Source organism: Columba livia, chromosome Z, assembly GCF_036013475.1.
Source record: "Columba livia isolate bColLiv1 breed racing homer chromosome Z, bColLiv1.pat.W.v2, whole genome shotgun sequence".
Taxonomy (NCBI): Eukaryota; Metazoa; Chordata; class Aves; order Columbiformes; family Columbidae; genus Columba; species Columba livia.
The window spans coordinates 80370633-80514811 of NC_088642.1; the positions used below are offsets into that span (position 1 = coordinate 80370633).

General features: G+C 39.5%; 3 protein-coding genes across 5 annotated transcripts; 2 read left to right on the plus strand and 1 right to left on the minus strand.

Annotated features, from left to right (window-relative positions):
- Positions 1-8391: 8391 nt before the first annotated feature.
- TMEM161B (transmembrane protein 161B) lies at positions 8392-54293 on the minus strand. 2 transcript variants are annotated; one of them, XM_065046499.1, is made up of 12 exons: positions 54164-54293; positions 42862-42965; positions 37492-37572; positions 34191-34288; positions 32386-32542; positions 24868-25019; positions 24280-24340; positions 22433-22573; positions 19411-19524; positions 18204-18378; positions 15325-15421; positions 8392-14481 (listed from the first exon to the last, which is right to left on the minus strand). In XM_065046499.1, the coding sequence occupies exons 1-12, from the start codon at positions 54164-54166 to the stop codon at positions 14204-14206; spliced, it is 1461 nt and encodes a 486-aa protein (XP_064902571.1). In that variant the 5' UTR covers positions 54167-54293; the 3' UTR covers positions 8392-14203. The 2 variants fall into 2 exon arrangements, with proteins under 2 accessions (XP_064902571.1, XP_064902572.1); XM_065046500.1 differs by lacking the exon at positions 22433-22573.
- LOC110360570 (basic proline-rich protein-like) lies at positions 54005-58373 on the plus strand. 2 transcript variants are annotated; one of them, XM_065046501.1, is made up of 2 exons: positions 54005-54635; positions 55204-58373. In XM_065046501.1, the coding sequence occupies exons 1-2, from the start codon at positions 54018-54020 to the stop codon at positions 55231-55233; spliced, it is 648 nt and encodes a 215-aa protein (XP_064902573.1). In that variant the 5' UTR covers positions 54005-54017; the 3' UTR covers positions 55234-58373. The 2 variants fall into 2 exon arrangements, 1 of the variants encoding a protein (XP_064902573.1); XR_002416528.2 differs by lacking the exon at positions 54005-54635 and adding an exon at positions 54660-55108.
- A 5616-nt stretch (positions 58374-63989) lies between these two features.
- Positions 63990-65988, plus strand: LOC135577241 (E3 ubiquitin-protein ligase Topors-like). Its single transcript, XM_065045183.1, has 2 exons — positions 63990-64201; positions 64324-65988. Exon 2 carries the CDS (start codon positions 64409-64411, stop codon positions 65411-65413), a length of 1005 nt encoding a protein of 334 aa, XP_064901255.1. The 5' UTR covers positions 63990-64201; positions 64324-64408; the 3' UTR covers positions 65414-65988.
- Positions 65989-144179: the final 78191 nt, after the last annotated feature.

The window sequence follows — 144179 nt, forward strand, 5'->3', positions numbered from 1 at the left end:
AAAACAAGAGATTGCACCTGTCTTGCCTTTGTCAAGGTCTTTGATGCAACATGGCATGAAGTTTTCACAAACAGATGAAAATATTTGGATAAAGACTATGAAGAACTTACACACCAGTTAGGACGTGATGCAGAACTACCGTGAGCGTTCCAGTGTTAGACAGGGAGTATACAATGGGGGTAGTGTTCATATATAAAAACACATACATGTAAACATATATGCAATGCCTGTGTGTGCACAATCCTACAAGGACAATGCACTTCAATATTTTCTTAACATGTCAGTATATTTGTGTAGAAAATATATAGTAAATCTAATAGACTCAAGTAACGGTTTATTTTAACTTAAAGTAACTTTGATACATTACTGAAATGGTCTGAAATTATTATTTAAACAAAAAAGTCAAGTATTACACTTAATAAAAAATAATATATAGAAAAATAGGAAATAATTGTCTTGCAACAGTACTGCAGAAAAGGATCTGGGAACTATCAAATATCCAGAAAACAACCGGCGTTGTGAAGTTGTTGCAAAACAGGAGGCAGAGTTAATAGTGGGAAGCATTAATAGGGTTGTCTCATTAACGCTTGGGACATGGTCGTCTGGGAGGGTTGGAAGAATTGGACTGGCAGTCAGGGGCAGCAGGAAAGAAGACCAGGAACATAGTAGTGGTCTGTGGGAGTATAGGAAGGGTGAGTAATAATTGGCTAAAGGTGTTACTAAAGGTAAGTAGCACAGACACAATGTGGGATGCAGAAAGATGGTAAGTGAACACCTGGGCTGGCTGAAGGCGATACCCCCAGGTGGGGACACGGCCAACCCAACAAACAGCTGAAAACAACACTCCACGGCTAAAACTCGTGCTCTAGAGAGCAGGCTCCATGGTGAAAACTAAGATATGGAAGAAAAGAAACAACAGATATGAGTAAAAAAAGTTAACAGAATATAGATGCTACTAAAGACTCCAATCCAGCTGATGAAGGATTTGATAACAGACAAGAAATCACTGAATTCCTACTGAAATATCCTAAACCAATGGCAATATCTTGCTCGAGCTACCATCTCCAGACATTCCTTTCTCAAGCAAGGTTCTGATGAAAAGATGGATTTGCAAGGGAAGGATGTCTCTCCAAAGAAAATAACAAAATGGCTCTTACCTCCGGGAATTTAAGAGAAGTGGAACCTTAAATCGCCAGCTCAGGCCAGTGAGTGCACCAGCAAGTCTCCTGCTGACAACTTCTGCCGCTTGGAAAGTCAAAACTAGATCTAAAATCTAAGTGCCAGCTCTCGGTCTCTCATTCAGCTGCTTCTCTAAGGAAATCATCTGCTCTATTATCAGCTGAGCAGTAAGAATCATAAAACTGTAGCATCATTAACAAAAAGTTCAAGTGCTCAGGACTTGGAACTTGTTAAGAGTAATGTTCTGACCCCATTCTTGAAATGGAATTAGATTCAGCATCTTTTAGAAAAAGAATTTCCAGCTTTCCAAGATATCATTATGCCATTCAAAAAGACAGAATGTAATATTTACATTTCCTTTATACTTCTGTATTTTCAAATTTACATTACCTTTTTTCTCGGTATCGGCAAGACTATATTTTAAAATCTTTCACCATTTACAATATTTCTAAGGCATTAAAACCTATGCAATATAAAAAAATGGCTACCCATAGTCTGTGTTACATAAATAAAGTTTGTGCATTTCCTCCTCATTGTGTGTCAATCCAATAGTTCAAAAATTCCAACGTTTAGGATAAAAATTAATTAAACAGTGGTCTAGCTGTTTGCCCCCTGGTTCCCTTACTTTTTGTTGATTATCTTTGCATTGAGAGCAGTGAATTGTCACCCACAGCAGGTTATACAGAGGATGTCTGAAGACAACCCAGTGCAGAAGTCACCACTTCATGCTGTAATACAATTATTGACTCTCCATGTTAAAACCACCATTTCTACTACGGTTCATTCATCCAGCATCAAGTTCCAGTCTCTGGCTCTTGTTCTGTCTTCCTCTCAGATTAGAGTACTTGTCCATGCAGATTTTATTGCACATTAACATACTTTAACCTATCTTCCCTCGATACTTTACAGAGTTCTTAACGTTTCTCACTAGAAGCCATTTTTCTAGTCCTTAAATCCTCCGCAGCTTTTCCAGGTTTTCACAATGAAAAACGACGACACAGAAAACCTCACCCTGCAGTTTTATGGTATCGGTCCCTCTTACCCCGCACCACACAGCACAATCCCCAACTCACCCCTTTTGTGTTTTTAATCCGAGTCACATTCACTCCCCACCTCCCGGATGGTTTTTAATCGAATATATCAAACCATCAAACCACCACATTGTGTTGAGTTGCGGCCAACAAACCCTTGCCCAGATCAACTGCTTTCCACGTCTTTTATTCTGTAAATCACAGCGCAGATTCCTCAATACATGACTCTGCCGTGCCTGAAGATCTTTATTTCTCACTCTTTTAATCAGTTTGATACCAAAAAAAACAAAACAAAAAACAAAACAGTAGGAGTGGAATGGCATGTGCTCATGCAAGGAAGAAAACCAGATTTTAAGACCAAAACTTGCAGGTATGTCCTTTTTCCAATATAACTCAAAGGAATAGGAAGCAACTGAGTGGTTGCAATCCTAAAACATCAGACACATCTGGCTCCAACAAGAAGCATTATTTTAGTTTCTGATGTATGCACAACTGCTTCACACTACACCCCATGCACGTAGAAAAATGAGCATTTCAAGAAACTGTGCAAGTTCTACACTCCTTGAAGAACTGCTTTCAAATTTGACTGGGGAGAAGAACAGGGGCACGTATTGGTTATGCAAAATTATGGAAATAGGTTGTGAATTTTCGAAATTCAAAAGGAAGGATGCTTTATTTTCCTTTCAGCTGTGAAGGGTGGCTCCACACTTCACTGAGCAGTCACCTTTCCCCCAGACCCACCAGGGCTGGGAAACCAAAATACAAACCCTCAACAGTGTTTTACACAGGTCTTTAAACACTCAGGTACTATGCAAAGCAGAAAAAAATTGCAGGATTGATGCCAGAACAAGTCTAACAAATTATTTTCTATTTTTTAAATGCAATTTAGAGGTAAACTGAATATTTTTCTGAGTGATCTCCCGGTCTCTGCTGCATCTCTTTTGCAATCCACCAGCTAATAGCCTGTCTATACTAAGCAGGCAGGCAACAATAATTGTGTTGTATCTTGGAAAATTCTTCATAAAATGTGAATCAAAACATTAACATCTTCATTATTTTCTCAGCCCTGTCCAGACCAGCTAGCATGGGACAGGTACCAGATGCCTCTTGGCTGGAGTGCATTTCCAGTCCTTCTTCCACCACAGAACATGTCCTGCTACAATTAAGGTTTCCAAAAGCTGGGTGGTCTTTAGGCTCCTACACTGGATCACGCAGGCTTGGGCTTGACAGCAGAGGTCAGCCTTACTAGTTTTCTTCACTTAAGACCTAATAAACCAGTGCGGATTTGGAGTGTGAAGCTGATGTGTTCGAAAGCAAGACTTCAGACAACCCTTGAAATCAAAGGCTCACCTCCCTTCGAAGCCAAGGCTTCCACAGCTGCTTCTTGCTGCACAGCAACTGAATGTGAAGAGCTGGAAGAGCAGAGCAAACATTTCCATGGCAGTGAAGGCTGTGGCGAGCAGAGGGATGGATACTTTTTTAATTGAGCTCTGTACCACAGAATCCCAGAATGTCAGGGGTTGGAAGGGCCCTGGAAAGCTCATCCAGTGCAATCCCCCCATGGAGCAGGAACACCCAGATGAGGTTACACAGGAAGGTGTCCAGGCGGGTTGGAATGTCTGCACAGAAGGAGACTCCACAACCTCCCTGGGCAGCCTGGGCCAGGCTCTGCCACCCTCACCGAGAAGAAGTTCCTTCTCAAATTTAAGTGGAACCTCTTATGTTCCCGTTTGTACGCATCACCCCTTGTCCTATCACTGGTTGTCACCGAGAAGAGCCTGGCTCCATCCTCCTGACACTCATCCTTTATATATCTGTAAACATTAACGAGGTCACCCCTCAGTGTCCTCTTGTCCAGCTCCAGAGCCCCAGCTCCCTCAGCCTTTCCTCACACGGGAGATGCTCCACTCCCTTCAGCATCTTGGTGGCTGCGCTGGACTCTCTCCAGCAGTTCCCTGTCCTGCTGGAACTGAGGGGCCACAACTGGACACAATATTCCAGATGTGGTCTCCCCAGGGCAGAGCAGAGGGGCAGGAGAACCTCTCTGACCTACTGACCACCCCCTTCTAACCCACCCCAGGTACCATTGGCTTCCTGGCCACAAGGGCCCAGTGCTGGCTCATGGTCATCCTGCTGTCCCCAGGACCCCCAGGTCCCTTTCCCCTACACTGCTCTCTAATAGGTCATTCCCCAACTTATACTGGGACCTGGGGTTGTTCCTGCCCAGATGCAAGACTCTACACTTAAGGGGCTGGAAGATCCCACAGGGAGCAACAATGCTGTAGAGCCAACTGCTCGAGTAACCCAGCTGTGTCCAGCATGGCTCCAGCACAAGTCCTTCTACAGGATAAATACAACAAACTTTGTAGGGCACAAGAAACCTATCCTAGAATAAATCTCAAGAAGCGCCTACACTGTGCCAGCACTCGTTGGTTAGCTTGAACTTCACAGCAGCAAACTATCATCAACACATTAACCAAAGAGGAAGCGTGGACTGTAAAAACTGCTGAGAGGAACATGCCAGGAACACCCATCGCCTTGGGGATGGCAGCGTCTCAAGACAGCCTCAAACTTCAGGTTGGACAGAGAAAGCAGAAGGCTAAGGTGGCTTCTGAGACATGAATAAATCTCCCGCTGTAACTTATTGCCTGCCTCCCAACCATGATTTTAAACCCACCCTGTTATTTGGGATGGGCCGATCATTTTCAAGAGGAGGGTCCCACAGCTCGAATGCCCTCTAAGCTTTCAAATCCCCACTGCAAACGTCAAAACCGGCTCTTCCAAGTGGCGGAGGGGTATTCTTCCTCTCTGCCCTCTACAGCTCAAGAGGTCTTTGGTATCACTTTGGTTGCGGGTTAAAGAAAGCTCTTTCTCAAGGACACTTTGACTGCTGCAGAGCTATCTGAGCAGTTCTGGCATCATCCACCTGTGCACACACTGCACACATGGAAAGAATATTCATGCAAAACCAAATCTGACATTCCAAAAATCAAATTTAAAAGCCCCCAAGGTTACAAAATATTATTAAAGATATTCCTCCTTGTGCTGTCAGGATTAAAAAGAAGAGACCATGTAATGTGTTTACAAACACATTACTTCTCTTTAAGACAGCAAACAGAACCCCTTTTAAAGTGGTTTCCCATCAGGAAGGACGACAGTCAACAAGAAATGTGATAAATCCCTTAAGTTCACTGAGAAACTCAGTTTCCTCCATTCACCACATTGTACAGCTGATCCTTTCAGAAGCAGTTAAACTGTTCCGAAATTGTAATTCTAAACCACTCAGAAATGAAAACACTTATATAAAATCTATAAGTGGTTCTTTGTGGACAAACTGCTGCTCATGTGATTAAGACACTATCTGTATTTACGCTAGAAAACTGTTTATTCTGCTGCACCCAAATGAGGAGGAGATAAATGGTTTAACTCAATTATTTTTTAAAAAGATAAACAATTTGGGCTACCACAGAAACTGAGAAACAGTCTGGTTACTTTTACTTTGGCAAACCTGGGGATTTTGCACAAGTTGATAACAAGCGGGATGTATCATACAAAATTGGTTAAAAAAATATCACACCGATAGACAATAAACATTTATTGATCTTTGGCTTTAGAAATTGTCCTATTTTGGATGTGAGAAATACTATATAAAATAAAGGTTTTTTGAAACCTAAAGTACTGTAAGACAGTCTCTATCCTTTCACAGTGCACAAATGCAAGACATGCAGAGTACATGTAGGGATACTAAAATACTATAGGAGCATCACTGCTGTAGACATTAAATGTCCAACACGGATCGATGCTTCACAAAGGCAAGAAAGGTGATGGGGCAGTTGATACACAGCAGACATCACAGTTTCTCTTAGATTTGCTGTGGTATTACCATTAGCAACTAGAAGATTTAAATTTAATAACGTGTGGATTATAAAAACGAAGTTAAATTATTTCAACAGAGTGAGCGGGGAATAAGAATCTTGCTTCACTTTGCAGCGTGTACTGATATTAAAGGAATTTAGGTGTTTAGAAGACAAACCGGTTCTTACTGCTTTCACATTAATAAAATGCTGCCTGATACGTGGTAACACTAAGCAAGACAAAACCAGCTTCTCAGTGCTCTACAGTAAAAAGAGCAATGTAGTTCCTTACACATAGCGTAAGGAAATGTTTAGTAAGCTCACTGGAGCAAGGTTTCCCAAACAGTATAGTATATACAGTACAGATTGATACAGCCACTTCTTAGAGCTAGGAGCTCAAAATGCTTTTATAAGCCTTCCTCGGGGGAAGATTTCCTTTGGTAGATGAGAATCAGCAACACCATCCCAGCGTACAAGCACTTCACATTTAGAACGCGCAGTTAAACTTGAAAGTAGGCACCTGGTGTTTCCTCACGTTCTTAATTCCCCGCTGAACCTCAACTGGCAGGTTCCGCCTCCATCTCCCGCCGCTCTCAGAGGCGGGGAAATACTTGAAAGGTCAAGGCGGTTTCACTATTCGATACCCTTATGGCATATAAAGTAAAATAAAAAGTAAAATAAATAAATAAAATAAAAAATTAAAAAGAAAATAAAATAAGAAATAAAAATTAAAATAAAATAAAAATTTTAAAAATAAAAAATAAAAAGTAAAAAAGTAAAAATTAAAAAGTAAAAAATAAAATGTAAAAAAAGACCAAATAAAAACAAAACAAATAAAAAATTAAAACAAAAACAAAATAAACAAAAAAAAAACAAAATAAAAAAAAACCAAAATAACAAAATAAAAAATACCAATACCAAAATAAAAAGCAAAACAAAAGCAAAAAAAAACAAAAAAAACACAATAAAAAATAAAAAAACCCCCACAAAATTAAAAAACAAACCAAAATAAAAACCAAACCAAAATAAAAACCAAACCAAAATAAAAACCAAACCAAAATAAAAACCAAACCAAAATAAAAACCAAACCAAAATAAAAACCAAACCAAAATAAAAACCAAACCAAAATAAAAACCAAACCAAAATAAAAACCAAACCAAAATAAAAACCAAACCAAAATAAAAACCAAACCAAAATAAAAACCAAACCAAAATAAAAACCAAACCAAAATAAAAACCAAACCAAAATAAAAACCAAACCAAAATAAAAACCAAACCAAAATAAAAACAAAAAAACCCAAAATAAAAACAAAACACAAAATAAAAAAAATTAAAAATCCTAAACTAAACTAGAAACTGAACTAAACTAAACTAAATCAAACCAGTGTCTTTCCGAGCTCAAGCGGAACTACTTACCCAGCTGAAATCACTCGTGTGCCTGCAAAACCAGGGCGTAACAACACCCAGGGTGTCCACACAAAACTTGAGTTAAAGCTGATGGTTTCAGATCTGTGCCAGTCGCTCCCTCGGCCACAACAAACCAAAACCGCATTCGCAGTGGGGTGTTCTATAGGGAGTGGGCAAAGCTGTTAGATTACCATTAAAGTAATGGGAATGGAAAAGTTTTCTTCAGACCCTGATTTGTAATAACCCATAAAAGCACGTGGACATTCTATATGCCAAAAGCTGTAAGGAAACAATTTTATAGCAAGCAGTCCTTGTGTTTTCTTTCCAAAAGTTAACCTTCTGCTATGTACCAAAATAACTACATGTCCTGTAGAGATCACCCACGTTCAGGCACTTCAGTCCAGAGTGTACAAGAATAATGCAATGTTACTGTAGGTTGTTTATTATTTGTTGTAATTGTACTTCAGTATTACCCACACCGACCCAAAAAACCCAAGAAATCAACCAACAAATACCCAAAAAATCACGAAACACAGCAACTCTCCAGTTTTTCCAACGTGTGCTGCGCTCTCCTGTTCACAGACCCCGATTAACCTCCAGAGCTTAAAGTAAATGAGACAATTTGTTCTGGAACAGCAGGTAAAAGCAACACCCGTCAGGACAGGTCAATATAATGCAATAACCGTTTGACAGCATCTCCACTATTAGGTACGACAGTCTTAATACCTGTAAAGCTGTAACTATAAAAATTGTATTTTAACAGTGATTAAGCAATAAGAGAAAGCTAGAATTTAGATAAATAATATCAGAGCCTTTCCCATTTGGCAAATAATGAAGGGACAGGAGTCTTTTGCTTGTAGGTTTGTCCTAAAGTAGGAAATATTATGTGCTTTTCACTTAAAAAGACCAAAAAAAAGACTATTAACAGAACAACAATACTGAATTTATCTGTTCCCAGCAACAAAGAGACATACTTAAAATATTTACAACTTGGAGCATGTTCCCTGTGCAATTTATAACAAGTCTACCTTACGAGAAATTTTAGGCTTAAATTATTTAATAGCATCTTTACATTAATATTTGCTCACATAAATGGGAAGACTGAAACATTAGACAAAGTTTCCCGTGATTGCTATTACAGAGCATATCCCCACATTCTTCCTAGAAAACGTTACATATTCAAAATGTGCAAGATTGTTAACAACGGGACAAAGGAATGATTGAAGACACGAAACATAAGAACTGTTCGTTGGCACATCGTGAGCTGTAGTTATGAAATAAGATTTTTGGTGCGTTTTTTCTTTGTCCTAGGTTTTTATCAAAACTATAAATACGCATTCTTGAAGCTCAGAACATACACGGGAAGCAGAGTTACAATGAACAGAGGAAAAGCGAACGAGGTTGACTTTACACACAAGATATTTTAAGCCAGGTTTTAGAAAATACCTAGCAGCATCATAAAATAAATAGAAATGGCCTACTACTAAGGAACTAGTGAAAAGCTATGCTCAAAACCCTACTGAGGTGTTTGCTTGCTTTATAAATAGCAGAGTCATATGGATAGCACGCTGCTGAGAGAAATGCTGCAAATCCCAATACGGACTGACTGATGCTCGACCACATATGGAAAAAGTTTGGTGAATTTCACACATCAAGATAAAACGGCATACTTGTTAATATTTAGTCTGGACATCAAGTTTTAAAAAGAAAATTAGCATAGAAGTATTTGACTTCTACTCGCAGGCACTGATAGTAATTAAGAAAATGAAAAGATGACCCGTGGTATCAGGATTTAAAATAATTTCCGTTAAAAACACCGTTGACACCTAAGTTATAAAAATACATGCACACTGGCATGCAGAACTATGTCCGGTGCAGCATCACTCTGCCGGCAGCCCACAGTGAGAGACCTGAAAAAGTGCAGCATACACAGATCTGGGCAAAAGCAGCCTTGAAATAACGTCTTGGCCTCACGATCTCACCCAGGGAGGAGGAAAACCCTTCGGTCTCGTGTTGGGACAGGAGACACCACGTTCATTTCAGCCCATGTGCTGCAGGAGCCACCGAGTTGCACACATACACACAAAATCACTCCAAAGCACGGACTGACCGTGCCAGCTCGCTTAACTAGAACCGGTATTTGGTTTTGATACTTGTTGCCTAGATGCTCTTTAGAGTAAGAATCAGAGAGGTTAAAATATTGTTCTTAGTTTACCATTTGGGATTTAGGCTGCAGATGCTGAAAATAACAGTCATAATGGTAAACGTTTGCATTTAATACTTCGTTTAGGATATAAAGTGACGTGCTGTTGCATTCCCCTAAGATTTTGCTCAGCCATCATTTAAAGATTTCTCCAAGAGAACACGCAACTTTCTTTGGCCTCGTTTCCAATCAATGTTTCCATTTTTACCACGTGCTAAACTCTTAAATCCTAACTAAAATGTTCTAGTAACTTCATAGTGACAAAATGAACAGTGGGGTTACATCTACAATTTTTGTGGCTAACAAATACATGTGCAGCTTGTGCCATACGACAAAACGTGAAGTATCGCATTTATAAAACTGTTCAAAAACCTTCCCTGGAGAAAAAGCTGTGCTCAAAAGTAAAACAGAGGCCTGTGAAAATAACGAGGCATAAGGCCTTTTACCTTGTATGGCCTCCCAACAGCTTTATGACTAAATAAATTTAATTTTCTATGTGGTAAATCCGAGACTTGTATTAGCATTTAGCTGGAGTGACAAAATACAAAACCTTTAATAGTTCAAGGTTAGTTGACATCTTTTTCAGTCATTAACAATTTTATACACTGTACCTAATTGTTACGTTCGTGTATCTTGGTGGCATTTTCGTTCACAGGTGAGCTTGACTTTACAACCCAGGTAATCACATATCTCTCGTCACAGATCTCAAGTATTTGTGACTCAAAGAGGGTGAAGAACAACTGCCATGGAAATGAACTTTCTAAAGCGCGTCCTTCTGTACCAGGCATGTTCTCTTGTACTGATTCTACCTGGTTTTGCCCCATTACTTTATCTGTTGACTCTTAAGCAAGAGAGTTCTGGAAGAGGAAAAACTATGCAGCTAAAAATACCTCAAAACCTGGCAAATCCTGTATCTTCAGCAAATACCAAAAGAGGAGAAGTGAAAAGTGGAAGAATAGGCTTGTTATATATAATCCATTCTCCTTTTCCTGATCAACTTCTCTAAGTTGAGAAATAGCCCAAGTTTTATGCTTGGGCTTCTTGCTGGAAGACCTGGACTTATCACTGTCTTAATACTTCGTCTAAAGCAGGGATATCAAACTCATTTTCACTTCCTAAAATTCCTTTTCATTTCCTAAAATTACATTTGTCCCTTTGAAGCAACCATGAGGCTGGTGTGGCCCCAGTGAAAATGAGTTTGACAGCCCCGGAAGAGATTCCCATAATAAAAGTGCAGTGTTTAAACAACCATTCACAAGTTTTTTCATATTTCAGCTGGGATCCAAAGTTATTTGAACCATTTTAAAGGAACTGATCCTTCAAAAATAGATTAATTTAAACCAAGACAACAAAATTCAAAATATAATCCTGAACTAATTTACCTCAATCAATCCTGTGCAGCGAACGTAGGGGAAAAGCTGTGTACAGGAAAAAGGAGATAAGCTAACAAGTCACGTTACTGGAGTGGGAAAGGGAGATGTGAACTGAGGAGGGAAGAAAGAAACATACATTTGTTCTCAAAGGCACCTGTCCTTCTAAAATCTCTCAGAAATTAAGTGTTTAAGAATCCTGAATAACAACTACTAACCCCTCCATCACCTTTTACTTGGTTTTCCATTCCTGTAAGATGCATTCTCCTGTTCTCCCCCAGGTGCTGATAATGGACTCCATGGAAAAAAGAAAAAGGCATTTCCCAGCTGCTGTTTTAAAGGTACTTAATAAAGAAATTAGCAGACACTCCTCTGAAGCTTACCTAAGACATTAACTTATGGAAGCCAGGACTATCGGGGTTTCTATTTTACTTTAAAAGTTACTTTTGAGTCGTTGTAGGAAGAACCGCTCACAACCACAGCAATACACGCCCTACAGTTTCACTGCCACCTCAAATTTCAAAGGCGTTTATTGCTATATTTTGGTTTTTAATAAGCCTCCTAGGCTCACATAAGGATCTAATGGATCCAAAGAAAGACCATCTCCCACTCAGATCAGGCTGCTGACCACTGATCAACCACTGAGTTCTGCAGAAAAATGAAACAGCAACGGCCACAAGCGTTGATCTTAAGATTAGCAGCATCTGGGTGCTTATTTTCCACTGTGATCAGTGTGATGTCTGAAGAATAAGACAGTGTGAGCTCCTACCAAAAGCTCTGTGAAGCTCAGCTACGTGCACAATCAAATACCTTTGCTGAATGCAATATTATAGCGCTGCAGTTTGCTTTTACTTATGAGCTTTCAGAATATCTATGCCAACAGAAACTCTGTGACATTATTTTTAAGTCTTCTCCAGTATCCAAAGTTTATTCCTACCCTTCACATTGCAGTAACAGGTTCTCTCTCCTACACAGTGAGCTTCTTCAGCCAGGGCTACCATCAGAATCACACCAGATGATATCGTTTTATTTTCCTGAATAAAACATTAACACTGGATACCTAACTATAACTTAAAAGCTGGCCCTAGTAACTCTATTAGTAATAATACATCTTGAACTAATAGAAAGTGGGTCCAGTATTGTTGGACCTGTCATGTTTTGTCATTCTAATAATCTGAAATACATTTCCTAGGAATGTTTCAAGATCTGAATCCATGAAGTCAAATATTTTCCTTTAGGCCAATTCACACAGCTGAGCCTTTGTCCCCGTTAGTTATAAAACAGCGTCAAAACACAAAGCTTGCGGGACCAGTAGGACTGAAATACCACACTGCAATGAAACCAGCAGCATCATGCAAAGTGTTCTCAGACATCCAAAACACGCAGTGGGTACCAGCTGGTGCACATAAAACTTTCCCTAGTATCAGTAAATGCATTTTAATAAACTAATAAATAACTTAAAAGGCATTAGACACAGTAAGACAGTTTATCACCAGCTTAAATCCTTGATACTCTGCATTTGTTGACAGTTTGCTTTCCCATATAGTAAGTTTGCTACCTATTAAATATTTAGTTAAGCTTCTCCATTTATAAATGCTTATTATATGCCAAAGCCATCCACAAATTCAAGAAAAAAAGAACAGAAACATAAAAACCAGCTAGTATTAATTAAAAAACCCCACTGACCTCTGCAAAGTGTAATATTAACTTTTGAAAAATGCTACTTTATATAAATTCCCATTCCTGTTTTGCCAATACACAAAACATCCGAAAAACTGCCATTATACTTTGTTTTGCCATGTTTTTATACTTGAAATCTATCCCCTTAGTTAAGCAAAAGTAAGGTTAATGTTTTGTTCCTCCTTACTATAGCTGTTTTGTTATACAGAAAATATCTTTCTGAATCCAAGAGATATTAGTTGTGACTATATGGCCAAGTTAACACAGATTACAGTGACAAAATATGATGATCTGACAGAGCAGAAATTTGAAGATTAACAGTTTAGGTAGATCTTTTCTTCCAAAAGAATAAAAGTTCTCTAGTACAGCTAAGTACCTTTGAAGAGGCACCAAAAACAAATAGCCCTTTCAACTGAACTTTCAAAAGCAATTTAATTTTCATTTCCAAAGGGATCTCGAAATTATTAGATACATGTACATCCCTCTCCCACGGCCCTGTAAGATACATTCAGAAATTTAAAATAAAGTTTCCATACTTTATAACTTCATATATATTATATATTTAATATATAATATATATTTATATGTACATTACACAGATACATACACTCTCAGTCAGCAGGATTAAACTGTTTCGTTTTGTAATGTTTGATGGGTGTCACAAATCTACTCCATTATTTTGTGAATTCAATGGAATTTATCTATTACCTGAAAAGAAGAAATTGTAAAGATCCAAATGGAATCTGTGGATCAACATTAGCACCAATACAGATGGCCAGCACTTCAAAATGACTGCAGGGACAGAAATAATGTATTTTTTTTATAACTCTCCTCTTTCTGCACAAGCATTCCTGCAAAATATTTAGGCAGCAATACCTGTCAGGTCCATACATCTACTCTTGTTAAATTTAAATTTTATACAACTTCCCTTACTGTAATATACAGTATCTCTTTTGTCCTGTTGGATTATTTCATTTTTCACAGAGAAAAGTGATCAATAGCCATCCAACAGAATGTTTTTAAATCCCCTATCTCCTTTCACTGTATGGCTCAGTTTCAAGATTTAATTGATAGGCAGCCACCATCACTATAACCAGTACCCTTTCCAACACAGTTCAGTCACTGACTGTCGATGCTTAGAACACAAAGGTTTGAGGTTGGCTTGCTGTTTATGGAAACCAAGGTACCCAGAGGTCACATCTTTCCAGCACTGTCACCAACACCTGCCACACAATAACGCCAGTCAGTCCCGATACTATAATTCAATTAGTTACCTACCATTTGGACAACAAAAAATAACAAGCCCAGTTGCGATTTTAAACATTATAAGAATATTCACCCTGAGAACACAGAGGAAGTGTTTAAAAAATATTCTGATATGTTTGCTCTTTGTTTATAGTTTTCTTCTTTTCATCTTCCCTTGGGTACCTGGGTTTGTATTTAGTATTTGACCTTACAATTGCTTTGTCAGTTGACCTGTTCACGCCACAGTCAGGTACTGGTGATAGAAGAGCCCAAAAAGGCTTGTGGAAAAGAGGCAAGCAGCAATCCACCACGTTAGGAAAGACAGCAGTCCCCGGAACAGGAGAGGAGTGAAAATATTCTTCAGGCTTCCCAAAGCCATTGTTATTTGTACTACAGTTACTTTCATCTTTCCATCAGCAGGTGGAGACTCAGAATAAACCGAACTGGGAAGCAGACTGTTTTCTACTGGAGTGTCAGAATTCAGTTCCGGGTAGATGCCCCAAGAATAATTGCCTGTTAAAACGAAATGAGTAACAGATTTGTGTAGAATTAAATTCAAGTTCTGCTATTTTTGTCACCCTATAGATCACCTTAGATATATTTTTCACACACACACAAAAAAGGAAGTTTTTAGAACTCAAAAAATACTAACTATTTATCTGCATGGCTTCCTGACGATACTAGTAAGGTATTAGGGTAGGATTCATCTTAACATTTGCATGTGATATAGTTGCCTTAAGACCCCTGTCAGTGCTGGGTAAGATTCACCTCACCAGGGGTACATGCCCACTCTGGAACGGGGTGAATCACAGCCTAACAAAGCCTTTGTGCTGACATTTTGCAAAAAGAATTCCACGACTGCATGACAGGCTGTGAAATCTATCCCTCACAAGAAAGAAAATTAAAAAAATGAAAAAAAAGCCACAACACACGCCGCAAAAACCACACAGAGTGACATCAGATTGCCCCATAATGAAATGAACAATTTCGGTTCAAAAAGACCAGTTAGACTGAAAAGCTGAAAAAAATTCCTTTAACAGATGCTCGTAAGGTTAAGTCAACAATGCTTTATACAGGTCACTTTAAAAAGACAATTATTTCAATGCAAGTAAGCAGCTTCATTTTTTGTATTACACAATTTCTCAGAAATAAATCAAATTAGAATATAACTGGACGATGTCAAAAGGAGCAACATGACACCTTAAAAGTGCCACATCACTATGTTTTAAATTGAAGGAAACTACAATGTATGTCTGTATTGCAAGTAACCGTATATTTTAATTCTCTTTAGCAAGCTGAAGGTATAAAAGCCCTAGGTAGAACAGAACATGTTTTTGTCGATCCAATTTCACCTACCTAGTGTTTTCAGGAGCAGAGTTGTGTGAAGGAGCATTACCAACGGTGCAACATACTGCAGTGCAATTACACAGAGATAATAAAATACTCGAGCCACCTGGGAAAACAGAAGAAATTCATGAGTTCCGGCTGATCAAAGCGAAGCTTTATGAACATGTCTAGGAAAAACAATCAATTTATTAAAAAAACCAATACTTATGCATGAAAGCTGCTTTAAAACTTTTCTAGCATGTCTTGGCATGTGACACAGTCTTCAAAAGACTTAATGAAAAAATCTTGTTTGAGGATATTTACAAACCTGAGAGAAAATGCTGAAAGAAAATAAAAACAGCAGTTCTGTTAAAACAAACTGAATCAATTTTGCTTCTGCATGTCGTCATTCAAAGATTCCTATTTCAATAGACCAGAATCAAAGCTAAATATAAGTTTAATTTTTAAAGTCCCCAGGGAACTACAAACTAAAACCCATTTCAAAAACGAAGTATTAGTCACAGTCCAAAGCCTCATAAAAAGTAAATGAAATTTTGGTTAATACTGCAGTCCCTTTTCAAAAGCAAGATATTAATAAGATTTCCAACTGTGAAACATCAGTACTTTAAAAACAATGCCAAGATGATTTTTCCTTAGTAGTTGATCAATAACAGCATTTAGATGGTCTAATTTCACGTATACATTACGTTTCATTGAAATCCACTCAGATTTATCCCTCTCCCTGCTACAAATCTGTTCCATCTTTCTCAAGAAAGTTACATTATGTATTTTAAATAAGCTATTGAACTAAAGGATTAGATAAAATACAGGAAAAAAAAAACATAGTATCAATAGCAAGCAAGCAATGAAATAAAGCTAACTGGATTTTAGAAAAAAACAGAATACAGAGTGGCAAAAATTATTAAGGCAGACATGACATTTTTGGAAATAGGCTCCAAAGGGTTTTGTGATGAGCAAGCATCAAAAAAGTAACGTGAGAATAAAACGTAGTAAGACACTGATAGAAGAAAAAAAGCGTGAGACAAAAAATAGCGTAAGGTAATGGATAGATTATGATAAAAAGAACAAAATAAAAAGTAACAATCACTGTAGAATGGCAGATAGGAAAGCCTTCACTGGCAGAAGTTCCAGGAGATAAAGCAGACATGGCTAGCAAAACAAGATAAGACTTTATTTTGTGGCCATGGCCTTCTTAAAGAGAAGATACAGAGATACTGGATAAATGGACTTAAGAACCACCACATAGAGAAGATACTGTTGTTTTATAGATGGGACAGAAGCTCTCTGTGGCAGAATGCAACCCCCCCCCTCTCTCCCCCTCCCTCCTTCTGCATGGAAGGAGTGGGCACATCTCCCTCTCTCTCTGCTACCCGAGGCCAACAGCTTCTTCTGTTTGGCCCCAGAGCCCCCTGGCCAGGGCCATTAGGAGAAGGGAGTGCCGAGGAGCCACTGAGCCGCTGGGCACCTGCAGCCAGTGTGGGGGATGTTTGGAGGCTTCAGGGGCACCCACAGCCAGGGTGGGGGTGCAGAGAAGCTTCTGGAATGCCCACAGTCAGATCTGATCAGCCAGTATAAAAACGGGACTCTCGTCGAGACTCGGCCCATTGTCGTGGGTCTCTCGGAGCACGAGCAAGATGCTGCCACCGAGAGCCCCCCCGGGATGGAGACTCTGCTTGCCTCACCACTACGGCTGTGAATAAAACTTCTCGCAGGATTGCGAGTATATTTATACTTTTCGTGCACGTATGCACGTATAACTTTCCGCGCTCCATATGAGCGCATGTAAAATTAATCCTCACAGAATCACGGGTGTATTTTCTTTCCGTGCACATTTGCACAAGTACTTTATTTCCTTGCACAATCACGAGTGGCCGCCGAGAGCCCCTGGCACAATCGCGAGTGTATTTTCCTTCCGTGCTTCCACATAAGCACGAGTAGGATTCCATGCACATTCGCACGTGTAAGTAAAATAACTCTCGCAGGATCGCGGGTGTATTATAAATTTACCCTTGCACAATCACGAGTGCACGCTTCCCGTACTCACTACGAGTGCGTGTATCTCTTTAAAAATAATCCTGCACCATGTTTAGGCAAGTGTGTATTCCTCCGGGACTCAGGGACAGCTCCAGCATTGTTTTGAGTGAAGCCACGTGCATGCACACTGTGGACCGCCTGTTGTATTAGTGGCTGCCCCTCTCAATAATTTTCCTCAACTGATATCCGAACCTGTATTTAAGTCACTTTTGGAGTGCTAAAACCCTGTTTTTCACCGGTTCAATAAAAGTTGTTTTTGGACCTTGTTGTCCCTTAAATTGACCTGTGGGGTGCCTCCGTGACACTCTCAGAACTAAAATTATGCATTCACAGCAATCAGTGCAGTTCTGTCCTACCCAGTGGCTGCCACCTGTATTTCCTAACCTGTTTCCTGAAGAAAATTGCTAGCCACTATTTTTCAGATACTCAGATACTTCAGATACTCAGTGAAGCCAAGGACAAGATAAGTAATAGTGACAATCCTCAAAAGGGGATCTTTGTCTTCTGGCAAACTTCAATATTCCTCCTCCAAAACACCCCAACTCATAAAGATCACCAGGCAGAACTATCACCTAACACTAGAAATAAAAGTTTATTTTGCAGGCAACACACAACATAATTCTACAAGCTTATGAATTTCTACCTCCCTGGTTTGTTGATGATATGTTTTATTATTTTTCTTTAAAAAAAGAAAATAAAATAAATTTTTTCTTTGCCACAGTAACAAGATGTGCAGTTTTGTAACTCCGCAAGTGTACTTGAGAGTGGTTTGACACAATTAAACGTGTCCCATTTTATCTCCAAATATGATCACATTATCTTAACTTTTGTAACCTCAGTGCCATCATACTTACCATTTTTTGTAAATCAACCATACTTATTCTGCCAGCTTCCTTTTTCATCTGATCCACACTTTTCTGGGCTAAATTCAGATAAGCCTGTAAATGACGACGCATCATAGCCAACCGTAAAGCACACAACAGGATTATAATCCACAGCCTCACAGTGTCAAATGTATCTTCTGACATCCTGTGGATAAAAGAAAAGAACAAAAGGGTAATGTCACCTAACATTACAGAGATATTTGTTTGTTTCATCTGTAAAGAAACCTTGAAGCATATTGTCAAAAATACTTAATGCACAACCTACAGTTATGAAGTTCATGTTCATAATCACTTTTGCCTTCTGCTTCTCTCTCTACTGCTGTTTTGCAGTAGCCCTATCACAGTGTCAGATCCAAATTAGTATCCAGAACAGCACTTAAATGCTTAAATTCTGAGTAACCAAGATAGGATGCTAATAAACAAGCTTGCTTGGAAAATTGCAGGTTTTGAGACACATAGTTCTAGATAGCAAATGTGAACTTCAGTTGCCCTAGGTACCCCGTTATAGCACAACCCTCGTTTTAAGATAAACTGAGGAACAAAACAGAAGCACAGAATATGTATATTTGTGATATTTAATAGTTTAGTAGTCACATAATGACCTTAGAAACATATCACAGACCTAGAAAGCAATAAAAAATGTCAGCCAGTCTGTTTCAAGTCCATTTGAAAATTACTATTTTGAATTATCTAGACTAAAAGTAACAATGACAATCACCTGTGCTACTTAAATTCTTTCCCTTTTTATGTTTTAAACATTTTAGCTACCAATTCCATATGCACTTCATCTACACGGAGATCATAAGACAAATCGCTTAGGTCAGTTCTCATACCAATGTATCTTAACTGTCTTCACTGAAATCACTGCTCTCCTACACCAGCATGTAATGTACAAGATGATATTCCACCCCTAGGAAGAATAACCCATCACTCCCAAGGAGACTCCAGAAGACAGCAGCTTTTTGGGAAACTAAACATTCAACACTCTGCAACTAATTCTCCTTCTTCTGAAATAACAGAAGCTCTTCAGAGCTCAGCTGTAACTCCCACAATACCTTTGACAGCAGATACTATTAAAATTTAAGTGTTCTACATTTATATGATTTTCACAGGTCACTACCTAAACATATGATTTTGCTCTCAATACCCCAGAAATAAGTTTTAAAGGGAATCTTACAAAGGGATGCTGTCTTTGCCCAAAGGTGGGTTCATAATGTAGTCCTTAGTGATTGGTTTTACCCATAGCAGAACCATAAATAAAGGTGCCAAGAAGTTTATATGTAGCAATGTTCTGAAAGAAGAAAAAAAAAAAGGAGGGGAAGTTATTAAATATAAACAATGACCGTACTGTTGAAACTGGTGGTAGAGGTTCAAAAGCAGAAATCCAAAGTTTAAAACAGTTGACAGAAAGGTAAACAAGAAAATTACTTCCCTATTTTATAGGTAAAACTTACGTTTCAACAAAACAGTAATTTTATATACTGTGAAATCACACTGGTTGCAACTTAAAAGTGCTGTTTGGAATAAATCAAGTTTTCAGATATTTTAACAATCTAACCAAAGGAGCTACCTGCATTACGCCACACTTTAGCAAAATACAGTTGTTGAAAATGTCCATATGATGGCATAATACCAAACTGCATTAGCTATTACAGTTTGAATCTAGAGAGTCAGCATCTCGGATAATTATGGAAAATATGCTGTTATATTACCTTTTCTTTTTGCTTAATTAAAAATGTACGCAGATTAATTTCCATTATCTACACAGACATGGGGAAATGGTTCTTAGAGGTTAGATTTCCCAGTTTAATGAAAATTTTTGCTTAGGTACCTTGGTACTTATATTCAGTTAAACATACTCAGACAAAAAAAATAAAGGCAAGGACATCTATTCCATTTTAAAAGAACTGTATAAAATTGCACACTTAATGTGAAAGTATAAGTTTTTGTACTATTTCAGGAGTGTTTCCTGAAATTTATATCTATAGACCTGGTGGTTTTGCTAGTGCAATGCTTCCTCACTAACAGAATCAGCTTGTCTACATTTCCATCTCCAACTAAAGTGCTTCTACACTACGGAAAATGTGAGATAATCAAAAGTTATTCTAAAGAACATAAGACCTTACTGATTTCCAACTATCAAGCTTCCTAAAACCATTAAAACGCTTTGCATGTTTCAGAAGATGTCATCACATGCACACACTTGAGTCATCGGTTCCAGATGAAGAAACAGGCACTGTTATAGTTACTCAGTGTTGCTAGGGAACAGAACAACATCAAAGAACAGTCCAAATCACTTCAGTAACTCGTCAAAGCATTTTTACCTGAGCTTCCACTTATTTAAGACATCCTACTGAGTTAATGGGCTGGAACGTGCCAAAGTGTTGCAAGAATCCTTTTCTGTTTATTTGAGTACAGTGAGAAAGGCTGAAAGACTCCTGAAGCAGCCTCTGGAAAATGAGGAGATGTGTACAAAAATGGTACAAATCGATTAAGAAGACTTCAAAATATAGGCAGGGAAAGGATATTGCTGCTGAAGAAAAAAAAATGAACCAAGCTATTAAAACTAAAAGGGACAGCAGGTTATTTTTATCCAGTTTACTTGAAAAAAGGGGAAAAAAAAACCCTTACTCCCATTCTGCAATGCAGTGGGAAAGGAAGCTTGTCCCCTCTGGTTTTTTGTTGGTTGGTTGGTTGGGTTTTTTTGGAGGAAGCTTGGATGCTGGTGCTTTTCTTGTGCAGCCTGAGGCGTTTGGGGGAGAATGCTGGGATTTTTTGTTGTTGGTTTTTCCAACAGTGGGCCATGTATTTGACTGCAGAGAAATGCACTGTTTTTCTGCAAAGAGATTTGTATCCGCGACACATCATCCTCATTTATTACTCCCCTTTAGTCACTGTCAAACAACTGCAAACAGTCGATAACAATCTACTCATTGATAACAAGAAATATATCACTAAGGACAAACAGCAATCTCTTCAGGCCAGTCAGAATCTAGCAATGATTCTTGGTTTATAACTGCATTACCTAATCACATTGATATCCACTTAATGTCATTTTCACATTGTTCCAGTTGAATAGTCAAACTACTAGTAGACTTTTGAAGATAGTTTTATATTTCTGCCTAGGTTTTCATGTCCAAGATCAAGGAAGGTGTCAGAAAAATCAGAAGATGCTTACAGAAAAGACACAAGAAATTTTAAAAATATTGAGAACTATAAAAATGAAAAACTAAGCAGTTTACTTTATTTAGCTGAAAAGAACAGATTAGGAAGTGACATAGTCACAGTCTACACACAGGAGCTAAACAGCAGATACAACAAAAGCCAACAGTTTGCAGCTGTACCTGGATGCATTCAACCAAAAGGAGTGCAAGTATAACGCAGAGCACTTGCTCATAAATTTACCAAAAGTGAAGGACCCACTTTAAACACAGTTTAATTTTTAAGCTGGGCATTTCTAGGGGAATTAAAAAAAAAAAAATAAAAATAAAATAAGCAGTTTGAACATAAATAATTTATCTATCAGAAAAATACAATGGTTCTCTTAGGAAAGTGACCAGATAAAATGATCACAAGGGCCTATGCTGCAGAGTCTGTCATTAACATATATTAAACATCAAAAGTCAAGACCTATGAAAGACATTTGGAGTTTCTCAGCCAAAGAACACTGAAGAGAAACAGTTAAATCGAGAAAACATTTTAATGTCAAACTCGAGGATGTCTGAAAATGGAAATATTCCTTTAAACTGGTGTTAACATCTGACCCTTCATTAAATATTCTGGGTCACCTTTGTGTCTTAACCCTAAATTTATTAAACACATGATGCCCTCCTGGCGGTGGGGGTGGAAAACAAATGCTACGGTTGCACCTCTACTTCCTGACAGTTACCTAAACTTCCAAAAATACAGGATGGGGGAAAGGAAGCAGTAAGCAGAAACATTTGTGGTGGAGCTCTTGCTGGAGGAAATGAATACTCCTTTTAATTGGTACTCTAATTACCAGGCGAAGAATGTAACAGACTGGCAGAGCACAGGTTGAGCAGAAAGAGGCAGGTGGCAAAGTCTGCTTGAGATACAGAAAGCAGCAACAGAAGTCTTAGTCACTACCTTCTTGTTGGAATAGTTTGCTTTGCTTATGTTCAGACATTAAAGATTTAAGAATGAGTAGCATATATCTATGTGCATATATTTTCTCTTACTGTGTTATTTTTTCTGTTGCTAAATTCAGAGCATCCAGATGCATTTGAGCCAGTCGCAAGCCAGGGAATGTCAAAAAAGCACCAATAAGTGAACACAGAACAGCCAGGAACAATTTGAAGGTTAGTTTAGACACAGGACCCCTAAAAGAAAAGAAAGGAAATAAGCATTTTCTTGGGGAAGAAGTTGGGGGTAGGGGAGGTATCAGAGACTACTTTCAACTCAACAGTATCTAACATTCAATCAAAAATCCCCCAAAAAACCCAAAACAAAACACAAACAGTATTCTATAGTTTTACTCTGGAATACCAAAATTATTACAAACCAATCAAGAGCTAAAATTTTAAAAAATCACCTACTTATTTCCTAGAAAGAACAGAAAACCTAAACTACTGCCTATAGGATGTTAAGTTTATTAGTATAGAACAAAAAAAGAATCATTTTATATTGCAATTAACGACAAATTATATAACAGAAACAGATAACAGAATGGATTTAGTGATTATGTTTTTAAGAGAGGAACAGATGTATCATAACCTTACCTGGGCAAAGGCAAAATGGATATTTAAGTTACATGACTTATATTCTACCGTAATCCATTAAAAAGCACTATTAAACTGTTATTACTAAAGTTTTTTCACAGATTTATCTGAAACATACATACGGCAAATCATTGTGCCTCTTCCAAGTGATCAATATAGTTTATTATAATGAACTATGGAGTTCAAAAAAAACTTGCAGAAAAAAATAGCCAGGATCAACTGAATTATGGAATTAACAAATGCTGGATTACAATTAAAAAAAAAAAACACGTGACATGTAACTAACACAGATTAAAGAGGAGCAAAACCGAATCTAGTGATCCACATGAGTTTCAGATTATTTCTTAATCTTTGTCATATAAACTACCATAACACACCATCATCAACTCAACTGCTTCTGTAAACAGCCAAAGCAGTAAAAAGTTCAAAAAATAAACACTTACGAGAAAAATTAATACAGAAGTTATTAAACTTGCAATAGCTTTGGAAAAGGAGAGTGAAGAAAGGCTAAGAAACACATGGGGTTCAGTTACGGATTTCCCATGAGTTTGCTCATAAATGACACATTCGTTTACTTTAAAGAAACTCCTGTTTCTCAAAAATAAAGTTACTCCATAGATTCTACACATCATGTAAGAACTTCCAAGAAAGAAATTCAAAAGTTGCGCTCCCACAGTGATGACGTACCCCATAAATGCATTTTGGGGCATGTGTATAAGGAAAGAATTGTAACAGAAATCCTTTTTTCAGTACACAAAGGCTGTTTAAACCAGTGACTATTTGTGTAACAACACAAGCTATGGTGTGTTCCTCTGACAGACTAAACAAAACTTGGATGTCCTGTAGCAAGCAGATGATTTTGCATAAAAGGAAAATACTATTCCAACCTGAAAACAGGACTGAAAAACAAAATATACTCCTCCTAAAGCTCTATCTGTAGCTTCTGCTCATTCGTCTGCTGTGTACCACAGGAATGGCAAAAAAAATACCTATTTTTAATAATCCTTGCAAAGCTGAAGGGAATTACCATTTAAAAAAATGTTTATAGTTGTGAACTGTATTTCATGAGCTGCAACTGAAATGTCAGGATTGAAAATGTCCAAACTAAAAAGAGAAAACACAAATGTAACTTAAGCACCCTGTTTGTACTGATGAGTTATCTTCATTAACCTACCCCTTCACATTATTACAGAATTATAAGCACGTACAAGTGCAAAAAGTGCATGACAAATGCTTGCTAAGAAAATCCAAGTGGTTCAATTATAAATGCACAAACAAAGCAAACAAACGCATTTGCAGAAACTTACTGGGATTCCAAACCCTGCTTTTCAAGAAACATCATAGCACTTTCTGAGAAATTCGAGAATCCTGCAAGGAGAAATGTATTTTATTAGGGTGCAAATGCAGAATCCCTTTTTTTAAATAAAATGCTTGGTAACAGCTCATCTTTTAAACAACTTTTCATATGTCTAGCATAGGTCTTTCATGTGCTAATTAGTATGCCATAATGCAATAAAAGTTTATTATTAACAGCTCTGGTATTTGTACACTTCATGAACATGAATAAAATTAACATAATTTTTTAGAAAGGTAAGTACTTTCTTTTTCTAGTAAAGTAGCGTTACTATATCACAAAAAGGCAAAATAGCTTAAACGTAAAACTGGAAGGCAAATATAATAAACAAAACAATCAACCTAGGAAAAGATTATTCTAATTAAAAGAAAGCAGGGAATGTAGTCAGGATATAGCTCAAAATCTGCATTCCAAAGCAAAATTTCTTAGAAGTGTACAGCATTACAGAGTTCATTTTTACGCAGGTATTCTCAAAAACACTAGAAATAAATTTTTCAGATCATGAAATCTCTAGCACTGTTGCAAACACTAAAGGAGTTACCCGATTCCAGTCCAAACTCCAGATAGTTTTCTGTCACAATGAGAATTGCCATCGCTTTCACGAAGAAGAAGAAACCAAAGGTGACACAGACTGATCTTTCACCTCCATCCTCTACTTTGAAGTAATGGGTAGTCAATGAAAACAGCACCTTACTACACAAGAAAAGGTCAAGGAAAACTAAGCTTGTAAAATAACTACATTTAAGAATGACAAAGCTGTATTTTGGTCATCTACACCAGGGCTGTTCAATGATGACCAATTTTTAATTTATTTTTTTTTTTAAGTAATACATGTTGGGTCAATTTCAGGTTAAAATTACAGAATACTGTAAAGCATAAATATCACAAAATGGGTAGCCAGGAATATACTACTCTGGGGTATAGTTTTGATTTAAAACAAAGTTTAAATGTAAACTATTACATAACCATAAGTTACATCAAACAAAAACATACGACAATTGTATCCTCAATGCAAAATATCGAACTAAACGAAAAATCACAGAATCCCAGAATGTGAGGGGTTGAAGGGCCCTGGAAAGCTCATCCAGTGCAATCCCCCCATGGAGCAGGAACACCCAGATGAGGTTACACAGGAAGGTGTCCAGGCGGGTTGGAATGTCTGCAGAGAAGGAGACTCCACAACCTCCCTGGGCAGCCTGGGCCAGGCTCTGCCACCCTCACCAGGAACAAGTTTCTTCTCAAATTTAAGTGGAACCTTTTGTGTTCCAGTTTGAACCCATTACCCCTTGTCCTATCTTTGGTTGTCACCAAGAAGAGCCTGGCTCCATCCTCCTGACACTCACTCTTTAAATATCTGTAAACATTAATGAGGTCATTATATATTATATAATGAGGTCAATATATATTAAATCTTGATTTATGCACTTTGGTGGAATATATCTTAATTTCAAAATCCAAACTATTACTTTTGAATGCAATAAGTGTGATGACAGGGAAGTGAATAAACACATTTTTAACCAGATATACATGTTCTTCCTGGATGCACAACCTCAAGGTGTACAGACAAACAGAAAGAACAGGAGGCTCCAACAAGCGCTTCTAGCAGCAGTGGGATAAAGTTTCTCAGCTATGAGAATTTCTGCTCACAGTGCCTGGCAAGAAACTCTGACAAATGGCATGGGATCCTTGCTTAGATTGTTAGGTGACTGTTTACTAAATAGAAAACATACAAAAAGATGAAACTTGTATTTCTCTGCTTTCATGTGCATTCATTTGAGGTTTCTTATCCATTAAAGACAGTAAAACTACAGCACATTTAGCACTGAAAGGACAAAAACCACACCATATAAAAACCCATATGTAGTCTGGTACAATATATTAAATCCTTTCATGTAACCCTAGTTCCATAAATAGAAATATCTAAGATATCACCTGTTCTGTTATCAAGTCATTTTTAAAATGTTGATGTATTCTCCTTTTTAACACATTTCTAAACATAATTAGCCCCAAAGTTAAATGGTAGATTAGGATAAATTTTTCATTTTATATCACCCACTCTTATTACTATGAGCTGTAGCACATTATAATGGATTTTTTTTTCAAATGGCAGGTAATATCCAGCACATATTCAAATAAACTACTTGGAGGTCATTCCAGACATTACATGCTTTGAAAAACTAAAAGAGAAAAGGAAAAATATTTTAAGTGTAAACTGTACCTTTTTCTTCCCCACCCCCCCACTATGGAATAACATATTAATTCATATTTGCACTTTTTTAATACTGGAAGTATTTTGAGATGTAGATTACATGAAAACACATTTTAGAGCATCTATTCAGTAAAACATTTTAACAGTCATCAATCATTTAATATATCAGGAAACAATATGATTATGCAGCATCACACTTCATTAGGCAGCACATGTGTAACATTCACTTTGCTGTATTCCACGTCTATGCAGAACGGTGACTCATATACACGCAATAAAGTGGCCTAAGCACAACAAATAATTACAAAGTTCAGTCACCAGCTTAAGCTACCTTCACACTTCACAGAAAGAACCGATTTATCTAAAGGAAGACTTAAATAATCCTAAAAAGAGGTATGTGATAGGTCATATAGACTGTGTTCTGGAAAGCTTTGTTTCTTTAATGCTGCATTCTAAGTGGCTACAAGCTAAGTGGCTTCTTATAGCTAAGGACATTGATCACAAATTGAAAACACATTAATTTCAAATCTTTAAGTTACAAAAGACTTGATCAACAGACCTAACCTATAAACAGGTTTTTAACCCCCTAGATACTTCATATTTTCAACCATGGATTGTGCTAAAGGATGTGGAAAACGCAAACAGGAAACAAATATAGTGACAGTAATTTTCAATTGTAGTGCAGATTCAGAACCATATATATAAGTTAATGATTTTGCAAACTACCTCTGACTGAAAGGCTCTGTTAATGGAATAATCATCACTGCAGCATATTTTAGGGTTGGAGAAAAATCGAAGCATTATGGCTCGATTCGTCACTTCCTTTCACTGCTTGAGCTACTGAAGAAATAACTGGGGAGTATACAGTGCTAAGTTAATAGATTCCCCACTCCCCCACCCCACCTTTAATACTTTCTTTCTTGTCTCAAAAGGTGATGTGCCTGTAGAATTTATGGTATACAATTTTACAAAAATAATTTTATCTTTAAGTTGCTGCAATTATGAAATTGTTTAATTATACAGTCCACTGATATTTATGCAGGTAGATGAAGATAAAAAGTTCCATCTTCTGTTTCTATTAAAATACATTAAACTTTCAGATTCACAAGTGAACATCAAATAAACTCCTCTGTATTTCTAATTGCCTGTATGTAGAAAAAAAATCCTTGTTTAAAGCTTAGAGGTTATTTTAAGGTATTTGATGACTGACTTTCCCTAGATCAACCTTTACTCAAGTTAAGAAAATACTGTCATCTTCCTGTGCTATGCCAGTGATACATCTTCCTAAAGCAGATACTGAAATTTATTAATCTACCAATTAAATCAATTTATTGAAACCTTTTCAGATAACAGTCAGCTCCCCCACTGATAATTACCTTAGTTCCGCTATACCACATTTATTTTCACAAATACATTGCCTTTGCAACAGAAATTATTGCATATAACACTATTTAAAGGTTTATAGACAAAAAGTTCAGTGAGCTGACTTATTCAGTTCTCAGTGATTAATTTTATATAAAGTATAAGAATTTAAACCAGGCACATGCTGCTATTAAGATGGATCACCCCTTAGCGCTGGCTGTCCTTCTCTACCCTCATGCACATTCTTTCCCTCGCCAACAAGGCATTTAGTTATTTTACGAACCCAGTCCATTGCAAGTAACCTGGCTGCCACTGCTGCATTTAAAACTGTGATCAATAATTTAGATTGCTGATTTTGAATGTCCGTTCAGACAGAAGATGCCTTTCCAAATTTAAAAACGGTAGCTATTTGCAGACTGATGATTGCTATTATCTGCAACAATATGTAAAGAATAATAAAAAATAGTAATCAAATATTGTGGCCTGCACCACAATGAGTTTTCAAATATTACTTTCACAAGAAAAATTGCAAAACTAATTTTAAAGCAAAAATTCACAATCAGCAGGTCCTGAATAACAATCTGTCATCAAAAAAACCTCAACACCTTTGCTTTGCTAGATTTTTTTTTACCCCTCTCCAGGCACTGGAAACCGTTCAGTGAGTACAGGTGATCACCATGAAAAGTGAGCAACCAACACAGTATCCTCCAGCCTTTCAAAAATACTCAACACAGAGCAGGTGGTGCAGGAGGTCTTCTAAACGCCAAGAAAACACCCGAGCATCCACCCAGGCTGGTGGGGAATGTGGCATCTGTCACCCACGTACTTGCTGATGAACAAACATTTGAGCGGGTGAAACATGTTTAAAGCTTCGCTGTGCGAGCACAGCTACAACCAGTATAATGCAAACATACTCCAACACCAGAACTCAAATACTCAGTTCACGTAGTACTCCTTTTAGACAAAATTTCTGTTAACACACAAATGTATAGACTACATTTGCTTCTGGAACTTTTCTGAATATCTACACCACAAACATTAAAAAATGCTAATAGTGGGTTACTGCACTTTCTGTACTTAAAAGGGGCTGGTAAGAAAGATGGGGACAGACTTCTAGCAGGGCTGTTGTGATAGGACAAGGGGTGATGGTTTTAACTGAAGGAGGGAGATTCAGGCTGGACATGAGGAAGAAATTGTTTCCCCTGAGGGTGGTGAGAGCCTGTCCCAGGTTGGCCAGAGAGGTGGTAGATGAACCATCCCTGGAGACATCCCAGGCCAGGCTGGACGGGGCTCTGAGCACCCTGAGCTGGTGAAGATGTCCCTGCTCATGGCAGGGGGGCACTGGGGGAGCTGGGAAGGTCTCTTCCAACCCAAACTCTTCTATGAGTCCATGGCTCTATGAAAACATCTATTTTTGGAAGACATGGCTGAGAAGATTTCCAATAATCACTTCCAACTTCTCAAAGCTTTTTTTGGTCCTTCAGCCAGACAAATCCCGAGTACCTCTTAACGCGTCATAAAACAGAAGAAACATATGCTACAAAAACACCAAATTGTTCTCGAATTAGTTATTGACATATCACATTGACCGCTTTCAACTGAAAGTATGGAGGCAACCAATTTTTTCCAAAACTTACATTGTGGTGAATTGTTCCTGGTCTTGACAGACTGAATTAGTAAACAGTTGGACAAAAGTATTTTCAGCATCCCAGAGGCCTGATGTCATAACACATGAATGAACCAGTTTTCTTCTGAAATCTCTTTTCACCTGCCCAGGTTCCAGTGAGGATTGTGTTATCAATATCTCTGTATATCGCTCAATTGGGTGTATTATTCAGTATTATTCAGTAATATTCAGTATTATTCAGCTACCTACTACTGGATTAAGTAATTGTATTTTCTATTGTATTATCTCTCTCAAACTATTCAAAAAGGTACAATTTTTTTAAGTGATTAATTAAAAACCTGGAATTTAGGCTCTAATGTTTGACTACACATTAAAAAAGTTTAAACTCACTTGTATACAGGTTTCTTACTTCCCAGATTTCATTTATTTCTGAAGGTTTGGTCCTACATATCAGGCCATTCTCTTCTATGCTTTCCCAAATTCGCCTATGATTTTAGAAGTGTCACTTGAATTTTAAACTTTTAACTTCTCTAACCTTTTGCTCACACCAACAAACAGATAGAAGTCCTGGAGGATTTTCTCTCCACAGTATAATGCCTCTTAGCAAAAACTCAAAACAATATTGGTCTCTTAGCCAACACTTGCTTAGGTACAAAAATGCTAAAGCATGTAATTAACTCTTCAGAGCTTGTTCAATAAAACTTAGCTTTTAGCACATGATCTTTCACTTTTAATACTATTCTACCTGATCTTACTTTCCTTTCAGTAATGTCAGAAGGCTAGTGAGAAAACATAGCTAATGTGCTTCTAACATATGTCTGTTTCAGTTTCCTCCAGCTGCAAATGTGCAATTAGATCTCAAGTGCTTCAGCCAGATTAAGATAAAACTGGAAATGCTAGTTTAGGCTTAATTCATATTTAAATGGCAGGTGAGAAAGAAACCATCAAAAAAAGATCCTAATAACTACTTGCACATTCACACCACTGAGACAGAAAGCTTGCACTGCCAAGTAGCTTAATCTTTTTTTAATTTCTACATTTGGTTTTGCCCTGAATTGATGGCCAAATGAAAGCAGTGATTAAGATTGTATTTAAATACCACGATAAGAAAGAATTACTGCAGTGGACCTTCCTACAAAATATAACTCACAATTCTTGTTTCACCTAGAATTGCAATCATTGTATTATTATTTAAGCTGGCTACACCCAAGATTTGAAAGATGAAGCAAGTGGGGTGTTGCCACCAATAAATTTAAGAGCACATTGTGGCTTTAGTATTTCAAACCTGCTTTTGCATTAGTTCTGTTAACCTCCCCCTCATCCTCAAAATGGGAGTCAAAGGTGTTGGCTTTAATTTCTGATTTCTTAAGCAGTAGCTGCCTCTCTCTGTCAAGATTAAACCAGAACTCCTAAGTTACCCAACCAAATAAAATACAGGCTGCTCAAGACCATAGCTATCATATCATTAAAACTCTCCTGCCTCTACCCAGTAGACTAGACAAAACACCTTTTGGACTGTGGATATGTCCTCTGACAAGTCAAAGGAGAAATATCGGCTCTGGAAGCAAGCTATGGACAGTCTTCTTTTTTCATAATGAGTTGACTCCCTCTTGTAGCAAGTTCTTACTCATTACAAGGAAAATTCTGGATATTATTTATACTTCGAGCTACTTGGAAGAAGAATCCCTGTCCTTTTCATAAAGGCAGCGCACATTTTATGAATTATCAAGCACAGACAAGCATAAAGCATATCCAGAACGGTTAGCCAAATATAACCAAACATTAGAGCTCAATGGTTTTACGTAACACCACTAGCTATTGCTAACATACACACACACAAAACAACACCCCACACACAAACCTACAACACAGTAAGAATCTGTTGAAGAACAGATATTTTTACAGAGGAATCAACTTTGAATATTCAAGTGCTGTACCAAACCTAACTTAGCACTTTATCTGGTTGTCAGCTGTTGAGGAAACAGAGGAATTGCAGAGATTCGCTTTCCAGATCACCTTTCCATAACCTGCACTCTTCCAGGCCCTTATTCAATTCCACTGCTTTATCACCTCTCACATCTTTAAAAGGCAACTTTCCTCCGTAATGTGTACATTTGGATCAGTATGTGGAAAGCAGTTAATTACCGTGCAAGCATTCATGTCTGGTACAGCCTTCTCCAGTAAAAACAAACTAAACAGCTGCTCCTTTTTATGGTTTGATACTGCCCATTTCCTAAATACCCTGCTTTTGTTTCCCTCACTTCCAGGGGAGAGTTCAGCTTTCCCAATAACTTTGAAAACACACCATCTCGGCTCCTACAATTGTCTACAGATTTTATTTTCTGTTAACTTTGTAAGAGTGTCTTGAATGTACTTTCAAGTTATTAATTCATGCCTGTATCTTTGCAATAAATGAATATACACATTACTATACTATTTTGTTCAGGAAGTATCAGACTAAACACACTGAACCCAAAAAGTGTGCAGTAAATTGAACAATTCTCCAAAAGTTGTAAATATCTTGTATACAGAAATCTATTTCTGAATGCTAAACTGGGTAAAGCCAATTTAATTTATAATGGTACCACTAAATATTACAGATGAGCAGTAACTGTATGTTCATATCCATATACTTTTTCCATGAATAGTCTGGTATTAGCATTCAGAACTTATTGGTATGGGCAAATACAAAGAGCACGTACAGCATACACGTTACCCAAAAATGGCACTAGCTTACGCAGTCTGTTTTCCAAACGCTAAATATTTGTGTATACTGCCAAACAACAACACAGAGCTTTATATGACTTGCAGAATGATGTAAGCTATGGAATGGAGTGATTTAAGAAAACAGAAAAAGATACACTGCAAAAGCCAAGACAAGCAGGCACCAGACGATGCTGATATTCATTTCTTGTGAGGGCTTCACAATACTGTAATAGGCTTCCGTCACCACATACACAATCGTAGCTGCAACGGTGAAATCCACCAACCATTGATATTCCGGAAAGTAATGCAACGCTGAAAAATACAAGTTTGAAGATGTTAAAGGTGTGATATTTCAGGGCAGTTACTGACATACATAGAATGGAACAACAACAGCAAAAAAGCCATATTTCTTCCCACTCAGCAACCTGAACTTGACTTCCGTCATTCCATCCTTCATTACTACTCAAATTTATATGGCTACAAGATTTTACTATTTTATGTCATACATTAACATTCCAAATTCAAAAAGTGTACTTAATTTAGATCTCAGCATCAATACAGAAAATGATTCTCCAGTCGAGTCTAACTGCAAATCCAGGTAAGAGTTTTGACTTTCAGTTAAAGACGAAAAGCTCACTGGTAATCATTTAAAAAATTAAAAATAATTGTTTACTCATTTTCTTAAAAAAAAAAAAAAAAATATATATATATATATATATACTGGTGGTTTTTCTTCAAGACATTGTTAATATCTCCTGTACAGCAATAAATCATCGTGTAAATTCCATCATGAAAACTCTGAGGATCTCAGTGCGTTGCATGCAGGCTTGGTGACTTATGGAGACCCCATAGGTGATGGGAACTGCGAAGAACAGTTTGTGATAATGAAGTGCAGCCTGACCCTCCCAAACACCTTCACTGCATCTACAGGGTTAAAAAGTCACAAAACATTACTGAGCATTTGTCTGTTTACTATGGGCCACCTGATGTTAAACATGAAATTGGTCAAACTCAAACTTCCAAGTCCTATACTTATTTTGAAATAACTGTCTGGTTAGATCTAACAAAAGTCTGTACACATAACTTTTTAAAGACAGTTAAATCCTACACTATATCAGTATCTATAAATAATTAAGGAGACACTTAAGTGCTATAATTTCAAGCCAATAACACTGGTTGAAACTTGTGAATGCTTTATTTATGTGCCAGCTTTAAAGACTCGGTCTTTCTGTAAAAGGGATTTTGTACACTGCCTCTGATAATTTGAGAAATCTCCTGCAAAAGACTATGCTTGCTTTCTTTTCTTCTGTATTTATGCATATAAAAATGTAGAAAGGAAAAAAATACGTATCACACATACATACATATTCATATATGAGATTTCTGTAAAATATTGACTGTTTATGATTAAGGCATCAAAAATTACCACTTAAAAAAACAGCAAATTCCAAAACACTTCATGCCACTTATTTCTGTACTGTCACTTTCAGTTTCCAAGCATTTTACCCCAGTGTTTCAGAAGTGCAGTTGAAAGGTCTAGATTTCAATGCTACGGCACATTTCCTATCTTAGATGAGCAGAAAATACATGTTTCAACATCTGCCAGCTGTCATTTTGTTGTAAAAAGCTATGATCTCTATTTCAAATAGACTACGATGTGATCCTTCCAGTGCTGTCTCATATTTCTGTGGATGCCTGATATAACAGCAGACGGGCTTTATGCTGGATCCCACCTGCCCATCCTTTTTTCATTACAATGCTATTAAGATGTCACCCATGGAACAACAAAGGAGACTTAGCCCTAATTCTTGCCTTCTCATTTAACTTCATTATCAGTTATACTTCTATTCATGGCCTATTAAAAAAAAATATTTTCTAGCATTCATTGCAAATAAACAGGTGATAGAATAAAATATATATTTGCAATAATATACTATTATATGCATCCACTTATTCTTACCAATAGTGTCCCTTTCAGTCACAGATTTTGTTTCCAGATGAAGATCAATGTCTTTTGGAATGGTTAAGGGTTTGTTTTCAATATGACCATTATATTTTCTGTAACGATAAATAAATAGATAATACACAGATGAATACAACAAAACGAACTTTTTCAACGTATAATTTCAAATCTAAGTAGAGCACAGACCACCTTTTTGCCAAATACAAACATCATAATCTGTCTAGCTACAAGCATTAACTCAAGTTCAAATCTTGAGAAACCAGCAGGAATGTCAATGCTTTGTAGCTTTACCTTGCAAGGCTCTGACATACTTACTGTGGAACGGGTTTAAATGGCCTCTATATGTTGCACCCTGAGCATACAGAGGGCAAGATCCAGTGGTCAATATCTACTTCAGATCACCAATTTTCTCAGTTCAGGGAGCTACAGGGAGTTCTACTAAGTTCCCACAGTCCCAAAAGGTTAGTTATACGAGTACAGCTACAGAGCAGAATATATCCACCCCACCATACAAATACCCCGAAGAAAATCAAAACTAAACTAAGACTTTTTAATTGAGGTCTAGACCAGGATGCTGAAAGACAGCACTGTTAAAGTCTCTCAGTTGAAAGTAAGTAAAAAAGACGGACTTGGCAGTAGTAATTTATCGAACATTCAGTGGAAGTAAGAAGCAGTAATCCATCTCATATGACAGATAATAAGGAAAAAAATTAAAAACTAATTTCCAAAAAAGCATTAGGCCTTTTTGTCAAAACAGGGTGCTCAGTCCACATGAGCTAGACTAACCTAGCCCGTCGAAAGATCCATCTTACTAGCCATCAAGCAAAGATAATTTAAAGGTAGCTTTCTAATCTAAAAGGGTATGCATAGAAATACTACAGACTTGTTTCAATTCACATCCTGCTTATGAAAATAAGGAAAAAAGAAAAAGTATGCAGTATTACTAGCAATCCTAGAGATTCAGCACATCTGGAAAAGAAATAACCCATCACGCTCTCTTTGGGGAGACAGACAAGGGTAGGTACATCACGACACAGCATCAGGGTTCAAAGCTGCGTTCCAGGTTTTAGCCATTTCTGCCGAGCACGACAGTGATACACAGAGGCTGTAAAATGCGTAACACACAGATTCATTCGCTCCTCTCACACAGGTGGCCACATGTTTACACAAATAGAAGGAATGAGGCAACCAAAGGCTGATCCTCATGCTGCTAAACCCTTCCTGGTCTCCAGCATTAAGCAACGTGGGGATAATCAGAGCCAGGAATGAAACCATCATTTCTCAAAACTCACACAAATTTGCCTAATCCCTTTCTGAAAGAATTCTAAATTTGTTAAGATGTGTAGAGTGCCTTGTGGCACCAAGTTCCACAACGTGTGTCCCAAGCTGAGAAGTCCTTAAATCTACCCTACTAACATTATTCAGTGCCTCCTTGTGTAACTCAGTAGTAAGTTTGCTACTCCCTATCCACCCTCTGCACACACTGGATACATCCCTGTTGCCAAACCCTCCCTAAGCCAGTCCCAGACCAGTAAGCCTTGAGTTTCTCCTCCCTGTGTGGAAGCCTTTCTTGTAGCCACCATCACTCCCCTCTTCCAGTTCTACTGAATCGTCTTTGAAACACAGTAAAAACAAAACAATGTCTTATACGTACAACATGAAGTAAGACAATGTTTTCCAAATTGCTGGTTAGAATTAACAGATCTGTAGGGAATAATTTTTCACAGCAGAGACACATGTATAGACCACAAGAGTTGACATATTTAAAACAAAAGGTGCATTTTCATCTGGAGTTCTGAAACTATAGCAACATTGTGATCTTCACTTTCCTGAAAATAAGCCACACTACTAGACTTTAAATTGAAGAAAATACAATGCTCTTAAATAAACCGGAACAAAGTCAAGTTACATGAAATTGGGTTGAGAGATTACCATTATCAACAAGGGTAAAACTTACCTTATCACTATTAAAAAAATGATGAAAGCAAATCAGTAAATGTTTTGTTAGGTTAAAAAAAAATATATCTATATCTATATATCTATATCTCTATATCTATAGATATATCTATATCTATATATATCTATATCTAGATATATCTATATATAGATATAGATATATCTATAGATATAGAGATATAGATATATAGATATAGAGATATAGATATATATATATATATATCTCAAACCCAAAACTTATAACACTGCAACAAACATGTAAAATTAAAGTTATTTAATATTAAAGGAACAACTTAATTCTTTAACCCAAAGTGTGGCAAATAAGGTTGCTAAGAATGTAGCTTAAGAACTACGAAAGAAAAACAAAATATTATTGCAATTAACAGATTATATGTGCAGTTTGTGGATTAACAGAAGTGTTAATAATTATAAGAGAGCTCATACTAGAATAAAAGCGATGAAAGGAAACTTCCTACGTCACCAAAAAGAAAGCCGGAGGGTTTTGTTTGAAACACAGTCAATTCAGAACCCTTGCATCAACACACCCAGCTCCACCATCTCAAGATCACTCTTGGTTCTTGCCACAGTTGTGCTCCTAGGAAGAATGTTCCAGAACTTCATGCCTGGACGTCAGAATTCTGCTTCCACATTAAGCTGACAGACAGCTAACCCATCCCTTTCAGTTGTCTATTTGCTGGGTTAGACATGCCAAGCTCTTTTAGCCTGCTCTAGTAAGACAGACTTTCTGTTTCCTGCGTGATCCTGGCAGCCCTCTGTTCACATACAAATCCATTTTTCTGGAACGTGAGTGATCAGAACTGTGCACAGTAATACAGACAAAGTTCTACACTGGTGCCCTGCGCAAGTCTATTAATATTTTACTATCTCTCCTACTAGAAACACCTCGCCTAATACATCCTAGGGCACATTTACCTTTGTCACAGCTGTGTAAGAGTCGTGGCTCATAGTAATCCTACGCTGAACTAATATACTCAACATCTTTCTTCTCTTGTTTCAAGATGAAGAGCTTCAATCCTACAGAAGACCTGTTTCCTCAGTTTTCATCCAAATTAATACATTCCCTAAAAAAAGTCCTTGACACCAAATCATCAATATCATAGACCAATTCTGTGGACTGGACATCATCCAATCCTGTACAATCTGGGCATGTTCCATTCTCTGTTAAACTAAACACAGTTTGGTATAAAGCTGTGATAATTAATGCAAGCAGGGCAATCATAGGCAACGAGCAGTTTGTAACTCACACAAAGACAAAAGTCAGCCAGCAAGGTTACTATATGTATCAAGCTGGGGAGAAAAATAAAATACAACAAGTATTTACCTATCTTTTTTGCTCTTTCCTCTTTGTTTTCCTGCAAGAATCCGTAGTTCTTCTTCAGTAGGATGCTGATACCACCGTAAACTAAAGAAAAATAAGAACTTAAGTAAAACAATATCAGTATTAGCAATTCAGAGTTATTTTCCTTTTTTTAAGACTATGTATCAATCGATATGCATTTTAAAACACTGGTCACTTGCAATACCTAAGCAAAATACGCTTCTGTGCAAGTACCAGACTGAACTGAACAACCACAATTAATCTTCGGTTCTCTTCAGCATATCAGATGTTTATTTACAATTAGAAAGCTTTGCCACTTTGTCCTTCAAGTGAAAGCCCTTCACTTCTCAAAATACCAATTTTTCAAGTCATCAAATACAGCAAACAAGGTTGTACCAATATCGTAAAAAGTTCACTAGAATAACTATACCACCACAATTACCCATTAGAACCATACTCTAAATGACTTCATAAAGTACAATTATGCCTTTCAAAACAGTAATTTTCTAGAATCTGGACTAGTTGTTATCAAATAACCAGTCTTTTCTCTTAGGCAGAGCAGATCTTAGCATCAATGTTCCTCTCCTAAACACCTCCTCAGTGCTATCTTCAACTCCTACCAGAAAAATGCTATTAAAAAAAATAAAATCACTAGTTTACATGTAGCTGAGCTGTTTTTCCACTTTCACAAGTCAATGCACCACCCATTGCTCATGTATTTAAAAGGAAAGCAGCGGCAAGGAAATTCTGAAGAGGAAAAAAAGAGATGGTTACGTATATTTTACTCAAATATCTACACATGTCAGGAACCACAGTAGCTGAAACAAGGTTTTTTCCACATTCCGCAGGGAGGGTTGCTGTCCGGATGCAGGAAGGATGTCACTGTGATTTCCACTTTGAAGCGCTGAGGCAAAAGAGCCCAAGTATTGATGGGACTGAACTAGGTAAATTTATCTGTATTTAAGTGTATTAAGTGTATCTGTATACTAAGTGTATCTGTATACTAAGTGTATCTGTATACTAAGTGTATCTGTATACTAAGTGTATCTGTATACTAAGTGTATCTGTATACTAAGTGTATCTGTATACTAAGTGTATCTGTATACTAAGTGTATCTGTATACTAAGTGTATCTGTATACTAAGTGTATCTGTATACTAAGTGTATTCTTCTGGAGTAGAAGGCTGCTAATTGGTGACACAGGTGTAACACAGAGTAACAGAGATGATAATGGAATCCACAGCCGTCAGTACTTTTCACATTAAGAAAACCTTGATAATACTCAGTTCTCAGCTCCGATCTGGAAAGGATTCCTGTCCCAAGTGGAAGTCTGGTCCATGCATCTTTCTATTTGTAGAATATTGGCCTTCCACGTAAATATTAAAAAAAATTGTCATTCTTTGTGGAATGTTGTCTACACGACAGATACAGAGGGAAATCAACTTCTACACAACGCACGCTAAAAGCAGAAATAATCCTAAATGCAGCAGCCACCACAAGCAACATGATATATCTTCTGCCTTCCTTGCAATGGCTTGGACACTTCGTGTGTGCATGCTTGTGCTGCAAGAGACACAAGATAATGACTACAAGAAATAATAGGTGCAATTTTAAGGAAACATATGTACCACTGAGCACAGACCTGTGTGGCAGATCCTGAACAGGAGACATAGTCCCTCTGTCCTGATATTGTCCTTGACAAGACACAAAACTTGGCTCAGGACAGGCAAGCAGGAGTGAAGAAAAATGGTGGGACAAAAATACAACATGTTTCGGGAAGAGCTCCCAAGTTCAGAAGTTTAATTGCTGGTATAATGAAGCATTAAACATGCAGTTGCACCGGGCTCATGGACATAATCTTAAAACAACTCAAAAACTGGTGTAATGGATAAGTAAGAGTCCATGACCCCGTGTCAGTAGGTACTGCTGAGCCAAATAATCTGCTGATGCTGGGATTTTCTTCAAGAGAAAATAACTTCAATACCAGCCAGTAATATATCACAGAGATCCAAAACGTTGCACACTTGAAGGAATTCACTACCTGTTCAAAAGCTGAAAATGGCAAATATTACAGACTTTGCATAAAAAAGGGGTTTTGAGGGGCAGAAGAGGGGCTGAATTTTGCTTGTTTGGGTTTTGTTTCTTCTTCAAGGTATTGGTAAAAGTGAAAGTTATTTCATTATTTTATTTTTATCCTGTGTGGAAAATCTACCGTTTGCAAACTTTGTTGCAAAAGAGACTTTAAGACTGAGAGTCACAAAGAAAACAGAGTATTTGCTTTTTCATCCAAGACAAAAAACTACGCTGGGGATACTAACGTCTCCCTATCTTTCACACAACCTGGAAAAAGTGGGTGAAAGCGGATAAACAGTCTTCTGCTTTGTCATTCACCATCTCCCAGATCTGAACTTGGCATCTGAAAGTCCCACGAGTAATTATGAAAATCCCCAGTATTGGAAAGTAGTTTTTCACAATCTTTCCTACACAGACAGAGAAATAATACAATAGAAAACACACAATTCGAGTTCTGTGCAATGTACCAGAGCAAATCAAACACTTCAACTACAATTTGCTGTTAATTACACTACAGAATTACGTTGCAAGCAATTCTTCATTACAACTAATAGGATACAAGAGTTGGGATTTTTTTAGTCAATAAACTCTACACACCTTGCCTTTAAAATCTCAAAACCAAGATATCTGAATGAACATTTTCATAAAGGTAGAACTAAGAAAAAAAAAGTAATTTGTATCAGCTTCAACTTTTGTAGATATAGATATATATATAGATATATATAGATATATATAGATATATTTAAAACCAAGATCACAGAACTGATTACTATTCAGACTAACTTGGATATGTCAAAGCTACAGAGGAACAGCAGCAAAGATACGCCCCAGTTAATTTGAATGAAGGTCATTAACAAATGCACAACAAAACATCCATTTTCTCCTGTCTTCCTGAAGTGGCCTGAAAAAAGAACATAGCTGAGCAACTTAAAGTAACATTTTGATAGAAAATATTTTATTAGTTAAAAATGTGGAGATCTACGCAGATACTTACGCTGCCAATTCATTGACTTCAATAAATGTGAATGTTCAAATTCCAGTAAAGGTGCAAAAATAGCATTGATTGAAAAAGTTTGTATTTCTTTACAAATTTAAGTAAATAGCTTTTTCAGTCAATGATAGCTGTTAATTCTGTAAATGAATAATTACCTTAAATCTATCTATTCCAAATTTAAAAGCACTGTTAGAAATGTACACATACAGACATCTTTAAACCAACTGGTCACTAAAGAATTCCTGGCTTGCCTTGAAATGTGTTTATCCTCCCTCCAATTTGGCAAGGGCTATCTCGCTTAGAAAAGCTTCCCAACCCTTCCTTCCCAAGACACTTAAGCCAAATAAATTAAAAACCAGTTTTGGGAACCAAAGACTAGTTGAAGTGTATTGACAAAGGAAAAGAGGAACAGGTGGTAACTTGTCCTAGGAAAGCTGAACTGCGTAAGAGCATATCTGCTTGTACCTGTATACACTTAGGTGTGTATAAAACCCTTCACCATCCCACCCACACAGGTCTGTCAAAGAAAATACTGCTGGCAAAAAGACAGCACTAAGGAAAAAGTGTTAAACTCTCTAAAAAAAGAGAGTTTTTCAGCCAAACTAAGAACTATTTTTCTTTCTGCCATTAAAATTCAGATTCTTCTTGCAGTGAGGCTTCTGACTTGTTTTTATTTCTTAGAACACAGAATTATTTCTTTCTCTTTATATAATTCTTGTATTCAAGAGGTTATTCACAATGACTGAAACTACACTACACTAAAATAGTTACCAGATAAACAAAACACTGAAAAGTAACAATGAGATTTTCAAGACTACTAACATGAAAAGCAATAAGACGACTCCCATTGACTTCAGTGGGAGCTGAATTCCATAAGCACAAGTGTGGAAAACCTGCTTTATATATTTATCAACCTGCAGGTGTACGAAGATGAAAGGAGAAAAGGATGATGAAAAATATTTGAACTGCAAACCACTCCCTATCATTGTCACAAGGCATGCATTAGAACAAGGATACAGAAAGTGAAAACTTCACAAGAATGAAGAACACAGGCAAAATATTGAGCAACTCTTTTAAAAGGGCAATTAAATATTTAAACCTTGAAATAAAACTTTAAATAAGTCTTTTTAAATAGGACATAAAAAGCAGAAAATGTCACTTGAAGAATCACTGATAAAAAACACTATGTTCGTAACTAACGTTAAAAATAAATGGTACACAGCTTCATATTCATTAATGCAATATTCTTTTTATAGCCCAAAAAAGTTGATCAATACCCTACAGATGTGGTCATTAATGAAATTTCATACAACAATTAAGACTATGATTCTTACTGGTATTATTCACCTGACAGTTTCTGTTTTCCATTATACTTAACCAGCGATACGTAACAAGCAGCTGAACAAAATTTAGAGTCATTTTTCATTAGTAACTCTTTGGGCGATGAAATGTGGAAAATTAAAAAGAAAAAAGTTGCTAATTCCAAGATGCAGAGGAAAAAAGGCAATGGAAAGTTATATGACACTGGTTAAGACTCCTGTGGAGCACATTGTTATTATTCAAGGATCCTCCTTCAGAAATCATGGAGTAGAGATTCCGTATACTCAAAATTTTAACAACTACAAAAGACAGCACAATACCTTCTAACCATACAAAGTGTTTTTCTTCTCAAATAAAAAAAACACAGTGCCTATGATTCTTTCAATATTTAAGATACTGATTTATATTCAAAACAGCTGCTGGTTTTCATTGTTATGATGGATACAGCCACACAGGGAATGCTCCCTTTGCAACTCATTATGCCTGTTTGATCTATTGTTACAAGGAAGTAGTGTACTGAAATTTATACTAATCCTGCCCTATGAAGTATTTAAAAATAGAATTTTTAATAACTACCTAAGCATTCTTCATATGCAAGGCTAATCAGCAGGTGGATTATCAAGACCACTGAGCCAGCGCAGAGAAGAAAAAACCCTTTCATTCTTCAGTGTCTAGTATTCAGTTTCACTTTTTAATATTAAAGTACATTGCTGGTGCCTTTAATAATAAAAGATCTGGACAACAGCTAACTTTATGACTGATGTAGTTAATAGCAACAAACAAGTCTGTTATTTTACAGCAACACTGCCTTTGTATTACACCTTGAGCCTGTAAGTCAGGTGTTAACAATGCTATGGTAACAAATTTAAGAAAAGTTAATAGTTTTTCAAGAAAACAACCTAAATTAGTATGTTTTACTGTTAGGACTCTAATGCATAATTGCATTATCATATTCACACACAACATAGCAACTGTTTCTTGTCTTACCTGCCACTACAGAGAAGCCAACGAGCAAGAGAATAGTGAGGTATGATCTTCTGTATGACACTGGCCATTACCATGGTAACCACCAACTGCACACCTATCACACCCTGTAGAGGAAATAAGTAAATAAGTCAATATGTGTTTTAGAAAAGTGCTTAAGTACTTTAAAAAGTTAAAATAAAAACCCCTTGTACAGTAGGGATAACATTTTTTGGTTCTTTATAAACCAGAGAGACAAAATTTAAAAAAAAGAAAAAAAATCAGAAATCCCCTGGAACTTGCTATAATCAGGTATATACGTCATCGAAGGGAAAAGGCATTGCCAGGTCGCAGGGCTGGCAATGAGTGTCCTGTTTCACAGACTGTAAGGCCACATGTGGATGTGGCGTTTCATCAGACATTACGCCTCAAAATTTCATCACTAATTACAATCCCGGGTTTTGCCGTCTCTTTAGTCCTGACACGATTTAACAGCTGCCACCACAAAAATGCCTTGGAATTAACAACGCTGAGTAACAATGAAAGAAACATTGCATTGTACTACTTTTATCAGCTAATACTAACACCAATCTGAAAACCAGCACGAAGCGTATACGCCGTATTTCCTCTGTTTGCATTCAAGATTTTCATGTTTCAAACATCACAAGCAATAGTAAAATATATCAAATACAGATATGCAAGGGAAATCCACAAAACATGCAAGTTAAAAGACACTAAGAATCAGCCAAATCAGCTATTTCCACCCTTTAAAACTGTTTTTCAGAATACCTTCTCATGGGAAGGAATACAGGAACTTTTTGAACCAGCACACAAAATGCCACATTTCAGTAGTGGCATATAAAAGTTCATATTCACTTTCATCCATGGATATCAACTTCTCGTTACTGTCAGTGACTAACGATATACTTAAGATAAAATATTTCCCTCCACAGTTGTAGAAGTTGGGAATTACACTTCACTGGCTTCGTAGTGACGCAACGTGCTCACAGGAGGCAAAAGGTCAGGAGGCAAAGGTATTTCTACATATGGAAGCAATATGCAATTAACCATCGGCAAACAGAACACGGATTAGCTCATACACTTGCGAAACATTTTCTCCAATATTCCCTAAAGGAAAGAGAAAGATTTGTCCCTCCAGAACACCACACTAGCAGCACAGCACACAGCACTGCCGTTCACACCCATCTTTGGAAAGGTTTAAAAGACATGTAGATGAGGTTCTTAGGGACATGGTTTAGGGGCAGACTTGGCCATGTTGGGTTAGTGGTTGGACTCGATGATGTTAAGGTCTTTTTCCAACCAAAATGATTCTATGATTCTATTCTATGATCCCCTCCCACTAAGCATACTTCACAGAATCACAGAATCACAGAATCGACTGGGTTGGAAAAGACCTCAGAGATCATCGAGTCCAACCCTTGGTCCAACCCTAGTTCGTTTACTAGATCATGGCACTAAGTGCCATGTCCAATCTCAGTTTAAAAACCTCCAGGGACGGCGAGTCCAGCACCTCCCTGGGCAGCCATTCCACTGCCTGACCACTCTCTCTGCAAAGAATTTCTTTCTAATATCCAGCCTAAATTTCCTCTGGTAGAGTTTAAGCCCATGCCCCCTTGTCCTATTGCTAACTGCCTTGTTCTCTTGGAGAAAATATAATCACGTTATTTTTACTAGAACTTTCTCTCAATGTAAAGATAACCTAGAAGAAGTAAGGGCGATTCTTACAGAAAGCAGCTGAGGTTGGACGGGACCTCTGGAGATCTGCGTGTCCACTCTCCCCTGCTAACAGGAGCATCAACTATAGAAGGTTGGTCAGGGCCACGTGTTCAGTCATGCTTTGACCATCTCCAAAGACAGCGACTCCACAGCCTCTCCAGGCAACTCGTGCCAGTGTTTGACCATCCTCACTTTAAATAGTTTTTTTTTTTTTCTTTCTCACGTTTAAATGGAATGTTCTGTATTGTGCTCATCGCCTCTCTTCTACCAAGCACTGATGAGAAGAGTCTTGCTCCTTCTCCTTTATTCCTCCCTATCAGCTATTTATGGATAAGATGCCTCCTGAACCTTCTCTACGCTCAACAGTCCCAGCTCTCAATCTCTTCTTTTATGACAGATGGCCCAGTCTCTTCACCATCTTCGTGGCCATATACTGGACTCTCTCCAGTAAGCCCACATCTCTTGTACTGCGGAACCCAAAACCAGAAGCAGCACTCCAGTGCCTCACCAGTGACAACCACCTTTCTCAACTTACTGGTGATCCTCACCACAATGCAGCCTCCCCATGCTGTTGGCCTTTTTTGTCACAAGGGTTCACTTACGGTTAACTTCATGATCCCCAGGACTCCCAGGTCCTTTTCTGCCAAGTTCTTTTCCACGTGGACAGCCCCAAGCATGTACTGGTGCCTGCATTTATTCCTCCTCAGAAATATTGGCATTTCCCTTTGCTGAGCTGCATGAGGTTCCTGTTGACCCACTTCTCCAGCCTGCACAGCTCCCTCTGCATGGTAACACAACTACCCAATGTAGCAGCCACTCCAAGTTTTGTATCATCTGTGAATTTGCTGAGGGTGCCCTCTCTTCCATCTTCCAGGTCATTAATGAAGATGCTGAGTGACAGTGTCAGCAGTATCAACTCCTGAGGCGCATCACTAGTGACCAGCCTCTAGCTGGACTTTGCGTCACTTATCACAACACTTTGAGGTCAGCACTTCAGCCAGTTTAAGTACACATCACTGCTCACTTAACTTGTCCATACTTCATCGGTTTGTCTACGATGATGCTATGACAGACAGTGCTGAAAGCTTTGCTGAAGTGAAGATAAACAAGACCCACTTTTCCCCTTGTCCACCAGGGTAGTAATTTCATTGTAGAATGCTATCAAGTTAGTGAAGCATGACCTTCCCTTCATAAATCTGACTACTCACAAAGCCTTCTTGTCTTTAATATGTTTGGATTTACTTTCCAGGACTACTTGCTTTATTAATTCCTCAGGGATTGAGGGGAGGCTGACCAGGCTGTAGTTCACACATTCTCACTTCTTGAAGACAGAAGTGACACTTGACTTCTGAAGCCCCCAGCAACCTCCCGTCATTGCCATGACCTTTCAAAGATAGAGTGAGGGTGACCAAATAGAATGACCTCACATAGGCCACTCCCTCCGCACCAATGGGTGCAACCCATGAGGACCCAGGAAGCTGTCTATCTACAATTTGTTTAAATGTTCCCTAACATGATAGTCTTCTGTAGAGGATAAGCCTTCATGCTCCAGACTCTCCTACTGGTCTTCAGAGCTTGGGATTTCTGAAGACAAACTTTATCAGCAAGGACAGCATTAGTATCTTGGTCTTGCCCATGTCCTTTGCCATTAGATCTCCTGCCCCAGTCAGCAGCAAGCCCATATTTTCCATCATAACACATTTTTTCTTGATATACTTGTAGATGTTATTGTTGACATTCACATTCCATGTAAACTCAATTCTGGGTGGACTTTAGCTTTTGTAACCCCACCTCTGCATGTTCAGATGGCTTCTCCATACTCCTGCTGGGTGCCCTGACCATGCTTCCACCTCTTGTATACCTCCTTTCTATGTCAGAGTTCTGTCATGTGCTCCATGTTCATCCATGTACATCAGGATGAATTGCTCTAGAGCTTGGAGGAGGTGATCCTTGAAAGACAACCAGCTTTTCCAGACCACTCTTCTCTCCAAGACCATGTCCCATAGAATTCTTCCAAGCTGGTGAAAGTCTGCTCTCCTGAAGTCCAGGATTGTGAACCTGCTACTTGCCTTTATTCCTTCTCTCAGGATCTTAAAGCCTACCATCTGACATTCACTACAGCAAAGGTTGTGCAACCTCAACACCACCAACCAGTTCTTCCTTGTTTGCAAGTCTGAGGTCCAGCAGAGCACTTCTCCTCACCAGCTCCTTAATCACCTGTGTTAGGCAACTGCCATCAAAGCACACGTAAAAAATATCCTTGATTGTGCCTTGCTGTGTTGTCTGTTCAGAAGATACATCCAGGGTAGGTGATGTACTGTATAAGACTAGTGCCTGGAAAGCTGATGATTCTTCCCATTCTCTTAAGAAGGCCTTATCTTCTACCTCTTCATGATTACAGCTATCTACAGCAGACACCTACAATAACATCACCCATGTTGCTCTGCCCTCTAGTCCCTACCCATAAGCTCCCAGATGGTTCGTCATCCATCCCATGGCAGACTTCCAGGCATCTCCACTACTTTGTTGGCAAAGATGCTTTGCTCCACTTGGTCAGGTGGATGCTGTCCCTTCCTAGCAGTCCTCAAACCTCAAAGAGGATCCTGTGCCCATACAAGCCAAGTCCATGCTGCCATCTGCAATGCAGCCAGCTGTTAACTTACAGGATCCACCACTCTACAGGATCCACCACTCTTCATCAACCTTCCCATCCTCACCAGCAATACCTTCTTTGGTCTTAAATACTGTACTAAGGAAAGTTCTTCTTTTTAATTCCTTCAACACTTTTCTTTTTTCATTTAAATAAATCAGAAATTGTGTCAATACTGCTTTTATGAAAAATTACAGGCAGATGAAATGTTATAGATTATGTCCAGTATCATCCTTAATAAAACATGACTGAAGGAGATTAAGATAACATAAATTACCTTTCAGCATTTATAAACACTTTCAATATGTCACCACACATCTCAGAGCAAAGTGTCAAGTATAATTTAGGAGTAATTGTCACTTTTTTATAATCTGAAATATCACCTTTGGTTTTTTTTTCAGATATCATTAATTTTGTCTAGTACTCTAGCCTCTCTGCTAACCCTTCCTCCCTCCTTGAAATGTCTACTGTTCTTTTTACATTGGTGTCATCAATTCTTTAAAGTGCCTCAAAAAGTAAGACCTCACTTCTGCTAATGCTCCATGACACCAAGACCAGGGATCAAGATCAGAATTTGAAGCTGCGTGTATAATTTTAAACACTCTAGCTTTATTAGGAATTCTTCACATCTTTGAGTCCTGTGAATAAGATTACTCAAACCAATTCCCTCACTAAGGGCAAATATACTTAAAAATAAAAGGAAGTGTTATTAAAACAAGCTGCCTGCATAATATATTTGACATCTTTTAAATTACTAAATTGCTCATGAAGTATATTTGTTTACACAATAAATCATGCATTTTAAAACTGAATGTTTATTCTGACCACCTCACACCAAGCCTAGTCACTTTCATCTAATATGAGAGAGAATCCAGTCTCACCATCTAGCCTGCCTAGCAAGCCGTGATCCTCAGAGTTCACTACCTCAGCGTAAAGTTACATGAACATTTCTTTAGAATAATGTTTTTATTAGGAGGGATGCCTGACCAGGTGCCAGTGTGTCTCTTCAATTACTCCTAGGGCTTCCTATTTGTAAGGAAAGAAAATGCCTTTTCAATTCAAGATAACAGGAAGGAAAATGATGCAAATCAATGCAGCTATTTTTATACAGGCTAACAGGCCCACTAACAGAGCAAAAACACTTGCAGTTCAACAGACTATTCAGAAGTACACCTACAAAACCCATCTCCTTACTCAAGTGAAGGCTGGAGGTTGTAATTGAACCCATTAGGATAATTTTGTCTTAAGCCACTGAATCTCTCCCTGCATCCTCCCCATCGAGTTCCAGCAGAAATTCACCACGCACACTCCCACAAAGGTTACTGCAGTATTTCTTAAAAATAGAAATACCCATGGAAGTATTTCAGCTTACAACTGAAAACAACCTAGCAAATTTTAAACTATTAAAAAAACAAACAAAAAAACCCCACACAACAAAAACAATGCTATCTCTAATCTTAATTTTAAATCTGACTGTGGTAGAAACACCCTTCTGGTATTTTTCTATACTTCAAGCAATTAAAAAATTGATATACCCACTCACTTGATCAGGGTATTTTTCTCTTGATTTCTGATGGCTAGTAATCAACAACAAGCAATATGTTAACAGCATAAAGCCGTCACATGGAATTAAAAATTTCCACTGCGTTAACCTTCCTGCAATAAGCCAAGAGCACAGGAATACTGCAGGTGATATGGCCACTGAAAATAACATGCTATGTGCATATCCTCCCCCTAGATTCTCCCTGAAACCACAAAATACAGGGTTTACTCCAACTCAGGCTCTCCCTCGGTCAAGTCTCCCACATACCTTTAAGTCTTCTCATTACCACTAATATCAGTTTAAATTCAAAATCACTTCTTTAAGGAACAAGAATGAAGATTAGATGCTGGTTCCCACCACCACCTTATATCCTCTACTTGCTATACTCTAACTTAGAGAACACAGAGTTCAGAATTTAGCAAGAAATCCACAAGCAATCCAGCCTTCCTTAATAGAGTAAAACATGTATTTAAGGGAGATGTTCAAGGTCAAAGTCCACAATTACATGGGGGTTTTGAGGGCCACTGGTGAATGAAACCTGGAACCCATGAACCCATGTGATCTGTGGTAAAATAACTGAGCACAGAATCATTAACAGGCTTGATTCAAAAGTAATAGAAGCATTATTCACCTCAGAGATGAGTAACTGCTGTACAGATTAAATAAAGTATCTGCAATTACTGAACAGTTTTGGGAAAACGACATTATTTGAGCCCATTCCATAAGACTTTCGGCACTCACTGATTCCACATATAGCCATGTCCCTGTCACACTTCAGCCTTGCTGCTTGGAATTTGAATTCCAAAGCCAAGAAATCAAAGAGGAGTCAGTATCTCAATAGTCAGAGATGTTTCTATCAATCTGTATAACACAGAAGAGCACTCAGCGAATAGAAAAGATGACTAAGTAAGACATTTAAGTCAGTTTCCCAGCAAAACAGCCTGGCAAGCAACCTCAAGGTCAAAGATGAGACTGAAATAGCACAACACGTAGGGACTACACTGTCTAATAAATATCATTCTGGTTGTGTTTCTGCGACAGGGGAAGGTCTTTGATTAGAGGTGTCTTAAAAGTCTGGAGCCCAGTTAGAGGTCCTTCAGTAACTACAGGATTCTTACTCTTGCTTGTGCAACACAGCACATTTTACAAAAACGTTTTAATAAAACATGGCAGAGAATGTGTACATGGTCTACAAGAGAAGTGACAGCAGCTACGCTAAAGGATAAACTGCCAGATTTCTTAAAATTGTGAAAAAAACATGACAGGTCCAAAAGGTGACAGTATAAGGTTGAATAAAGTACAACCTAGACTTTAGTTTTCATAGTCCATACCTTTTATACTACATACCTGCAGACACTGTTGCTGATAATTTGGAGAACAAAAAAGACTACGTAATTAAGATAAAGTTAGAATACTCTTATCTAAAAGTGTACATATAATACACCAACAGCTACCTCAGAATAGTAACAAAAAAAAATAAAATTCAAAGTCCTTCTACCTAAAGGACATTTTTCTTTTCATCATGAATTGATTTACAGAACATGCAGAGAAAGATAACCAAGGTAAATAGTTTTATGCCAAGACACAACTCCAGTCTCCTCATTTTGACCTTGCCCAAGGTTATTCTCCCACACCTGCAGTAACAGGTTGGGTTTCTCCCTTACCACAGACCTAGGTATCACAAATAATTCAAACACCAAGCTTCACACAGGACTTTGAAACTAATTGTTCTCTAACAACCACCATGTCCTCCACGGCAGGACAAGGAGCTTGAGCTGAAGCCAACTTCTGCGTGCACCAGGATTGCAGCAGCAACACAACTGCCCAAAAAAGTGGCTGGAATAATCCAATTTACAGCTTCACCTTCAGAAATGCAATGCCAGCCGCTTACTTTGTGAAGCAGCAAGTCTTGTAAAAACAAGGTTTTTACACAAGTGCGCTGGAGTATTCTATAGATGTTAATTCAGGGCATATTAATCTTTTTCAGTGGTAGCAAACAAACATACAAGGTTGTAAATTTTCAAGTAAGAAAAGGAAAAGCTTTTATATCAGCAGCGACTAGCAAGATCTATAGGAGAACATAACAAATAATCTTTTCTTCTGTTATTCCAAAAGTGCAATGGTAGTTGTGAAGCCTGGAGTTAAATCAATATAAACTATCTGAAATGCCATTAATCAATGGCACGTTATTGCTCTTGCAACTAGACGAGACTTTTCCACATGCAAAGTCTTCTCCGTATGTATACGTCCACGCTCAAGCTGCAGCTTGCAAAAGCCTGACAGTGCTCGCCTGAAACACAAATGCAATGCAAAATTGTTTGCTGAACAGTGGAAAACATTATATGGGATGGCTAAAGAAAAGAGAGCTCACTGTGTTTTAAAATCAATGTTTCCTGTGTAAAAGACCACTTTCACAAAACACCTATAGGCAGAATGATGTCTTGTGTAGTTGGCAACCTGAGGCAGGTAAAATCTTATGATTTGTAAAAATCAGACATTCATAAAGCTAATTTTAGGAAATAAATCTATGCCAAGAGACCTCTTCAAAATTCAATTTTTTTTGTTTCTTTTCCTCAAAGCCATGTTTTCCCTAAATTTGTGTTTTCCTACACTTACCACTGCTACAACACAGCAGAGATGAATAAAAAAATGCATAAAGCTGCATGAAGAACACACAGGGAATTCAGGACTACCACCAAAATGCTCACCTTCGCGGGTCCTTCCCACCTGACCAGTGTCTTTCCATATATTCAAAGGAGAGCTATGAACTGCCAGATGGAAGCAGTCACCAGCAGCACGACGCCCTTTGAAACAAGGTCTTCTGTTTAAAGCCAAAACTACATTCCAGTCAGCCAACTGTATTTCACCTGGCAGTCTGGCTTCTTTTTTCCACTGCGGCTCTCCAAGAACAAATATTACTGAACTATTGATCATTAGGCAAATCAAGTTATCGCTATAGAAATCTCATGACCGGAACAAAGGCATTTATAAAATCGCACGATTATCACTATTACTGAAGAAGCCAATAGAGAATGTCTGCTGTGCAGAACACCAATATATATCCAATGTATTATTAAATTACAGGTAAAACTAGTTCAGAGAACTGACCTACACCAAGCAGGGGGGAAAGGTTATATTCTATCATGACCATTCAAATATTTTAAAAACCTAGTTTGCCCATACTTCCCCAGTCAACACAAGCAGAAACTATGAAGCCCTCAGTCTCCAGAACATCTGCTTTTTTAAACAACAGCTCTACCATTACAGGAATCATTCCAAGTATAAAAAACTGAAAAGTCTTTAGTGTCTCTGCTGAACAGACTAAAACACCATGGCCTTACACAGTATTAAGATACCTGTGCATAGTTTAAAGCTGTGAGCTTAACTGGCATTTTCACTAGGTAGATGAGTCCTGGAGGTCTCAACTCGGCAAAGTGCTGCCAGTGAACTGGTTTGATGACTTTATAAGCTTCCTGATGTGAAAGAAACTGATGAACATTTCATTCCCTTGCTGCTGTGGAACTGGAGAATACAGCTTCCAAGAAGCACAGAAGTAGACAATCATCTTTTCATTCACATCATGGAATCACGCACAAAGGTTGTTTGTCCACACTACCAGCAACTAGCAAGGAAAACTGGGCCTGATTTTGCAATCCCATCAGGCAGCAGAAGCACTCACTTTATTTAAATAAGGATCTACACAGAGAGGAAAAGCTATATTTGCTTGCAACTTTCCAAAAGCAGCTTCAAATACAGAGCTATAAACCAGCACCCATGCACTCCTAGAATTGACAGGAGTCTCTCAACACATTCTGACCGACCGACAGAAAAGAAAATAAAAAAAAGGTGGAAAAGACTTGAGAAAAAAAAACCTACACAGCGCCTTTTAGATTTCAAAACATACATAATGAAAAAATACCTTTGTAGAATCAGGTGATTAAATATTTAAGTATTAGAACAGTTAAAAGTCATATTTTACTTGAAGTATAACTCTAAAGTATATTCCCTAAAACTTCCATCATTAAAACAAACACTGTGTCACCACAGTTAAAACGATACATTGACATTTCTATCCATACGGGAGATAAATATTTGTATTAATAGCACATACAAAACACGCTTTTATACCTGCACTCATGTATCCCTATGGTGCTCTAGGTACCCAATATCTGTAAAATAAACATGTTAAAAGCAGAACAAATCAACTCAGGTGTTTTAAATGATAACTAAGACATAAATATCCTATCCAGTGTGTCTATACCAGAGATCCATTCATGAAACACTCAGCCTTCACTACTTAAGCTATGCATATCCAACAAGATTACGTCATTAGCAGCCACTACGCCAGCCAAATTTTGCTCTTCTGCAACTATCTGTATTACAAGAAGTGCATTTACTGTGAGTTATTTGAAATAAGTTGTATCTGTGCTAAAGTATTTTTTGAGGAAAGTTAATCTGAGGTAGGATTTTTCCTAAACCAAACATATTTGGTTGCTGCCACAGTATATACCACAAATACTATATACCACATGTGCCATATACCACACACACCACATACCACAACTGTGGTGTAACGCAGATTGCTGAACATGAACTAGTAGTAATGGAAACTAAAGTGGTTGGTAGAGTTTCCCAGATACATTACAGCTAATTAAATGATCTATTTAGAGCAGATCTACAGAAGATGTGAATACACAACCATATATATTTATAAAAACACGACGTAAACATGATACAGACTATCTCATCTGCCTCTATTGGAGCTCATCACCGTGCTTATCCACGGAAAAGCAGTAAGGAGGGAAATAACACTGGGAAGCAAAAACACGTCGGTGCAAAGCCGCAGTGAGAGTGCTAGCAGGACAGGACAGTATCTTCTTAACTATAGAATAGTTTGTGTTGAAGGGACCTTCCCAGCTCCCCAGTGCCCCCCTGCCATGAGCAGGGACATCTTCACCAGCTCAGGTTGCTCAGAGCCCCATCCAGCCTGGCCTGGGATGTCTCCAGGGATGGTTCATCCACCACCTCTCTGGCCAACCTGGGCCAGGCTCTCATCACCCTCAGGGGAAACAATTTCTTCCTCATGTCCAGCCTGAATCTCCCTCCTTTAGTTTAAAGCCATCACCCCTTGTCCTGTCGCAAAAGGCCCTGCTCAAAAGTCTGTCCCCATCTTTCTCATGGGCCCTTTTCAAGCACTGAAAGGGCGCAGTAAGCAGTAATAACACAGATCAACGTTTCCCCCTGCCCCGAATGCCCCCAGGCCCACCAGCTGCCCCCGCAGCCCAGACAGGCCGGGGGCGGCCGGACCTCAGTCCCGAGAGTCGGGACATGAGCGCGGCACAGCAGCGAGCCCCAGGAGGCCTCCCCTCAGAGACTCCCCGCGCTGCCCCGCTCACCATGGTGCCCAGGCCGGCCCGCCCGCCGCCGCTGCAGCCGCCCGGCCCGGCCCCGCTCCCAGCACATAAACCTCTCCCGCTGCCCCGGCTCCCGCCCGGCGCACGCCTCGCCGCGGAGGTCACGCCAGGACCCCGGCAGCTCGAAGACCGGCCTGAGCTGCCCAAACAAATGCCTGCGCGGACGGCGTCGCGGCGAGCGGCGCGCCTCGGCGGACACCCCCGCGCCCGCCGTTCCGCGCCCCGAGCGGGGAGGGAAAGACAGCAAGTGGGGAAACGCCTGCCGGAGCACAACCGACTCCCCGATTTTTTGAAAGAGCCGCCTCAGGCGCTGCTCGGACAGCCGTGCCCGGGCAAGGCACTGGCGCGACCCCAGCCACGTGATGCGGCAGGTCGCCCCAAGATGAACTTCCCCGCTTATACCCGCGGGGTGGCGGGAACGGTGTCCGCCGGGAAAGAAACGGGGACACGGCAGGTGAACGGGAACGGGAGCGGGAGGTGGGGGTGGGGAGAGCTTCAGCAGCGGGACGAAGGCAAGAGGGCCGGGGAGGGAGTACAGGGGCGCATCTGCGCATGCGCTCTGAGCGCCCCCTCGTGTGGCGCCGCGACCGCGCATGCGCAGAGCTGGGGGATGAAGCCGGAGGTGATGGCGGCCGGTACCGGCTGTCCCTGAGGGGGCAGCGGCGCCTCCCGACCAGCGGTCCCCGCCCAGGGGGACCCTCCGGCGGCTCCTGGGGGGCGAGAGGCCCTACCCGCCGCCTCACGGGTAAAAGACGCGAAGGCGTTTGGGCCGAGAAGAACGTCCCGCCGGAAAACATTCGCGTTTCGGTGTCTGGTCCGCTCGATGCATAGTTCTGTCAGAAACGATCGCGTATTGTCGTTGTCTCTTCAACTGAAATAACAAAACAGCTCTACTGTAAACCCTGCTACTTTCAATGCGCTGCCACGGTCTGTCCTGCACGAACTTGGATAAATAGTATGCTTTTATAGAAGGTATTTTTCTACCTCTGTGTGTGTTCTGATGAATTTTGCTTGCCTTTCAGAGACTCCCAGGCGAGGCGGATTCACAGTGACTCTGAATCTTGCTCCACACGCAAACACCAAGGAAAACATAATTTAACAACATCTCAACAACTGTCAGGGAGACTTACACGCTGACATTCCGACTAGTTTTTTAATTGTTCCTTTGACATACGTGGCAGCTGAAAGAAAAACCCAGCAAAGCCCACTCAACATGACAATAATGAAACAACAACGCGAACAGACTTCAAAGGAAATCCTCTCAGATATCAGAGGTTGTAGCACCAGGACCAAGACAAGATGGGCTTGACCTGTTCATTTCATTTTAGTCAACAAGTCTTGGGCTCCCCTGTTTATTAATGCTAATTTGATGGTGTTTGTCACAAGTTAAGGATGGTGGAGAAGAGCGCTGTCAGCTTAAGAAAATAACAAATTCTAAAGGCATTCTGTTTACGCTGTTAATCCCGTGTTCCGGGCAGACAGAGAAAACTAAGGAAAATTACTAAGTTCTTAGCAAAGTTACAACCAAAAAATGTTATTTATTTTCTTAGTTTAGGAATAGTGAGAGGTCAGATGCATTTGGAGAGCAACTGATTTGAGACACATTTAATGCTTCTGAATACAGAAGTCTCAAAAGTGTGAGGCTTTTATTATTAACTGATTTTGTATTATAAAGTATTTTATATTATAAACTTTTATGAAGTTACTAATTCATAACCTGTGCATGGAACTCGTGGGCTTGAGATTTCATCACTGATACTTTGGTGATGATTTCTGAAAAATAATCAGAATTTGTAAAAAGCAGAGCTTTTTCATAACTGAAACAAGAACTATGTGTTGCTTGGCTTGAACTCTAACAAGCATGAGTTGAGAACACTAGTATTTTGATTCTAGTGCTGCTTAAAGGGCGCTTAACAAAAAAGTCGTTCAATATTCACACAAAAACAAGGCCAGAGCTGTAATCACCAGATGAAAATTGAATTTTTGAAATTATTTATATGGGTTGAGTAGGACCTTTGCTGCGAGCAAGCTAAAGAAGATTGGTCTGTGCATTATTAAGTATAAACACTGTCTCACCTGTGCTAATGTGTTCCCAGACCCTCTGGTCTCTCATATCAGGCAAGTTTTAAGGAAATCATTGGAGCAGACGTGTCCTTGCTGCCCATGATACCTGGATACAAGGCTGGGTTAAACGGTGAACATGTGCGCCTCAGTCTTCAGGAAACAGGCAAGGCTCCCCAAAATGCGTACCCATTTCTAAACTGTCAGATGTGGCTTCTTCAGCCTTTCCATTCTCCTTATCCCACATAGTTAAACTGTCTTTTCCTCCAGGTTACCATTTCGTCCCACACAGCTAGTATTCTTCAACCTCCATAGGGAAAAATCAAGACAAATTAAACAGTATTCTCTGAAAATTAAACAAACAGTTTCAGAACAAATATGAGGCCTTGGTACTTATTTTTAAAATGTTCTTTAAGCTTCAATGATTGTTTGCTGCTACCTTTATCTACAGTCATGCTGGATAAAGCTATAGCTAAATGGAAAGTTAAATGTATTAATGAGGTGTTAATCTCTACATCTTATTATTTGCAGTCTCTCAGAGAAAGCAAAAGTAACTACAAATAGCCCTATGCCAGAAAGTGGTTTCTTGACCAACAACGTTGCTTCAGCATGCAATGAACTCGTTCACCCTAAAGTGGTCACAGTTGTTGACGACAAGAGGCTTTGTATTTGAATATGTCACGTCTTTTGGTCCATGTGAAAACAAGTTTGAATGTTAAATATTTTCTTTTTGTGTAAAATTACATGGCAATTAGCATTGCCTTAAACTCTGCTTCAGGTCTAAGCAAGCGTAAGTTTTCCAGTTTTTGTTACTGTATGTTGAAATGACATTAGGGGTTCAGAAAAATTTTCTATGTGTGAGAAGGAGTGGGACTGACAACACCGATGAGCCCTGAGAACATTCTTGTTACAACCTCCATGTGCTCCTTCCTTAAGCTTGTTATTAGAGCAGATCACTGCCCCACCTCCTTTACAAAGAGCATTTCCTCTGCTGTGATTTGAGGTGAGCTGTTTCATCGGGGGTTTAAGCGTGGTGACAGTAACGAGGCTGTGCCACGGGCCCCATTCTGACGCCGTGGCTACACACAGGTAACAACTTTCAGCAAAGAGAGTGAGGCAAACAATGTAATCTTAACCAGATTTAGCAATAAAATGTCTAAACAGAGTCCTCAGCTTTCAGAGTTCCTCGTGGTGTCACGGTTAATGTGTTACCAAGGATTGTTCGTTCTCAGTTTTGTATCCAGCAGACGTTTATATTGTTGGAGCTGTAGAGGAAGCGGAACTGGGCTATGGGACAATTGTTTCTGCTCTCCAACACAACTACAGTTTGAAATAACTTTGCACCCTCTCATATGGCAGTGATCTTGCTCCAGACAAAGGCAGAGTCTCAGAGAGGAGGAAAACTTTTATCAAGGACATTCCTTTTTCCAAGTTAAGTGCTAAGGAGATCTCATGATTACCTGTGAGACAGTACTGTGCTGTTGGGAATTGGAGGGTTTCAGTGACTTCCATCTGTCCTCATAATTTAAAGGGATAAAATATTATATACGTGTTTTTGAAGATGGTTTTTATCTCGCAGCTTCCCACGTGGCACAAAGCCCAGTAAATGTTCTTCTGGAAAATGGTGCTGGAACGAGCAGTAATGAGACGTTAGAGATGTCTGCAATGTAGTGTTACAGCAAGGCAAATGAGCTGCTGAAACAAAATGTGAAAGAGAATATTTATTTTATTATAAGATCAACACCATCTACAGTCCCTAGATGACAGGATGATAAACAGAAGGTAAGCTTAGATCAACAAAGGCCAAGTCACCTAATTTAAAAAAAAATATTAAAAAATGCAGTTACTTAGCAACATGTCAAAGCAAGTTTCGGGACAGAATAAGAGTTCTATTTCCGATGGTATGCCGGGTCAAAACACAAAATATGCTAGAAGTTTCCTGTGTTCTTCAGTCAAGCACAGAGATGTATTTTAGGAACCTGTTCATGGGTTGGATGAATGTTATTCCACAAAGGACGAACAAGAGCTGCTTGAAGAAATTAATATCTATGTCTTTTTTCCTACATCTGCGGAATTTCTGCTTGTTGTTTGATCTGTGAGAAAAAATAAAGAGTATCTTTGCTTGCTCTGATTAATTTGTTCCACGTCGTGAAGCAGAGCCAGCTGTAAGACTTCTGAATTTGATAAGAAATGTAACACCAGGTTTGTCACTTACAGTATATTCACAAATCTTAGGGTTCACATTCCAGTGGCCTAAATACCTCCTGAGTTTCTCGGGCTAATTATTGACGAGGTTTAACTGTCTCTGACAGTGGTTTAGAGATCTGGATTGAATACCGAACAGTCTGCCCACTACTCACCCACTGAAACTTGGGTGCAATTTTGTCCACCTGAAGATTTTTCCATATTTTTCGTGGTCCTGCCAAGGCCCTGAAAGCAGCAATAGGCGTTACCCTCCCTTATCAGTACCATAGCATGGGGATCTTTGCTGTAGCTGTCATTAGAGTTTACCCAGCGGATAAGGGAAGTTGCTATTATTTGTGAACAGGAATCTGAGGTAAATCCAGGGCTGACCTTTGTGTTAAGTTCTTTAAAAATCACTGAGTTTCTCCATAGATCCCTGTAATTACGTGAAAAAATGCAGTCCTGTATCAGGATAAAGTTATTTATGAAGGGAACAAGGAGAACACCTGTAATTGCAATATGTTCTGTTCTAACTTTCCATTTTTTGGGATACTTTACATTTTTGTAAGGCAAAGACTCACCTAAAGCCTAGTTGAACACAGGAAAGGATATTGAAGAAAGATGGTGGCAAAACCGTCAAAATCTGTTCCAGAGAGGGTTCTTTAGTTTCCTTTTTGGAAGGCAGTGTGTCAGTCTGGAAAGTTTCCATTTAGATGAATATTTCTGCATCTCCTGGGTAAAATAAAAATATTTCCCAGAATTTTAAAATAAAAACGTAGGCATTCAGCATACAAAATGTGAGGGGGTTTACTTGGTAGTTCTTTTGACTTAGGTAGGTGGCTGCTCAGCTTATTTAAACAAAGTCTGTGGATAGCGGAGCAAATGAAGCTTGCTTTCCTGTGGATTTCTATCCCATGACTGGCAGATTAGAAATGCAAGTTTCTGGTTTAAGAGTGCCTCTATTTGGGGCATTTATGATTTTTCTGTCCTACACACAGGTACTGTAATTATAGTTGAGAATTTTACTTTACAAATGTGTTTGATACAGGCCAGTGGGTTCCAAACTAAATGAAAAATCACTTACCAGCATGCAAGCAAACAGATTCACACATCCATATGAGTTACAAGTTTACATAAAGCCACACTGCAAGACCTTATATACCGTATTTACACAGGAAAAGAGACCAAAAAGAAAACACTTGTATTTGTGCCAGCAATGTGTTAATTTCAGCTGGATTACCATGCCATAAGACAGAAAGTTATGACTACAAAGGCTGTGGGTCCTTTCTTATGTGTGTGTAGTAAGTCGCCTCACAGGATCTAGTTCTGGCCTGAGTTTTCTCAATCTCCACCCTCAACCTCTCTATCAGATTTTGAAATTGTGACCAAATTATTTTAACTATGTATCTTTCTATAGATTTGGTCCAATGACTATGTCGTGCACACCCACATTCATTGAAAACCTGTGTTATCTAAAGCACATGCTGGGAACACAGCGGACGACAAACTAATCAAACTGTATGCTCCAAATTTGGCATGTAAAGTAAGGTATTCCTCATTTTATCTAGTGTCACTTCTGAAGTGGTTACTGTTCAGCTAAGCTAACTTGAAGTGTACTTTGTAATAGTTAGCACACATTTCCTTTTCCTCCTAAAAAATGAGCAATTACCTTCTTGTGAGCAGTGCAGTAGAGATAGAAGCACCTGTGGTGTGTTGTGACTTCACTTAACCGCTGCATGTTAAAATAATTTAAATGTCTCTGACAGTAGTATTTCCTCTTAAAAAGCACTGAGTGGTTTTGATGTTTTCTTCTTTGTACTGTATCTTAAGGCTTCATCTACATTGTTTCAATACACACTGAAGTGTCTGAAAAATTGAGTCATAACAGCAGCAATTTTGTCAGCTGTGGGCCAGGACATGCTACAGTTTCCCATAGTAGCATTTTTACGTAAAAAAATCTTACCATGAATGAGCAGACTACAAATTGGAAAAGTGCTCCAGATGTGTAATGTGAAAAAACGTGAAGTTCTTTGGTATTTTGGTGTTGGAGCAAACAGCAGATGATGAACGTCTCACTCAAATCTGCAGCGCAACTGGAGAAAAGAGCTTGTGCCGCTTTGCAGGAGCTGGACCCCTGAAGGTCTCGCAGGTCAGAAAGAGCATTTTAAAATCGATCGTCCACTTCATGGGGAAGCAGCATAAAGAACGAAGTAACTCCAGTGTGTTTGGGGGCTTGGGAGCGAGTTAACAACCTGACAGGAGCATTCTTTCAGATGCTCGGTGAAAATACCATGGGCCTCTACTTAGTGTCTCTGCTCCTCAGGCATCCAGAAATGTATTCCAGGCACTTGCAGGTATCGTTATGAGCCTTCAGCTGATTCTTGTGACAAAATTAAAAAAAAAAAAAAACAACAAAAAAACCTAAAAACTTGACACTCCAAGTGTGTTCTTCTCCTTCTATGAATCAGACTAAATGAGCAATGTGTACAAAGCTTGGGCGTAGGAGTTCTCCACCGCCACTGATACTCGGAGCACCCGCAGCTGCATTCCTCACAAGAATGATGATTTGTGAAGCTCTAAACTGTGAATGAGGCCACAGAATGAACCCCCATGAGTGAGTGAGGATCCGGCAATGACTTGTTCTAGTTCCATGTTGTGAAAGGAAAGAAAAATTCCCCAGAAAGTCAGTGGCAGGAAAACCACCACACAGCGAGCCCTGAAGAAGGTAGCTGTCGTTGTAGCTGAAAGCACCGCTGCCGTCTAATAAGAGTTAATAAAATGAAGTGGTAAACCAACATGTGAGTTATGAAGATCTTCCCTTGCTGGTGGGACTTATCCAGTGTCCCATGGATGCCCATTATGTGTTGTTTATACCTGGTGGTAAAGTCTTCTGTTGCTTCAGTAGCTTTAACTGGAAATGATGCTCTGTGATCACACAATAAAAGCTATTAAGGAATTTTTTTTACTTCTTTATTTTTTTACTCTCTGTCCTCTCTCCCTAAGTCTATCCAAGTGTTACCAGGAGCAATTCTTCACTTTGTTCAAAATAAAGGAAACCTTGAAAACATCTCATAACAGGATGATTATGAAGAAATAGGGATGGCAGCATAACAGGCTGAATTAATCCCTGATGTAAATCCATTAATTTCAGCACAGATACACTAAGATGAATCTGGGTCAAAAATGTCTAAAATAAATGTAGTCAAGATGTAAAGCTCAAATTAAAACATGGAACAGAACAACACATGTGTTGAGTGCTTTCAACTGTGTCCTCCTGTGCCTTATTGTGATTCCAACGTAGCCCTGAGGTAAAAATGTGAAGAACTCTGCCGTCCTTCTGTAATGCAAAGTGTCACAGAGGCAGTTAGCATTAGTTCTCCAATGTGTGAAGGAGAGATCAATGAGTTTTGTAAACTGGCTCCGGGTAAATGATGCTGAAACAGTCAGTGTTACAATGTTAACTGGGAATATGTAGTTCTGGAGGCCAAGACCCTTGAGTTTTGGGACATGTTTGAAAAAGCTGAATGTTTTCTATTGTGCCCTTTTAGTTCTCTGAGATTAAAAGGGAATAATAAAATAAAAATTGAAAAAGATTTAGAAAAAAATGAAAATAGTTCTGCTGGCAAACTCTCTGCTGTACAGGTGCCTACTCTAATATGATTCTCTAACAATCTGCGATACCGTGGGGCACAGGAAAACTCAGACATACTGGAAGTAAGCATGTTTTTCATTCTTAAACATTTCAGCCTTTTTCCTAAGGGATTAAACTGATTGTAACCACTGGATGTTTGTGTGTGAGTGAGTCCCACAACAGTTGCATCATAATTTCACCTGGACACTTCAGAGCTTGTTGTCCAATTCTTAACAAACCTGCCTGACAGATTCCTAGTTCTTACAAGCCTGATGAAAAGGTGGAGCCAGTGTCCAGAGGAGACCTTCATTATTGCCACCAGCAAGGGTAGCGCTACAATGTGAGCTCACCCCTGACTAAAATCTACACAGAACAGCACCCTAAATGCTGGCAAAGCATCAGCTGGCCCTCATATCTTATTCAGAATTAGGAAATCCAAGCACAAGATACAAAAAACCAAAAGAGAGCAGGCTTCGCTAACATGATGTTTGTAGTCAGACAAATTTGAGCCTGTCGTGTAATAACACCCTGGAAAAGAAAGCTGTCTGTTTTAAAGTGGTGGGCTTTGTTGTTGGTTTGGTTTGCTTTTTAGAATTTATACACTGCCTTTTATGTAATAATCTGTAAAATGTTCTTCATAAATGGTAAAGGCTGGTCTGCACCTGGCCTTGCAGATACTCAGAAGTACATATATATGGAGACAGATATGTTATATATATATGTGTGTGTGTGTGTGATATATGTGTGTATATGAAAAGCTCTGATTGATATCTATGTGTGTGTTTACATGCATATGTGCGTGTCTATATACTATATATATTTATATTTACAGAAAACTAGACAAAATGCAGTCCCCACCTTCTTCATTAAAGTTTTGGGAATAGGTGTCTCAATTTAGGACTTTGCATTTAGACACCAGTGAATAGTGCTGAGCTGAATCTTTGAAAAATGTGCCCCTTAGGTGACCAAAAAATGGATTTATCAAAACGAATATATGCACCTCTCATGCAAATATTGTTCTTCAGGCAGAAGGGCTGTATCAGGCAAGTGTCCCTTCCCTTCCCTTCCCTTCCCTTCCCTTCCCTTCCCTTCCCTTCCCTTCCCTTCCCTTCCCTTCCCTTCCCTTCCCTTCCCTTCCCTTCCCTTCCCTTCCCTTCCCTTCCCTTCCCTTCCCTTCCCTTCCCTTCCCTTCCCTTCCCTTCCCTTCCCTTCCCTTCCCTTCCCTTCCCTTCCCTTCCCTTCCCTTCCCTTCCCTTCCCTTCCCTTCCCTTCCCTTCCCTTCCCTTCCCTTCCCTTCCCTTCCCTTCCCTTCCCCTTTGTTTTTGAAATGATTCTTCTGATGGTGAAATTTCCACGGCAATTTCTGTGTCGTGCCTGAAGAGCAGCCGGTAGAAGGTCTGTTGCTATCCTAGTCTGTGCTTGCTTATCCCTGGTTCAGATCAAATTCAGATAACTTAGGCCTTTACTAATGATACTGATTTACTGACATCTACGAAGAAGACATGGAAAGGGAGAGACAGAAAAACAATGGCTGAGTGTGACAGCATTCTTGCCAAAAATCACGAGCAGTTTAGGAGTTCCTGATCATTTGAGTTTTTCAGAATTTTCTTTGGATAAAGGAAAAGCTTTCTAGGGAGGTGTTGGGGGTCCTATATTTTCAATTGTTAATTGTCTTTTAATGTCACATGGGAAATAGGAAATGGATCATTTTGTCTTAAAAATGAAAAGAGGAATAAAGGCCTGGAAATACAGAGAGAGTCTTATGTCTCGGTCCAGATAATCAGAAGGCAGAGGCAGGACAGAAGATGCTGGTCTTCCTCTAAGATTTCCCCTGATGCAAGCTCTGATGTCACGTCGTGATGGACTATGACGTTGCCGAGCAGTCCATTGTGACCAGGCGTCCCTCTCAGCTCATAGCCGGGTGCCGAGCGTCACCCAGCTGTCTTGTGACTGCACTCCAGCCGAGTGAGTTGGCGCGGTTTGGAGTGTTGAGAGAGACTGTTGTCGGTGCTGGTGTTGTGTTCGGAGAGTTGTTCCTTGCAACTCTCGGTGGGCAACCCCAGAGCCATCGGAGGATTTTGCTGGGCCCTGCCAGGATCAGGCAAGCGGGGCAGGCAGGAGGCGGCTCGCTCGCGGCAGCAGAGGTGAGCTGGGCAGGGACAGCTCACCCTGGGGAGCCGGGAGGCTTTCCTTCTGGAGGCACCTGGGCTTTTCTTCCAGCCCTCCCTGCGCCAGCCAACAACTGTGGCCTCTCTTGGTTTTCTAGTGTGACAGCGGCTGCTGCAGCGCCGGTGAGAGGGAGCAGCTCGACACCCACAGCTCCCGCCAACCCACCGGAGGACACGGAGACCATGGCCTCGGGGCTGGACACGCGCTGCGCCATCTGCCTGGAGAGCTGGGAGGAGGCCAGCTACGTGATGCCGTGCCTCCACCAATTCTGCTACCCATGCATCGTGCGGTGGACTGAGAGCAAGCCTGAGTGCCCCCTGTGCAAGAGGAGGGTGACATCCATCTTGCACTCCGTGCGGGGGGATGACGACTTCCAGGAGCACGTCATCCCAGCACCTGGGGCACGAGCAGCTGTTGGCCGGCAGGCAGGACGAGCTCCCGCAAATGCAGCTGCCCGCAGAGCTGCAGCAAGACAAGCATGGCCTGTGGGGATGGTGACCGGGGCTGCTCTGCGTGGGCTCCGGCCCAGGGTGCGGGCCTCTTTTTTCCAGGACCACCCGGCTCTCCTGCAGCCCGTCCTGAGCTGGGTGCGCCAGGAGCTGCGCCGGCTCTTTGGGACACGGTCTTCCCGGGCAGGCACAGTGGAGGCGCTCATCACCCCCATGCTGCTCCTCTTTGGGCTGGATGAAGAGCAGCTGGTGCCGCTGCTGGAGGCCACCCTCCAAAACCGAGCGGCGACGTTTGTGCACCGGCTGATGGACGTCGCTGCGCGACTCTGCAGCAGGGAGGCTGAGCGTCGGCTGGGCCTGGAGGACGGCCATGCTGCCGCGGAGTGGGAAGGCAGCGCCGTGGCTGCCCCTGGCCCCGCTGTCTCCCCAGGAGGATCTCCCACGCCTGGCCCAGCTTCCTCCAACAGCTTGGAAGGCGCCAACGTGGACCTCCTCCCCAGCACCTCCGCAGCTGCCCTTCAGCAGGGGCCCGGCAGCCCTCCCTCTGCCCCGATTCCTACCCCTGGGCTGCAGGCAGAGCCCCAGGAGGAGCCTGACGAGGCTGGACCGCGTCCATCTTCTCCCAGCCGGGGTAGAGAAGGCAGTTCTGCCGGGCCACGGCGAGCCCTGAAGAGGAAGGCTGGCAGCCCCGAGGACTCTTCTCCAGCCCCGAAGAGGCCCCCCAGCCGGCAGCACTAGAAGAACAGCCCAGGAGCTGCCGAAAGCAGGGCTGGGCCAGCAGCTGGGGCATGAGCTGGCCCTCTGTGCTTATCGGTCGGGAAAAGAAAATAAAGACCTGCTAAGTGCAGAGCAAGTCTCGGTGTTCCTACCAGTGCAGGTGGGGTGTCTATCCCCAGCCACGCTGCTTCCTCCCCCTTTTCTGGGGCCTGTGCCCACCCTTTCCTCTCATTCTCCTTAGCAGAGCGGCTTGGGGCTTCTTCCTCTGCTTCTGTGCGGGAGATTTGAGGGATTTTCTTGAAGCTAATGGACATGATATGGAACTGAACTGAAGAGGCCTGTGAGGCCGATGTGACTGCGGCAGTTGCACAGCCCCCTCTCTCCCTCCCTCCCTCCCTCAACCCTTTTCCTTCCATGTGGGCACATCCCCCTCTTCCCCAACACATCCCCCCTCTCCGGCAATGGGGCATTTATTAGCTCTCTTGTTTAACCTTCTGTTGCTTAGCTAGGTGAGGGGAAGAGCTGCCAAAAGGTTGGGAAGTTTCTGGGTGCCCACAGCCAGAGCTACTTCAGGCAGAAGGGCTGTGTCAGGCAAGTGCTTCCCTTCCCTTCCCTTCCCTTCCCTTCCCTTCCCTTCCCTTCCCTTCCCTTCCCTTCCCTTCCCTTCCCTTCCCTTCCCTTCCCTTCCCTTCCCTTCCCTTCCCTTCCCTTCCCTTCCCTTCCCTTCCCTTCCCTTCCCTTCCCTTCCCTTCCCTTCCCTTCCCCAGGTAAGTAAAGGAGTGAACGTTCATGCAAGTTGCTAGAGATGAGTCCAGCACACCTGTGGCCATGAGAGCATGTGTGTGTTCTCAGTTACAGCCCGAAGACCAGCTCTGTCAATTGAGAAACAAGTCAAATCCAAGACTTGAAAATCCTGAAACTGCTGGTGGCAAAAGCCTCTCAAGAATAATATTTTTTCCTTCGTGTGTCTTGATTTCCTGCCACATATGTGCATCTACATCCTCTGTTGCTGTAAGACTGTTGGAAAACAACAGGTTAATAGCAATTCTCTAACCAAAACTTTACATGGCAGCAGAACAGGAAAGGGTTTTGATGGGGTTTTCTGCAGAAAGACTTTTCAGACTAAAAAGAAGAGCTAAGACAATGCTTAAATAGACCCTTGGCTTTAAAAATGCTTCTCTGTTCACTGCAACCATTTCAGACATTTTCCCCTCTTCATCAGCATTTTATAAATATTTCAAAGCATTTAGGTTTGTTGTCTAGGAGGGGGGAAGAATAAACAAGAGAAACTTAGCTCTCTACAAAAATGTTTGAACTCGGCCTGGCTGCTGAACAAGGAAGCATTCATAATGGGATATCAGTTCAAAAGTGTTTTGAAAATAGTAGCATCAGTTATACACCAGCGTGAGCAAACCCAAAGAGATGAACAAAAATTATTTTAGTCATGAAAGTAAATGTAATTGTGAATACAATTACATTTACACATGCTTAATACAATCCCCATTTAGATCTGAAGGATTGTAGGGGACAGAAGGAATGTGAACTTCACCCCCAGTAACCCACTAGTAACAGACACAATTATGTCAGTATTAAATTAGGAGAAAATTAGATGGCACTATCCCTCTTCACATCTCTGTTCACACCACACAAGCAGTATTTTGAGCCCAGCAGTCCCATCCTGCATTTCAAACTCCTGTATGTGGCATCTTCAGGAGCGCAAGTGTTGTGGGGACATTTACACTGAAGTCTTTTGGGCATGGGAGAATTTTTTTAGCTTAAAAAGGATGTAAACAGCACCAGCTCACTTGGTAGGTAATGCCATGTTTAGAAAACATTGTAAAAGGAGAAAATTGGAGCTTTTTGCTTTTAGATATGATAGGGAACATATAGCCGAGACATTCTTTCACACCACTTTTAGTCCTACTTTCTTCTTTCTGTCCCTGTCTCAGGAGTGGTTTTGGTCTTTACCATAACAGCATGAATGCTTATGTAACACTTAATTGTCATTAATCACTTAGAAAAAAATTATGGAAGTTGTGGGCTTTTGTTGTGTTTTTGTCATTGTTGTTGTTTGTTTCTTTTTCCTTTGTTTGTTTTTTAATAACAGCACTTTATTGATGCTTCCCTTGTGCTGAAAAATTACAGTACCTTTGTACCTCCCTCTTCCACATGTCTTTCATTCTATTGTCCTGAAAAAGAGACCTTATCACTAAGTACTAGTTATTGATACAAATCAAACAGTAGTCCTGAGAATTTGGTCATAATCTCTTGTGGTCAGCATGATCTTTATACTCCCTCCTTCTTTCTTCTGTTATACTCAATCATGGTTTTGGTATGATTTTAAAAAATAATAATTTTCTGTAAGAAAATGGATACAAACAGAGCACACAGCTGCCTGAATGTTAGACAACACAGGAGAAGTGAAGATGGTGTGCTGCCCTTTTGATATGTCTATTCAATATTTACTGTCAACTTCAACTAACATTTATATAATATGAATATTTTAAATCAGACTCATTACTACACCCAAGTACTTACTTGAGTAAATACGTTACAACCAGCTCTGCCATCCCATGTTCCTTTGAATACCAGTTACTTATGTGCGCAATGAAAGCAGAAAATCAGGAAATAATGGAAAATGAAATTGATTTGATAACTTGGATTTTCCCTTCATAGCAAGAATTGTTCCTCCATGTTTATCAGCAGAGTATCTCGGGTATTGCCCTAAGAGTTGGAATTTTAAAAATTAGATTATCATTTTCCAGTTTTTGTATGAACTTTTGTTATACAAATAGGATAAATTCAAGACACTAGAGAACCTGTTGTGAAACAGCGCAATAGTCGCATGAATATGTACAGATCATGGCGGTGCGTTCCGACTAAGGTTGGTACCCAGAAAAAGATGAAATTATAAACACTGAAGATCACGGCATGTACCTAAAATGACCTTATGTTTTAATATATCTTTTTTTTCCCCTCTTATCTTGTACAGGGCTGATCTTTTGTTCCTGACTGAGAGGTGGTGTGGATTCCTCACCCATTTGCTACCCCAGGTAATTCTGTCTTTTCCCCGCTGCCTTGCAGCCTGTGTCTTGCTGAAATTTAATTGAGCTTACCCTGGTGTATATCTCTCTCTGTGCTGGACCCACAGGGAAACCTGAGTTGGGTAGAATTCCTGTCCGTGGCAGATGACTTCTTGGATTTAGCTTTAAGACTAATGTGCAGTTCCAGGCACTCTCAATTCATTATCCTGTGTTAACCAAAACTGTGACTCTTATGATGAAAAATGCTATGGTTATCTAGAAATTGTGTGTTTAATGTGCATCACTGAGCCATTTCAACATTAGATCATCTTCATGTATCCTTTATTAGCTTTTTTGAGCTACTTTGCTTCTTTTTATTTGTCTACCTGGTTTGTTTGTTCAGCCTGTACTGAGTGGACATCCTGAGTCATAAAATGTAATGGCGGTGGTAACTCATGGGGTATAAGAACACAGTAATACACAGTGAGCCTTTGCTACAAAAACACCTACCCCGGGTGGCTCTGAGGACTGTGAGCAAAGGCTGAGCTGTGTTACAATAGGTCAGATACTTAACCTTTCCAAGGACAGTCACTGGTCAGAAGCAGTGGCCTGAAGTATTTTTGTGTGTTTATAATGGGCATGAACCTCTGTCACAATTTTTCCCCGAACGAAGAAGAAATATATGACCCTGACTGTGGGACAAGTCAGGAATGCTTAGCTGATATTATAAAACCAAAACCAAACCAACAACAACAAACAAACAAACAAACAAAAAGAGTTGACTCTATTTCTGCTCTGGTCAGAAAGCAGGAGCCTCGGTCAAGTTGCAATGAGTTTATCGAGAAATGTAGAAATGAGTGTAAGGCAGCTTTTAGTCTTCTAAGTAGGGGAAGAACTTATCTAATTTGCTATCTGTTAGTCAGTGCTGGAAAGCTGTTAGTCAAACAACTCCCAGATTATTAGCTTGGAAAGAGTTGCCTACGTATCTGGTCAAATGGGAGGTTGCTGCTGACGGGGGACACCCTTGCTGTAAAGATAATTTACATGTGCAATGTTGTTCCTTGTGTTTGGACACAATTAAAGCCTCTGTGTCATGTTCTTCATGACTGCTAACTGTGGAGCTACTGCGCCATCAGCTCATTCTGAATTACTCAGAATATGTGGCTCACTCTATTTTTTGAAGTTTCACATGTTATGTATCATTCTGGTACTGTATAAACCCTGCCCTCAGCTCTTCAATGTTGACCAGTTGCAAATAAAGGAAATGCTTTTAAAAGCAAGAGGGAGAATGACTCTGGAATACATTATGACTGCTGGAAAATTTAAAGTCATTATCTTTAAAAAGAATTTTTACTGTTATTTTCACAAAGTTGTAGTTGTTTTGTGAGGTTACTGAAAAACCAAGAAACATTTGATTCAAATCGAAGGGAAGGGAAGGGAAGGGAAGGGAAGGGAAGGGAAGGGAAGGGAAGGGAAGGGAAGGGAAGGGAAGGGAAGGGAAGGGAAGGGAAGGGAAGGGAAGGGAAGGGAAGGGAAGGGAAGGGAAGGGAAGGGAAGGGAAGGGAAGGGAAGGGAAGGGAAGGGAAGGGAAGGGAAGGGAAGGGAAGGGAAGGGAAGGGAAGGGACCCTTAAAAGAGCATTTCAGATTGGAACAGTTTATAAGACCCCTGCAAGAACGTGGCACGGCAAGCCCAGCAGCCCTGCTGCTAGCCCAAAGATGTGGGCAGCTGCTTCCACCTGCTTTAAGCGGGCACGACCTGAAAGCCAGATTCTGGATGTGTTAATTTCCAGGTCCCATCCCTGTTCTGGGTGCTGGATGGCCGCAGTTTGCTTTCCTCCTGCAGGCCGTGTGGGTCACTCCAGTGTCTGCAGACTAGTGTCATAGGGAAGGGTCAGCAGGTCTTGGGGATGAGATGGGCAGGGGCCTGCCCCAGGGACCCACCCCACCAGCCCTCGAGGAGCCCAGAAGGGATGATTGAACTTGGGACAGAGGAAGAAAAATAAATAAATAAGGAAAAATACAAGAAACTTTAGGGATCTTTTCACGGCAATAATCCTGTGCAGGGATTGTGTATTGGAATGCCAGGGTCCCCGAGGCTCCGGAACACCCCTGCTCTGGGGTACTCGGAGCAGATGTATGGAATTCAGGAGGGTGTAGGTGATTTGCCAAGGCAAACGTTTGCCTGAAAGGTGCCCAGTGTCAGCCAGGATTAAACTGTCAGAGGACGGGATTGTATTCGTGACGGAAGAAAGTGGATACTGTGAGCAAATCGACTGTCACACACGATTTGACAAATTCTGGGTTGCTTTTAGGAAAATGTCTGTTAATCCTGTCAGGGAAAGGGAAGGGGAGAGGCGCGAGTGGGCGCGGACCGGGGGTGTGGCTGCAGCCGCTGCCGAAATACGGGATCTGGGGGGCGGGTTTACTTGTCGCACCCTTTTAACGCTGCTTCCCGCCCTCCCCCCCTCAGCCTCAAACCTTGTGAACGGCAGGAGGGGTGAGGCGAGGAGGGAAGGGGCGAGTGGAAAGGGAAATGTGGTGTTTCCTCCCGCAGACTTTGCAGGGGATGCTTTCGTTTCGCCCGTTCCCCGTCCGTGGGTCTGCATCCCCGCACCCCTGCATCCCCTCGTCCCTGCATACCCGCATCTTCTCGCCCCTGCATCCCTGTACTGATCATCCCCTCATCCCCGCATCCCCTCATCCGCGCATCCCCGCACCGCTCATCCCCACACTGCTCATCCCCACACCCCTGCATCCCCTCATCTCCGCATCCCCTCGCCCTTGCATCCCTGCACAGATCATCCACGCACTCCTGCATCCCCGCACCCCTACAACCCCTCATCCCCGCATCCCCGCACCCCCTCATCCCCTCGCCCCTGCATCCCTGCACTGATCCTCCCCGCACCCCTGCATCCCGTCAACCCCGCACCGCTCATCCCCTTGTTCTTGCATCCCCTCATGCCTGCATCTCCGCACTCCCGCATTCCCGCACCCCTGCATCCCGACAGCGCTCATCTCCTCATCCCCGCATCCCCGCATCCCTGCCTGTTGCCAGGAGGGAGGGATGCAACGCGGGTCCCACTTTCCAGCACCGAATTTCGCCTGCGCCGGATTTTCACGCCCCTGGGCGGTGCTGCTGGGGCTGCAGGTCTCTGTTTTCCCCCGCCCATGAGGGTCTGCAACTTCCACCTGCAAAAGCTAGTTGTCCCCTATTTTTAATTTGTATTATTTTATGTATTATATTTATAGTACGTGCACGTATTATAGACGTTGGTTCCGATCCGCTGGAGTGCCCTTTGAGTTTGTACACTCTCTATCACGCCCGTAATCGTTTTCAAGCAACATTTCGCTCACGTTCGGAGGCTTTCTGGAAGTTTTCCCCGCAAGTTTAGGGACAGGCAAAGAGACATTTCGGGAGGGGGTCTCGTGAGGGCTTTCCCGAGAGCCGGGAGGAACGGATGGGAGAGGAACATCCCAAAGCCGGCGTCCCTTTGGGGGGGGCGGCAGGGCACCCCGGGTGTCCCGTCGCACCCTTGGACAGGGACGGTGGCTTTGGAAGAGTCCTGAGGAAACGTCCTTGAGAAAACAGGTGGCCCACGCTTCGCATGTAATCACTGGCTTCCCGTCTTCCTCATAAGTATTCAAATATCACGTTAATTATCGCCACTACAGACTTTCATTCAAGTTCGAGGGTGTGTACACATATTTAATTTCGCCCACCTACCAGAGAAGACCTGGCTACATTTTGTAAACCCCCAAAGCGGTGCATGTCTCTGTATTATTATTAATTTTTGCTGTTGGCTTGTTTGCTTTTTATTTTTTTGGCAAAAGACTGGTTTTGAAGAGGAGGGACATTGCAGTTGTCTTGTCAGCTACTGTGATTTGAAAGTGAACCTGTGCAGTGCTTTAGCCTGCCCTCAGCAATCAGGCTTTAGACTCACGAGGCTTTGATTGTAAGAGTTGCCTTATTTGCATTGATGAGGATGAACCAGCTGCTGGAGCATACAGAACTGCACCTGACACAATCACCGAGCTCAGGATTAGCACAGGGAATCAGGAATCCACGGCGCTATATGGCAATCTCAGACCCGCATTAGAGTCACTCATGCAAAATGACCCAAATTTGCAATGAGCACAATTAGCAATCCAGAGATGCATGTTAATTTAGGGGCTGACATTTTCTTGTGTTCTACTTATTAAATATAACAATTATGCGCAGCTTAGTATGCAAGGCTGAAGAAGATGAGCTTTTTACTCCCCCCATGAGCCTCCAAAGCATCCTGACTACAGTCCCTGATATTTAGGACAGGCAAGAAGTTTTGTACTTTGTAACCTAAGAGGTGTTCTTCTCTCCTTCCTTCCTTCCTTCCTTCCTTCCTTCCTTCCTTCCTTCCTTCCTTCCTTCCTTCCTTCCTTCCTTCCTTCCTTCCTTCCTTCCTTCCTTCCTTCCTTCCTTCCTTCCTTCCTTCCTTCCTTCCTTCCTTCCTTCCTCCCTCCCTCCCTCCCTCCCTCCTCCTCCCTCCCTCCCTCCCTCCCTCCCTCCCTCCCTCCCTCCTTCCCTTCCTCCCTTCTTCCCTCCCTTCTTCCTTTCCTTCTTCCCTTCCTTCTTCCCTTCTTTCTTCCCTTCCTCCCTTCCTTCCTTGCTTGCTTCCTTACTTCCTTCCCTCTCTCCCTCCCTCCCTCCCTCCCTCCTTCCCTCCTTCCCTCCTTCCCTCCTTCCCTCCTTCCCTCCTTCCTTTCTCTCTCTCTTTCTCTATCTCCTTCCTCCCTTCCTCCCTTCCTTCCTCCCTCTCTCCCTCCCTCCCTCCCTCTCTCCTTCTATAAAACCGAAGGGGCTTGGGGTGTTTTACCTTTTCTTTCTTTTCCCGTTAAGCGGTCGCTTACAACTTACAGAACGAAACGTGGTTGCCAATGCCCCTGCAATTGTTCAAACCATTTCCACACCTAAATCACCCACCGTTCCTCTCCGTGAAAAGCGATGGAGGGTGGGAGCCGAATCTTTCACCAAAGTTAAACTGCTTGAGTGAGAATTTAGCAAAGCAGTTTCCCTCCGCGCACCCCCTGACACCCGAGGATCTTGAATTCACAACAAAAATGAAAATCTGAGATTTATTTTTCCCATAGCTTTTGTGTGTCTAGGTATTGAAATTGTCACCTTTCACTTTGTTGGGGGGGCGGAAAAATAGAGTAAGTGATAATTCGGAGAAAAGCATGCAGTTCAAAAGCTAAAGCTCCCATTGGAGAACAGAAAATTTAATGAGCTTTTAATGGAATGCGATGCTCAGAGTAGTAAATTATTTGTTGGTTGACGATGCAATCAGCATGCTGATTAAGGTTGCTTGGTTTTTTACTAAACATTAAGTGAATGAAAACGGTTAGTCCTTGTTGTTCTGCTTGGGGGGCTTTCCTGAAGCAAATGGACTTTCAGAACAGGGATTGTCAATAAAGGTGAGTGCACTCCAGGTGTCATTTGAATACGGTGATAAAATACTTCTGATAAATATTTAAAAGCCTTTTATATCCACAATGTTCTCCTACTGTATTGTGAACTCTGTTTAAAGAAACAGTGGGCCTAGGAATGCCGTCTATCAATCCCTGCTTCTTTCTAGGAAAATGGGTACTGTGTTTTGTTCGGTTATTTTTTAGTATTACCTCCAAAATACACATTTGGGCATAAATGTAGGCAAGTTACAGAATGTGGAGACTCAATCTGCAAGAGGAAATAAAATATACTTAAAAGAGAAATTATTGTTAAGAGCTAGGAATTGTAATTAAAGCTCTTCTAAATCCACCTGCAATATGTATGCACTTAAAATTAAGTAATTTTTTAATATCAAATGCTCTGGGTTTTGTGAAGGTAAATCCTTTCGTTTTCACTGTGGAACGAGATTTCTCGTTACTTTAGTGGACTCGAAGAAAAGCAACAAGACAAAACTCCGGTGACATTAACACCACAATAGGGAGGGTGGTTATTGTTCTTTTATGAATGTTGACTGTAAATATTTAGCCTATTGAATCCTTAGACGAGCCTCGGATTGCACAGATCGGTCCACCTATTGACTGAGTATGCACCTGTTTTAAGGCAATGTTTATGGTTTTGGTCGCCTGTTTGCTTTGGTCTGTTGATTTACGAGAGACAAAAAGACAAATTAAAAACATTTTAAAAATATTATAGACTAGAAGCTTTGCATTGTTAAGTTAGCGATGACAACGTATAAATCTATGAATCCCAATTAGTTAAATCGGCGCGTTGTTCACTCACAATGATCAGATACCTTTAAAATCCGATAAATAACTATCTATGTGTTTTAACTATTCCTGTTTATGACCCAAGAGGTTAAAAGCCTTTGACTGGCATTTGACTTCTGACCTCATATAAATGTTATCTTATCAGTTCCCGCTTGTTAACTTGTATTGAGTGCTTGTCCCTGATGGCTTTTAGATAAAGGGGTTTTTATTATATTTCCTATTGAAACTGAACCATTTGCATTGTTCTTCGTCTGTAGTCTCAGCCCACATAGTAACCTTGTAACCTAACATTTTTTTTGCTGAATAGACTAAAATCCAAAGTATTTACAGTTTATGTGAACCCTTATTTTTGTCCAAACTCGCTGGTTTGAGTCTAATGTGTTCTGCTATAGTTTGGTCTTTTTTAAAACAAAACAAAACAAAACAAAAAAAAACAAACAAACCAAAAACAACAAACTTCTGATCCAACATTGAACCTCCTGTTTATTTTATTGCCAACATCTTGAATAATAGTATATTTCGGTCAAGAGGAGAGGAGTTAATACGATCATAGAAAGACACTTTTCAAAATTCGTTTTTCCCCCGAATGTGAGAAGCATCACTAAAGAAAGTCTGAGGATGTTTTATATATTGTTATATATTTTTTTTTTCACGGTGTGCTTTCTCAGCTCCTAAAACGATGTGCTTGTTGCGTACGTCTGCTCTAATTCTGCTGTCCGCATTGAAGGGATCCTCTTTATTTTACATGTTCGCCGGTCCCTCGGTGCCCCCTCACGCACCCAAACTTGTCAATATTCGCATGGGCGGTAGGCGTTGCTCCGGAGAAACATAAATAATCTTCTGCTATGTTTATACAAGCTTAACCGGGTTTAATACGTTTTATTACTGTTTGCTTACGCTTAGGGAGAGCACAACTGCAGTTCCCCTGGCTGATTTGCGAAATAATATTTTCAATTAATTTTCCTATAGCAATTGGATGATAATCATAGAGAATGAACGAAAAGGCAGCCATCTTGTGGGTGTCATATTGCACTTTTTCTCCTTGGTTCTTCCCCACCCAGTCTTTCTTTTTTGCTGTCTTATTGCCATTCACCCTAATTAGCCTCGAAGATAGTACTTGATATGCAAAAAAGACTTTTTCCTCATTCCATATACTATAGAAAAGTTGCGCTCCATTTTGGCACTTCGGGCAATCACTGTCTAGTGGTTACAAGGAAACTACATCTGCCTTTATATTTACTCATGCATATGAATGAAACATAATTGTTGCGTTCTATAGTTCCGTGTGGAAACGCATTTACGAAGAGCAAATACGTAAGCAAAACGAGATTAATTTGTCTGCAAACTAACGTGAAGGTATACCATTCAGGAACGATATATACCATTCGTAAACGATAAAATGGGAAATCTGGATGCTCTCTTTCCCAAATGAACTTCGTTTTGGCTAATACTGCTGATATTTATTGAAATACCTATTTACTGTTTAAATCGTTCACATTGTCTCTGTGGAAAGCTTAAGATCTTTGGTTCCTCTTAACGTCGATTCTATTTCAATTTGTCGATCGAATTTCAACAAAATAAATATTTAATGCAATTCTTAGCTTTGCACTTGAAGCATTGTATGTTTTAAAGATTTCGGCTCGAAAATAAAATATCCCTAAAAAAACACCGTCTGCTTAGTGTAACTTAATAATTACACCAACGAGCATTATACATTTCTTACCGTGTTATATCTTTTCTGAAGAAGGAAAGCTAAATTCTGAAGTTCAAAACTCACTCACCATAAAAGTGAGAATAAGGCTGTGAAGTTATTTGTCAATGAAATAAATGCCGTCAGCAGCACCGTCATTAACATGCAGACTGTTCGGCTCAGGATTAACTGCTACAGACGTTATTGCTTACGCCACTGCTGACAATTTAACTAACAAACTTTCGATAGTAGCTTGGACGTAGCGGGTTTTAGTTTGTTTGAAAACTTGAAGGGACAATGGAAAACTTTTCGTCCTTTTTTAAAAAAAGAACAAAGTCTCGAAATGCGAAATAAAATAGCAACACCAATTAGCGTGTGTTTCATCAGCTCTTTACAAATGCAAAATTAGGATTGCTAAGTGTTATTAATAACTCTGAGGGCACGGATAATTCGTGAAACTGCTGTTTCAGAATAATAACGCCCATACATGCATCAGGTCAACAGGAGCGCACACACATACGCACACAAATAAAAAACACCCTCTCCAAAAATAAACAACCACTTCTTCTTTCTCCTCTTGCAAGAAAGCGTAAACCTAACTTTTGTTTCTCTTGTTTTCGGATTTTTTTTTCCTAAAAGCTTTATAGACAACAATTGGCCAGATCCATTTCCAAAGGGGAAAAGAAATGCTGATTAGGAGGAAAACAAGAGGGAAAAAAGCCTTCCCCCAACGTCCCTCCCCCGAAATAAAGCACCCTTCCTCCTGCATCGGCACAGGAATTGGCAAAATCCTCATCGGAGAAGCCTGGACCGGCCCGTGGCACAGGAAACTCCTCCTTTAATCAAACTTTACCCCGAAAAAACTCGCGTGTACGTGTGTGTGTGCGTGTCTTCCTTTGCTGGGGGAACCGGGTGCCCTATGGAGGAGTTAGGACAGACAATATTTTTATTCCCAGTGTAATCAAAGTCAATACGTGTCTCTTTTTGATATTTATCCTGTTTTTTCGATGAGGGGAAGCTTCCTCTCTCCCCGAGAGCGCGGATGCTCCGCGGTGTCTGCGCCCTCGGCCGCGGGGGCTCCATCGCACCTTGCGCCTCCGTCTCTCTCCCCCTTTTTCTCCCCCCGGAGCCTCACAGGGGAGCTTTTCTTCTCCTCCCCGGGCGAGAGCAGATCACATCCCCTAATAGATTGATTTCCTCGTGTATAAAGATAATTAACTCATTCTTCCCTTCGTAATGACATTAGCGCCCACGTCCTGCAGAAGGGGGTGAATATTTCCCTTTGTGCACAGAACTCAGACACTCTTCCCCCACCCTGCTCCAAAATCTCGCTGACTGCCTGGGCGCAGCCCCCTCTCCACCTTGCCCTAGTGCGGACAAGACCCCCAGGTAACCCACCCCCTGTCCGGGGGAAGGCAGGTACAGTTGGAGCCGTAAATCTCGCCCTGGGTTTTGTTCAGAGCAAGGAGGGGCGGCGGGACGGGGACCTGAGTTTTTGGCTCTCGGCAGCATCCCCTTGTTGATGCCCCCACCCCCGAGTGCTGATTTGCTGCATTTGGGAGCATCTCTCTGACCCACCTCCCGCACGGAGAAAGTCAAGTTCGGAGAAATCCCGGTTTTTGTTTCATAGCCCCAAACCGAGTCGCATTTGGGTTATTATGACAGGGCAGCTTCCTCAAAAAAAAAAAAAAAAAAAAAAGAAAAAAAAAAGAAAAAAATATATATTGAACTACAAAACCATTCATTCTAGGCTTGTGATGCTGCAAGAAAAGGGCCCCGCTAGAAATTAGCAGCCTGTCCTGGTATTTGGAGAACAAGAGTGACAACTTATTGGAAGTTCTCAAGGAATCATTTATATTTCACGCTCCGGCAGGCAGCTGATTTGAGATTGTCTGTTAGCATAACAAAAGCTCTGAGCCTGTGAACTTCAGAAACCTTTCGACCTCTTCGCTGCTGGTATGAATAGCCCCCAGCCTTGCCTATAGAGATCTCCCAAAGCTCCCCTCTTCGTGGCTAAATTGTTAATCAGGGTAATTTAATATAGTTTTCAATATGCCCCCATTTCTTATTGGGTAAGGTATTCACGGATCTCAACCCCTCCCGAAAGAAAAGTTCGCCTTTATTCAACTATGAGAGGGGCAGCTGCAGAGTCCCAGGATCCCCCACCCCTACAGCCCCCAAACCTCCACATCTCCCAACCCCCCAGAATCCACAGCACCCCCAAACTCGACACCCTTCCCTTACGTCACCTCCTTATTGCCCTCCCCCTTCCAGTGGGGCTGGGGACCCCAACATTAAACCTACGTTTGATTTATTTAACATTTTTGGTCATCATATTGATATATTTCCTCTGAGTCTCTGTGTTTCTTGCTGGGCAGCACCTGGGTTTTTCTCACCTCGATGTGAACAGGAGCTTGGTTGGCTCCTTCAGGGCTTTTCTGGGCAGATATGGGGGATTTATTTCCATCCTGTTACTTGGGGTTTCCTCTCTCTCCATCACGCTGCCTGCAAAAAGTTTCTGGGACCAAAGTTTCTGCAGAGAAAACTTAAGGAATGAGCAACACCAGCGTCTGGAGCCAGGGGACATTTTTTGTTTGTTTATTTGTTTACAACGCAACCTGGTATTGGGGCTATTGGCATATTTCAGACTTTTGGATGCTGTTTGTCAGAATGGATAAATGATGGGGAAGAAATTAGTGTTTTCTGTTGGCAATATGAGTGACGTGGTCGTGCGATGGTGTGGTCCCGGCATGAGGTCGCGTGGTGTTTTCCGTGGGTTTGACCTGCAGCAGGTGTGGATTCTCAATATGTCATGTAAATAACACCTGGTGCATACTGAGAGCAACACCCTGTAAAATAAAGTCAGGATAATGTTTCTTTAAAACATTTACAGTCATGCCTGGGTCCTCTTTGTATCTGAAGGTCTTGAGACAATTTGTTCTTGAAACAAAAAGACAAAACAACATAACTGTGAAGACTGCCTAATCAGAAATGCATTTTCTGTGTTTTACTTTCTTAAAGCAGAGATTTTATGCCTTTGCATTTTATTTGCATGTGTTGACTTCTGCCATTGTGCCTGTGGAGCACTGATACAGCCAATGTTCTTAACTATTTTATTTTTTTCTTTTTTGAAGCTCCATGTTTGTGTTTGATTTTCTTGATAACATTTTAATAGATTACAGATTTTTCAGCTTTTTTTTTCCCCCAAGTATATAGAACAAGTCTTAATCAGTATAAGTTTGTACTTCTAATATTTGCCAGAAATCTTTTGAACAGTCAAAAATTCCACATAAATAAGATATTCCCTTCACAGAAATGTAAGAAGCAACTGCTGGTTTCTTCTTATTGTGTGAAGGTAAAATGACAACATTTTTCCTTACTTTTTGCTCCTTAATGCTTTGTTTTGGTTTGGTTTTTTTCCATTTAACTTTTCCTTCATTACAATCCATGATCCGCAGCTACCATTTCACTTTCATATCTCTGAATTTCAATTAAATTTTCTTTGAGAGACTGACAAACCTACAGGAGAAGAGAAGATACCTTTACATTGCACCATGTGAAAGTATATTTCTACGTTTCCCCCCAAAAAAAGAAAAAATATATTGTTTATTAAAATACTTCTATTTTGACCAAAAGTCAAATTAATTCCATTCTGGTTTTGTTTTTGTTTTTTCCTTCCAGCAATTAAAGAACATTTATTTTGAGTATTAGGAGATATTTGCTCAGGTTGTTGTTTTGAAGCTGCGTCCATCTAATGGTACCGTTTGGGCCTATTGTATTGAAAAAAAGGATGTATATTTGGGATGGTGTTTGACACGGAGGATGAATGCAGACACCAGAACAATTATATTACAATCCCATTGGGAATGCCAGCACCAAATATAGCCAGACTGATGGGGCACTGTCTAGACAGTCCCCTTTGTGTATCAGCTGTTTTTCCCCTTCTTTATTGTCCGGCTTGAATATATGACTGGAACCTGCATATGGAGCCCAAATATAACCATTCCTGTGCCCATACTTTGCTGTAAAAACACAACAAAACCCCCACAAACCGAATCCATCCTGCAACCATCTCGGTGTCAGAACAGTTATAAAACACAAAAGCCAACCAACTCTGCTTTTGCACTAAACATGTAGCTGTGTTCCCATATGGGCACACATATGCTTGCAGATAACTGCTGTGTAATTAAAAATGCAGTTCAGTGGAATTATCGCTTGAGACCACAGGAGGGTGCATAGGAAATCCTGGCTGGGGTTCTGCAGCTTTTTTTGGGGAAGGGAGCTGGGTGTGCTTTTGGGGTAAGCATCTTTTTGCAGAAGACATGCAGATGAGGGTAGAAACGTTGCTCTCTTTTCAAGGGCTCCACCTCTCCCCAAAAGAAGGCAGAAAATAAACAAAACAAGTAGGTATTGTGGAGAGGGAATTAGGAGCCACAGCACATGTAAACTACAACCTTTCATTTTTTCAAAGGGCAAAAGCGAAAAAGAAGGAATATTTCTTAAGTGTTTACGCTGTAATTAGTAGCACAGACTGCTCAGCTTTTCACTTACTGAAGCTGGAATTAGGCTTGTACTAAAGACTCACAAGACCAATTCATTTTTTTGTATTTTCTTTTTTTTTTAAAGGAGTTAGCATCAGAAACCTACAGGAAAGAAATTGCTACAGAGCTTAGCTTTGTCTGTTAATGTGCATCTTGACACTATGTCACAAGGGGATTTTTCTGCCACTGGTACCTAAAAGCCATCTTAGCCAGGAACAGCCACCAGTAATTAAAATAAAAAGGGGGGAAAAAAGACCTTGTCAACGTACTTATGCTGAAGAAGTTTTGGGAACTGTACCACACACAGTCTGGAAAGACCTGTGGAGAGCAACTGTGAGCAGTGAACCTCCTGTGCCTGCATCTTTACTATGTGAAAATGCCACTCTATGGGTAGATGCTCCCCTAGATGATTTTGCTTGGCCTTGGCAAGATGCCTGCTACCTATCAAGCTGAACAATAATGGCTCATTTTTCACTAATCTGACCTGTCTGTACCCATTTTTTTTTTTGTCTTTTTAAAAAATAAAGCTAATTTGACAAATCTTTGGGCTATTTTTTATATTTTCTTTATTCTGATCAGCATTAGGCCAAGGTGTTGATAATAAGGGACTCCTTGATTGCATACTTAATTGCAAACCCCACTTTCTTCCTGCCAAGGACAGCTTTGCCATGGTCCTTCTGCACTGTTTTAGACTGCCTGCTTTTAGATTGTACCCACCCCCTACAGATTTGCTATGTGGAAACACTCTGTCCTTACACTGGTAACTGATAATCAGTGATGGATGCAGACATGTCATGCTGTGGAATCACTTTGGTCCTTTCTTGGCCTGGCACAAGGAGGATAGGGGCAGAAATCTTCATGGCATCCTGGAGCAAAGGGCGTTTCTCACTCTGCATGTCCTCAGATGTCCCTTCATGTGACAGTTTTGACAACGACCTTTCAGGGGCTCAGGACCCGGCATCTAGAAAGGGTGACTTCTCCCCAGATATATGTCTGTGGTGGGGGAAGTGGAGGGCTGATGTGATCTGATGGAAAAATACAGCGATGAGTTGAGCTGTGCAAATGGAGCACCACCAGATCAAAATAATTGTCTTAATTGAAATTGCCCTCTGAGACTTTGGTCAGAACCCAATAACCACCAGGCTGTGATCTCCTATTGCTGTGACTGTGACTCCAAGCAGCTGTGCTGTTCCTATGAAGAAAATAAAACCTACTCCCTCCTTGCTTTCTCTTTTTTCCTCCTTTTACTCCCCTTGCCTAACAGTAAAGTTGGTGTCTCTGAGGTTAAAAATTAAAAGAAAACACCTACACCTTAGCTCTGTGCACTGGTTTTGACCTGTGGATAAACATCTGCTTCTCTGGTTTTCCAAGCCATGATGCCCCAGCCCTCTCCGCTCCCTCAGGGTCTAGTGTGAAGCCTCCTGCTGTGCGCAAATTAGCTTCTGATCTGTGAAAAAAGAAATATATATATATATATATATATATACATATATATATATATAAATATATATATATATATAGTTTGTTTCCAGGTTTTGGTGAACACAGAAGGTTACACAAACCTGCTGAGTGATTTACTGCTTATTCCTGGCACGTCAGGCAAGTTAAATGGCTGTGGAATTATGATTTCAATTACAGGACTCGGTGGCTGGAAGAGAAAAACACCAGTTCAGGGTGACCAATGGCCATCACCGTGGGTGCTAGGGCAGGCACAGCTGTGCCTACCACCAGCACAGAGCATGACCCATCCTGACAAAGGGTTTGTGAAGGAAAAGACACTTTGGGACAGAGTAAAGCAGCTGCTGGTGATGGGGAGGACATCGGCAGCCTGGGTGGCTGGAACATGTAGTTAGCGATCAGATTTGTCCAGAGATAGGGTAATTTCAGCTGACTCCCCAGCAAAAAATATTTATGGCTTGACGCCACTGCCCCAGTCATGACCTGAGATATGGTTTAGCTGTTTACGTCTGTAATACGAGGAAAAGTGGGAAAAGCCATGTGCAGTACTGCCCTGTGAGTTGCACATCTTTTAGCTGTGAGTGCCGACCGAGAGTGCTACACACACACGGTATCTGTTAAATTTGTTCACTGAATCGTGCGCTATTTTACACCAAGAGGAACCTCAGGAGGGCACGTCATCCAGCTCTTGGAGTGGTCCAGCTGGGTCAGGTCATGCGGGGCCAGGTCCAGCTGAGTTCAGAATAGATGCGAGGATGGAGAGGCTGCGGCTGACCTGGGCAACATGGTGGTAATTACCCTCATAGTAATTAATAAAGAAAGAAGTAAGATAAATAAAATTAAATAAAATAAGGGCACCTTTCCCAACATGGTGGCTTGCCACCCCATACATCCTAGACTACCTGCTACAAGCATTACGGTTGTTTGCAGGTAAGGTTTCCTATCACCATCATTACAATCCCATACAATTAAGTGCCCAACTAAGACTGTAATTAAGAAACTACAGGGTGTTTCAAAAAGATGGACACAAATGAGAGGCACCTGAGGTGAATTCAACTATGGCTTCGATGTTGTCCGTACAGCAGGTGGATGGAACTTAAAGCATTTATAAAATGGTTACTAAAACTTGATAACTCATTAAACCGTAATTTTTTGTGCAATCGTAATGTGTTTTAGTGCAAGAGTTAGGTTTTTGTTGGACTCAATGATCCTGTAGGTCTCTTCCAACCAAAATGATTCTATGATTCTATGATTCATGTTGCCATTGTGAAATTGGGTCCATCTTTTTAAAACAACTTGTATGACACAGACTCCAAGTGCTCAGATATCATAACAACGAGCATAATATAAATGCCCAGAAAACCTACACTAGAAAACACTGATTTAATAAAAAGCTCAGAAGCCTTCATAAGCATTAATCTGGGTTGAGAAGCATGTGTATGACATTCCCCTTTCCAGATGGTGATGTTTTAATGTCACAGAGCAGTAGCTATGAGAGTAGGAATGATGCACAGAAGTCTTCCCCACTTTTGCTTCCCCATCACCCAGCAGCAGTCTCTCCTTTCTTCTCCTCTTCCTTATTCCTTTCAAATCAGCAAAGCTAATAGAGTTTTTATCAAACTGGACTCCTAGCCTGTCATAATTCCATTTTCCAATCACCCTGTTTGTTTAAGTCAGAATAAAACTATCTAAATCAGTTCCTTGTAATTTTCAGTTATTTATAGATAAAATGATTTACATGCTTGTCAGCTATCTGCTGTGGGCACAGTATTACTGAAGGTTTTTCTTTGGGGATTGCAACACCATTTAAGTTTATTTTCTTGTTTTTCACATCATGTTTTGATCTCCTAAAGGAAATAACTTATTCTCTCCATCTCTCTCCTTCTCCTTAAGATAAAATGCCCACTTTGGGCTACATTTATTTAAGAGAGTAATGTAGTTTATCAATTTGCTTGTTTGAAACTAGGATTGAATTTGTGTTTGGAGACCATATGGCAAAATCACTTCTTTTTTGCCTCTGTGGTGAAAGAAATTCAGGAGATTTTTGTCTAAAAATCTGGCACCTAATACTGATTATTTGGGCCAGAGTCTGATCCTCATCACAATGACATGAAGTTGGCTTATTTCTCTTAAAGCTGCTGGAGTTACATCTTAGTAAAGGTGGTGCTAGTAAATTATATTAACCATGTGCATTTACAGCAGAGTCAAAGGGTTGGAATCTGAAATGACCACGCTTGACGAGTCAGATCTGAATTTGGTCTGTTGTGTTTACTCCCTGTGCTGAGTTGAACTCAGTTGTTTCTTTTATATGAATAGCTGGCATTCTTAATATAATGGAGGTCTATGAATAAATATCGTGTCTTTTTTCATGGGTTATGAATGAGTTGGCAGTCATTCCCAGCCATTCCAAATTATTACCAATCATTTTCCACAACAAGGAAAATAAATGTTTGTTTGTTTGTTTGTTTGTTTGTTTGTTTTAGACTTTATCTGAAGTTTAGATGCATCTGTGATGGGTACTTCTGCAGCCTAAAAATCGAAGACCATACTGTTTTGGGCAGACATTAAAAATTGCATTAGGTTTTTCTTGTTTAAAAAAACATTGGTCACTGCAACAACAGTCATCTGCTTATAGACTTTCAACTGTGAAAAGAGATATTTCCCCTTTGTACCTGTGATTGTGTTTAATTCTGGTTAATTTCGTATAGAAAATTAATATATTAAGATATTAATTAATAGTAATAATGGGTATTTAACCATGCAAACATCTGAAATAACAGAGAAAATTCAATGACAATGAATTTATCTCAAGAATCTCCGTTTTCAGCTTCCTACTTGTCATGAATGACAGTGAGAGTACTATTCTGACCAAAGATGTATTTTACACCCCAAAATTTTTAAAAATGTGTTTTAGCCTGTCGCCCCCCCCTTTTTTTCTGTTGGTGAATGTTGGTTTTTAGTTATCATGGAAACCATAGAAAAATCTTCTCACTTATGCATTCTGCACTGTTGAATTTAGTCCACTTTAAAAGGAGGATACAAAATCCCAGTTTCTTATGCCCCTTTAAAAAACACCTAACCAGAAGGAGGAAAAAACAAGCCACCAGAAAGTAGACAATAGTCCTGAATTAGCAAAGAGATGAACACATTATTTAAGTTCCTCCTACAGCTCACTTATTTTTCTGCATATGACAGTGACTGTGGGAGCTTACATGGGACTCCGAAGGAGGAACGTGAGTGGGAGCTGAGACTGATTCAGTTCTCGCACCTGCCTTAGTTGGTACCTTCAGGTAAAACGTCTTTGACTCCTTATGAGGAGAAGCTTTTACCCTTTTTTTTTTTTAGGAATTTTGCCTCCTTGTTTCATTTTTTCCCACCCTGCAATAAAATGAACACACAGTTCCTCTCTCTCTTTTTTTTTTTTTAAATTATAATTATTTTCAAAATAAGAAACAATCAATATACAAACAATTTAGTTACTAATCCTTTAGACTGCAGTTTGGTCTCCCTTCTTCCGATAATTTGAGAAAAATAAGTGACCAGTTAATACGTTAAGCCTGGGGAAACAGAAGGTAATTTAAAATACATAATGCACATCCTCCCATAAATACATATTTGCAATACTGTCAAGGTTTGCTTTAATTAGGTGAAGACTCCTATTCAGGAAAGCATCCCTGTTTCAGGAAGGGTACTTGAGGTCTTTCTTAACTTTAAGAAAGTGCTCAAGCCCCTGGAAAGTCAGTGGGACTAAACAGATGCTCCAGATAAAGCCCGTGAGCAAGACATTCATGTTGGGGCTCTGATCTGCACTTCTTGACCTTTGCTGTGGTGGGATTTGCCATTCCTGACCCTAAAGGGTTGTCCACACTTCCCTGATTTTTGGGGATGGTGTGAGACATTTCAGAACTGGATTCACAGCAGCCAGCACATATTTGGGGTACACGCTTAACTGCCAGTTAAAAATATTCCTCATTGAGGGTGAAGTCCCTTTCTTGTGACCTTTGGTGTTTAATATGAGATACAGGAGTTAGCAGATAAACAGGTAAAATACATTTAAAAACCCCTTGAACAATAATTTAACATACCCCTTGATCATCTAACCTTCCTGCTAACTATAGATCCATCTCCACTAGGACTTGTTAAAAGAAATTCAAAACTCCAATGCTTTAAAATGAGAAAATTCCCTCTTTTCCCCAGGTGTGAATGATGTCTGCACAGGCTCAAAAAAAACAGAGAAGAAATTTCTTCTGTGGCTTGCAAATTTTCCACATATCCAAAGAAATAATTATTTCAGTGTCTGCCATTTTAACTGAGGATGAAAGTAAAGAGATTTCTGTCTGTATAAAAAGGATCTTCCTAAAGGGATTCATCATGTGCTTCTAGCCCTAAAAAACCTTCAGTAAGACTCTACAGGCAGCATATATTTGTATCCAGAAAAGTTATGTTTGGCACTTTTTGAAGGTTTCATTGTTTTCTCTAAGCCTATTGTATTTTGACTGATAATTATTTAGAGCATTTGGCTCTACAGGCAGAAGCAGACTAAAAATAATCTCCATGAAATATCTTAACACTGTCTTAAACACTCCTAAATGATATTTTTTCTTGTAAGTGTATATTGCCCATGTACAATGCAGGATGCAGAGGTGCGGTATAAACATTTTACCGATGCTTATCTTCAGGGAACTGCTTTATCACAGCGGAGTCAGTCATATATGACATGACCAGCCACTTTTACATGGATAAAATCTATATTTGAGGTTGCATCATATATCCTGTGTATTTCAGACAATATGTACAGTCCTTCTGTCCCTTATTTTACCCAGCATTTTCTGCTAATAGGTACCAAAAATGAGATATTCTTTCCTGTCCTCTGGCTTTCTTCAGCCAGTTTTCACTCTGCCTTTTGTGAGACCCTCTTGGTTTCTTTTTTCAGATCTGCTTGCATTTTAGCACCAAGTTTATTTTATTTCCTTTGCCTTTTCCTTCAGAGCAAAGGTGGTTAAAGGCTGAGATCAAAACCCTCTGCCTGTGACTGCCAGGTCCAGCCTGAAGAACAATAAGGCTTTAGGGACTTGCAGTTCCCTACGGCTTTCCAAAACCATCAGATAACATCTTAAAGAAAATTTCAATTCACAGTCTCTGATAGAGCATAAATTAGAAATCTGAGTCTCTGCAAGAATAGCAAAATTACATCAGATCAAATATTTGTATGAACAACCCCATATACATGTTGGGGATGACTGTTAAAAGAACGTGAGAAGTTCGATGCAAAAGCGGAGTTGACTGAGTTGACAGTGAATATCTTATTTTCTTTGTTGGAGGGATGTTTGTCTTCCATGAGGAAATAAAGTTTTCTGCCTTTTCTTACATGTGCCTCAACACTGAAATACTTTGTTTGGGAAATTACTGCTTCAGTTCGACAAACATCACGGCCATGAGAAACCATTGTGACCTTCCAGCCTAGCTCAGCTATATTGTATATGTTAAACCAGAGACGTTTTTATCTCAGTTTGGGGAGTGGAAGACATTCTTCTGTTCAGTGAATGACTACTTTCAAGTTCAATAATTTGTGCACAACCAGACTGTCCTTCCAGAGACCTATATTACAGCCAAACCTTTTTCATTATTTTCATTTTTAGGTTTTTCTGTGTACTTAGACAAGCTGTAATTTAAAGTGTATGATTATATGGATCCCACACATTGTAATCTACCATTTTTTCCAAAAACATGTCATTTGCTTACCAACAAACCATTCCACCAGGGTCATAATTCAGCAGCTATTCAAGCAGATGTCTGGTTGAAACTGGACTTGACTGTAACAGAGAGAAAATATGCTGAAAAAATATGCTTGATGTCTGGCATTGCCAGCTACTATTCTTCCCCTCTTTTCACAAGCCAGTTGATGGTTCAGTAAAAAGTTGGTATGCGATGCCTTTCCCCACCATCCTTTCCCTTTACTTGCTGTTCCACAGTCCAGGACATCAGTTCAACCCTCGCTTCTGCTCTATCATTTCCTCCCTGGCAGCCAAGCTGGCTGACAAAGTGTTGCCTTGTAGCTCAGCATCCTCTTCATCGCCCTGGTAGAGTAATTCATACGACTGCACAGGGCACCAGGTCAGTGAAATTACCCAAATAAACAGATAAACAAACCCTTCACTTTTTACAGTTATTTTAAAGTGGATTGCTTGAGTGAAAATCTGTTCAAATACAAAGCAAATCACCAAAATGATATTTTTTTTATCCCCAGGCTGTTCCTTCTTGTTCAGTCAGTGGGTCTAGAAGGGGAAAGCAGGATTTATAGCTGAAAAACAGTTTTATCTACTTTCTCATCCTAAATTTCCTTGCTGTGTTTCTTCACTACTAACAAACGGGGCAATTTAAAGAACAAAAAATGAACCCCAAAAGTTTGTGCGTGAGGCGCAAAACATCAGCCTCATTTGTTCTGGTTGGCCTGTTTTTGCTGGGAGGGCTGTTGCTAAATGCGTTTTCCCTAAGCACCTGTGTGCTGGTCCAACACGCTGGGCATCACACCACCCATGGACCTGGTCCTCATGGACAGGACATCTCCCACAGCAGCCCTACCAGCTTCTGGGATGCTCTCCCTGGTTGCCCAGAAACACATTGTCCTCTCCTGGAGGCATTTCTGCTGGATGGAAAAGTGGGGATGACAGTTCTTACAAATGAAAAATAGTATAATAAGTTTTGTGTGACACTATGGGTAGATGCATGTTTCCCGTTGTGAATAAGTGTATTTCAGTGTAGACATGTAATGGATGTCTAGCTGTCTATAACTCTGTCTCCGTGTCTCTTGATTTCTTTCTTTCTCTGCTGGGGTGTAATGTCACCTCTCCATTTATACTATTACAGCCTCAATTTTATGTCTGTTTTCTAAAAGCTCTTGAATTAGGCTATTTGACATTTCCTTGTGCTAACGTGCTCTCATCCAGAGAAAATACTGTTTTGTGGCGAATATTAATGTTTCTATGAAGTAGGAGAACAGAATAGGGGTGACAGGGAAATATAGTAAACAGCAAGCAGCTTTCTGCAGGGGAAGCTTTAATCTGATGATGACACTAGTCATCCATGATGTCTGAACAAGCAGGATCAACATGATTAATGGTAATTAATTGTAGCATTGTTATTGCTCATATTCCAGGCTGCTGTAGGGTCCGTGGAAGGTGCCGCATGAGGGTGTTGTACCCATCCAAGGCACTTGCAGGCTACAGGGGGATTGCTTCGGATTTACAGTAGATTATCCAGTTTCAGCCAGCTGTCCTTAGAAATAAAATCATGGCATATATTGCTTTAAATTAGGGTGTAAAGCCTGCAGAAGAAGGGAAACCCCCACCTTTGTTCTTGTGCCACAGGTGTCACCAAGGAGTTCTCCTCCTTCCAGCATCCTCCAAGCACGAAGTGTGCCTGATACAGTGAGAGCTTCCTGTGTGCAGGGCTGTGTCCAACTCCATGGGTCTTTTATCATTCACAAATTCAGAATTGCCAAACAGGATTTTACCCATTTTAAAAGTTTAATTCTCAGGATGGACCTCTATTAGGGGTTGCAAAGTATGTGCACAAGTCAGAGCTGCTGTCATATGAAAACAGGAGTTGTGTGTTCTCATACAATTTTAATTGATGACAGGGTTGTTTGGGCAATATTTATAGCTAGGCTAATTTATTTTGAGCTCTTTCCCACGTTCCTGGAGCACAACAGAAAGCTGACTGGATGAAACCTTGGAGTAGTGATTTACCACGTGAGATCTAGGTTAAGCTAAAAAAAGTGGAAATGAGTTGACTTATAGTAGTTCTGATTTATTTTACAGCAGGTCTGGAATTAGTTTGAACTTGTCATTGCTTCAGCAGGGAAAATAAACATTAAACAGAAGTAAAGTCAATCACATTTCAACATCTGCATTTTTGCCATTGAGTGTGTTTACCTTAATTATCATCTTGTAGCAGATGTCTCTGCTTTGCTTTGATCTTGCACTACCAAAGGTATTTTATAAGAAGCAATCATTAAAAAACCCACACACAATTATGACAATTTCTGTAAAGCTCATCAAGTAATATAAGGCGTAGGGCTTTTTATTTTCATTTTAATGTACTGTGCTGTAGAATTAAAAAATAATGAAGTGTTGTAAAGAATCCTGAGATTTTACTTCTCCCCCAGAACAGCAGGATGACATATGTGCTTAATGTGAAGGATGATGGCAAAATGGACTAGATTTCCTATCTAGTGGGAAGATTTATATGTTGGGGAAGATACCAAGCAACAAACCAATTGTGCAATTGAGCTAACAGGAAGAAAACATTCTATGAAGCTTGTGAGATATTATTATAAATGCTTGTGTAAATACAGTTTAGTTCTTTGTTACCTCTTCAAATTCTGTTTATGTACAGCTCCTAAGTACAGCCTCTGAACCAGGTTTTCTGTTTATATAAATGTATTTCCTTTATTGTCAGAAAACAGGGGAAAGTAAGCCTCTTGTGGGAAGCACACATGGGCCAGAGAAAGGACTCCCACTGGTGAAACAAAAGAAGTCTGCAAACATCAACAAAACAAAGTTTACACTTAATTAATTAATTGCCCAGTTGTTTTGAACACTTACTTGTTTTTTAAGGGTTATTATAACACTGATGGGCAGTGCATGAATACTTCAGAATTAACAGGTAATCCCCACACTTTTTCCTCTCCCATTATGAAATAATATAGTTTAGCGTAAAAGCAAAATAGATACATGAAATTGTCCATCATGTACTCATAGTAACAAGTATATATATATATATTATTTAATGTGAATTAATAAGAAAGGTAGTCCACATCATAAATGTGACAAGAACTTTTGCCTGATGTTGTTGTGGAAGTTTCTCTCTCTTTCTGGCTCAGAGGCATCCAAGCACTAAATAATTTTGTGGGAGGAGAGCTGAGATTTTGATGCAAGAGGAATCTGCAGCTAAATTTCCAAGATTAGAAACTGAACCAGAGCCGGTATGTAACTCACAATCCTTAAAGAACAAGACATTTAATCATATTGGAAAACATGAGACCTAGCAGATTTGCAACCCAAATGCCACCTTGGCCAAAGTGAAACCAGGATTGGGGATCATTTGGCTGAACACAGGCACAGTTCTCAGCAATTATTGTTCTCATGCAAAGGTGTGCATCTAAAATAAGCCGCATGAATCACCCTTTGAAGGTTCCCGTTAATGACAGGGGCAGCTCGGGGTGAGCAGCTCCTCCCTCGCTGCAGATGTCTGGCTCAGCAGAGGAGTCTGTCTTGGGTGACCAGCTCTACCCGAGTCTCTAGCATGGTCACAAATGGGTCCAAAGCAGGACTCATCTATCTGAGCTCCAACTTAAATCTAGAAAAGAGAGAGAGACTGTCACAGTCAGCAGCAGAAAAAACAAGGATCTCCAAAATTAAAGACATCCCTCCTCAACTGCATCCTTAGATCCACATAAAAACATTTTCGTTATGTTATGGAAGTGGATTTGGCCAGTCCACTCCAAATAAAAATACTGTTTTTCTGGTTTTGGTTTAATTTTTGTTTTATTGAATGGTTGCATTGTGTGTGATTACAATAACACATCTGCTCATAAAACGGGCATGCAAGACTCGGCTGTGAAGAGTCAAGGGTGTGGGCATTTGTTCAAGGCAATGGGTAATATATTGCTCGCAACCATCTGACAGATTGCTAATAGGGCACAGCTGTTTTATGTGTCCATGATTCCTTCAGCCACTCTCCACAATGGAGTGGGAGATACAGTATGTACAGCTAAAATGTTTCCAACAGAAAAAAAAAGCCTCAAATGATGCTTTTCAAGATAAACTCTACAAATAACAATGGATATTCTCAAAAAGATTGAAGATAATTATATACACAGCTCCATGTGAAATGAACATTTTCATTGCCTACTGTCTTTTGTGTTATGTTTTTACAAACGCCATAGAACATGTTTTCAGTTATATGGACATGTGCAGCATCACTCAGGTAATAATCTGCAAAGATTAAGAAAGCCATAATTTTGCTGTTTTGTGCAAATCAGATTTGCACATTGCTTTGCTCCTTAACTTTCAGAAATGGCTGCGAACAAACCAGACAAAATTCCATTCTTCCCTATTTGAGCTAACCCTCCTAATGTCTTTAAGGCTAATCCCATGCTGATGAGCACAGTCTAAATACTGAGATAAAGAAGAAATATTTTGGTAATTTATATGTAGCAATATAAATTATTGTAAATACAGAGTTCTCTTCCACTGGCGAGATAGTTTAAGTAATCTGTCTCTTGAAATATCATTGATGAGTGAGGTAATGGCATAGTTGTTTCTGTTTTGTGTTGTATATGGAATGTTTATAAGTATATGGAATGTTTATAAGTATTTGGAATGTTTATAAAAAAAGCTGGATAAAAAGCCTTGGCACTGGTGTTTTTTTGATGAATATAACAAGGGGTCATGTTGTTGATGTTCAGGACTATTTTTTCTCACAGCATATTAATATTTGCTTTCCCACCATTTGCAAAGGAAGACCTGGAATGTCCTCTTGGTTCGATCATCTGAAAGAGTGTAAAAACACTAGATAATGTTTTGTATTTTTGGACATCATTAAAATTGAATTGAGAGAGGTGTTCTTTACTCTGAGTTGCACATTTTAATGATTTCTCCATTTGATGTGTGCTTTTAATATACCGAGGAATATTAGCAATACAGTTTGTTTATAATAAGAATATTCAAATATTTTGTTAATAAAGTAGTTCTTGGTGGAAGAAAATATTCTACAAGATCTTAACAGCTCCACACTTTTCTTTGTTCCTCCATAAACACTGGCAGTTAGAAGATGCCGAACAGCAACGGGAACATTTTAACAATTCCAGTAATTTGTGCTGCTAGTGTTTTGGTGTTTATGCCCATTAAAACCAATATTGGCATTTTTATCTGAAAACTTCTTTGCTCATGCCTGAATATGGGCATGGCAATAGATGCACATAAATGAAAGCTGGTATTGCATGCTGATTTTGAAAACACGTATTTTGTGCGACTTTGCAACACGTGGATGTTACAGGAGGCTAGAAATGCAGCTCTACCTGTATTCTTCAGTTCTCTAATATGTTTTTTGCCAGGGCACAAGTGATATTACCCAGCTTTCTCATTATTTTTTTTCCATCCCATTATTTGCATATGCAGATGCTCCTCCTGAGCTGTCTGACAGCAATCAAGTAACTGGCAAAAATATTTGTTTCCTCTAACTTTAACTGTCTTGAAGTGAGACATCCAATTTAAGTTAGCTCTTGAGGTGCTTATGTAGCATCCAGATGATGAATTATCCCACCTGTTTGAGCTCTGATTTCTAGAAGTGCCTCTCTCTGACTGATAATGCCTAACTGTTAAGTAAGTCAAATTAGTAGAGATTAATCCCAGTCTAAACTCCATCAACTACATCTGCAAAACTACATGTGCAAACAAGGGGATATTGCACTGACTCTGAAATTAAAAAAGGTGCATAGCTTCTCTATTTCCACTTCTGAAAAATTGAGTTTATATAAAAGAAACATGTGTAAATATACACACCTGCTTTTGCTGGTATGTGTGCACTTGTGCATAAATTTGCCATTTATTATTACCTGCATGTGCACACACACACACACACATACACGTCTGTGGACATAATGCAAAACCAAGCAGATAACTGTCCTCCTTAAAATAATAACCACATGAGCACAATCTTGCCTCCCTGTTCCTGAATTTTCCTTCATTTACCCTTCCAAAGTATGTGGTATGTGGCTTTTATCCATCAAAGACATTTATGTGGCCAAGTAAGCGGTCCACTCAGCCAGAATGAATAATTAAAAGGAAACAATTACTTATGTGGAGAATATATGATCTGGATCGATGAAGAAAAGACATGCTTGTTTTGGGAATTGGTCATTTATTCCTGCTGAGGATATAGGATCAGTCATAGGACAGTACCATTGTGGTTTTCATGTTTGGGGATTTTTTGTTTGTTTTTGTTTTGTTTTGTTTTGTGGTGGTGGTGTTGTTTTCTCACTGGGTGTTCAAGGAAATCCTGAAACTGAGAAACATCTGCGCCCATCTGTGAACACCCCTATGAAAGCTCTGTGATCATGCTGATGGCTGCTCACGGATCTGATTCTCCAAATATGCCTTCACTTCAGCCCCTGTTAAGCCAGCTGACATTACACTACTGTCTTGCTGTTAATAAAGGACTTCTTGCAGTATTGTGAAGCTAGATATGGAGTAATTTATTTATTTGTTGGGTATATTAATCTGTGTTGAGTTCACTAGTCTCCAACTCTGAGCTGGCATCCTCAAGTTTATTCAAGGTATTTCTGTTCTGAGCCCACTGTCCTTGCTTGCACGAAGTGTTGTTCTCTGGTCTTTTGGCTTCACCAGTGATTTACAAAATGCAAGCTGACTGCAAGAACCTCCCATTCTAACTGCAAAACAGGTGCCATCTACTCTACATGGAGGTGCCTGTCAAAGGGAAATAAAAGTTATTTTGTCAGTGCCGAGTTAAAAATATGAATGCTGTTAATTTCCCCAACTTTCCTTTTTCACTCAGGGTTTTGGGAGAAGAAAGAGAGCTGGAAGTTGCTGCCACATCAAACGCAAACGTTTTCACAAGAGAGCACATGCAGTCTAATGATGCCTACATCCCAATTGGGTTAACTGTGCTACACAGGAGCATAAGAGCTCCCACATCCTGGAGAAGTTCAAGTTGATAGAACATCGGAGAATCAAGGATCAGAAAGAAAAAACTGATAAGTTAGTAAGAATACATTGTTTAGGTTCAGGGGTGGTAGATTCAGCACAGACTGATGGATGTAATTTGTGACAGTGTGTGGTTTTGCTATGGAACTTCATACCAAGGAGTATTGTGCATGCTAAATATGCTTTTAATTGATGGGGAAAATTCTTTGGGAAAAACAAACCAAACCAAACACACAACAACAACAACAGAACCCAAACACCCAGGGCTATTATACACAAGGATGAAACCTCTTGGTTAGAATGTTCATCAGCCACAATATGCTGATGAAAAATTAATACACGCCCAGTTCTTATGGTATTTCCTAAATACCTGCTATAGACCTTGTTTGAAGACAGCATAAAAGGCCAGATGGTTCTTGAATATGAGTCACTGGAAGCTGTTGTCATGTCCTTTAGACACAAAGTGAGTCTGAGTGTCACCAGGGACACTAAGGGTAGCTGGAAAGTTGATGAAATTCACCTTGAGCTGTCTGAAACAATTGATCTGTGATCTTGGAGGAGTCAAGGACAGGTGTTGGTGACTCCTATTCAGTTCAAATACCAACATTTGCCATTTCTCTAGCAAAACTTTCAAAGTACAGCAGACTTTGTGGCCTCGTTGCAGGGTCAAGCAGGAGGCAAAACCAAGTTGCACAAAGACCTATTAAGCTGTTTAAACCAAAACCTGACCTAGGGAAAGGCAAGGGTGTGGTACAAATCACATAAAATATTTTTTTAATAGTAGTTTTTAAAGTTTGCTCATGCTTTCTTCCTTCTAGTGAATTTGCCTCCGTCCCTTACTAATCACACAGAATTTGTATGCTGAGTTCAAGATACAGCATCCATGCAATGCCATGAGGGGTGTAGGAAAACCAACATATATATATACTATTAGTGTTGTGGGAAATGAAGAAGAATGCAAAAAAACCCCCATATATTAATTAGAGATATTAAATAAAAAAGAAAAGAACTAGCATCTACTTTTTAAAAATCTCTGTTGTTTAAGATATCCAGTTTGATTGGTACTACTGATGGCAACAAGATTGACACAAAACCACACTCCTTCAGCAACACAGTCAATTCCAGTGTGATTAGACATTTATGATTTCTGGCTCTTCTAAGGGTAGTCGGGCCAAAGGCTGAATTCTGTACTTTGCACACTAAGATTTAGAAGCTGAGATTAACACTGTCCTTGAGTGGTAGGCACTGGAGTCTACGCATCGACATGCAAAGGCAGTTACACCAGCCTGCTTCTTTTAAATAAAATCAATACATGTAATATTGACAGTTTCTAAGTATATTCTTCTACAGTTGCTGTTGGAAGACAAAAATATAAAGATCTCACTGGTGTGAGATGTGGTTAATTTGCAGTTCTGTCCTGTTTAAACAAAACTTGTTCACCAGTCATAAAACTGATGAAGCCTACAATTGTTTTAATATGAATAAGCAGATTCAAGTCCTACCTTCTTAATGTTTAGGTTGAAGGAAGAGACATTTTTCTGAGCACTTTGCTATGCAAAATATGCAGGAGTATTTCCATGATATTAGGTAATTCAGTATCAGATTTATTTGTAATTCCAAGTGGAATGACAACGTTTTAGCTTAATGAAACTGCGAGAGTCAATGCTAGCACCGTGTTGGGTTTATTGTCTACCACATGCTCTAAAGCCGTGAAACAATTCTACAAATGTTCTTTGCATAGTACATCCAGATTGCCACCTCATTAAACATCTCCTTGGCATTCATTCCATTTCCCACTTTGAATTGCTGTGTGTAGGTGCAAAATGACCTCTTGTAGTAGGGAAATTTTATTAACTCTTCAATCCACTGGCACAGAGATGAAAATAACATTGAGAAGGGAAAGACAAAAATGAGTGGTTTGGGGCTCACTCATGTGGCAGAGTGGCATGAAATGGAAGCAAATTCAGCAGCTAAGTTGTTGCACATTTCTGCATATTGGTGGTATTGCCTTCATCCTCCTAGTAGGCTGGTGATCAGTTTTGCAGATCCATATATGTTTGTCTTCTGGCTTTCCGTGAAATACAGTGGAACTAGTTTTGCCCTCAATGTATGCATACACTTAATGTCCAAATTTTGCACTCTTCACCTTTTTGCTTTCTGCTGCACAATATCCATTACAAATCTGGAGCCAGATTAATTTATCCCATGAATTATTCCTAAGCAAGCAGAGCAAATATGCTCACATGAAAGGTGCTCTTAAGAGGCGGTGTATACTACAGTCACAGTCCAGTCCTTGCTTTTCTCTCTTCTGAAGTAGAAACAAGACTCAGCAGCCCTTTAGGAAGCACAATTTGTTCCTTGCTCAGCACTGTGTTGGCATTAGCTCAGGTGTTTAGAGGTCAGGGAGAAGACTTGGAGTTAATGGCGAGTAGGATGGTTGTCCATGGTCAGGCTTTTCTCTTTTCCTGATGGTGACCTGCAGTTTGTCTGACATCCTCAACCACCCTTTGTATGGAAACGTAGCTGGGCCTGCAGCTAAATGTGCTTGGCTCAGTGCACCAACCATTAATTCAATTCATTAATTTAAGGGTGAGAAAGCAGATTGTCCAGACTGACATCCACTGGAAGTTACCACTGCTTCACTTTTCTCTGAAATGAGCACTGAGCAGAGTTTATCTCTACCCTGGTTGCCAAGAAGTGATACCAAAGGCACCTTGTGTTCCACCATTGCCACCACACAGCACAAAGAAATTAACTCACAGCCCTCAAATCCATTTATACTATGAACATACAAAGAATGATGAACATGTGGCCGTATATTGTGTGGTCCCAAATATTTTTTTAAAAACCCATTTTATTTAAAATTAAGTGGTGCTGTGCTATTTTTATTTCTTCTATTGCTACGGGGTGGTGCTGTACAGAACTTTAGACTTTACTCATCACCATAATACTCAGATAAAAATAGATCAAGGTAAAAAGGAGAAGCCTTTTCATCAGCTCAACTCCCCAAAAGGCCTAGAAATGGGCTTTTAAAAGAATTTTAAAATTTTAATTAGGAGTCCAGCCAAAGAGATGTTTTTAAGCAATATGATTTGTTTATTTTATTAGAAAATTGGGAAAGATCTATACATTAATTACAGCTAAAGTAGATTGTATTGGTGGAAAATCTGTTCTGAATAGCCAGCAGGACATGGCATGAAAAATGATCAGGGCCTGTGTTGCATACACAGAGAGCCAATCTCACAACTCAGTTTTATAATCTGTCATACAATTTCAACAAAGATTTTGTCTGCAAAGGATCTACAGGATTTCTAAAAAGCTAAATTTATAAACTTTTACTTATAAAATTTGTGCAAAAGAACGCTAAAAAATACAAGTTAAAACCAGCATAAGGTTTTTTTCAACGAATTTTTACTTTTTGGTTCATATAAAGCTACAATGTTATTGCTAAATATAAGAAACATAAGGATAAAGCAGAAAATTTTGATAAACAGTAATTTCATATGGAATATGAAGATTGTTCTCTAAGAAATCTTTAAAGAATGAAATATACATGACCGTATTTCATAGAAACAAACTGGGTTTTAATTTTAAGACATAACTTATAAATATTATAAAATAGGAAAATCATGCTTTAGGTACTCATCATAGCTTTTCCATGTCGATTTCCAGTTCAAAATTATGACTGATTGTAAATCAGCCTGTTTCTGGAGTTTGTATATATTTAGAATGAAACAATGCCCTTTCACTTATTTGTCCATTAGGACCCATGGTGCCGAAAGTGAGCAAGCGAGAAAGTAAGGGAATAGGAATTTAATAGAACAGCTGTATTTACAGTACACGGTGCAATAGGTGAATAAAGAAAAGGTCCAAGTAAAAATTAAAACCCACCTAAAATAAATAAGTAAGTAAGTGGTCATAAATGCATCTTGGCGGTATCTTGAACCTTTCTCATCTTCCATTTAGTTTAACTCTATATCAGCTTAGTAGACTTGCTCCTGTTTGAAGTTCCCAGTCAAGTACTCAGACCTGCATGGCTTAATGCACAGTTTAATGCCTAGTTTAATACCCCTGAATATTGACTTAAGATAGCAGTCTCTGAGCACTCTTCAGGCTGTCCTTGCACAGTTCTGACTTCAGGATTCAGGAGCAGTATTTCTTCATGAAATACACACCTTGCTATTTTGCATTAGCTAGAAACAGCAAACATACATACTAAATGTGTCTTATTGGATTTGCTCCAATGCTGGGGATGATCGACAAATCTTTGAAGAAAAATTAGAAATAAATTGAGAGACAGGGTTTTATGTTCTGTTTGTGCCTCTCTCAGGGATTTTTTTAAATTCCATGTGCTGTCCAAAAGCAGAACTTTCCCTCTTCACATCTCACTATACAGTTTATCAGCAGTTACTGCCTTCAGAATATTTCATAATGCAGATAAAGACCAAGTTTTCTTTTTTTGTTGCTAATATACTTTGTTTCCAAAAACATTTAGAACTGTAGATATATTTCCCAGTACTCAGTAATCCATCCTTATTGCTTTTATGGAATACAGCTAAGATAACTCATCTGCAAAACAAAATAAAACAAAGTTAGCATTAACTCTCTATTACATGAATACCACAAATAAACTGTTTCTGTCATATGTCAGACAAAATGATCCATGATTAAGGTGTTATCTTTTTGCACTCACTTTCCACTTCACATAGTAAGAGAAACAGAGAAAAAATAATTGGTTTTAAGATGTGGAAAATATTTTTTGATGATGGTGATAATCACATTAACATTTTCATAAGTAGGCATTTATATAGATACTTAACAAAAAGATACAGAAAAAAATCATGGAAGTGATCCATGTTTTCACCCATAGTAGTGGTTTTTTTTGGTTGGTTTTGTTTTTATTATAATATAATGCAAGTAAATAGAAGAGAATTCAGAATGCCAAACTTTGACCCTGGTGCCATCTGCTAAATTATATGGTTAATTTTTTATTCAGAAATTAATTTAATTAAAATATATTTCAGCAATGGGAAACGTCTCCATGGAACGATACAGTAGCTTTGGCAGAACTGATAGCCTCTCTCACGGTGATGTTGGAACATCATGCGATCTTACTGTGCATCAATTTCAGTTTTCTTAGCACTTTTTTAGCAGGAGGTAACCAGTGGCCAGGACAGCACACCTTGTAGCCTTAAGGACAGGTTTTTGGCTTGAGGATGCTCCATGGAGCAGGGAAACCCCAGAACTAACAGAATCTTCTTAATGACACGTCTGGTGCTGTCCACTGAAGGTTCAAAGGGATAATTACAGTTGCCTTTAAGTCCAGTTAAAATTGGGATCTTGTGGGAACAGACCACATCTGGACTATTGTGTCCAGTTCTGGGCCCCTCAGCTCCAGAAGGACAGGGAACTGCTGGAAAGAGTCCAGCGCAGCCACCAAGATGCTGAAGGGAGTGGAGCATCTCCCGTGTGAGGAAAGGCTGAGGGAGCTGGGGCTCTTGAGCTTGGAGAAGAGGAGACTGAGGGGTGACGTTATTAATGTTTACAGATATATAAAGGGTGAGTGTCAGGAGGATGGAGCCAGGCTCTTCTCTGTGACAACCAATGATAGAACAAGGGTTGATGAGTTCAAGCTGGAAACAAAAAGTTCCACTTAAATTTGAGAAGAAACTCCTTCTCAGTGAGGGTGGCAGAGCCTGGCCCAGGCTGCCCAGGGGGGTTGTGGAGTCTCCTTCTCTGCAGACATTCCAACCCGCCTGGACACCTTCCTGTGTAACCTCATCTGGGTGTTCCTGCTCCATGGGGGGATTGCACTGGGTGAGCTTTCCAGGCCCCTTCGGATCCCTGCCATTCTGGGATTCTGTGATTCTGCACTGAGACTATTCTGACTTTAGAATACAGAGCTCATCTTTCCTGGATGCCAAACATTTTATATCACACCCATTGATCCCACAGGAAAGGGCAGGAAGAGTAATGTTCCTCTAATCCAGATAGCGAAACTGGAATCATGACCTGTTCTCTCTTGATCTTACATCATCTCACACCACTTTGATAGTCTCATAGTTTATTTTTTTTCTTAACTTCCCATTAAGGTCTATAAGCAGAGAGCTCCATTTCCCCACCAGCAGGATTTTAACGAAAACTGTTCTTCCTTCCCACCTTGCAGGTTTATCCCATCCTAAGCATCTGGTGCTGTTTTGCTTTAGCAAGGAAAGAAAATTAAGTGCATGGCCCCCAAACTGGATGACATTTTCAGTAGCTTTACACAGCTCCAGTGAAGAGCAGACAACAGGCAGATGTTGCAGGATTTGTCTGGGTCTCATCCAGTTGGTCTCAGTGATATGGCAGTAGGTATTTTTTCTTCATTGATTGCCCCACATATTTTCCCTTGTTCTCCATAGCACATGAGTATGGAAAGGATGCGCTGCTGAAAACGGTGTGAGGTGCCTGCAACCTGCAAATAAGAGCGCTGGTTTACACACTGTGGTGCTTTTTAAAAAATAAAGCCTCTGAAGAGCAGGGAGTCATAGTTAATCATGTTACAGTGAGTTATCTTTCACTTGCCACTTTAAAACTGGTGATTAGTTTTATTAAACTGTGATTGCAAACATCTGCCTGTGGAAACTCCATCTGAAATGCTTCTTTTATTTCATACACTGCGTTGTCCCAGATGCTCATCAGCCCCATTTGCAGCAGACTTGATTTTTTGAAAGGCTGGCCTGCATAACTCTTCTTGATTTATTCGTCTTTCTGACACATATTTATCATTTTTAGATTTTTATGTTTTCAGTGAAGCTTGAAAATGGAATTGAGACAAAACTTTTAAGTTTATCTTGATGCCAGGAGTCACAAGCATTGTGTGATTTTCATCTGAAACAAGAAATCCATGAAGCTAAGTATCTGCTAATGTCAGTGAGTCCAGCATAACCTGCTTGCTCATTGCAGAGTATAAAACCAGCCAAGGCCTAACTGGTTTTCAGTTTAAATCTATGGTGATCCGACAACAACTTTCCTTGGTTTTTAACTTTCTACACCTGTCTCCTGTAAAATAACAGTTCCCATCCTTACACAGTGTATACTTACTTGCTAACATCATTTAAAACAGACTATGGAAAGTAAGTATTTACTTCTCAGCAGTTGTTAAAATGCCATTACAGACTGTATTTAAATTTATGTGTTACACAAAGTGTAATTATGTTCATGTGAGACTATGATGGTGATGATGATGATGATGGTGATAAGATCAAACAGCAGATGTGTGAACATAAGTGCCAACTACCTTATTTTAAAAATCAGATGAGCTAAATGGAAATTAAAGTATCTTTGAGGGATCATTCTGTTAATATAAATAATGCTTTAAATTTCATTCTCCATTTGAAGATAACGGTAAATTATAGTCAAACGCTCTTCACAGTGTTGATATTGTAGCAGCACTGACATCATTACTTCAGAAGTGACTTACTCAGAAAATCATTTGGTAAGATGTCTATTAAAATGCATAAGCAGGATAAGAGTTTAAAACCGGGTGCCTCTCATCAAACCCTGTAGACACTTACCGTGCCTGTTCTCAACAGAGTCTACAGCGACACAGTAAATGGTCTGCTTCACATCTGCAGCCTCTTTGGCTTTCTCAACTTCACCCATCTTACAAGATCTTCAAGAAAACATCTACTGGGCTGGACACGACAAAAAAAATAGTCACGGAGTCAGTAGTACCTCTGTTTACAAATATATAAAGGTGAGTGTCATGAGGATGGAGCCAGGCTCTTCTTGGTGACAACCAATGATAGGACAAGGGGTAATGGGTGCAAACTGGAACACAGGATGTTCCACTTAAATATAAGAAGAAACTTCTCAGTGAGGGTGGCAGAGCCTGGCCCAGGCTGCCCAGGGAGGTTGTGGAGTCTCCTTCTCTGCAGACATTCCAACCCGCCTGGACACCTTCCTGTGTAACCTCATCTGGGTGTTCCTGCTCCATGGGGGGGATTGCACTGGATGAGCTTTCCAGGTCCCTTCTAACCCCTGACATTCTGGGATTCTGTGTTATTTGCTGTATTTTATTCATTGTTCACCCAACAGAAATACAGGAAACACATCGCAGCACATGTTAAAGCAAGAGCTGGCACATGTTGCTTCAATTAAAAAAACACAAAGGAAATTGTATAAAATGGTAGAAACAGGCTCTCAAAGAGCAATTGTAGATCTTCATCACCCTCTGTTCTCTGCCACAAGCCTTCCACAACAGTTTGGCTGCCATTATATGGAGAAAAAGCAGTGTTTTCATCCAGGCTGTGATGGATAGATGTAGTTGGAAGGAGCTACACCAGCTATAATGTATTATAAAATAGTTCTCCATTTATTAGAAGAGGAAAAAATCAAAGATTATTTCCACTAATCTTAACCACTTTGTTGGTATTAAATCATATTAAGTCACTGTTATTTTCTTGTGTTTGGCATTTTCTTCTGTATGTTTATTCTCATTCACCCTGGCCTCCTGCCAAATGTGCATCAAGTGTCAGGATTCAGTTCTAACCTCTATTTCCCCTACAAAAAAATGAAGAGAGATAATTATACTTAAGAACACTACATAGAAAAAAAAAAAAAGTAGTTGTAATTTACTTTTATGGGCAGCTATAGAGTGAAACAATAGCTTTAAACAGACATATCATGTGAGCTGCTTGAATAGACCATGTATAAGTACCATGTAGATATGGCTCATATACATACGGCTCATATACATGCTTTGTATACATACTGAAAAAACAGCCAGTGTGTGTGTGTGTATCACTGAAGCATGCAGTCTCTTACAGTGAAGTGTTTTTAATCTGATGTTGAAGATGACAACGTACCCAATATGGGACATGAAGCCAGCCCAGAGACCTCAGCTCTAAGTCTAAGAGACAAGTTTTTATACCTTTTTCTTAGCCTAATATTTATTTTCAGACTAATGCAAATGACATCTTCATATTGCACAACTATGAAGCCTTGTGTCAGAGGGAGGTAAATCAACAAAACTCTACTGAACTTAGAACAAGCCGCAGCTCTAAGAACAGGAGCATGTGTGCATGTTTACCCATACCAATATAATTAATTACTTCGCTGAGCTGCTTCTAGGGGCAATGTTGGGTCTTACAGTCTCCAGGTGATGTATTGACTCTTTAGAAGTTAATCAGTGGGTTGAATATATTCTGCAAGCTTTATAATTCAGCATATTTTAGACTTACTATTGTAGAATAGTACCAGTTGGGCTAGCATTCAGAATACATTCATAAAACATGCAGATAAAGCAATTAGCCACTTTAGAGTTGGACAACTGGTGACATTGTCCATCCCAATTAAACTGGTTAAGAACACTTGCAGTCTCGTAAGAGAGCCAGGTCAGGACCAAATTTTTCTTATGAGGGTACAGTAAATAGGTCACAAAGTTAAGCAACGTCAATACTAATTGATTAATGAGTTCTACAAATCCAATGTAAATGAGGGGAATCTGCTGATTTTAAAATTAGACTGGTCATAAATGATCTGAGGTAGTTTTAGCTGTCTAATCCTAGGCCACTAAATTAAAACACTTCATCCTATTACTTTTAAGTGATACAATTAATATGTGCAAATTAACTAAAGTTTCCTACATCCTAATTGACTGAGTCACATGTTTATCCTTTTGCAATAAGTTAATCTGTAAATACCATCAGCCAAATTAAAATTAAGCAACTAGAAACTTTTCCTATAACTATGCCTACAAAATTTAACTTCAGTATAATAAAATTATGTCAGAAAAATAATAAAAATTGCTTATGAATTTCAAAATTGCTTTCCTTACTTTAATTATGTGTATTGCATGATCAAAAAGAGAACATGAACACAGCAGAATTTTTGGAAAAAAATTGTAAGAAAACACTTTCAATGTAAACAAAAATTGCACATAGCTTAAATATAGGCTGTTGGAAAACAAAAAATAACATTTTGTCACTGAAACACAGATACATTGTGTCCTCATGAAACTTCTTGAAAGACTACAAACAAGTTTATGTGGGGGGGTATATGTGAAAGTTACTTGGATATCTTGTTTTATCAAATTTTGTAGGGTGCTATTTACATTATACAGTGAAACATATGCATATGCTATGCATATTCAGGGTTTCTAAAACCAATACAATACATTTAAAATTTGCCTTCAGCGAGTACTAATGTGTTTTAAACAAAAAACTCAACTCTTACGTAAATACAGAGAGGATTTGGCAATGTGTTACAGGTACAATGTCACCAGATGCAAGGACATTGAATTTCACCTCGAATGAACTTCAGAGATATTGAAGGATTTGCAGTGTCTTTCACAACTGGAAAAGAAAAGCCCCAAAACCAGAACAGCTTAATAAACACATTTCTGAAGCAGACAGACATCCTGCCCCAGTCCGAGTAGCACTGTTCACAGCTGGTCCTTTTTGCCTAAAACATCCTTAGTCAATCAGGACAACCCCAATTCCTTGCTTTTCACGTTTTTCCATGTTAATCGTCTGCAATAGTCAACCACATTAGGTATCAGATTAACACTGCAAAATGTGTATAATGACCCTGCTTTTTCAGTATCCTTATGCTGAGGATATACTTTGGCCAAGTACATTAGAACCTTTAATAGTGAAAACAAGCGTTCTAAACAAACTTTGGTTATTTTAGACACCCTGGAATACTCTTTCAGCCCCTTCAAGTCCACAGTCCAGCCCCCGCACAACAGCTGAAATACACCAACATCTTCATAAATCCATCCCAATATTCATCCTAAAAGGTTTTGGATACTTATCTGAATCAAATAAAATCTATATATCCTTTTATAATTTACTTATTAAAACAACCGAAGTTGTGCTCAGAGCTAATAATGGCAACTCAGTTTATGGTACCATCCTGAGACTGATGTTTCTCGTCAATGATGTCAACAATAGAGTTATGTTCAACAAAATCCTCTTTGGATGGCTTCCAGTTTTGAAAAGAGATCACTGATTATCTCAAGCAGACTTGGTAACATCACCCCGTAAACAAAACGTAAGCTGAAAATCACTGTTTTACATGCTTGTTATACACTTGTTCTACATCCATAACTGCATAATTGCAACTAATCAGCCAAGTTTTAATTTCTTTGGTGTTTTCTTGCCATGTAAGTGCAACAGATGTGCATACTAACAACAGCTAAATTAACATCTGGGATCTGGCAAATAAATTTGTTTTGTTCTCTTGCCTTTTGAAACATAATATCAGCTGAGGTATTTTAAAACAATTTATCTAATGGAGTGTTACCAAACAAAATAATACGCACAATTTACCACATTTTTTCTTTTTTTTAACTATATTTTGCGGTGAATAACAAATGCTCGCACCAAAACTTGTCAGTAGGATCTATTTGAGTAAAGCTTTCAAAAGTCACTCTAGCAGTGGATAAGAATGAGAAATTCCACTATTTACAAAAGGTAATTGCTCAGCCACCCTGGTGGTTGGCAAACTGAGGAAACCAACAGTAAAAATATTTTTATGAGGAGAGAACTGTAGGCTGCACAAGTTCTTTCTATAATTATTGTTTTCTGAACTTTGTTCACATCATTACATTAATCAAAAACGAAGATTTATCACCCACTTCCTTATCTTTGTTGCTCTCACCACCCTATTTCACTTTTACAAACTATAAAGAAATTCACAGTTACAGAACAGCTGAACTTTTCCCCATTCTTGCATTTGGATTGTAATCCCTAAAACTGCTCCATAATAATGTGTCTCTATATGTGGAAATACGTTGCAAGTAAGGGTGTCATGTTACTTAAAGGTATTTGACCTTTTAGTATAATCTCAATATGTTATTTCCATGAAGCGTGTGGTGGTGTGTTTTTTTTTTGTTTGTTTGTTTGTTTTGTTTGTTTTTGGTTTTGTTTTTTTGTTTGATTGGTTTTGCTTTTGTTTTTGTTTGTTTGTTTGTTTGTAAATGGCTAATAATTTATATGCAGCAGAGTGGCTGCTGGACATTTGATGCAGATCATGGAAACTGCTTTGAACCCAGTGGCTCTGCACTGCTGTAGCACCCTGAAAAGCAAAGTTGTCCAGCTCAGGCCATACCTTGAGCACATATCTTCCCTGTGTGATGCACAAGGACAACATGATGCTGCAGGCTGAGAATAATTGGTGAAGCAAAGAGAGGTAATGGAAGACATGGAAATTAAGGCTGAGACTGACATGTCTCTCCCCGTGCATCAGTATCTGATGAGTGTGGCTGTGATGCTCACAACTGCTCTCTGAGACTGGATTTAGTGCTCGCAGCCCTTTCCTGCATGTAGCGTCTCACAAGGACAGCAGAGCAAAGAGGAACTGTGAGGAGATTGCTTTGTGGTGAATGTCAAGGTGCCTGTTTTTGGGACTTTGTTAGCAAATTTCACATGAATTCCATACCAAGTTATATTTTCTTAAAATAAGTTTTATTTAATTTTATTTATTTACTTATTTTCATTTATTTTCATATTGTTATTTCATTTTAAACAAGTTTTGTTTAAATTTCAGCTTGTAACTTATTTCACTCCTCCCTTAATTCGCTGCCTGCTTTTTGATGGGTTTCCTGCCTGCATGTCAACTTACTGTTGCTTGCAAATGTTTACAAACTACCATTTATTGTTGTCGTGCAAACACAGTAAGGAAATCTAATTTCAGGATGCATAGATAGAGCTGATAAAATCACCCTTTCTTGCAGCTGAACTTGCTGAACAATAAAGTATTTTTAGACAAACATCACTGAAAATAATCATAAAAACCTCCATATATCTGCAGGGTGCAAAAAAGAATTCTAGGCAGTTCATCCATGTCATAGAAAATATTAAAATATCCCTGATCAGCTATAGGAAAGAAACAAATCCACAAAATGCTAATGCTTTGAAACTGCACGCTCTGTATCAACGAAAGGTAACATGTACCTATTAAAGCGAAAATAAAAATGAGAAAGCAGATATTATCATAGCCACTTGTTGGAAACTTGCTGGCAGTTTTGTTGACATCCTCCACCTTGTTCAGCTGTTCAACCTGACAGTAACCTTAAAAGCACAAAAATCTGTACTCTTGTTTAACCAGAATCCCAAATCCATGGGAGCCAAAAGATGTATTTTCTTAGATCAGACGGAAAAACACCTGGAAGCAAACCCTCCAAGTCTTGGTGATCACCCTGACCAACCTGCTCCTGGCCATTTCTGAATATTTAGAATGATCTCTGCATGCAGAACTGGGAAATCCACTTGTGCTCGGAGGATTAATCTGCGTTTTATGCAATCCGAACAAACTCCATTAAGGGACCTTCCTTAAGTGGCAAGTGAGTCAAATTATTATTGTCTTCAGCTAGATCACTTGTGGATTGTACTATTCCTTACCTACCTCTAAGTGGCAACAGGTATAGTGTTCTGCCCTGCAGTCCCCAGAAAAGACACACTCCTCTCTAACTGTAAAAATCAAACAAATCTTTCAGAGTCTCTTCCGTTTGGCTAAATTCTAGTCCATTAGCATAAGGGAGGGAGATATCCCAACAATACTATGAAGTTGCTCTTGCAGCAAGCCAGATTGGATCATCAGAGATGAATGATTAGTGAAACTACTTGTCTGTGAAACTTCTGCTATTTTATGAAATATTTACATGCTAATACCAGAGTGGCTAACACTGTCCAAAGGGAGTCGATCCCATTCCTATGTCGTTGGCTTATGGGATAGACCCCTTGGCTTTGTCCAGGTTCTTATTTTTGCTTTGTTTTTAGGACATTTCTGTACAACAGCATCATAGAAATGTTTTGAGGAAGACAGAACAGCGATGATCTGCAAAGTCTCACCCGGAAAAGGAGAAAGATATTGCAAAGAGTTGTTTCTGCACCATTGTTTGGATGGAAATTTGGTACCAATATCAAAAGCTGGAATCTTGGAAAATATTCCTCTTTTCAAACACTGAAGATGCCACAGAGTTCAATTAGCTGAGAACAGCATTTATACGGTCTGTGGGAGACACATCTTCCACCCCTTTCTGTGCTGAAAATACAAATTATTGTCACTTAGGTGGGTGTCATTACCACAAGGCTACTCCTGACCTCACAGACCGGGTAAATGCTAACCTAGAGAGCAGTAAGAATGATTATATCTCCCCCTGCCAAATTCACAGCTTCATTTATATGTGTACACAGCAAAACACCTGGACAACAAGTATGTGAGCAATCCGCTCTCCCCCTGAAGCGTGATGATCAAAATCAGTCAATGGGAGAGTGTTGTGTGTGTTCTAGCTGAGGAGCAGGTACAGGCAGAAGCAGCACTTTAACAAGCATCTGTTCTTTTGTTCATGCAGAGATTACCAATTATAGTGTGTTGACCAGGGGGAAAAAAAAAAAAAGATAAAAAACCCACAGAAATAATTTATTTCTTCTTATTATCCTTTAAAAAATATATGTTATTTTGCTGTTATTCTGAAAATTAGTAAGAAGCTGACACACCTTGATCCTCATTTTTTTAACGTAAAGTGTTGGGCTGGTTTCAGTTTAGGCTTATTGATTGTTTCAGGACTTCTTTAATTTTAGCGAATCAGCTGACAGATTCAACACACTTAATATTAAAACAGAAAACTTTATGCTGTGATCAGAATATAGGTAATATAGGTAATACATTAACCTTGTACTTCAGACATTATCTTAAATACTTATGTATGTGAAAAATACAATATATTTGGAGGATATCAGATGTATTAAATCAAGGTCTTTCGTCATTTAAATTTATGAATGCTGAGAAACCTATGCTAGAATTTGGCCTACTGTGTTATTTATTAGGATGTTAGAAGATCAACATTGTTTTGGAGCCTACTGCTAGCTAAGAAACTCTTCCTTTATTGCATAGATTTGCCTTCACAAAATTAATTTCATTTGACTCTTAAAGGTGCTTTTCTAAACCTTAAAAGTGCACAACCTTTGTCAAGGCAACGGTAACTTAATCAAGAGCAACAATAAGAAAAACAAAGGCTTTTAAAGAATTGAATTTTCATTTTATGCCTAAATTCCACCACATACACATAATTTGCATCTCAATCATGTCAGTCTAACATATCAACAGCACAGCAAACACAAGAGAATGCAGGGATTTATAAATATAAATAGCCAATTACATTACTAATCCACTGGATCATGCAACATTCTTAATCATAGAATTTGGCATGAGAATAAAAAATAGTAAAGAAACTGTAACACCTTTCAAGAAGAGATAAAAATTACAGCATGATCCAATTTAATACCCTTTAAAATGAATATTTACAACGATTCAGGAGAGATGCTGTTGAACCACTTTTCTGTATTACAAACTCTAGGAGGAACCGCAAAGTTTTATCTTTCCTGGTATGTTCGCCATTCAGCACTATTTACAATCAACAAAGGAACCTAACAGAAGCATTGAAAGAGCACAAATATATTACCATGCACAGCTGTCATATGCTCCTTTAAATTTTATGTTTTATCTGTTGGAAAAGATTCTGGTATTTAATAAGATTTAGCCTCTTACTTTTAATCTCATATTACAGGAGTAAGAAAAGACCTAGTCTTGCTCTGGCATGTTGCTGTGTTGTCATGGATACACAAGTATGGTCCATCACTTCCACCGGTAAATAAACAAGATTCTTAAAGAGTGCTCAGCAGGATTTACTAGCTCTGTAGTATTGTTAGCTGCACAGGGCTTTAAATAAGCAAATGGTTTGTAGTTTTAGAATAATATCCAGGGCTGTGTGGGGGCACGCATACGTGATGTATCTTCCTCTGGAAGAATCAAAGGGTAAATGTTATGCAGTGTAACTTCACTCTTCTCACTTTTAAATTCAGTTTATCTTTTCCTCTAGGTTATCGGAAGATGCTTGTAGATTACACAAGAGATCACTCACTAACATGTGAGGCAGTTTGGGGTGGTCACCTAGTAACTGCTTAAACAAATGAGTTACAACTTTACCTATACGAATAATAAAATGCAGTTTGCCAGTTTTTATGGGGAAAAGTAATTATAATGTGTCAGCATAGTGTTCGGTGGTATTCTTGTTGTCTTTACCAAAACAAAGTCCTCTCTTCACCTAGAGACTAGAAAGATGAAATTCAGTCTTATCAGCACATCTGTCAACAGCTACAACAGGCTTGACTTGATGCTGACAAATCATTATCTTATGCTGATGAAGGCATGTAGATTTAGTGCCATAAGCTTGTGTTTCAAGAAGGAAAAGCACAGATAGTTAAGAATGCTATATTTAGTGTATTAAGCTTCACAACAGTAGAAGTCTTAGCTAGGGACTCCAGTTTATTAGAGAAATGAAAATAGATATGTCGAATTAATTTGGGGGAAAAAAATGGTCTAAAAGCTCAAAACCCACAAACCTTTAATACTTTGGAAAGAGAATTTATTGTAAAATAACATCTTTCACATAGAGTTTACAAAAGTAGGTGCATCTTTCTTGTTCAAAACACTTACACTGCCCAATGACATGTCCAGGCACACACATACTGTGTGTATGACTGGGATGTTCTTTTGTGTTTAACTGTTGACATATTTTTGCTGATTAGCCTAAGTAAACCTAATTTGAGGTTAGACAGAGCAAATAATTCATGATGAATTTGTTATTTTATAAATTTAGACACTTTTTCATCTCTTGTCATACCTGTGAGCAAATTGCAAGGTAGATTTAGGGTTGGTTATTTTGTTTAGTTTTGTTCTTCCTACTCTATGACTTCCTTACCAATATTCAAAACCTGCATTGAACTCATCAGTTGCCCTTGGCTGGAGAAGTCATAAGCTATTGTACTTGTTCTTTCGTTTTTGGAGCTAAAGTCTTACCCAACAAAGCATCTACCTTCAAAGGTGATTGACTTCACTGAGGGTTACGGAACGACCCTTAAGGATCTGGGCTGAAGCACCTCACCTTCAAGCACATCTATGTTCTTCCTGAGCTCAGGAGTGTCCAACATCTCCATCAAGAAAGCACACCAAGAGTTTCTAGCAAACAGATTTCTTTCCAGGATATGAAATTTGCTTTCCACAATGTTTTTTTATTTCCATTGGCACTCAACTGCTACATTATTTACTGGAAGTGAGCACAGAGAGGACACAAGTCCAGTGAAAGCAGATTAATGTGATTAATGGATGTTTGTGATTTGGGGTTTTTGCTTTTGTTGGTTGCTCTTTGGTACTTAAGCCCCATGTGTTGCTTGTAAGAGCCATGTGAGATCCTCGGGGCAAGAACATTTCTCCTCTGCTTGGAAAGTACATGTGCCACAGGGATTCTCAAGGAAATAATAAATTATAAAAATCAGTGCAACCTTTTATCTCATTAGTAATTCTTAAACATGTCAGAAGTCACATTCCGGTAACACCTGTAAGGGCTAACGGTGCAAGTAAATACAAATACAAAAATACAAATATCTTGAGTTGCTAAGCTGTGCTTAATGCCCTCTTTAAAATAAAACAAAACTAAAGTTGTGAAGGCAACCACACTGTGCTTTCAGAAAAACAGCAGCAAATATTGATTTACTAATTTATTTCAAAATTAAAGCTGAAATCATGACTTTTTTTTTTTTAAAAGGAGAAGAATGGGAGAAAAAAAGACCACTGTGGCTTCTAGTAGAGAACAAAGCACAAAGATATCTCTCAGAAATTAACCTCCTTTCTAGATCACTGCTTTGCAGGCCTAAAAACGTGTGAGATTTCCACCCTTTGCAAAATAACACTAGCTTCTATGTCTATGAGCGGGCACCACTCCTCCTTCTTCAAACAGCAAATACAGTCTGCAAAGCTGCACTTTAAACTATACACCCAGTGCTGAGAGAGTTAACTTAAATTTGATAACAAATGGCTCTGCTTTTGAAACGAATGTAGCCTGGCAACTTCAACTGAGAACCCTTCATAGGGCCTCAATTATGCATGCAGCTTCTTTGAGAAATAGTTTCACACATCTGACCCAAGGCCCGTGATGCTGTTGCCATGAAATAAAACTGTATGTAGGCAATGGTTCATTTCTGTACAACCTCTGTGTTCCCCTATTCCCCCCACCCTGGGTGCACACGTAAAAACAACAGAAGATCTCTTATTCCAGACTGGTTTCTTGCATTTCTTATGTTGTTTCATCCACTACAAAATTAAAGTGTATGATCTTGGTTCCAGCATTTAACCTTTGTGTTCATTTTAGGTTTTTTTTTAGGAATTTCTGGCCGGTGTGCCAGCCTGCCCTCATCAAAACCACCATGTGAAACCAGAGAAACAGACAAGGGGTTAAACACCACATAATTTTTTAATATTTTTTTTAAATCTCCCCCCAAAATGACTGCTTGTCTGTGTGCATATACCAATAGCAAATGTCCTTCTGTTATTGTACAGCCAATTTGATGTGTCAAGTATTCATATGCTAATGGTGGTACAGTTTCTCACTTTTTCACAGATAAATTGTAAGGATTGTTACAGACAGCAAAACACAAGAATAAACAGCTTTTATTTCAGAAGTGATAAATTACTTTCCATTCAAATAATGTGCAACACGTGCTACTGACCATTATTGTTTCTATTCACTGTGAGTTTACCTTCTGTTATTGTTCCTTAGAATAGTTTAAAGATATTTAACAGATATAGCCAGAGTTGATGCAAATGATTTAATTGCCTTAATTATCTTTACACTTTAATGATGTTAAGTTAATATTTTCTTAGTTTTCACCAGTAATGAAAGTTTTGCAATGGCTACAGACATTGTTCTCCCACATAGAATATCCATAATTTTTAAAGCCTGCAATAGATGAGATTTGATGATTAGGATATTTCCTCTTACGTATTAACAAAATAAGCCATAGTATGCATGCCCAGAATCCATTACTTAAGAATGCTACTGGCAAAGGATTTCCTAAATATAGCATGAAGCAGGACCAGAAGAAAATAATAGCCAACACCTTTTTGTTTTGTTGCAGGACCAAAATTTATTCAAAATCTGAATAGAATTATTGTTTGTATTTTGCACTTGAAGTAAAATAGGTCTGTTTTCAGAGCCTGTATTTTATAAATATGGAATGAATATTTGGCATGGATAAAATAAACTCGCTTATTAAGCAAATACTTTTTTTTTACAAACATAAAAATGCATTTACATTTCTACTGATTGAAAGTGTGTGGGTTTACGTAACATAGCCAAGGATTATATCTGTGTCCTCAATTCAGACATGAAAATGCATTTGTAAAATTACGTTGTTGCATGATCACTCCATAAAAGAAAGGGGTTTTAACTGGGAACTCGAAGGGATCTGTGCCACCCCACTGCAGTCCCTTGCTCCTCTCATTTAAGTTACTGCACCCTGCACCAGCCCGGGCAGGAGAGCAAGGTCAGCTACAAATAAACGCCATACCTGAGAATATGGGCTTCTCCATGCCTTTGTAGAGATGTAGAAATGGAAAGTAAAACATAAATGCCAGCTAAATGCACGCTGCACCAGGTTGCTGCAGATGTAAGGTAACAAGGAGTTAGGCAGTGCAAAATGTAAGGCCCTCAACATAGCTTCAGCTCACCTATAACACATTATCTGGTATATTTATTACATATATTTAACCAAAACATAACTCCATACTGGATGTTTTGTTTGAATTACAAAACAGTGTGAAATCCAAGTCTTACGAGGAGCGGCTGAGGGACCTGGGGGGTTCAGCTGGAGAACAGGAGCTGAGGGGAGACCTTCTGATCTCTGAACTGCCTGAAAGGAGCTTGGAGCATGGAGGGAGTTGGTCTCTTCTCCCCAATAACAAGCAATGGAATGAGAGGAAATAGCCTGAAGTTGCACCAGGGGAGGTCTAGATTGGATATTTGAAAATATTTTTCCCAGAAAGGGTTGTCAGGCATTGGAACAGGCTGCCCACGGCAGTGGTGGAGTCACCATCCCTGGAGAGGTTTAAAAGGCATTTAGACAAGGTTCTTAGGGACATGGTTTAGTGCTAGAGTTAGGTTATCGTTGGACCAGGTGATCCTGAAAGTCTCTTCCACCTGAAACTATTCTGTGATTCTTTGATCCTATAAGGCAGCAACTGTCTGCTGGAGGTTGGGGCAGTACAGCTTGGTTTATAAAATACATAAGCTTTCTTGGTTTAAACATCCCCCCATTAAGGTTGCACTGATCTTGGGGATCTCTTACTTCATGAGGGAAATCAGAGGTTAGGGGAGGAGCTGGTTTTTGTGTACTTGAAGAGATATGTTTTATGTCACGCTTTAAGCAAAAGCCTTAAATACACAGTCATGAAAACTACAAATTAATGAGAGAAATGGGGATCACCTTTGCTGATCAGTTGACATGTGAGCCACTGCTTTTCTGCTACATAACAAAGTGAGCATCATCCTCACAAATAATCATCTCACGGTAAGCACCCTTGACAAAAATGTATGTTTTTGGAGAGATGCGCCCTCATGCAATTTCAGGTCTCCAAAAGTGCAAACTCTCAGAGTAGTTTTCCTGCAGCATGTGCCAATATTGTGCATTTTCTAAATGCTGTTGGTCTTGTTGGTGTTCTCCAGATCTTGCCTGGGAGAAGAGTCAGTTTTTGCAACTTCCTTTTGCAAAACAAATGTGCCGGTGCACCAAGACCACAAACTGAAAAATAAGTTAACTAGGCTGCCCGTGATCTCCTCTGGGCATTTCTAGAGGTGTATGAAATGATGGTTGGAGCACAAAAGAAATGTCAAGGTGCCAAGGCCTTGCTTTTTTTCTGAGAGGAAGAGGGGGTAGAACTGAAGAGAAAAGGACATTTGCAATTTTTGTGCCTGACCACATTCTCCAGTTACAGTAGCACAGCCCATCTATGCTGCCCTTGGAGGGCTGATGACTCATTATTCATCTCATGCACTTGCAGGAGAGTGTATAGCTGCTTATTAAAGAGTCTGGCTCTGCAAACACTTCTGCACTTGCTTTACTTTAAGTATGCAAGTAATCCTATTGGGGTGAACTGTCAGCAACCAATTCAGGGAGCAATGACATTGCCGACATCTCAAGACTAATATGAGAACAAGAATAAAAATCCTAGTGCCTTGGAGGCTGCTGAAAACCAGTGTTCTCCATATTTTTATCTAGTTTGCTCTCAGAAGTTTTCTTTCACATTTTAATTTTGGCCTATGTAACTGTTTCTGCAGTAACAGCGGAGGGAAAAACACAAAAAACATGTAAAAAAAAAAAAAGTGAAAATGTTCAACAGGAATATTGCTCCTTTATAAAAAGGAAATACTCAGAATACAGGACAGCCAAGAGCTTTTTCCTCAAGTGTGGCACAGGAAAAATAAAATAATTAAATTTACATTAATCATGACCATTTTTCTCAAAACCATGAGAAAAATTATATTTCGTGTTTAATAAGATAACTTCTTTCAGACACCAGTCAAAAAAGTAGTGCTTTCAAAGCCAAATAAACAGTGGTTACAACAACTAGAATATGCAACTGGAAATGCCAGAATCTGCAGAACTCTGTTGCACCTACATGCAATGAGTTCCCATCTTTGGAATAGTTACAGAATGAGCAGGAAGATATGCAACAAAGGTCTTCTAAAATAAGTAAAGAACCAGATGATACTTTAGTTCTAAGGATGCTGGAGGAAGTTTTGGGCTTTCTGCATCCCTGTTAAGAAGTAGAGAAAACTGCAGCAGGAGCCACAGCAATGTGGACCCTCTCCCACACAAGAGAAACGGTGCTCCAGGGAAGCAGAGGAGTAAAACTGTAATTTACTCCACTGGGATTTGGTGTCTTTGGGGTAACTTCTTCCCACAAAGGCACGGGTGTAGATTTTTATCAGTGCCCCACTACAGCAAAGGCCACCCAAATTCATAATTATGGTAATTTAAAAATGTTAATCTCCTGAGAGTTGTTGTTAGTATATGTTGAATTAAAGTTAGAAATGTTTAAGCTGATAGATAGTAGAGGCTAATTAGATGAAAGGTGATGAGCAGGTCAAGGAGAAGAGGTAGAATTAGTATACTTTACATCTTTGTGAAATTTTCATGTAGAGACTGACTGCAGATGATTAACAAGCAGTTTTTTGTTTTTTTTCTTTTTAAGATGAAATGCCATACTCAATTGAGTTTTTCACAAATGACAGAAAGTTATGGACTCATATCTCTGAGTAATCCCTTATACCCACCCCTCTGCACAAGGCTCCATCTGCAATGGGTGCAGGTGCTAAACCTCCATGGAAATGGCGTATTTGGAGAAATTAGATGAGCAGCCCCAAAGGCTCAAGTGCCAGCATGGTCCTGTTCCAGGGATTAAAGGGGGCAACACCACAACATAAGATGGCAGGGCATCTTATATGACAAAAATGTGCCTGGTCAACTGTCTCCGCATCTCTCCTCAGTCCTGAAGCAGAAGTCATATCTCTTTTGGCCTCAGAGGAATAGGGAGAATTTTTGTAGCCCAAAATCTTACCCCACAGAATAATATAGTTTCCTGGACTACACCTCTTAATCAGGATTTGGCCCTTTACATTTCAGGCACAACATAAAATTCAAACACTATATTACTGTTGCAATTGTGTTTGCAATTGCCATTGCTGTTATGATTATGGTTACCATTACGATTACTATTATTGACCCGTAAATTCCCAAAGCTTAGGGATGATGTGACTCATCATATCACACCAGACTGACCTTCTGAGGAATCACAAGACACCACATTTTGTCTTCTCTCCTGTGCTGAGCTCAAGGACCTCTGCTGTTTGACTGAACCGTTCCTTGTATTTAGCCAAAGCAAGTCTTCCAAAAGATGCCCAGTCTTCATCTGAGAGATGGAGACCCTGCAGCCTCCCTCAGTCATTTGTCTGGTGATTCATCAACCTCCTCAGGAAAAGATTGTGTGTAATTTCTCATATGGATTTGTCTGGCATCAGTTTCCACCCACTAGTTCTTCTTATGCTTTTCTCTACGGGATTAAAGAGCCCTTTAGCAGCGAGTCTGTTGTCTCTGTGAAGGTACATACTGTCTTGAAGTCCTCTCTCAATTCGCCTTTTGATAGTTGGAATAGATGGAGTCCTTAGGCCTCACACTGCAAAGCATTATTTTCAGTATAAGAATAATTCTGAGGGGTCTTTTCCATTCCCTTTCTGACTTTGCAAATTCTTCTTTAAAAGTACCCAACAGAACTATTTTAATGATGGTTTTATCACCACAGGGTGCAAAGAAAAACCCCATGTGATGCCATATCTGCAAGGGTAGCACCACCTTTTTCTTGCCACAGTAACACTGAAGTTTAATATGACAGATATTTTTCTCAGTCAGTCACAACTGACTAGGGTGTAGTCCCATATTGTTGCAGGCACTGATCGCTTTCTACATGCAACTTTCATAACTCTGCATTAAAATGTCAGAACAGACTCCACTTATTAAGTGAGTCTTTGTTTATTACGTCACCAATAATTTTGGAGTTACAACCAAATAATCTGTGAAAACGTTGTCAAGCACTAACAGTGCCCCTGTTCCTGCAAGTCCCAGTGGAAGATTCCTATTTTCACATTCCCATTTTCAGAAGTGCCCATTAGCCAATTATGAACCCATTTACCATGTATTTACTTGGGTTTGGCAAAGGCAGGGACAATAGCTTTTGTTTTACATGGTGTAATATTAGTAGTTTTATCTAGAAATTGAGTCTTTTTGACAAAATTCATTTTTCTTCATCACTTGTGAGCTGTCCTGTAATTGCCTATCAACTGATTCCCAAAACAGCTTTTTCTACTCGCTGGCTCAAGTTGCTTGGGTAGGACCACCTGCCCTTTCTGAATATTGTCACAGCAATGTTCTCCTACTCTTCTAGTATTTCCCTGCTATTTCAAGGTTTATTAAAAATTAACATAAGTGAATGAGTGTTCTCCCAAGTCAAGTCTTTTAGGACTCTTGGGCGAGAGTCACTCAGACCTACTGGGATATGTTGTTCAACATCTATTAATTGACTAGAAAGTACTTATTAACCTAATTAAAGGATATTCTTACATAATAAAAATATCCTCATTGTTTCCAAATGGAGAATAGCATAAATTTTTATTGTTTCTGTGTTGAATATCTGCTAACAGGCTTACCACAACTACTTACTAATAGAATCCCTATGTTTGTAGGATTTGTTTTGTTCCCAATACATTTTTAATTTATACATCTGTCTCTGTCTTTTTCAAATCCTTGTGTCTGTGTCTCTGTTTCCATAAAGATACTATCAATGTCTTTTTGGTGCTTTAAACTTTTCATTTAGTTACACAAAAATTATCTTTCGTGCTTATTGCAGTCCATTTTCTTTGTTACCCCAGTGTAACGTATTTTTTTGTTTGGTTTGGTTTTTTTTACTTTCTGAATGCTGTATTCACTTCTCTGCTTAGCAGCCAAATATAGTGTTGCCTATTTTTCATGAGCAATCAACATTTTTGGCTGTCTTATAAATAAATTCATCTCAATTTTCATTCACACCTTTAATTCTAAACATTCCTCTCCAACACATCCTTACATTTTCTCTGCTCATAAGACTTACAATTTGAAAGCATGATGTATATGCCATGTTACTACTTGAACCTTTCCCCCTTTTACTCAAGCTGAAAGCAATCAAGTCAAAATTGGTCATTCTTGGGCAGCAACTAACTTGCAATGATTAAATCTTTCTTTTGTCCATCACGTTGAGATGTGAAGTAGGGTTATTTATTGTTAGGAGATTTATCTTTGGAAATAGGGCATAATCTTTTCTAATTTTTAGCAGAACTGTCTATATGCTGCTGAAGCATCCACCTTGTGTAGCTCATGGCAAGTTGTAAGGCAGTAACATTTTTTAACAGTCTTTTTTTCTATTTTTCACTTTCACAAATCAAGATCTAAATGGATTTTTTTAAACTGTTGATGGAACTTTGTCACGGAGGCACCCTGTAGGTTAATTTAAGGGACAACAGGGTCCAAAACAACTTTTATTAGACCGGTGAGGAACAGGGTTTTAGCACTCCAAAAGTGACTTAAATAAAGGTTCGGATATCAGCTGAGGAAAATTATTTGAGGGGCAGCAACTAATACAACAGGCGGTCCACAGTGTGCATGCACGTAGCTTCACTCAAAACAATGCCGGAGCCGTCCCCCAGTCTCGGAGAAGCACACACTTGCCTAAACATGGTGTGGGGTTATTTTTAAAGAGTTACACATACTCGTAGTGAGTACGGAAAGTTTACACTCGCGATTCAATGAGGGTAAATTTATAATACACCTGCAATCCTGCGAGAGTTAATTTACTTACACGTGCGAGTGTGCACTGAATCCTACACGTGCTTGTGTGGAAGCACAGGAGGAAAATACACTCGCAATTGTGCGAGGGGCTCTTGGCGGCCACTTGTGATTGTGCGGGGAAATAATTTACACACGTGCTCGTATTGGGCACAGAAAGTTACACATGCATATGTGCACGGGAGGAAAATACACCCGCGATTCTGCGAGGATTAATTTTACACGCATTCATATGGAGCGCGGAAAGTTATACGTGCATATGTTCACGAAAAGTATAAATATACTCGCAATCCTGCGAGAAGTTTTACTCAGAGCCGTGGCGGCGAGGCAAGTGCAGTCCCCATCCCGGGGAGGGGGGCTCTCGGCGGCAGCATCTTGCTCGTGCTCCGAGAGACCCGCGGCAAATGGGCAGAGTCTCGACAAGAGCCCCGTTTTTATCTGATCAGATCTGACTGTAGGCACTCTAGAAGCTTCTCTGCACGCCCCACACTGGCTGTGGGTGCCCCTGAAGCCTTACACTGGCCGCAGGCGCCCAGCGGCTCGGCACTCCCTTCTCCTAACGGCCCAGGAGCCAGGGTGCTCTGGGCCAAACAAAAGAAGCTGTTAGCCTCAAGTAGCAGAGAGAGAGGGAGATGTGCCATACTGAAGGAGGGAGGGGGGGTTGCATTCTGCCACAAACTTTTAATAATATTAAGACATAAGGGTTAACAGTAATGCTTACAGTAAAAGCATTAGCTAGTGATAGAAATGCCATAAATAATAACGTTTTTCTGGAACGGGTCAGGAATGAGCTCTAACTGTTATGTAACAATCAAATAAAGTAGACTATGCAGGGAAATGCTTCAAAAAGCATTAAATTTAGTTAAAACTTCTAATAGCTATTATATAACACCACAGAATGCTATAAATTCAATTTTTCTGTTTAATTACGTAAGATGGAATTAATAACTTCAGTTTTTCTTATTATTTTGCCTTGTAATTTCATGTTATCTATTTAAATACAATAACACCCTGTCCAGAGTTCTGAGCTTCCAGTTCTACGCTTTCAAATTCCTGCTTCATGCAATTAGCACCTTATCTGCAAATATGCAAGTCAGCCGCCTGAGTTTGCACTTTATTTGCAGCTCGAGTAGTTAACCTCTGCCTCAAATCTCATTTATCACTCAACATTCAAGCACCATTTTTATTTGCTGTTGGGACTGCTTTTCAAAAGCGATAGTTTAATGTACTATCTTGAACCTGAAACTGTGAATACAAGGTTGCTTCCTGATCAATTCCATATGTGTCAACTCCATGACGTATTTGATCTGGCATAAATTACTAATGTATATGAAAACCAGGTAAAACAATCTGCGTTAATTTTGCAATAATCTGTCCTCAGCAACAATAGTTTAATTATAAATAAGGTCTCAATTAAAAGCAAATCAGTTGAGAGCAAGCAGTTAATGGACCGAAGCCATCCGGTATTTCTTATTTTTGCTTCAGAAAAAAAAAAAAAAAATTACAAGTTCTGGGTGTTAATTAAAAAACATGAGAAACTTAAATCAAGTTAACTGGGTGGTAAGAGTTCCCACTCCCTGCAAAATATGAAAAAGGGAAAAGAGAAGAAAGAGAGACATGAGTGTTGTTGACCTGCAAGATTCATTCAGTTGAAAACAGGTTTTATAACTCAAACACCTCATGAAAAAAACAGTTTTCAGCTGACTTCAGCCATAGTGTGGGTGCCATGTGTGACAGAAGAAATGAGACAGAGAATTTCAGAGTGGGAAATGAGAAATGTTAAACCTTCGGGCGTCCCCAGGAGAAATCATTCTCCTTGAAATGTGGCCACTGTTGCCACCTCCTCCATTGCCCTGTAGCACCTAAAGATGCTACCTGAACGACAAGTAAACTGTCTTAGATTACTTGTTTTTCCCTTTAATTTTGAAAGCTAAGATCTTAGTCACACTTTCAAACTAGAAAACAAAACAAATTGTATTGTGTTCATGAAGGTCAAATATGAAAAGGACAGACTCATGATTCTAGATTCCTAATATTGCCTTTTACTTTGCTAAACTCTTGTCAGCATTTCACTAGCAGAATATAAAATCATCCGTGTAATGCTTATAAATTACTGGTAAAAAAAGGGGCTCGATGTGACCTAGTGAAAATGTAAACAACCCTAAGTCACCTTCCTCTGTTTCTTCTCAGGTTTTTCACATAGTTTTATTTTTTGAATTTTACTTAGATGCTTTAAATTAATCCCAAAAACATTTAAATCTTGCCATTGACTACATAACCAAGGTATTCTGGTGGTAGATGTGTTGCTTCACACCTGAACCTAATGCCATCTGCAACCTTTTCTCCAGCGTTTACCAACAATCAAACCCAAACATCTGCCTCTTTCTGTTTTTTTTTTTTAGAATATCCATGTTCCTCTTACAGTTTTATTGTTTTTGTGTGTGTGCTGCTTGGTTTGCGTACAGCTGACTCAGTGGTTACTATCAGCTCCTGATTTTATTGTAATTGTTGCACTTAGGGGATGTGAGGAGAGCAGAATTCTTCGTATTCCATTAAAAAAATATATAAAGGATCTAGTAAGAATATTCTGAATGAGTTCAACACTCAGGGCTCAGAAACCAGAAGAAAAAGAATCAAGTTATGGGTGTTTGGTGATTTTTTTTTTAAATAAAATTAAATCCACAGCTGTTATTATAGTGTTGGAGGTCTGAGGGTGTTGACTGTTTTCTTGGCCATTGTCTGAGCATTGAAGCAACATACAGGAGCAACCAAATTCTTCCTGTGCCATATGCTTTCAGATGGGCATGGCACCCAGGATACAGACCTCAGTCAGGCTCGAGCCTGACCGTAAGGGGTAGATCTAACCCTCCACAAAAATGCAGTTCAATCTGAGGCCAATCCCATGGTAGTTTTTGACTCTAAAACGGTCTTCTGAAACTTGGCTGAATGCCTGTGGCATGCAACTGCCATAGCCCACCATCATGATGTTGCCTTTGAGGGAACAGTTTTATGCAACTCAAAATCCGCTTGCAGACCTGACATTGACCTAGAGGAAGAGAGTAACACAAGAAAGTTATGAGAGATTCATTTTGGTTTGCACTTGCACTGCAGCTGCAGGAATAAAGATCCTACAATTTAGCAAAGACTGAAACCGACTATCAGCTCCTGCTTGGCAACTGCTCTTACTATAAATAATGATGGATTGCTTTTCAACCAATTATCAGAGTCTTGTTATTGGAGATGAGATGACAAATGCATATGTAACATATTCACATAGGAAAGTTAAGATTCCTTTTTATTTAGTTACTGTAAGTGAAATAGGGTTATATTTTTGAGTATGCTTAACTTAGCTCACTGATTACTTTTATATGGTGCTTTACTGGGTCTCCATGAGTTGGGTCCTTTATTTTTCGTGAAAAGGAAAAACAACCTTGCCCTTGCTGATTTCCAAGTTTCTCTTATATTGCTCAGTAGTTGTTGCTGTTCTTGGAGTATATGTGTGTTCTAGGATGAGATTGCTAGAGATCATCTTCCAACATATGGAACATGGGGCCATGCAAGGTGCACCTTACAATAGCAGATGTATGTGCCAGGTCACTCCTCAGTCCTTATTAATTTGTATTTACTCAATATAGACAACATTTTTTTTGTACAAGATGTCTCAACACTTGCTATTTATCATATGAAAAGCTTTTGGCAAACACACCTAAGCTGTCACATCATCAATTGACTCTCCCCTTAGCCAAAAACAATTATGATATTCCCAACTTAAATGTCACATAGCAGCAGGTTTCATCCTGGAAGTGAGCAGACAGATGCTGCAATGTGTAATTAATACTGTTGACATGAAAAAGGCCATAATTAAACAACAAAGTCAGCATTCCATTAAAGTTATTGTAGAATCTCACTCCTGTTGTAGTGATGTGACAATTTCTGTGTTGAAAATATATTCAGTGTGACATCGGTATGTCATTTTATATTGTAAAGACTAATTTTGAGGAAGAAAATCAAAACTCATTTTTTTCCAAGTCTTTTCTTTGTAAAGCTTAGGTTTATAATAATTCCTGAATGTTATTCATACCTGAGTTTTATTATTTCTGTTTAATAAATAATATAGATCCATTCCTCTGTTCTCGTTTGTGGGTGGAAAATGGAAAAGCAGAAGTGTGAATTATACACCATTAACTCATTAGAATAGACATCTCTTTTTCTGTTGTTGCCATGGGGAGTCTTTGGCAAACCACAATGTGAACTAACCTTCATGAATCTGGTTGTCCAAGTTAAAGACAGTGGGATGCAGGACAGTAGTTTAAATCTAGCCTAATCTAAGCTAAAGCAGCCTACATGGCTTCATTTAGTCTCTATGGGCATAAAGCCTGGATGTTCAGCAGAAGAGCCAACATATAACAAGCTGCAAAAATACATGTTGTAAGACTGGTTAGCATACTGTAATATCTGAGTGTGACACTGTATCTATGGGTATTAAAATATTTATGAAATTGAGGTCATTGTTTATCTATTTATAATTTTCTGATCCAAACATTTTCCAGACACTGAAGTGCTGAAGAGGAGAAGGAACGAAAGAAGATAAAGTAATGTAGTTTTGCTCTACTTGTCTTGATCTGCTCTTATTTTTCCATATAACAGTGTGTATGCTTTTACCATTGTAGAATATATTGCTCAGTTACAAATTCTATATGGGAAATAAATTTCCTGTTTATATTTAATTACTTTTTTTCATTCCTGCATGATGACATATAATACAATAACATATAATAAAATAACAAGACTTGAGCTGAGACCAAAATATGCAGGAACTGTGGAGTGAATAGAAACAAAGACAGAGAAAATCCCTTCCAGCAACAACTCCATGACATGTCTAGCCCCCACCATCCAGATTTGTAGCCACTAAGAAAGTAGAATTATCACATATATTGCAGAAAAAAAAATGAAGAGGAGACTCCCAACATTTTCACCCACTTATGTGATAAACAAATTGGGAGAAACAAGTGAGAAGGAAAGACTAAAAGCAAAGAAAAGGAATAAAGTTTCAAAGAGAGTGTGTATATCTTTTCAGTATTATTTCTTCAGCGCTTGAAGAGTTGTCAAAACAACATACAATTTTAGTTCCTAAGGTACTTATAAAATTGTATGTTCTTCTTAAAAAAAATTCTTCTGAAACTGAGTCTTCCTTTTCAGGGGAAATCTCAGTTCGGCTGCTATCTGATAGTCATGATTAACAGACAGAAGGAATCATCTGGAAAAATTGAGTGGTTTTTTTCTTCTGTTGGCAGCCTCTTTTAGAACCTGTGCACATGTTTGCTATATCCACTCTAGATTTTGGTTTTCTGAAAAAAAAAACCACCACAGTTTTCTTTCCAGGAAAAAAAAAAAAATTAAAAATCTACCATAGATAATCTAGAAATGGATCTGCTGAGTCTACCCAGCAGTGCATCTGTATGAAGAACAGGTCGGTGTTTGGTGTGCTAAATTTCTCTGCAGCTACATTTTATTGGGTTTGAATACCTTGTGTATCTACGATATTAAATTAAAACAGCAAATTATCTTGCCATTTCTGATGTTTTTTGTATCTAGTACAAATTAGCCTGTTACCAAAAGCCTAATAAAAAACCTGTTCCTGAAAAAAATGTGGTTTTCTCCAGAAAAGCCCTACTGATCCCTGGCATTCTGTGGGGATGCACTACTCCTTCTAGGTGGTATCAGAAAAAAAGATTTAAAAATATATATTATATAAATGTGAGGAAAAAGATAATTATTACTTTCCAATAAAACCTATAATGATTTCAAATTTCTTCTGTTTCATACTTACCTTTTCTCCTTGTTCTCTGGCCAAAATATCCCTCCTCTTGCTGGACTGCATTTTAGAGCTTTCTTTCCTTCCCTGCACAGTGATATTGCTTTGCTGTGTGAGTTCAATGCAAATGGAAAATCTGACTCCTGAAGTCAGAGGAGAGATGGAAGAGTGCTGGGGGTGGGGATGAACATGCATTCCCCAGAGCTTCTGGACTGTACCTGGAGCTAAATGGCCCTTATTGTCTTCTTCAGCACAGCCAACTGATATCAACGGCCTCCAGTAACCCAACACGACTGCAAGTGCAGTTATCCCATAGGAGTGGGAGTTATCCCCTGGTCTGTACGCAGCCAAGGAGTACAAGGTGAGCTCTGTGCAGCACTTGATCTGTGGTTTGTCTGAAGGCTATGATGTCTAATCTATAGGTATTGATCACATCTGTATAGATTTTGACTAAGAGCCTGGTTTCAGATGTGTCTAACTCTTATGATTTGGCTGAGTTTAACAATATTTCAGGGATGACTGAGAGATTTGCATTCCTGGAAACCAAGTTATTATGTGAAAAGAAGGAATTTAGAAACAACCATCAAATATATCTTGTTTTTATTTTTAAAAAATTGAGTCTTCAAAAAAATCTTCTAGTAGACTAGACTCACACTGTACAAAGTAAAAGAGGATAAGGAGATATATAAGGGCTTAGGACTGAACTGACTGGTGTAATTACACCCTCACAAAACAAAATCCCCGTTTGTGACTACTGCCTTGCATTGGATTTCAGAAGGTCCAACTTTCAGTGAAAGATATTAAACCTGAAACTAGCTCCAGATTTAGTTTTATTCCTATGTGGGGAGTTAGGCTTCTCCAAAGCATGCACCCAGATTGCTTCCTCAGTTCATGAAGCAAGGGAATGCCTTTCCTCTGACCTTGCTTTATCTAAGAATAAAAAAGGAGCTTTTGTCTGAAACACAGAGGATCAAATATTTTAGTTAGGCATCTGGTTACATTCTTAACAATAATGTGTATTGAAGCCAGTTCTCAACATGGTCTAGTCACTTTCCCCCTTTCCATTTATAAAAATCTAAAGAACAGTAAACATTTGGAAAAATGAAGAACAGTAGACAAACCAAGGAGAAGGAGAGGAAGCAACAACAAAAAGAAACTTGTTTCATATAATTTACAAATTTGTCCTCCTGAGAGATTTTTAACTAGCTAAAGATAAATTTTCCCTCTGTTAAATGCTACCTTTATTTTTTACAGAATATCAATTGGTTTTACAGTTCAACAGAGAACTGGACAGAACCTCAATCATCTGAAAATGTTATCTGACCAAAAAAATTGGAAAGTAAGTTGCTTTGTGGTGTGCAGGATCACTCATAACACCTTTAAACTAAATACTTATTCAATTCATGAGAAATATCACAAACAGAAAAACTTAAAGAATTTATGAGATGATAAGTATTGCTAAGATTAGCCTGTGCACATGGACTTCAATGAAAAGCTGCTTTGAATAGAAAGGCAAATTGTGGTTTCTCTATATTTTACATAATAGAGAAACGTTATTATATTAAGAAACAAAAATGCAATTAATATCAAATTGACAGTTAACTTTATTTTTGAAAGTTTGATTTTCTATCAAAAAGGAAATGAAACTTTAAATTTTGCAATTAAAAACTTCACAGTAAAGCAATCCTACCATAAGAGGTACAAAGACTTCATGTGTAGATTTCCTTGCAGCAAAACAACAAATTGAGTTGTCTACCATGTAGGTGATACTTCAATTGCTTTATTGTTTTATTTTAACAACTGCTTGGAGGATGGAAGAGGAAGATAGGTTAAAAATACTCTGTTCCACATGGCTTGAAGAGTTATTGCAAGTTAAACATTATTTGAAAAAAGTATCTTATCAAAAGCACGAAAAAGGTTTCAAGATTTGTCTATTTTTGACGTTGGTGTATTTCCATGGGGAAACATGAATCAACACAGGAAATGTCAAAATGTAGGCAATTTTATGAGATTTAGGAGTAGCATCAGGTCCAATTTTATAAAGTTCATTGGTGCAAGTTTACCAAGACTTCTGATGAAAGGTTGTCTCTTCAAAGAAACTTTGTTCAGAAAAAATAGTGCATTTATAACACGTTGTCTTGGACATAATGTATTATAGCACCTTTGCAGATTGTAGTATTATTGTCTACATATTGAAGGTTTAATTTCTTTTTGATATGTTGTCAGTGATATTCCATTTTTATATTATTCCTGGTCTTTTATAGAATTTGTTTCCTGGAGCTGCCAAATAGCAACAACTAGAATCTCTGCATCAGAGCACAAGGTTTTTGTGCCAAAAAGCTGAGGTGGCTCAGGCATGACTTGAAGATTTACTTTTTCTGTTAAAAAGCAGAAAATGCACACAAAATAAGCTCAGAAATTCTTCCATAACCCTTTGTCCAATCCCATCCCAGTCTAAACTGCAGCATGTCTTGAATTTCATCCATGAACAAGAACTTAACAGATTTGCACAAGTTTTGTTTGTGATCCTTAAGAGCTTTTTGCTCTGTCTCTTTTCCACAGGTTTGTTTTATCCCCCTATCATGCTGCTCTGTATATTTCAAGATGGTTCATTGAGACAAGTGGTAGAGGTCAGTCACATGCTGGACATTGAACAGTGTTTCTCTTATTTCCCCCCCGTTTGTGCCAGGCTGGCTCAAAATTAAGCCCACCTCATCTTCTTAAAAAAAGACAAGAAATTGCAGGTCATCTGAATCTTTTAATACAACTCGACTCCCTCCCCACTTTCGATTTAGTCTGTCTCAAAAAAAGGCACTTAACTCTCCAATATCCACAAGACAAGACAAAATCATCACCTATCCTCACGTGAAATTTATGCCTATTTCTGTGCATTTTCCAGGTCCGTATGCTATAATTCTACTGTTATTTATAGCAGTTAATAGAAAGGATCCTTTTTCATGCATTGTAGGTCAGTAAGCATGCTTTCAGTTCTAAGTGAGCAAACAAAAATATGTAAATGTAGAAAAATAGGTTTTCATGCATCTTCAGTCCCTAAATCAAATTCCTCTTGGAGACAAAGCTATCCTCATCCATGTGGCTGGTGCACCCTTGTTGCACAGAGATCTAGGATATTCCTTATTTTCTGCAGTGATGCATTTATTTATGTTTTATATTTGACATGACCTAAGTTCCTCTAATCACTTTTCCAGACGACATTCCTTGTGATATTTCATGGCCAGATCGCTGAAACCTTGTGAGTCAAAGGCTGCTTCTGGCCACCCTGCCCTCTGAAGGTTTGTTGTCATCCTCAGCAAGCTGGATAAATACATTAGTTTAATGACCTACACTTTCCTCACTTGTCACAATTCCTTTTTCACTTCTCAAAGAGAAAGAAAGCCAGCAGGCCAGCATCTTTTGTACCTTCTGTTCTTCCTTACATGAGTAAGCCCTAATGCCCAGGTGACTCCTGAACCAAATCTAATACTTTTTGATAGATGTACTTTTTGTCCTCAGCATCTGCCGGAGTTGGCTGATGTGAAAAAACTGAGACTCATATAGAAAACTCAAGTTACACATGCATCTTTGCTCTGGTGGGACACTGGAAGAGTGAGGTCATGTTCTTATTAGTTGTGTTTATGGCAAGGTGTTCATAACCGAGCAAAAATATTAATCTTAGAGGCATGTCTCGGAAGTCTGGCTACAGTGGTTTTGTGCTCCATGCTGCCATTTGCTATTTTTTGTTCATTGGAGTGGGTGGCTAGAGAGGAATCATGACCTGCAGGTAAGACAGAGCAAAATACGTTATTGTTGTCCCAATCTTTACCCAGTGCAGAGATTCCCATGGTACACACAGAGGTCACTGAGATCATCTTCAGACTGATCTAAGTGATAACAAAAGTTCTTTGAGGCCCCGGAGAGTTTGTAACTGTATGTGTGCTGGGTTACCTCGTCTCTTATTCTAAATTTGCATTTGCCTCAGTAGTGGATATGAGACCCAATTGTTTTGCTTGAAGAATAACTGAAAAAGGAAGTGCCATTCAGAAGTGTGGTCTTGAAAGAAGAACTGTGCTGGTGGTAAACCAGCACTACTCGATGAAGTAGGAAAATGGATTGTAGACACAAAGCATGCTCCGGAAGAGGGAGAGGCAGACCACTCGCATTTGGATGTCTTTTAATTATTTCCTATTTTCTTCTTCATTTTTTCTTGAGCAAAGTTCCAGCCTGCCAGAGGACTTCATACAGAGAAAATCGCGGTGTTCATATATTGAAGCACTTGGTACCAAAGTGAGAAGCCTGTACAGGAGAGGAGCATGACAAGCTGCCGTCAACCACTCAGACAGTCCCCCTGATGCACCGCTCACCTTCTCCAGGTACCATTGCCCAGCCTCTTCTCCTTCAAGAGTACATCATGTGCCTGAAGATAGGAGCAGGATAACGGCAGAAATCTATCAGTTTTTAACAGAGAGAAGGTGTTAGGAAAAGACGTAAGAGCATAGAAATAGGGAACAACATGACTAGGCATAATGGAAAATGGAGAGAACTTGTTGAGTCCTCCAGTGAAGTTAAGACCAGAGAAACATTAAGCTGCAGAAAAGGCAGAAAAGACTATAAAATCAGCACTTGAACAGGGAAGAGAATTACAGTTATTTTACAAATATAACATTTGAAAACATATGCAGAAAAAGGAAATCTCTTGGTACTTGGCCTTAAATATATGGCAAAAGAGCATAAGAACATGAGACTTCAGAGATGGAAGATAAAGTAGTGTTTGTGGTCTTACAGGAGGCAAATACTAATGATGAAATCACAGAGTTTACACTATAAAAAACATAGCTGTAGACAATAATCCCAGTAGAAATAACACTGTCAGAAGTGAAAAGCAGAATGCATTGCAGAGATGAGAGGCGCTGCCAACTTGTAAGTCTTGGAAAGGGCAAAAAGCCAGGGGTGGAGGTCAGCAGAGAAAAGAGATTTGGTGTGCAAGATCGTAGAGGAGGATCAGTTCCAAGCAGAGATGGGGTTGAAAGCATATTGCTGCAGTAAGATATGAGAACCGATGAGCTTTTTTCAGACAAATGATAAGGAATAGGAAATGAGAGGCTGCAAAATGGAAGTGCTAGTTGACTTGATGATTAAAATTAACAGAGAGATTAGGGGACTTGAAATACAGATAAAGGGCATGTGAGCAGTTAAAATCAAAGGGTCAATACAATAAAAGTCATGTAGTGACACCAGTCACAGTGGAATACAGTCAGAACAATTAAAATTCAGTTTTTACAAAATTGTATTGTTTGATTGCTTTTGCAATAAACATTTTCATCACAGTTACTTATTCACATTAATGGAAGCTCATGGTATCTTGTTCTTGCTTGACAGATAGACAGCTGAGACAGAAAAGTTGACAGAGCTATCTACAAGGCACTGGGATTTGAGGTGAGATTGGAGAATGTCTGGCTGAAGAACTGAGCACATTGGCCTGGATCTCTCAATTATTTTAGAACTGCCAAACATCTCATTCCTGATAAATGAATGCAATTTAAAAAGATATGGTTTTATTTTTATATTTTAAATCTATGTTGATTTGTAACAGAGACTTTGAAATTAGCCTTGTCAGGCCAAGACATATTTCCAACAAGCTAGACTCTACCACTTCCTTGGGCAAACTGTCCCAATATTTGTCCTGGTTTTGCTAAAAAGAAGTTTCTCTTTTAGTGAATTTGTCTGTCAGCTAAAGCTTTCATATTAGCTTCATTTTCCTGAAAGCCAGATACATGTTTTGGTAGATGTAGCAATGGTATGCAAGGTCAATGATAAAGATGGATGTACATCCCGTGAGAGGGGCAACAAGAAACAGGTGACAAAAAGTGACCAACTAAGTATCTCATCCCATTCACGTGACACTTCATATAAAAGTGGGAGATCACCTTTTTTCTTATGGCTAACATTAGGAGAGGACCTTTCTAGTCATCCCTGCAAACTGAAGCCCAGTGACAGACTGAATCCAGTTCTGGCTGGCTGTAGAGTCCAGTCCAGAACTTCAGGTGCCGGCCTTACATCTGCCTGAGCAGTTGCTGGAACTTTCAAGATTGGTTTTGTATATTTTGTATTATTTTCTCTATTTTTATTGGTAGCATTAGTAAAACATATTTAGTTTTTCCAACTCTCTTCTCTCTGTCCTTCTTTCCCTCCCAATCGCCTGTCCTGAGTGGGAAGGGGGGAGAGGAAGGGGCGAAAGGGAGAGAAAGAGGAAAAAGGGGGTTAGCAATACATCTGCCATGGTTTTATTGTCACCCCGCAATCAAAACCTCAACAATATTTAAGACTGGTTTTAGTGATTTTTTTTTATATCCAGACAGCATTTCTCCTGAAGTGCCTTGTGAGCTTTATCCTGTAACATACGTAATTGCGAAGTGAGGACAGCTTCTACTCTATACCAGACTTTCAGATATGAAATTACTTTGATTCCCTGAGGTTTATCATCCCAAAGCCAAACGAACCCAGTTACTTCAACCTTTCTCCACATGTCAGGTTCCCCAGCAGTCTGATCACCTTGTTGGCCCCAAAATGATTCCACTCCAAGTGCCTCACTCGAGACTTTTTAAAATCCTTTCACAGTGTGAAAATGTGAACCGATTGTGTCCTGAGTTGATCCTACTGATTCTTCTCAATATCTCTAGTAGCTATCTGCTTTGTCTTCCTTCCTGTCATCAGCTGTGACAATCCATAGCTTCTCCATGTCCTTTGTGAGTCTTTCCTCTTCCACCATCACAATACACACAGGTTTGCTGCCACAACAATTCCCTGCAGTGTTTACTCACATCATCATCCCCCATTCTTTACTGAGATTTGTTTTGCATGATGTTCAGGCAAGAGGAAACATTTGCTGACTATACCCGTAATGGACAACACATTGTCTTCTTTGTTTCCTAAAGGGAACAACGTGCTCCTTTTCTTTACAGCGGACTGTTTGCTTTAAGAGTTTGAAGGAACAGGATGTATTATGCTTCAGAGGGGATTCCTTTCCGAGAAGGCCTTTTATTGGATAAGCATACAAAGACTGGTGATCCATGAGAGTCAGAAAGTAAAAGGTTAAAGGTGAGAGTGAGAGAAAACAGCAATAGTCAAACTCTAGACAGAAAGTGCTGCCTGTCTTCAGAGCAGTTAAGAGAAATTGTTAGCAAGGGACCAAAAGAATAACTCAAGAAACATGATGTCACGGGATATCTGTGTCGATGATCTTAATGATACCCATGATTTATTGCTCCTACTGATGACCTAAAGAATACACAGAAACCAGGACAAAATAAAAACCAGAAAATGGCAGATGGGGGCTTATTCTAGAGTAACCTTCAGGAAGACTTTTTTATCTTTCATGACTTTCAGAGCTGAAATTTAGAATTAAAAATCTGCTTTCCAGATACTTGGATAAACTTCGAACTGGAACAGGTTTTCTTCACAGCTTTTGGGCTTCTTAGTCCAACAGAGGCTTTTGCAGGTGAAGCTAAACACAAAATGCAATGCAAATATTTTCACAAAGCTGTTTCCCAAGACAATTAAATGTGTTTGTTCACCATCTTTGGCACAATTTTAGTCCAGACATTTAATCTAGGTTCATCAGAAGGTTGACAGCCCACAGAGGAAATAAGTAGTGATCTGGAACTGGATAATAAAACAGAATAACTCAGAAATGTGCAACTGTGTAGATCTGGAATGGAAAATTTAATTAAGATAGGAAGAGCTGAAAGACTGTACAGACACCCACCCTTCTTCCTCATAAATGTGAGCTCTTACAGAGAGAATTGCACCACTTCAGTAGGCATATCAGGTCTGAAATCTTCCAGGCACAATGTGGCACTACTACATAATACTGTGACCTTAAAAAAGGTGTCTAAAAGCTGCTGAAAATAGAGGACAGACAAGCCCATATGCTGCCACCAAACTAAAAAAGAGGCAATGAACCAGAAGTGAAAGCAGGACTGAGATATGGACCTCTGATTGCCTGGCACTCAGCAGTAGAGAATATTCAAGGAGTGTGGAAAAAGGCAATGTGGGAGTCCAGGTGGCTGCTCAGGGAACAAGAATGACGTTTTTCTGAATTCCAGGGGAAAAAAAAGAAAAACCCACAACAAAACAAACAAACAGTGGAAATAGAAGAACTGTCTTAGAGGATAGGTTCTGTGGGAAGAGAATGGGTAGCAGAAAAATTTAATGAGGCTGAAGGTAAAAAGAAGGAAGGAATATATTTAGTGTAAATGAGAGCGGGAAAGAAAATGAGAGCGGGAAAGATCACTTTTTGCCTCCCCAAACCACAAAGAAGTGGAGTCTGACCCCTATTTCTGCTGAATGGTTACTTACAGCAGCAGCTTTTCCATTAAGTCTTAAGTTAATGCTCAGTATGAGTAAAGATGGCAAAATTACAACTTCTTTTTCCACTGAAAACAAGTCCATGTACTTCATTATTTTTCTAGACTTCAGCTACCAACCTGCAAATGCTGTACTGGTCAGGCTTGTGTTCATAGAATCACAGAGACACAGAATGGTTTGGATTGGAAGGGACCTTCCTATCTCCCCCAGTGCCACCTCTGCCATGACCAGGGACATCTTTACCAGCTCAGATTGTTCAGAGCCCCATCCAGCCTGGCCTGGGCTGTCTCCAGGGATGGTTCATCCACCACCTCTCTGGCCAACCTGGGCCAGGCTCTCACCACCCTCAGTGTAAAAACTTTCTTCCTCATGTCCTGCCTGAATCTCCCTCCTTTAGTTTAAAACCATCACCCCTTGTCCTGTTGTACCAGGCCCTGCTAAAAAGTCTGTCCCATTCTTTCTTCTAGGTCCCTTTTAATTATGGAAAGGCCACAATAAGATCTCCCCAGAGCCTTATCTTTGCCTGTCCTCCCAGCAGAGCTGTTCCAGCCTCGGATCATTTCTGTGGCTCCTCTGGCCACTCTCCAGCAGGTCCATGTGTGTCCTGTGCTGAGGACCCAGAGCTGGACCAGCACTGCAAGGGGGTCTCACCAGAGCAGAGCAGAAGGGCAGGATCTCCCCAAGCCTGCTGCCCACACTTTTTGTTGTTGTTGTTTGGTTATGAATAGGGTTGTATGGGGGAAATCATGGAAAGATTGGGTGCATGTTAAAATTTCTAAGGATTGATGGTTGAAGAGATATGAACATTCTTCAAAGTGGGGGAGGATAGCTGAAGTCTGTGACTTAGAAACACATTGTTGCGGAAGATGGAGGGTAAGGTACGCTGGAGATATGAGCCTGAGATTCAGAGCTAGACTTGTGCAAGGATGAAGAATATTTGGCCATGCCCTTGGGTCAAATCCATCTAATATTTTCAGAAAACTATGTAATATGACCTATCCCCACAAATCACTAGAGACTACCGATGAAAGGAGTTTCCCATCTCACATTGCAATTATATAGAGCTTGGCTCTGTGCAAACAGTATATACATAGCACCGAAAAACAGAACATGTGCAGGTTTTTGAGTCTCCTAGCTGTAAAACCCTATCCTTGATGGGATTCTTCTGCCCTCCAAAAGGTACATCAAGATGCATGAACATGTTGACATGGTGAATGTGCTTGTGCTGACGCATCCTGAAAAGGGTATGTCATCTGAGATTTAGCCCCCCATTCCAGTTATTTGCATACCTCTGTCTGAGGATATCAGGGGCGTGAATACATTCCACATATTTGCTGAAATAAACAACACACTTAAGGCTTCTCAGATGCATTGTCAATGGGGAGCTCTCTGACTACAGAAGATTTTACATATTTTTGCAGCAAATTTAGATTTCCAAATACAAAACATTGCTCACAGGGACACCGGGTAGATTTGTGACTCTATGTGAGGAACCTGGGGTCCATAAAGAAATGAATGGATCACTCTAATTTGTATGCAGGTTTAGGTTTCCACTTCTCCAGGAATATTTTCAATTTTAGTCCCTCTTAACTAACTGCAATACAAGCGTTATTCAACACCAGTCACTGATACGTGTTAGAATTTGCATTATTTTTAACTCTTTCAATCAAATGTCAAACAACTTCAATTGAAAGTCAAAAGTGAAATCACTTGCGGAAAACAATGTAAGATTTTATTTAATGCAGTATACCTTTCAGCTAAGAGAAAGGAATGTCAGAATCTCACAAACTGATACAGCAAAAGAATCCCAACTTCGTATTGCAACCTTTATTGACAGAACATTAATAACACTTGACTAAAACCCTATGAGCCTGAATCAAGTCCTGGGTCATGTATATTAAATCATATGTAATTCTGCTAAGTCACACCAGGGTAAAAACCTCTGAAACATACAAAAGGAGCAAACCTACTTGCAAAGTCCTGCAACAGAAAGAAATTGAGTAGAAATGTGATCTCTTGAGAGATTTTCGATATGCAATGCCATTTTCTAAGTAATCTTAAGAAATTTTCAATGAAAATCATAAACCTGACCTGCCATGCTGTTTGTCTCACGAGAAGCTTTCATCCCTGAAACAAACCAAATGAAAATTTTCCACAAATGAAAGACAGTTGAAACTCTTCACAGATATTTTATATTCTCTCAAGGTAATATGTTGGGAGCAAAATTAAGATGAAAATTTTATCTTCTTCTAGAAAATAAACTCACCAAATTTATGGTCAACTTGACCATAATGTTTTCTTACAGTGCATGAAAGATTGGTGATGAATGTGGTTGTTTCCTTGTCTCATACAGTGTATGAATTCATTTCAGTAAACACTGTTTATTCCTAGATACCATGCTACTTTCAAAATCCATTCTTGTCTACATTATATCTAATATACAAATGTCAATGAAATACTTTCCTGGATCAGACTGATTAAATCTGATGTACAGTAATTCATGAGTTGAACACCAATAATGTGCACAGTCTACCCGTCAAACATTAACAGTGTATGTGATACATACATGGAGCTATAGAACCGTAACTAATGTCATTCATTGGGGGAGCAAAACAGACTGACATTATTTGTAAATTTTAGCCTTCTAGTAGGGCTTTGATTTTTTTATTTCTCTTTAAAAGTGTTTTCTCAAACAAAAAATCAAATCTGTATCTTGCTGACATGCCCTATGCTCATTCTCGTGTACTTCAGGTGTAATTGTTTCAAAGTGTAGTTACATCATGCTGAAAGTGATGACAGGAAGACTGAATCAGTCATAAAAGTATTCTTCCTCAATCAACGCGGAAAGGACAATTGTGAAAAACCAACCAATTCACATCAGTGAACAAACATTAAAATAAAATACTTGTAAATATTTCTAAATATTTCTGGTAAAATATTTCAATTCAAAGTTATCTTTGAAATAATTCTTCATGGAAATATGAATCCATTCCAGTTTCTGTTGTAAATTTCTCATGGGAATGGGAATTGTTACAATAAATAGAAGCAGCTTATTGCTGTTGCTCTCCAGTCGTTGACTTACTAGAGCTGTTTCCCTGAGTTCATCCCTCAGTGCTCATGGTCAATAATGTTTCAATGCAAAGAAAGTTAAGGCTTCTTTTTCAGTTTTGTGCTTCTTTTTAATGTACACTAGCTCAACTAGTTGAAAAATGTCTTGAGATGTATTTCAGAGGGAAAAACAAAGCAAAACAGGTTATTACTGAAATTATTTTCTCCCTCACCCTCCCCAAAAAAAAAAGTCTCAGGCTCAGTGAAAGACTGCAAAAAATTGCACATGAATCAATTATGAAACAGAGAAAGTTTCTTTGAATGAGGAAAAGCTGATTGGAATTAAGATGGGCTTTGTTCATATCTGCAAGGTACAAGGAGAGGACTTTTCAGTGGAACAGAAAAGGGGGATTTGGGAGTGTTTGGCTGCTTAACGCTATAGTGCTTCAGAGCCCATGTGAAAATTTGCTGCTAGCTATTAATCATTATTGTGCCCCTGCAAAGAAGCTGTTACAATGATGACTATATGTCATTATATTCTCACTGTAAGCAACGAATCAGAGAGCTGGGAAAGTTGGGTAAGAGCGGCTGGCAAACTTTTAAGCGGCAGAATCTATTTAAATAAATTTACATCACATTTGCTACTTTCGCTGGTATGGGAATCATACTTTAAAATGAAACAATATGCTGTGTTCATGGGCTCTGGTCTTTTATTCTCCTGTCTCTGAGCCTACTTTCCAGGTCAGCCTTTGCCAGCGCTGACAGCACGCTTTTCTCATAGCCTCTCCTTCTCATAGCCTTTGGTTGCTTTCAAGTTCAATTTAGCACAATGAAGTTGTTATGCATGACAGTTTGGAGAGCAGAATAGGTGGTGTCTGAGCCCGCTGTGTCGCTACAAAGTGGGCTCATTCTCCGCAAGCCGGCTCACTTACTGATGCCTTGCTGGTGGGACGCTGCAGTGGACTTCCAGACGTTCCCACCCTGACGAAAACAATTAGCTTCAAACCGCAAGAAGCCGCGGGCTTGCCCTCTCTTTCAGCGAGACCGCGCCATTTAATGTGGTGCGGTGGATTTCAAATTCATGTTGATTTATCCTGTTGTACTCTGCTTTTATGGTCTTTATTTGCAGATGTGTAAAGGAACAGGGAAAGTTTGAGTCTCACACTGTTCAAGAGTTTTATTAGAAATCTAAACCATTGTTTTATGTTTATTTTATAAAGAAATAGAGTTGAAACATGTCAGGCTTAATTCCATTAGGCTGAACTGCCGAAAAGAGAGCCCTGCGGATTCTTGAACAGAACCTGAAAGTGTCTCTTCTGCTAACCATCAGCAACAAGCCAAATAATAAACAACCCTAAAACGTTCAAGATACCAACATGGTCATCTGCCACCAGAATACCAAAAAGAGCTAAAAAATATTTACAAATGGAAAATTATGCAATTGTTAAAAATGAGTTCATTTTGAGCCTGTGTTGAGGTATCACAAGCCACTTGTCCATGCCAGGCACAGCTCAGCATGTCTGGTTGTATTCACTGGTAGCAACATCATGGGCCACTGCATTCAGTAACACAAGACAGTTACTACTTCTACAGGATAAATGTTGCTTTATTTTCACATGAACTTAGCTATTAACACAACGATAGCTTTCTCTTTTTGTGTTATTAGGCACTACTAGCATTGCTATGACAAAGCCAGTTGCACACTGCTTGGCTGCTCTTAACAGATGCGCTCGGTTTCTTAGATTTCCCAGTAGAAAAGAATCAGTTGTCTTGATTATGAATCTTGTTAATTACTGGGTAAGTCCATCAAATAGTTCTCATTCTAGATTGAAAATTAGTTCAAAAAGCATTTCAGCAACTCTTCCATGAAAGACTGCACTTTAGAATGCTGAGCTGCTTCCACCCCCTTTGTGTCATCCCTCCCTATCCAACCCCTTCCTTTTTTTTCTTTTTTTATTAATGTGCAAGAACAAAATATCATCTAAATTTCTTCTTTGCAAACTGCTCGGTTTGGCTGTGTGCTGCTGATTATACCAGCAAGTCTTTAATGTCTTAAAAATTATTTCTGTTTATCTAAAGAACCAGAAAATGAAGTTAAAATGTCTAGATTTGAACAACACAAAATGAATCTATTACAACTTCAAATATGTCACAATCTAGTCTAGTTGCAGTTAGAGTTTCAGAAGGTTGATTTTTTACCACTGCTAATTAACCTTTCTCCAAAAATATGTGAGTACGACTTGGTATAATAAGCAAGTTACAACAAAAATTAAAATAATCAGTACTACATTTATGGCCAGATGTAGACTTCTTGGTCAATAAAAGGGAGGGGGAATTAGAACACTTGGTTTCTAACAAAATTTAAACCACTGTGTCAGACCACCAGAGCTATTTTTAACTCTTGAATGTAGAAATTTTCTCTGTCATTCATTCACAAAAGGCCAAACTTTAGTTTTGCAATGTTGCTGCAGCTAAACACTTCACTAATGAATGTCCTCATATGAAGAATGTGTGGTACATCATGGTGTTTACTCCTTATTTAAGAAGCAGAAGAGTGCAAATGAGTTGTGTCAGTGAGGAGCCAAGTTAAACTTTAAAAGGAAAGCAACGAATGAAATAGTCATTAAAATCTCAAGAAGAACCTTTGCTTAATGTATTTTATCCAAACAATACGGCTTCGTTGTACTTCTTCAGACATCAGTGATGTATGTCTCACTGATTTTATCAGTAGCAGATTTAGGTCTACAAAATGGAAAAAAAGTCATTGAAATATAAGGCTTTTTGGGACAAAGTGGAATGCAAAAAGAAAATAAAATAGGAAGAACCAGAAGAGCAACACAGACTTGAAACCAGCTTAATCCCAACACACAGACACTATAAATCAGGAATGACCTAAGCAAGAAAGTACATGGTCAGGTGAATCAAGAAATGGAGTCTTGTTTTAGGCCCATTAAAGTAAAATGTTTAAATTCTCTATTTTAATTTTATAATAATTTTGCTGCGGTCATGATGGCCTAAGTGCAAGCGGCAACATTTACAGGAAGAATTAGTATCTATAATGAGGTTAGGATGTTAGGAAGTGTCCATGAATCTGAAAACTTTCCCATTTTTTTCAATGTGTCCATTGAATTAACAGAAGATTTCACTTCTCCTATGGACCTGTTTCTGGATTTTGGAAAATTTTACTCCTATGTAACCTGATTTTCCAAAAACTGATTATTGCAACCCCTATTGTTGCCAATAGCAATTGCTGGTTTTACAGCACATCCAAAACAGGTAAAATCAGACTCAGAAACCTGCTGTTAGACTTTTGGTTTTTACTAGTGTCACGGAGGCACCCCGAGGTTAATTTAAGGGACAACAGAGTCCAAAACAACTTTTATTAAACCGGTGAGAAACAGGGTTTTAGCACTCCAAAAGTGACTTAAATAAAGGTTCGGATATCAGTTGAGGAAAATTATTAAGAGGCAGCAACTAATACAACAGGCGGTCCACAGAGTGCATGCACATGGCTTCATCCAAAACAATGCTGGAGCCGTCCCTGAGTCCTGGAGGAATACACACTTGCCTAAACATGGTGCAGGATTATTTTTAAAGAGATACACATACTCGTAGTGAGTACGGGAAGTGTACACTCGCGATTCCGCGAGGATAAATTTATAATACACCCGCAATCCTGTGAGAGTTAATTTACATACACTTGCAAGTGTGCACGGAATCCTACACGTGCTTATGTGGAAGCATGGGAGGAAAATACACTCGCGATTGTGCCAGGGGCTCTTGGCGGCCACTCGCGATTGTGCGAGGAAATAATTTATACACATGCTTGTATTGGGCATGGAAAGTTACGTGTGCAAGTGTGGACGGAAGGAAAATACACTCGCGATTGTGTGAGGAAATAATTTAAAGTACGCTTTCAAATGTGCACGAAAAGTATAAATATACTCGCAATCCTGCGACAAGTTTTACTCACATCTGTGGCGGCGAGGCAAGCGGGGTCCCCATCCCGGGGAGGGGGGCTCTCGGTGGCAGCATCTTGCTCGTGCTCCGAGAGACCCAGACAATGGGCGGAGTCTCGACGAGAGTCCCGTTTTTATCTGATCAGATCTGACTGTAGGCATTCTAGAAGCTTCTCTGTACCCCCCACCCTGGCTGTGGGTGCCCCTGAAGCCTCCAAACATCCCCCACACTGGCTGCAGGTGCCCAGCGGCTCAGTGGTGCCTCGGCACTCCCTTCTCCTAATGGCCCAGGAGCCAGGGTGCTCTGGGCCAAACAAAAGAAGCTGTTAGCCTCAAGTAGCAGAGAAAGAGGGAGATGTGCCATAGTGAAGGAGGGAGCGGGGTTTGCATTCTGCCACAACTAGCATGGCCTTGTAATTTATCCAGAAATACAGATGTTGATGCTAGAAACACACCCACACATACACTAGTTAAATAATGCTGTGATGTTGGTAGTATATTTACATTTGCACGTAAATGCATACAAAGTGGTGGAAAATTTTTTGTGCAGATAACCTAGCTGTACTACACTGATGATCTTTGCTGTTGTTGTTGTTCTACTATTTCACAGTAATTTAGCACTGCTTTCTATTTTCCTAATTTTCCCAATAAACATAGCACAAAGAGTAGTCGGAGCAGATTTTTCTGGGTTCGAGCCCATTGCTCTCCACAGAGTATCTTGTACTGGAGTCATGGTGCCAAATAAATTATCTGCAAGCAGAACCAGATGCACACCATAGCTGCTATTTCCACCCCCTCAGTGCTCAGACTTGTGTTCCTTGTGATTAAATTGAATATTTTTTTTTCTGTTGCCTATTTCAGAGTGGGTTTGGAGGTGGATGAAGCACGAAATACTGCTTTGTCAATGTATTAGCATCATCACAAGAATAAGCTATTTATATCTGGACTTTTAAGGATCCAGGTTGTACTGCAACCCATAAAACAGGAAACTACCCAGAAGTATGTATTATTCAGGTTAAACTCAAATGTCTGGCAAGGCTGAGCTGCAGAAGTTGACTAACTCATTCTGGAGCAAAGGCAACTGAGTCAATGCCTTAACTCAGACGTTGTTTTTCCTGCAAGCTGCAGGACGTTATTGGCTTCATCCATACACCAAGATGCATTGGTTTGAAGAAAACTGGAAGAAATGAAGAAAAGGCTCAGTTAAACCTTTTCAGTTGCACTGGTATGGTATGATGTGAAGCCAAGGCTTATGCACTTGTAATCACACTGCAACAAACTTGAGAACCTTCGAATGCACAATCATGACTGAATACAGCAACTGTTTCACTGTGTTGGACATACAAGGAAAGGATTACACAGACTAAGTGGGATTAAATAACCTCAATTTTATATAAAAGCACTGCAAAAAAACCATCTATGACCAGATGCCGTATCTCTAAGCAAGAGCTGGTTTAGTTTTCAGCTGCAATGCTTTTTTGACTTCCTTCAGGAAAGTCTCTCCTGACCTCCTGTTAAGGCAGGTTACCAGGTGTCCCATCTGGTGTTTTCAAAATCTGCTAATTGACCCGGTAATGATGGAGAATTTGGAACTGTAGCTTTCCATGGGAGATCCAGATCAAATGAAAAAGCTGCAGGTGAGGCCTAGATGGTAAAGTGTAAAGTAAATTGGAGGTAGATGGGACCCTTGGTGGAGGGTGGATGAGTGGTACCTCAACTGGAGACATTGTCCTGCAAGGCCCTCTCACACCATCACCTGAATGTCAGTTGTAGCCTGCATGACAACGTGTTTTCACAGGACAAATACAGTGCTTCACCATTGCCAACGATGCATGGCCTTCCGCTCGCACAGCCTAACACATGCCCTTATCAGCCCAGTTCAGATAGCTGCTGTGTAACTGGAGATGGTTTTCAGCTGGTGCTTATTCATTGGTTTCTGTCTAATTAGTTTGGCATTCTCAGGCCAGTTCCCAAAGGACAGGTGTCCATATCAGAGAACAATGGCAACAATTGACACTAACCAGCACACCGGCTGACTGTCTGGGCTCTGGAGGTGGTCCCTCACCATCAGACGAAGCATGCTGGTGGGAAGTTTACTCTGCTGCAGTCTCTGCTGCACCAGCACTGTGACAAAGGAGCTCAAGCAGCACACAGGAAAGCAGACAGAATTAAAAAAAAAAAACCACAACCAAACCAAAATAAACAAACAAACAAAAAAAAGAGGAAATGGCTTTGTATAGTTAAACCTGTATTTTTAAATAGAGCATTTTGCAAGCAATAGCTTCTGATATGCAGCTCATGCAATGTCAAAGTTTGCTGTGGTGGTGAAGTTCAGCTGTACACATTTCCAGTCCTTCATGAAGCTTCAAGACACACACTAAAATAAACGGCTACTCACTGAGCAAAGAAAACAAACTTCCTTTGGTATCATTGTGAAAAAAGCAGTAAAAGGGGTTTTAAAATTTCATCTATGCCATAGCACCAGTCCTCATTTTATATTTTATCCTCTGTACACTCGTTTGTTTCACAAAATCAAAGTTTTTAGTTAATGAACTGCGCTTACAGGTGAAGCACATTTTTGGTATAAATAGTTGTCAGATGTCTTTGCAAGGTTTGTGCAGGAAAGTAGTTAATAAAGACGCGCATTTTCTGTTT

Excerpts from the sequence above, each read along its gene's own strand:
- LOC110360570 (XM_065046501.1), top strand. The coding sequence starts at position 54,018 with ATGCCCCCAGGCCCACCAGCTGCCCCCGCAGCCCAGACAGGCCGGGGG. Across the intron at positions 54,636-55,203 it reads AAGAAACGGGGACACGGCAG|AGACTCCCAGGCGAGGCGGA; the intron begins GTGAACGGGAAC and ends CTTGCCTTTCAG.
- TMEM161B (XM_065046499.1), bottom strand. Across the intron at positions 37,573-42,861 it reads TGGCTTCTCTGTAGTGGCAG|TTTACGGTGGTATCAGCATC; the intron begins GTAAGACAAGAA and ends ATTTTTCTTTAG. Across the intron at positions 24,341-24,867 it reads GGAGTTTGGACTGGAATCGG|GATTCTCGAATTTCTCAGAA; the intron begins GTAACTCCTTTA and ends TTCTCCTTGCAG.
- LOC135577241 (XM_065045183.1), top strand. The coding sequence starts at position 64,409 with ATGGCCTCGGGGCTGGACACGCGCTGCGCCATCTGCCTGGAGAGCTGG.